The 121,868-nt window shown below is 39.4% G+C and overlaps 2 protein-coding genes and 1 long non-coding RNA gene across 3 annotated transcripts; 1 reads left to right on the top strand and 2 right to left on the bottom strand.

The window, feature by feature from the left end:
- Positions 1-22,778: 22,778 nt before the first annotated feature.
- LOC5570353 (U6 snRNA-associated Sm-like protein LSm2) lies at positions 22,779-23,407 on the bottom strand. The gene is made up of 3 exons (XM_001653132.2): positions 23,262-23,407; positions 23,126-23,193; positions 22,779-23,059 (listed from the first exon to the last, which is right to left on the bottom strand). Exons 1-3 carry the CDS (start codon positions 23,262-23,264, stop codon positions 22,843-22,845), a joined length of 288 nt encoding a protein of 95 aa, XP_001653182.1. The 5' UTR covers positions 23,265-23,407; the 3' UTR covers positions 22,779-22,842.
- A 32,688-nt stretch (positions 23,408-56,095) lies between these two features.
- On the top strand, positions 56,096-116,644 carry LOC5575915. Its single transcript, XM_021843763.1, has 12 exons — positions 56,096-56,265; positions 56,443-57,437; positions 57,497-57,587; positions 71,050-71,200; positions 71,268-71,444; positions 71,512-71,687; positions 74,011-74,694; positions 85,083-85,200; positions 85,266-85,442; positions 85,510-85,685; positions 90,428-91,462; positions 115,283-116,644. The coding sequence occupies exons 1-12, from the start codon at positions 56,215-56,217 to the stop codon at positions 116,192-116,194; spliced, it is 4,743 nt and encodes a 1,580-aa protein (XP_021699455.1). The 5' UTR covers positions 56,096-56,214; the 3' UTR covers positions 116,195-116,644.
- LOC110676322 lies at positions 109,547-110,418 on the bottom strand. The gene is made up of 3 exons (XR_002500271.1): positions 110,018-110,418; positions 109,796-109,962; positions 109,547-109,739 (listed from the first exon to the last, which is right to left on the bottom strand). It is a non-coding gene; the product is annotated as an uncharacterized LOC110676322 (long non-coding RNA).
- Positions 116,645-121,868: the final 5,224 nt, after the last annotated feature.

The raw sequence follows: 121,868 nt of genomic DNA, 5'->3' as shown, positions 1-121,868 counted from the left end.
TTAATGTTGGAATATAAGATAAAACGTATAGATGAAATTATGAAATAAATTCATGAAATTCAAGAAAGACTTCCTTTTTTGTCGAAGACTTCAAAAGTATCAAAAGCGATAAAATATTGTCTTACATTTTTCACATATGTAATAGAATAGATTGAACTACTCAGTAAACTCCTGCGAAGAGATATGCGAGCTGTTTTAAATTATTTTTGAGAGAATATTCTGAATACTTTTTAAGGCTATCTAAGTGCATAAAAAATCATGAGAAACTTACTGTTTAAATGCCAGGCAGAGCTTTGCAGAATCAAGTTGATTTATTAAGGCTAAGTAGCCCGTCATTCGTTTTGGCAACAATGATGACTTTTCAGCTTGCATTTCAAAGTGATATAACTCAGTCTTGATAGTTTATATTGACTTGAAAAAGTATCACTGTACGCGCTAACATGCTTAAAGTGTTTGCAACTCGGATGAAGTACCCGTTGTAAGCCCCCTCGTCGCAAAATAGAATGTATTCGGCATTAGCAGCTGTTTCATTGAGAAGACCGAAACGATGACGTAACAGCGTAACACTTTCGGTCGTCGAAATTTGGAACCCATTGTTTGTAAGAGATATAGTATTCCTAACGTCGACAACTAGTTCGGTCGTAGCTGATTAGCATTTTTATTACCTTGACGCGAAATAGATAAATGTACTAGAATAAATGTGTTTCACCAAATAAATGTGCAGATGATTGTGTAATTAACTTTTGTGGAATAAATAGTGTGTTTATGTGCGTAATTTGAAGTATCCCAAGTGATTAACCGGAGAGAAACCCACCCGAGACTGTTGGAAGACAAGTCCCCAATCTACCGAAGAACTTGTCCGCCCAGGAATTCCCACCGGTTAACTCGCAAAGCCCTAATACAGTCCACTCACTCGGAAGGAAAAGGACCAACTCCCAAACATAAAGTATGCTGATACTTTTTCAGCTGTGTCAGTGCAAAACCATCTGATTTTCTTTGATTCGAAATCGTGAGATGAATTAGCAACAATCATCAACGACGCGTACAAATTTCAATGATATCCTACTTCGCCTTAAGCCAAATTTTTATTTAAAAAAATTCTTAACACTAGAAACCACGACATCAAATACCAGTTGTACCTTAAATTTCAATCAGCTATATCTTAATAACCGCTCAATCGATTTTCAAAATTCTCTCTCGTATCTCATGTCCATATTCCATAGCTAGAGCAGAAATAAATTGTTCCTAGGGGTGTTCAAATTTCCCCTAAAGCTTTTGAACTAATACAAATTTCTTTTGCACACCGGAGCGACAAGAAAATTATGTCAAATTTAACCACAAATGTTATAATTTAAGCTTTTTTCAAACCCGAATGACCCTAGATACCTAACTAGACAAATGCATTATTAAAAGCAAAAAAATATATCGAGCATCCCTAACGAGGCAGATTTGTGTAGACCACGGATTTCGCATGCTGGATTTAGTATTTTTAAAGACACCAACACATTAATACTTCCAGTCAGTGGACAATTATATCCTTTGAAGGAAGTACCACACTAGACAACGGACTAGCATGCAACGCCCAGTGGCACAGTCGAAATACGTTCCCGACGAAAAGTTTTCCTGACTGAATCGAGAATCGAACCCACACTCCTTGATTCGATGCGGCTAAATGCTAAATTGGTAACACTAACCGCACGGCATAGATGAGGATAAAAAAGAAAAAGAGTAAAAATTCGATAAGAAAAAAATAATTAATAAACAAAGTAAGATGCATGTGAAACAGGAGAAAAAACAGTAAGAAGCATGTAAAAATAAATTAAATGAAAAGAAGGAGATGAATTATCTAAACCTTCGAAAATATATTCTAAACATAAGAAAAGAATACTAAAACAAATGAGACAGGAAATAAAGCAACGCACGACATATGAAATTAAAAACGAGATGCATTAATTGGGTGATTAAACTGTTTTCAAAGCCTGTATTTGGAATTGGATTTCAATTGGAATTAGATTGTATTTTTATTTGTATACTTACTTACTTACTTACTTACTTGATGAGCTACAATTCGCTACGAGGAATCTGCGGCGAATGAATGAGGCTTCTCCACTGGGCTCGGTCCTGGGCCAAGCGCTTCCAGTCGCTTTGAACGTTAAGTGCCCTTAAGTCCTCCTCAACTGCAAAAAGCCATCGTGTGCGCGGTCTACCACGAAGTCGGCGGCCTCGTCCGGGTTCTCTGTTGAATATCATCTTTGCTTGTCGTTCTTCCGGCATACGGGCAACGTGACCAGCCCAACGCAGCCTGCCGTGTTTTATGCGCTTGATAATAACCACCTCTCTATACACTTGATACAACTCGTGATTCATGCGACGCCACCAGATGCCGTTTTCTAGTTTACCGCCGAGTATCGTTCGCAGCACTTTACGTTCAAACACCCCGAAAGCACTCTCCGGTCGACTTCCTTCAATGTCGATTCATGGCCATATTGGATAACCGGAAGGATCAGTGCCTTGTACAACACGAGTTTTGTTTACGTTTGTATGCTACGGGACTTCAGCTGGTTACGGAGCCCGTAGAAAGCCCGACTCGCAGCTGCAATACGTCTTTTCACCTCGCGGGTAACATCATTATCGCATGTCACTAGTGTTCCAAGATACACAAATTCTTCCACCACTTCAAACTTTTCACCACCTAGCACCATTTCGCTACCACTAACACGTCCGGACCCACGTTGACCACCAGCTATCATGTACTTCCTTTTTTTTTGGTGTTGATCGTGACCCCGATCCTCGCTGTCTCCCTCTCGAAAGACACAAACGCGTCTTCCACTGCTCGACGGTTTCGATATCGTCCGCAAAGCCAAGGAGCATATACGGTCACAATCTGCTGAACAGAATTCCAGATATGATTTTGTACGACGAATTAAGGAGTGTTATCCCTCGGTAATAGGAGCACTCCAGTCGATGCCTTTTCTTGTACAAAGGGCAAATGAGACTTTCCTACCAACTAATAGGCATTTGTTCTTCCTCCCATATCCTCGAAACGATACGGTGAAGGAGTTCGTGCAGCTGTTCACTTCCGTGTTTGAGAAGTTCGTCCGGGAGCTCGTCCTACCCAGCAGCCTTGTTGTTCTTCAGCCCATTGATAGCTTTCTTTGCCTCATCTAGCGCTGGAGGTTCCACAGCCTGTCCATCGTCATCGATTTGGATTCTGCAACCAGATCCACTTCCGTAATCTCAGTTTAACAATGACTCGAAGTACTCTTTCCACCTGGCGGCCACCACAGTTTTATCCGTCAGCAAGTTTCCTTCGCGGTCGTTGCACATGGCGCTGTTTTTCTTTGCACACTATTTACGGATTCGTAGAACCGTCACATGTCGTTCTATTCCATAGCTTCTAGTGCCTGATCAATGACTCCTTTTTCTTTTTGCGATGGATCCGTTTATCGGCTACCCTTGCTTCCTTGTACCGCTCTCTGCTCTGACGGGTACCAGACACCAGCATCCGGCTTCTAGCCAAGTTCTTCTCGTTCGTCATTCTCTAGCACTCCTCGTCGAACCAACCGCGCCACTGTGCTAACCGCTCCGTGGACTGACTCCCACAGATCGCTGAGGTTGATGCTTTCGTTGATTTCGCTAATCCGTTCGTCGAGCTTTTGATGGTAGTCCGCTGTTACACCATCTACTGACAGGCGTTGGATATTGCTTACAACGAGATAGTGGTCTGAGGCGATATTAGGGCACCTGGTTAATTTGTTTGCAAAGTTCGTTATTTGGGTGTTGCCAGGTGTGCTTGCGATCCTTGCGTGTAAAGTAAGTAGGTGCTACTGATGACCATCACCCTGGTGGCAGCAAAGTTAACCAAACGTAGGCCGTTGTTGTTGGTAACAGAATGAAGGCTCTCTGTACCACTGATAGGGCGGAAGAAGTCCTCTCTTCCGACATGCGCATGCGATGACAATTTTCACGTCATGTTTTGGGCATTCTCCATAGTTCTTGTCGAGACATTTGTAAAACGCGTCCTTCACGTCATCGGGTTTGTCGTTAGTCGGTGCATAGACGTTGATCAGGCTGTATTGAAGAACTTGCCCCGAATCCTCAATACGCAGATCCGCTCGTTGATCGGCTTCAACCTAATAACGCGCTTCATCTGCTTCCCAATCACTAAACCGACTCCATGTTCGGCTTTATCGCCACCGCTATTGTAGATGTTGTATATGAATGCGATGTTAGCGACGGGGTCTATCGCTCTGAATTCATGCTCTCCAGATCTTAGCCAACGAACTTCCTGAATAGCAGCCAGACACACTCCAACTTTTCGCAATTCACGAGCGAAAAGGCTCACTCGTCTAGGTTAATTTAACGTCCTGACGTTCCAGGTACCGAGTTTCCAATCATAGTCCTTATTTCGTTGCCATGTCGGTTGCCGAAAATATGATAGGAATAATGCAAAACCCAAGTAACCAATTATCATTTTAATTGGCCCTGCGTGCTAATATAGTGTTATTGTACAGCTGACATGCCCTATATTAGCCGTATAATAGCCCTATAAGGCCAAAAAGGCGAATTAGCAGGCTAGTGATTACTGGGGAAGCACAAATAAGTAAGGCAGCGTTCATTGATTATGTAACGCTAAAATTGACAATTTTTGGACCCCCAAGTGCAGGCCCAAGTGCAAGGGAACAGGCATTCCCATGTGAGTCATGTAACTAGGCCATGATGATGGCATTGATTTTAATTCATTGTATGTCCTTTGTAGATCTTAGTTTAAGATAATTGCTGTCGCCAAATCAGCCAAGACCATGTATCTTCTGCTCGAGGCTCAGGTAATTGTTGTAATTTGTTGTGTGTCCTGAGGAGAAGTTGTGTTGTCCACGTTCTCCTTAGATGCTAATCCAAACGTGTGTGCTCTTTTTTCTTTATTCGTGAAGGAACCGAATCCTTCACGCGAAGGTGTTCCTGCCGGGTTCTAAAACCGGAAGTAGGTTGTAGGGGGATTCGACCATTACGAGTCCTCTGGGTGGATCCGGAAGCTTGGCGGCTTGTAGGCTATAGGCCTCGTCGTCAGGCCAGTCCATCGTCGCACCTAAGGGCCTGGGAGCATTCCACGACTCCCGAGAATTGCGCGCTGGAAGCCAAATCATCAGTGGCATTCTCATATCGATAGCCTCGAAACAGTTGGTGGTTCGAAATCCAACCGAACTCGCATGCAAGAAGCGCATTAGCCAGGACACGCACGACTCACAGCATCGTAGAAGCACCAATCCATTCGCCCTCGTCGTCGTCGTCGTTATCGTCGACCGCTCGCTACAGCAACCAACAGTAGCCTAGGCTGGCCCACCGTTACACCCATCGTTGGACATCGCCTGAGCTTGAGCCGAGCCAGAAAGATCAAGGTCAGTTTAGATAAGCTAGATATAAGTAGGACAGTCCGTATTTGTACCCTCGGACCAAAAGGGACTTAGTTTTTATCACGGCCGTGCGCAAGTAAAATTCTTATTGGAATCCAGATAGGAGAAAAAGGCAAACCCCAAATAGGTATACAATTCTCGTCTGAACGTTGGTTTGTTTGCCCTAGATGAAGAAAGGTTGTTGATGGGAATTGATTCGATTTTGATGTTTTTTGGATCTGTTTAAAAATTTAGCGTGTGGGGTCAGAGTTGTGGTGAGATTGATCGGGTTCGAATTTTGATCTTTTCGGATTTTGATGGACTCGCCCTGAGTCTCGCTTGGCATGGATACCCGAGGAGGAACAAATAACTCCCCAATAACATATGCATACCATTTTTTGGTATCATACCAAAATTAGGTATTGTTCAGTTGTCAATACCTCAATTTGGTATTATAATGGTATTGATAAAAATCTTTAAAACAATTAAGAATACCTCATTGAGGTATTAAACAGCTATTGAGGTCTGCTGGAGGTATTGAACTATAATTGAAAAATTTCATTTTAATATGAAAATCCATCAAGTATTATTGAGGTATTACAATACCTGATCTAGTTATCAGTTTAGTGTTCGTAGAATATGCTTGAGATATTATTTGAGGTATTTTACCTCTTATGCAGGGCTAATTCATACCTCATTCAGGTATGCAGTATTGGAAATTGTCTGGTATGGAATACCTCAATTTGGTATTCAGTAGTTATTTTCTTCTGCTCGGGTATTGCTGCTTCACATGCATACGATTGAATCGTCTGCTTGGCGCAAAAGTGAAGTCAGTTGAGGAGAGAGAAACCAGATTCGATTCCATTCAAAAATTGAACCGTTACATTCTGGCGCCCAACGTGGGGCATTTTGAAAATTAGGGCGTGCGAACAAATTGTAGGTCTTTTTAAATTCAAATTCTGGTTTCAACGTTTAGGGCGTGCGAACAAATTATAGGTTTTCTAATTGAAGTTGATCGTAACTAATTTTGAAATCATACGCCACTGAATTAGCTTATTCTAGGAACTCAACGGGTACTTACTATAGTTATTGAATTAGGATATATTTTGAATTCGTCGTATAGTGGACTAAATATCGTTCGGCAGGTGTCGGTTGATCGGTCGAACCTAAAAAAACAAAATTGGTATAAGTAAATTGGATTTGAATTGATATTTTATTAGTGTAAGGCAATCGGAATTTATATTATTGAGTGAATTGAATTTATTGAATTGAATTTTGAGTTATATTAATATTATTGAATTATTATCATTACATAATCATGGCTTATGCTCCTAACCAAGTTGGTTTAGGGACATATATAAACCCGCACGATCTGTTACCCGATGAAGTGTTATACGAATTGGAATTACGAAACATAAGTATGACCCATGCTCCTCTTGAAGAACAGAGAGTAAAGTTGAGGAGCTTACAGTTGAATGAGCTACGAAGCCCGAAAGTATTAAAGACCAATAAGACCATCGAAGATGAACTTTCGGTCATTCAGGTTAAGTTGGTGGTGATCCGACAGGACTTTGAAGCTCATGGGAGAAGGGAAAGGTTAATTTCGCGGTTACGTTACATTCGATTGAGAGTGATTCGTTTGAACGTAGTTAACGAGAGACAAGCCAATTTGAAAAAGGAACTTCTTGACGAGATTGAATTCCTGTTCGATACATTTGGTCACTTTGAGGATAAAACACCAATGATGACTTCAACGTTGAACGAACGAGGAACCAAACAGCGAAGTACGGGAGCAATTCCCAGGAATCCAGCACTTGAATTTCCGCTTCCAAACTCCGGAGAGGATGGAGCCGCATCTTTGGCGGTTTTAAGAGAAAATCCCACAGAAGTGGCAAGGGAGACTATTAGTGGATTGAGACGTCCCATTGGTTTTCTGCCCAATTCGGACAGGAGGGAAAATTTAGCTAGTAATCAATCAACGTATTCGAATGACTCGTTTAATCACCTTTTCCAAGGCACTCACACATTACCACCGACTTCGACTTTGCTCCCGTCACTGATGCCGACATTACTGCCCACATCTGCAAACCTACCACCACCTCTAGTACCACCACCATCCTCAGGTCCACCATCGACAAACAATCTTGTTTGAGTAGATCCGCGTCCACCGTCAGTAGCTGATGCTCCAAGGAATGAAGTACAAAGTTCTGCACGTCCTATGGAACAACTCAAACAAGATATCTATTAATAAATGGCCGATCAGATTTAGTGGGGAGCCGAAGGGAATGTCAGTAGAGGAATTTTTAAAGAGGGTTGATGTTTTGGCACGAAACAACCAGGTTTCTGAAAGAGAACTTTTGAGTAAAGCGAACTTTTTATTTCGCCCAGAATCTCCAGCGGAGATTTGGTATTATACGTTCAGTTATAAGTTTACTTCATGACAGACGTTAAAATATCATCTTCGTTTGCGATTTGAAGTACCAAACAAAGATAAGGTGATAGAAAGGGAGATTAGGGACCGGAAACAAATGCATAATGAAACCTTCGTTACCTACATGGGAGAGATTGAACGCCTTTCCCAGCAACTGTCGAAACCTATGTCTGAAAGGACGAAGAGGAGTAAGATTGTTGGATAATATGCGGGACTGGTATCGACCTCATTTAGCGTTCATTGATACGGAAACGCTAGATATAGGAACTCTGTGTAATCTCTGCTATGAGTTAGACAAATCTGTCCACCGCTCGTATGCTCATTGCAGTCGACCCTATAACGTTCATTGCATTGAAGAACACGAATGTGGTGAAGAACCCGACGTGGTTGACCCGGAGGTCAATGTTATTTCTAAAAATCGCCATCGAGATCAGAAACTGACCGAAGATAGGAGGGAGACGAACGTTGAACAAACTAGTGTTCCCCAAAATACGATTCTTTGCTGGAATTGTCGCTAATTCGGACACTACTGGAGAGATTGTTCAAAGAATAAAAGATTGTTCTGTCATATCTGCGGACAACCGGAAGTTGTAGTGATGAATTGCCCTAGCAACCATCGACATCCTCAAAGCAATACAAAAAACGAGCAGACAGAAGGGAATTAGGGAGTATCCCTTCTCAAAACACAGAATTGACTCTCATAGAACAGTGGTATAACAGATTTCCTCAGATTATGACAATCAATGTCAAGGAGAATCACTGTCCGTATCTTACTGTTAGCATTTAAGGTACCGAAGTCAAGGGACTGCTAGATTCAGGAGCGGCGGCCTGAGTGATCAAAAACTTCACTAAATCTCCATCAAACCTTCAAATTCGAACTGCTGATGGAACTCAATATGAATGCGTAAGTTTAGTTCATATACCTTACACATTCAAGGGGGTGACTAAAGTGATTCCAACCCTATTCGTCCCCAATAGGGTCCTAAAGCCCTGTCCCAATTTTAGTGCCAAACGCTTAAGTTTAGGCCAATAACACATGTTTACTCAATTTTATAATGTTTTCCGTTTGTTTGAGTCTAAAAAACATTTTTTTTCAGATTTTGTCACACCCTTTGGCTTAAACTCAAATTTTGGGTGCATTTTGTTTTCCGTGTCCCTTCCGAAATGTCAGATAGGAACAACCCCAGTGTTAAAACTAAAACCCATGTGGTGTTTTTGTCGACTAAGCGAACGTCAAACATGATCTTAAGTGTCAAGGTTCATTTATGGACCCAATTTTTAAATTAAAGTTTAAACATGATATAGCCGTTATTTGAGCGGGAAAAATTGCTAAAGTAGTTGCAGTGAGATGCTATTTCGTGTTATTGAATAAAAACAAGATTTCATTAAAAATTTTAGGACCCAATTTAGCCAAGAAACTCATATTAGGGAATAATTTTTGGAGGGGACGGACCTGGTGTAGTGGTTAGAACACTCGCCTCTCACGCCGAGGACCTGGGATCGAATCCCATCCCCGACATAGTCACTTATGACGTAAAAAGTTATAGTGACGACTTCCTTCGGAAGGGAAGTAAAGCCGTTGGTCCCGAGATGAACTAGCCCAGGGCTAAAAATCTCGTTAATAAAGTCAAATCAATAAATCAATCAATAATTTTTGGAAAACTTTCCGGATAACTCCTGCTATGGAAGAAAACGGACATCTTACCCCGCTAGAAACCAATTCAGTGGGTACTGAGTCCATTGATCTAAACTTTGTGGATCGATATTTAGCTGAGGAGGGAGATGAAATAAATGTGGTGTTTGAAAGAACTACAGAGGTTCTCAAACCAATGAACACCCAGGAAGATATAAGTCTAGCTCTACCTGCGGTTGAAGTCCCGGAAAATACTGATCTGGAAAATATTTCTACCGAACACGAGCTAACAGAAACTGAAAGGAAAGCACTGATCAAAATAGTATCGTTCTTAAAAGGGGATGGAAAACTCGGACGAACCTCAGTCTTACAACACAAAATTGAAATTTTGGAAGGGGAAAAGCCTAAAAAACCTTCGAGATATCGGTGGTCTCCGGCAATTGAAAAGAAAATGGAGAGAGAAATAAACCGGATGAAGGAGTTAGACGTAATTGAAGAGTCAACATCAGATTGGTGCAATCCATTGCTTCCTGTAAAGAAATCATCGAGAGAATGGCGACTTTGTCTCGATTGTCGACGGATAAACGAAGTTACAAAGAAGGAAGCCTATCCATTTCCCGACATGCAGGTTATTTTGGGTCGAATTGAAAAAGCCAAATATTTTTCAATAATCGACTTGTCTAAAGCGTATTGGCAAATACCTCTGGCTCCCAGACCATCGAACAGCATTTCAAGCTACTTTGAATAATTGCTGAACGTTTAAGAGCGGCCAACCTTTCGATCAGTGTAGAAAAATCGAAATTCTGCCAGAAAAGAATCTCGTATTTAGGCTACATCTTATAGGAAGAAGGATTATCCATTGATAGTGGAAAACTATATCCTATACTTAATTATCCCTCGCCGAAAACATTGAAGGAGGTCAGGAGATTATTAGGAATGGTAGGGTTTTATAAGCAGTTCATCCAGAACTATTCCACGATTTTAGCCCCGATAACTAACTTGCTTAAGAAAAGTAAGAGCAAACTAATATAGACAGAAGAAGCTGATCATGCGTTAAATAACATAAAAGGCATACGTTAATCACCACAAGTACTTGCTAATCCAGATTTTAGCCAGCAATTTGTGATCGAATCCGATGCATCAGCCGTTGCAGCAGGAGCGGTACTGGTACAGTACTAACAGGGAGTCCGCCGACCAATTGCGTTCTTTTCCCGCAAATTTTCCGCTACTCAAATGAAGTATTCCGCCACCGAACGGGAATGCCTGGCAGTTATACTTGCTGTCGAGAAGTTTCGGCACTTTATCGAAGGGACACGATTCCGCGTAGTCACTGATGCACAATCACTTGGCTTAATCAAGTTAGCGTTGAAGGCAATTCCGCAAGACTGGCGAGATGGGCTTTGAAGTTGCAACAACACGATTTCGTTTTGGAGTACCGTAAAGGGAAGTTAAACAGATAAGTATAAGGATTTCAAGATCGTGAATGAAAAAGTGTATAAATATCTTCCCTCTGGGCGAGCTGAAGATCAGCGATATGAATGGAAACTTATACCATCCAAGGCTGATAGAATTAAAATATTAGAGGTGGAACACAGTATCGCACATTTTGGGTACTACAAGACACTACGAAAAGTCCAAGAAAAATACTATTGGCCTAGCATGAGTGTAGAGGTGAAACGATATTGTCGAAACTGTGAGGTATGCAAAAACTCCAAGTATCCTAACAAGGCCCGAATCCCACCCATGGGACGGCCAAAAGTAGCTAGCATGCCTTGGCAAGTAATATCCGTAGAATTTGTAGGTCCTTTTCCCCGGTCTAAAGCTGGAAACACTGTTTTTCTAGTCGTTACTGATCACTTTTCAAAATTTGTTTTAATCCAACCAATGCGAGAAGCTAAGACCGAAGCATTAGTCAAATTCCTGGAATCAATGGTGTTCCTACTGTTTGGCGTGCCGGAGATCTTAATCTCAGATAATGGGCCGCAATTTAAAGCTCTGCTGTTTGAAGCCTTGATGATTAAATACAAAGTTAGTCATTGGAAAAACGCAAGCTATCATCCGGCAAACAACCCTACCGAGAGGGTAAACCGGGTGATTGTAGCCGCAATTAGGTCATATTTAAAAGGAGGAGATCAAAGACGGTGGGATAACCAGTGTTGGGAAACTCGTGCTCGCGAGTAAAAAAATACTCACTCTCGTACTCGTTTGCGAGTAATACTCACGCTGTGAGTCACTCATTCCTTACTCTAACTCACGCGAGAGTAAGACGTCATAACTCACTGCGAGTATTACTCACGTAAAGAGTAATACTCGCAGTGAGTATGACGTCATTACTCTCGGTGAGTGAGCAAGTTACTCTTTGTGAGTATGGTGAGTAACCAATTTCCATAGCAAAATAAAATTGTACATTAGTATGTTCTATACTAGGTGGAAGACTGTAAATGTAAATAATTCAAAGTGTTTACAGCACCTGTCGACTTCAGTGTGTATTGTGATATGCAGTTTTATAGTATGGTTGTTTAAACTTTAACGAATTCAGAGCCAGTTTTTCAAAATGGATAAACAAGTTATAATGGCGAAAGTCCGGTTGTGTTCAAATACTTTCCAGACCAATTTATTTCGTTTAGTGGCATAAAATTAATACTGTAACTTTTTCTGAACGCGTTTATATTCAAAGTTGAATTGAAATATTAGTAAAAATGGAATAAGGTACCGTGGGGCAAGTGGGTATTGGAAATCGTATAGTTGAGATTCTTCAAATAGGGTGACCAGCGCACCGGAAAATCGGGAAAACCGGGAAAAAGCCGGGAATTTCGAATCACCGGGAGAAAACCGGGAAATATACGGGAATTTCAATTAGCACCGGGAAAATTGTGCATACCAAGTAATGTTTTAACCAGCACGATCTATACTTTAGTGGGTTTTTACAAAAGCTTCTGAATTCAAATCCCAAGTTAGTCAATAAAGTCAAGAACATATTATTTATACAAATGTTACCAATTGCTCTAATCCAGTAAATTAAAAACTTTTAATGAAGAAGCATCTTGCGAAAAGTTTTTATATGGTTTCATGAAGCATTTTATGTTAAAAACTACAATGTTTGGATGTTATAAATTTCTCTAAGCAAGCTTGCAATTCACTGAGATCAAATTAAATGGGTTTACAACCTATGATATTAATTGCCATTCGTTTCTTGTTTGGGCTTATGAAAAATAGTATAAAATTTTAATTCATTTCAGAATTATGACTGTTATTTCTTATCAGAAATAATTGCCCTGAGAAAATGTTCTAGATTTTCTTCTTTCTGGCGTTACGTCCCAGCTGGGACAAAGCCTGCTTCTCAGATTAGTGTTCTTATGAGCACTTCCACAGTTATTAACTGAGAGCTTTCTTTGCCGATTGACCATTTTTGCATGTGTATATCGTGTGGCAGGTACGAAGATACTCTTATGCCCTGGGAATCGAGAAAATTTCCTTTACGAAAAGATCCTCGACCAGTGGGATTCGAACCCACGACCCTCAGCAAGGTCATGCTGAATAGCTGCGCGTTTACCGCTACGGCTATCTGGGCCCCTGCTGTTCTAGATGTGTGGGGATAAAACTTAACAACAAATTCTATGCTGATGACCATCGAACGAAATGTTGAACAATTGATTGATAAATTAATTTATAGTCTAGTACACGACACTGAAGACGGCCTTACAGTTGAGGTCGAAATACGCGTATCTGTCAAAGGATACAAACTCTAGTGGAATTAAATGGTATAGTAGGTATTCTACTAAACAGCTCGAAGATTTATTATAATTTATTATGTTTATTATTCTTTATTTATATATTCATTATTATTATTATTATTAACTCTACCACCGTTTAAAATTTAAACTATGATTCAAACTATGTGACCGATTAAAATTTAAACTATGATTCATTCAAAGATTTACTCGATCGCATCATATTAACAAGGGTTAATTTTTTAAAAGTCGTTTGAAATGGTAAAAAAAATCGCAATAATGTTTTTTAGCATATCATTAAACCGGGAATATTTTTGAAATACCGGGAAAAAAACCGGGAATTTGAAATTGACTTTTCACTGGTCACCCTGTTCAAATTCTAAAGACTTTAAATTAAAATAAATGAGGTCGTCTTTATTTTTTAACTTGACTCCCACCAAATATAAACAGTATGCTAAAATTAATTTTTATGTAAAAATAAAAAAATACAGAAAAAGTTTTTGCAAAATGTCACTTTTCACTTGCTCCACAAGTTTTTGAACAATAAATTGAAATTTAGTTATATTCACGATTTCTGTTAACTTCAACATTAGTTAAGGCGTCCTGTTCCTTTGGTCAGTAACATGTAAACAAAGAAAATTTTATTCTTGTCAATTTCAATTTTCTGCTGTTCAGTTTCGGCTCTGTAGAATTTTCACCGGTCGTTATTTCTTTCTGAGAAAGTCGGATATGACATAAGATAACTCTTCGGGAGAATAGTATTCGGATTTTTTTTTGTGTGGATAGACCCATACCCCATTTTTATGTTTTGGACTAGCTTTACATTTACATTCCATGAGATTCCCGTGCGTTCTCTTATATTGAAACTTTTCAATCAACGTTTTCCTTTCAATCGGCTGTCCGAAGTAGACACATCAATATCGTCTGGCAATCTCTTTAAAGAATTTCCATGATTAGTAATAGCTATTATCGCTTTGAGTATTGTGTTTCTTGAATTTGAAGCACGTTCCGAGTTTCTATGATAATTGCGAACCTTGTTTACTAATAGCTACCTAAAAAGAAAACACAAATTCAATCTCTAATGAGAAACGTGATTAGAAAATTGATGGTGTTTTAATTTAGTTATTTTTATGTCTAGGTCGAATTAATCCCAAAACTTTTATTTTCAGTTTAAAACTGTCAGAGAGTACAACTTAGATGTGGTACAGAGAATTATTTTCTGCAACTATTTTCTACTAAACATATCAATACATGATTGCACGCCGCCAACTTGTAACGGAGTAATAGTTGAAAAAATAGACAATCTTTCACTCTATTATGCAATAATGGTTGAAAATCGCAGGAATCTCTTATCTATCGTAATGCTTTGAATGGCCCCAAAGGTTTACGCATGAGTTTGAAACGTGAATACATATATTCAGTAAAATATACCAATTATTTTCACTTACCCCATTTACCCACTTGCCCGCGGTACCTCACATAAATTTGGTTTGCGATTGGCATCTTGCCCATTTCATATGTAATTTCGCTTTTGAATATTTTCAGCAAACCTTATGTAATTTACAAGTTTGTTCTAGAAAACTTGTATGCAACGTTGCCGAATAAAGATTTCTGATCAGAAAAATGTTCGGAATTTATCATATTTTGCTTGGTTTCTATATAGATACAGAATGATAAGTTTATCCTCATTAAACCATTATACGGGCCTCTGATTATTGTTTGGTCATTACTGTTATGTGGTAATAGCAAGTTTGCATAATTTTTCAATATAGAATTTTCAATAGCGCTGTTTAAGGAACAGACATTTAAAAATGTATCATTTTCAACGTTCAATCTAGTCCCATAATGAATGAATTTTTTTTTTAACTTCTTTTGTTTGATTCTATCTAAGACATGTGGCACCTGACTTATTGTTAGATTTCTGCTCCTCTTTTATGATGTCAGAAAACCGAAAAAAATGAAAATTGAAAAGCTGGTGCTGAAGTTGTCGCACAAAATATTGCAGGAAACGCTGTTTGGCAGACCAACCAGCGGCTTATTAGTTTTGGCACGAAACTCAGATACGTTTTGTCGAGTCTCTATCTCAGGTTTTTATTATTGCGGTAGTGCTGCATATCGTAAAGTAGAGAATAAAAAAAATAGTCAATTGGCAAATAAATAAAGCTCATAGTTGATAAATGTGGAAATGCTTATATCATAAGTACAATAATCTAAAAAGCAGAATCTGGCCCAATAGAGGTGTAACGTCAGAAGAAAAGAGCATTTACGATGCAACATGCGCAGCGAAACACCAAACATAAATTACAGCTTGTGTTAAGAATTCATATTATAAAACGTTTTGCGTGCATCAAATTGTTTTCATAATAAAATTTTCATGTTATCATTTGAATAAGGTCATCCCAAGACTAGCCTTACTAATTACTTATCATTTATTTGAGCCATTCGCAATCTTTTAGAATATTTACAATATTTCAAGTGAGTAAAATTAGTAAAATGTTAGTCGAAAACTTTTCACGAGTATGAGCTGTACAACTAAAACTCACGACTGAGTGTACTCACGCGAGAGTTCAAGCTGTACAACTCATACTCGCGAGTGAGTTTGCAGTTTTCAGTGAGTACTCACGAGTTTCCCAACACTGGGGATAACAACCTGCAAGAAGTTGCAATGGCTATACGCACTGCTATACATGAGTCTACGGAGTTTACACCATACTTAATTAATCATGGTAGAAACTACGTTGGCTCAGGGGACGAAAATAAAAGAATGCGGGACACTACGGATGAACTGGATTACGATACCAAAGAGCTGAATGAGGAAATGAAGCAGGTGTACGAAGAAGTAAGGCGCAATTTAAAAAAAGCTTACGAGAAGTATAGCCGATACTATAATCTTAGAGCTCGAGCGGCTAACTCAAATTTCAAGGTAGGGGAAATTATATACAAAAAGAACTTTTTCCTTTCGAACAAGGCAAAACACTTTAACGCAAAACTGGCGGATACCTATTCCCCAGCGAAGGTGGTTGCCAAACATGGGTCGAATTGCTATGAATTGGAAGATTTATCAGGTAATCGATTAGGTGTGTTCCGATCCGCGGACCTACAATCACAGAGAAACAGACGTAACACTTAGAACAAATCGCGATCAAAATCATAGTCGAGAAAACATGTACGCCCAATGCTAAAATTGGTGTGTTTGGCCGATGGGCCAACAGGTGGCAGTAGTGTGTGAGCGTCAAACGCGAACAAAAACGATGCAAGCGCTGCAGGTGGTGGATTGACCGCCTACAATATATTTGAATCGATCGTTAAAAAGTTGGTCGATGGGCAATGATGAGAGTGTGACGTCTGTTTCGCTGTGCTACAATGATCAATAAAAACACTCATCGAGGCATACAAACTCCAACGTCGAGAAGTCAGTATACTGTTGCCTCCGTTGTCGAGTATAATTAAGAACCAACACTTGAGCGGGTATCGTTCCGAACCGCTCGTAGATATAGGATAAAATAAGCACACAGTGAACTATCCAGCTATGACGGTGATCTATCACATAAACCATTATAATCAAAACACTCCTTGAGGTTCAACACATCCAACGTCGAGATGTCAGCAAGTTGTTTCCTCCGTTGTGATCCCCAAAACAAGACCAACCGGTGTTAGCACAAAAAGCAACGTTGATTAGGTAGCTTTAGATGAGTCGAAAAACACTGTATATTTGCATGCTATTCATCGCGGTATGCAGATCGATCGGGTACCCACACAAATTCAAATTTCACTTTTGATTTCGTTGGGCTGTAAATACTTGTATATAGATTCGTAATTTTTTTTTTTTTTGGTGACCTTGGATTTTTGGGTATATACACTTTTAAGTAATTTCTCATAAATGGAATAGATGCTTTGTATGAATATAAAGATATAGATCATTTTTCACTTGGAATAATTTGTTCTTTAACTCTATTAAATCACAATTAATCATATTAACTCCACTCTCTTAAAACAACAACATTCCACTGAAACTTACATTAGTGAACTACAGTAATTTCAAAAACCGTAGTTTTCACTTAACTTCAAACTCCGATTTTCTACACGCAATTACAATCTTCATCCAGACAGTGATTTTTTTTCCTTCATGTTTTCATTACATAGCAATAGTGATTAACTACCATACGGAAAACTCGGATTTGGGATTTTCGCGAAGAACTTCGACCGGCTATCAAAAATCGCGACGGTAGACTAACTCACAGCAAGGAGCTCGGAAGATATTTGAATTTTTTTTCGGGATGTAGTCGTGAGGCTGTCAGTTGGACTCGGACCATCGCGAGCAGTATACCGGATAATCATAAGGGGTTAGATATATAGGAAATTAAGAGAAGAGATGTAGGTTCAGAGATGTAAAGGAAAATGGTTGTAGTGGTAATGTTCGGACTGTTATCTGAAACAAGGAGCTCGCAGCTTCAGTTCGATGTCGTACGCCGCGTTTATAAGTCGAGTCGTGACTTGACATGAAGATATAGTCTTCAAAATTTCGGTGGTGTGCCTATTGTTCGGATGAATTTCTGAAAAAGCCTTCAAAGCTCATAGTGGGGGAAGTGTTGGAGGTTAAGCAATAGAAAGTGATGATCCGCAAAAAAAAGAAGAGAATAAGAAAAGAAAAAGTATAAAGAAGAGAATAAGGCGGCGTCCATTTATTACGTAACGCTAAACGTCTTAACTCAGTTCTTCTAACTGATGAGTATTCTGTAACGGATTACGTATTGTGAGTAACAATCTATTAAATAAGTCTAACAAAGAATCAAACATTCTGGTCATCAGCCTTTCCGAGTCGAACAGTGATCAAAAGCGGACGTAGTCCCAGTAGAGTCAGTGGAAATTATAAGACCTTTTTTAGTGGTTACAAGCTGTTTGAAATCGCCAAGTGAGTTGCAAAATAATTCTTATTAAATGATCATTTTTTTAGGGGGTCTCGTAGCCTCGAGGTTACGGTTTCACTTCGTAAGCGGAAGGTCATGGGTTCGATTCTCAATCCCCTCACACAAAAAACTCCGTCCAGCCATCAGAAGACGCCGCATGAAGGACTGTGTATAGGGGAACACATCCATCCTTCGTCAGTATCGGATGGTGATTGAGACACACTGACCCTCTTTGTAGGCTGTTGCCTCACACGACACATATACATGGCAAAATGAACCACCGCGCACCAATGGACTTCGATATGGATATGGAATGGACCAACGGCAGCACTCTCCTCTACCTGCTCGGTATGAGAGAAATAGCAATAAGAACTAGGATATAAATAGATTCTGTATATATGATCCTCGGCATAGTAGTGGCCAAGTGCACGGAGTGCCTCTTAGGTTAAGATAGTTGCTGTCGCCAAATCAGCCAAGACCATGTATCTTCTGCTCGAGGCTCAGGTAATTGTTGTAATTTGTTGTGTGTCCTGTGGAGAAGTTGTGTTGTCCATGTTCTCCTTAGATGCTAATCCAAACGTGTGTGCTCTTTTTTCTTTATTCGTGAAGGAACCGAATCCTTCACGCGAAGGTGTTCCTGCCGGGTTCTAGAACCGTGTGGGGTCAGAGTCAGTGATGCCACATACACAGATTTATCTGTAATTGCACAGATTTTTTCCTGCTTTGGCCTACAGATATCTGTAATCACAGATCACAGATTTTTGAGAGAATCTAAGATTTTTAAGATTTTTTGAACTTACACGAGTTTTGGGAAGGATTTTGGAACATCTCTATATATAAAAATGAAATGGTGTGTGTATGTCACGAAATGACTTGAGTACGGGCTATCATATTTTAAAAATTCATCGACTGTTATGATTCAAATGTGTTCTGAAGTGTTTGTGTATATAAAAACACAGGATTTTTTACGGGAGAGTCGAAAAACCGGGAGTGAACATAACTGTCAAGTCGTACGAGACGTTTCATGGCGTTTTTCAACAGCTTTCTTGATGGGAAGACAGTTTGTCGGGACCACTTGTATTAAATATAAATGCCATTCTTCTGCTTAGTTTTTATCACATGCTTACTAAAGTATTTGAAAATTTGAGAAACAATCATTTATCATCTTTTTGTAAATCTGATTGTTGCCTTGTGAGATGTGCAGTATATTTCAGGGTGAAACAATCTAACATAAATAACTTTTAACATCTCAAGAACAGGCAGGATGTGTTTGCAAAAGTTTTTGTTAATCTAATTCTCGAAAACTTATTCAAACAGACTGAAGTCAGAAAAGTTAACAAACTTACTTTATCAATCATACGTGTTTCGCAGACGAAATGCTACACGTTCCACTCAAACCAACTCGATTTTTCACTATTAGAACGTTTAACTTAAGGATCTAAAAAACGGCGTAAGTAAGATTTTAAACTTTTTTTGTGGGAAACGATAGGAACTACCTAGTATTTTAAAGCGAGCTGATTGTATGCAAAATTTAAAGGGGATTCATTTTAGAACAGTTTTAGAAGCAGGTTGTGAATCTTTTTAATTACCTTTCTCAAAACCATATGAAAGTAACGTACGTACGTACGTCGATTTGAAAATGTAATCGAGAATTGATAGAATATAAAAATTTTATTTTTTACGCAACACAGATATTTACCAAGATTTTTGGAGGTTGACCAAAGATGAAAAAGATTTTTTCGACCAAAATCACAGATGAAAATTGAAAAATATGTGGCAACACTGGTCAAAGTTGTGGTGAGATTGATCGGGTTCGAATTTTGATCTTTTCGGGTTTTGATGGACTCGCCCTGAGTCTCGCTGGGCATGGATATTGCTGCTTCACATGCATACGATTGAATTGTCTGCTTGGCGCAAAAGTGAAGTCAGTTGAGGAGAGAGAAACCAGATTCGATTCCATTCAAAAATTGAACCGTTACAAGTTTCAGTGTCTTGTGCATGTTATTGTAATAGACATCTCTAAGCGAACCACCAGTATGTGAACGAGACAAGCGAGCAAAACCTTTAAAGGCTATGGACCAATGCACGAGTTCAGTCGTTGACGTTTGAGCGGTGCCATGTTATTGTCGCACCGCCACCAAACCGGATCGCGCCAGTGAGACTCGCGACGCGCCTCAACTCGCACGATTTTGAAATCAGTTTTTAAGTGTGGCGCTGCATTCTTACGATTTTTATGAACACAGCGCACTATTCACATATTAGCTGCGACGCATGGGGCCCGAGAAAACAATAATTATAAATAAATGTTGGTCTTGATTTCTACCGGATACATAATATTTACGTTACCATGGTAGCTAGTGAATACCTGGGAGGGAGAAACCAATACAAAATTTCTGTACGTCATGGTGAGCCGAGATTCCGCTGTCACGAACTGTCACTGTGAGCCCAGATCTCGAACATTGGACTAACATGGAAAAAGCGCGTAACTGATTAAAACACATTTTCGCATTTCATCAAAAGTGACAAAAATCGAATGATGCACATACAGTGGCCCAATTTCATATTCGTACAGGATACTGATTCCACATCAAGTTAGTAAAAAACTATTAAATGAAGTATTGAGCTACAAATACTTTATCCACATTGAAGGTAATAGGTGTCATCTATTGTTTGCCAATCACAAAATGTTTCCATTTACATTCATCTTTAGATAAATAGAAAAGTATTGAATTGATGTCTAAAATTCACCCAATTCCATATTCGTACACCTACCAAAATTCAAACGCACAACGTTCAAAACTAAATTTAGAAGCTCTATTTGATTACTGAAGTGCTTTATTATGATGTTCAGATGTAGTGAAATACATTTGGACAATTTATTAGTGGACATATATAAAATTAAGGTTAAATTATGAGAAATGCCAGTTTTCCAATGATTTTTGCTATAAAATCCAATAATTCGAACAATCACGTTTATTTTTGTCATTGGATCCAATCTATAGATTATACTCGTAAGCTCTGATAGAAATTTAGTTGAAATATATATAGTTTACAGAAATCATAAACAGTTTTTATCCCTTTTGAGTTCAGAAAATTGTTGTGCCATAAGTTCAAAACTCTTCTAAAATTATATTTTTAATCAATGTAAACCAAATTTTCATTCTAAACAACAGGTAAATGTTAATTTCGAATTTGTCTGTAAAAATAATTTGAACTACGAACTTCGTTTTACAATAAAGTACCCTAAACTACGCTGTACATACCTCCACATAATTGATGTCATCGTAACATTCAATTATCTTTGAATTAATATTCAAGTTATATTCAAAATAGCACCCTATTTAGCAATTTATTGATTTTATAAGAAAAATACAAAATAACTTGAATGAGCAGAAAGCATTGATACACTATTTAATAGAATATATCCTGTTGTTTTCATCATTTTAAAAACACGTTTGTGTTGCGGTTATGGCAATAATATTTATTCTATAAATCTCTATAATCATGTTTGGTAGTAAAATGTAATTTAAAAATGATAATTACGCAATGTTTTGATAGGAACATTAACTATGGATTATGTATATACATTTAAGAGCCAAACATAAAAAATTGACTAAAATTTTTGGTTTTGGATTTGTTATAAATGTTATATTACCTAAGATTCAAAAGTAAAAGATGTCGATATCCACTCTTAGCTACTCTAAAACTGATTATAATTTTTTGAAACTTGTGCAATATTCGCAATTATCATTCTTAAGGAAGTGATGATGAAAAAAATGCAATTTATTGTTCGACTTACAGAATATTTTAGCAAAAAACATGGGAAAACTGGTATTTTTCTTAAATTTACTTAAGTTTCAAATATATCAGTTTATAAATTTTCCAAATGTATTCTACTGCATCTGAACAACACAACAAAGAGCTTAAGTAGTCATCTAGTCCATTAAAAATTAGTTTTGAATGCTGTATATTTCTTTTTTGTTAGGTGTACGAATATGGAATTGGGTCAATTATAGACACACTCTCAATACTTTTCCATTATTCCAAAGATTTAAGCAAATGAATACAGTTTGTCATTGCCAAACAATAAATGACACCTATAACCTTCATTATTGATAAAGTATATCGAAGTCCATGCACCATTTAATAGTTTTATACCAACTTGATATGAAAACAGTGCCCCGTACGAAAATGAAATTGAGCCACTGTAATGCAAGTAATGTCACGTGAGCACATTTAAATCTGATTGAATATAAAGCATTGAAAAACGCATCGTTTACTTTTTCCAATGAAAATGAATATTTGGTGCATAGAAAACTGTGGCCCTTTTTCCATGTTTGTCAGGAAAGATTGAAAGTACACAATAAAAAGAAAACTAGAGATTTTCCCCAAACCTGCCTTGATTGTTGTTGGCAAGCTGGAGTTATCTTGCAGTTCAAACAAACGTTGTTGTATATTTCGTGTGTAGTATCTGTGCCTCCCTCCCAGGTGAATACGGCACCGCTCAAATGTCAAATTAGTGAACTCGTGCAAAGGTCCATTGTAGAAGCGATGTGTTGATTTTATAACATCATCCGTCATTCACATCAGACACAAAAAAGTGACTCGTCTACCAGCCCTGAAATTACTCAGTACATATCAACGACGGATTTCTTTCTAGAATTAGAAGAATTACCGAAGCGCAAGTACGAATGAACTTCATTTTATATTTTTCGATGATATATTATGCACTCCCAATGGCTAACTTATTTTACCGAACACTCGTAACGGCTTCTTTCCGGGCGGCGTCCTGCAACAGCTGAGTATCAACTTCATCGCCCGGAAGTTGCACATACCGGACAACTGATCCCCGGATGAAACAATTCTTCACGGATAACATGTGGGGATATTTCTCCGGATCGGTAACACTGATATCGGTCAATTTGATATTGAGATATTGATCCACGGAATGGAGAGTGCCACAAATGCTGAAAACGAAAAATAATCATCATTCAGATTACATTTATTAACTGAATAATTTCAATGTTATTTACCTGAGGTCATTTTTCAGCTCGACAACCACATCCTTCCCAACCAGCGATTTGAAAAATGAATAGAACAGCTAAAAACAACGTTGTACAAACTTAACATCCTTTTAAAGACAACACCTTATTTGAAGCGTATTCTTACCATTATAATATTGATTTTACGTACAAATCCAGTTTTAAATTAAAATGCAATGAATATCAACAGCACTCAAAACGATTCCGGTCGCGTTGTTCGCGTTTTTTTTTGTCTCGAATGCAGAGAAACGTCAAACACACCATTAAACAAAACAAAGGAAGCTGAATGCATCCCTGGATTTCTCTAAACGTGGTTGGTGTCATTTCGGACTATCATGCGGAGAGAAAGTGTGTAGAGATTGATATTGCGGTGCTCATTTTAAATCCACATCAGCGGCGGCGGCAACGCGCAGATAATATGCCCGCATTTCAAACGCAACGCCAAAATAGGGTCCTAAAGCCATGTCCCAATTGGGTCCCAAAATATTCAATGAAATCTTGTTTTTATTCAATAACACGAAAGAGCATCTCACTGCAACTACTTTAGCAATTTTTCCCGCTCAAATAACGGCTATATCATGTTTAAACTTTAATTTAAAAATTGGGTCCATAAATGAACCTTGACACTTGAGATCATGTTTGACGTTCGCTTAGTCGACAAAAACACCACAGGGGTTTTAGTTTTATGGCCGGTACGCTGATCATAAGTACTGTGCAAAAAGATAGGACAAGAAACGGTCAGGGCTCATTCATTTATTTCATAACGCTAAAATTGACCATTTTAGACACCCACCCACTCCCTTGTAACGCTTTTTGTATGAACATTATATAATTTTTGTATGGACCGTAACATCCTTAGGACACCCACCCACCCCCTCTAGCGTTATGAAATTTGTGAATGGGCCCTCAAGGAATGATTCCGCTACCGAAATTACTTGAGCTGTACGCTGCTGCGAAGTAGAGCTGATTTCATAACGTCGGTAACGCCTGCCGTACAAATCAAAGGGAGCTGTCACTTTTCCGAACGGAAAAATTTGCCGCTCAATTATTCCGCAAGTAAAAGTGACATTACGCTCATACTGAATCAGCTGTCAAAATTACTTCGGTAAAAAGGAGAAATTTTACTTGAGTGATTTACGTTTCAGAAGGGACACGGAAAACAAAATGCACCCAAAATTTGAGTTTAAGCCAAGGGGTGTGACAAAATCTAAAAAAATGTTTTTTGAACTCAAACCAACCGAAAACATTAGAAAATTGAGTAAACATGTGTTATTGGCCTAAACTTAAGCGTTTGGCACTAAAATTGGGACAGGGCTTTAGGACCCTATTTTAGCGCCAAACGCTCAAGTTTAGGTCAATAACACATGTTTACTCAATTTTCTAATGTTTTCCGTTGGTTTGAGTCCAAAAAACATTTTTTATGTTTTTTTTTAGATTTTGTCACACCCATTGGCTTAAACTCAAATTTTGGGTGTATTTTGTTTTCCGTGTCCCTTCCGAAATGTCAGATAGGAACAACCCCAGTGTTAAAACTGAAACCCCTGTGGTGTTTTTGTCGACTAAGCGAACGTCAAGCATGATCTCAAGTGTCAAGGTTCATTTATGGACCCCATTTTTAAATTAAAGTTTAATCATGATGTAGCCGCTATTTGAGCGGGAAAAATTGCTAAAGTAGTTGCAGTAACATGTTCATTCATGTTATTGAATAAAAGCAAGATTTCATAAAACATTTTAGTACCCAATAGACCATTTCCGTCAGACCTTACCCCCTATTTTTATATTTTTCTTCGAAAGACGATTATTTTTAATGATTATTGGCGCTTTCAGATCTAATTTATATGCACTCCTGATTTTATTGTAAATTTTTGAAAATTCGAGAATTTACCAATTTTGAGTAGTGCGGCACAGTTGTTTCAACCCTGTGGGTAAACAAAGTGGAGATTTTCCCACAACTTTCAAAACCCCTGCGCTGAGTGTTTGTAGATATGACGAAATGTCAATGTCAAATCAAGCACACGAGACGACACGACAAAATGGAGAAATCTGAGAGAAATCTGAGGTCCGATGAGCAAGCTTCGTTGTAAATGAAGCCCATCCTTTACTATTGTACTTATAATAAAAACTTTTACCGGAAGACGACTGCTAATAGACCGTTTTAAGCTTAACAAGTGATGGAATTCTCCTTGGAAGCATTTCTGCAACGCTGCGGAACGTTTTCTACAAGAGGGGCATATTGGCCGGTTTGTTTTGAAACGTCAAGAATTGGACCGTTTGCAGATAACGTCTTGTACTCGCTTTAGAAGCTACCTGGCAAGAGAAAGTTGCATGCAAAGCATGATTAACTAAGTAAATAACACTTTGACACCAAAAACTGTATAAGTAATGGATTTGCCACTGCGATAGAGCAGTTTTTCCTTAGGGGGGGCCTATACCTGTTTACCCTACCGTTCGATATCTGCTGCTTATGTCGTCAAGCTGTTCCGGAACCATATGACCAATGGATTATACATACTTCCCCATTTTACCACTCTCGTAGGTCTCCCCGAAAAATCTGCAAACGGTCCAATTCTTGACGTTTCAAAACAAACCGGCCAATATGCCCCTCTTGTAGAAAACGTTCCGCAGCGTTGCAGAAATGCTTCCAAGGAGAATTCCATCACTTGCTAAGCTTAAAACGGTCTATTAGCAGTCGTCTTCCGGTAAAAGTTTTTATTATAAGTACAATAGTAAAGGATGGGCTTCATTTACAACGAAGCTTGCCCATCGGACCTCAGATTTCTCTCAGATTTCTCCATTTTGTCGTGTCGTCTCGTGTGCTTGATTTGACATTGACATTTCGTCATATCTACAAACACTCAGCGCAGGGGTTTTGAAAGTTGTGGGAAAATCTCCACTTTGTTTACCCACAGGGTTGAAACAACTGTGCCGCACTACTCAAAATTGGTAAATTCTCGAATTTTCAAAAATTTACAATAAAATCAGGAGTGCATATAAATTAGATCTGAAAGCGTCAATAATCATTAAAAATAATCGTCTTTCGAAGAAAAATATAAAAATAGGGGGTAAGGTCTGACGGAAATGGTCTATTCAAGAAGGTTTGGATTTATTCGTTCTTCAAGGAAGCGAATGTTCAAAATTTTGCTAAATCTGAAACATTTGGTGATTTTTATTGTCACCAGGTCCGTGCCACTCGGGCTCAGATTGGGTACCACTTCTAGTACTGCATTCGGTCCCTCGGTAGTGCAAAAGGTACCCAAGTTTGACAGATCGCAGTACACTTTTCATGGCATTCTAGATTACCTTATCAACCATAAAATTTTGGGCAACTGCAAGGGACATGGAGGTCTTTAATTTGTCTTTGTTGTCACTGCGACGGTATTGCGGCGCTTATATTAAATCCACATCCAGCGGCGGCGGTAACGCGCACACGCAAAAAAATTGTGCGGTAAAAACTACCATTTTAGGGGGTTAACTTAAGCGCTCGCACCGGCAATTTTCAGCAGACCAGAAATGCGCTTGATTTTACCATGTTTGTAGTCGAAACCAGATTGTTGTAAATTATTTCTGTCAAATGTACCACTAATGTGGTGGGATGTACCGTAAACATAGTAAATTGGTCTGAAATTGCATGGTAGTTTCAAGAATGGGCGTAGTCAGCTAAAATAGTAGTTTTTACCATAGAATTTTTCCCCGTGCAGAAAATGTGCGCGCAATTCAAACGCAACGTTCAAATTCAAGTAGGCTTGGATTTTTTCGTTCTTCAAGGACGCAAATGCTTCAAATTTTCTAAATCTGAAACCTAGTCTGAAACATTTGGTGATTTTCATTATCACTGCGACGGTATATCGACATTTTCAGATAATCGCATTACGTGGATTTATCTTGCAGAGCACAATATATCGAAATTTTCAGATAAAAACGCATTCCGTGGATTTCTCACGCAGAACACACGAATCTTTACTTGAATCCGTAGATTGCGCAATAAAATTTGTATAGCGCATTGTGCACATCATAAGGGTGCATTCACATATTTCATAACGCTGGAAATTACCATTTTGACACCCCCTTATAACGATTTTTGTATGAATATTCTACAATTTTTGTATGAGCCGTAACATCGATTATGAAGCGTAATGAAATTTGTGAATCAGCCGAAAATTTCTGCAAGGAATCAGCGAGAAAATTCTTTAGCGATTCCTTTTCAGTAGCAAATCAGGCTTTAAGCTAAGTATGCTGTTTCGCTCAAGAAAAGTTAAGAAATTCCTTGACTGAATGGGTCAAGAAATTTTCTACAGATTTTGAAATTACATTTTTCTTATCAACTGCGTACTGCGATCAGAAAATAGTTATTGATCATCTTATGTTTTTTTTAGAGTCCGGCGGCGGTCGTACGCCCGCAGCCGTTACAGCGAACTGACACCCGCAAGGTTAAATGAATGGAAAATCTTTCCCACCTGAATTGAAAGCACATGTTTTTGGAGAATGACAGCAGTGCATCTATGTATTAGTAATAGATATTAGGAGTCACTGAAAACGATGAGTGCACTTGCTGTCTAGTCCATGTGCTGTGCTTCGAAGTTGAAAGTTCTGTATGACCAGTGACCGCTGCGCTTATTTTTGAAGACATGGGCAGATAATCACTATAATTGGATTTATCTCGAGACAGACAATATTTATGCAACAAGTTGCAAAATGATGATTTTTTCAGCACGAGTCATACATTTATCCAACGAGGCTCGCCGAGTTGGATAAATACAAAGAGTGCTGAAAAAATCGAGTTTTGCAACGAGTTGAATACAACATTTTTTGTAGGTACGAAAAATGCCGTTTGAATTGGATTATTTCTACGTATTACAAGAAACCCCACGTGGACGTCCATGCGTAGTATAGGCTCAATACTTTTCAATCAGGTAGGCTGGGATACACACACAGTAGAAAACTGTCACAAATTTTCACGTTCCCAATTATCCTGATCGCAATTTTCATGGAACGACAGACCAGGTGAGTCGCCGCAAGTAATTCCCAATTATTTTGTTGCTATTAATGTACCAAACTGCCTACGCAAACTGTAGCATGAAACATCGAGTTTACTCATTGGTCAAAAAGCTGACTCTACAACAACTTTCTCTACGCCCGCTGAACGTTCCGCTTTCGGATAGAAATTTCCTGAGTCGGATCCGGACTACCCAGCGATATAGAATCAGTAGCTGTGGGAAGCTATTGAGAAATTCTAAGACATTATACGCCTCCAAGCGCGAAACGCTACATACTGTTGGCCATCTATACTTTGGTAGCGCAACTAGTCAGGGGATGATAGATTTGATTTTTCACGTATCCATCACATGCCGCTGTGGGGAAAAAAGTTTTATTTTCCTGATATAAGACGGTTCACAGTGAAACAGTTAGGCGGAAAAGGTAGGAATATCCATTCTCTATGTTCTACATACGTTTGTTTTTTGTATTATTGCACTACTTTCATGAAAATAGAGATCCGGCTGGTAGGAGCACTGGTTTGAGGTTGGAAAACCAGGATATGTGAGGTTAGTTTCATTGGAACTTTCGCCTGAGCGATTTTTGCGCTTGACTAAAACACGCTTCGGGACTTTCTCCGCTGCGCCTAAAAATACCATTGGGTAGATAAATGAATTCTCTACCATTGGATCTCATTCAATAGGGTCCTAAAATGTTGAATGAAATCTTGTTTTTATTTATTAACACGAAAGAGCATGTTACTGTAACTACTTTAGCATTTTTTCCCGCTCAAATAACGGCTACACTGAAAGGAAAAGCATAGTAACGCTAACCATGTCGAGGGTGAAATTAAAACATTTTTACCACTTGATTTCAACAGAACATGTTTTATTATTGGCGTGACTATACCATCGTGAAATTTACTATGTGAGTTCCATCGTAGTTAAATTTACCATGTTGCTGGTAATAATGATTATATGGATTTAGTAAAAGCAACCCCTGTCTGTAGTTGTATGATATATGCAGTTTAGTTGGTTTGTTTACATTGGTATTTTTTATTTTGTAATCTATTTTTTATTGTTACATGGGGAGGAATAACAGTTTCATCAAATAAAATAAAAACGTTTGCTGAATGATGTAAAATAAGGTGCTATCAACAAAGCGAGAGTCGCAGCTCACACCGTAACTTGCTGCCGTTCCAACTGGATTTGCATCTGATGCTGTTGCAGCTGCGCGGGCTGCGGGACATCACCGCGTCGAACGATGGATATCTGCTGCAGGAGTTCGGCAATGGGATCCACAGATTCCCGTCCGGAGGGTGAAAGCGCAGAGATGAGATTACCGCCTGATGAGCTGAAGTGCATGTTAGATCCCCTTGTTTGGGACCGCAGCTGCTAGCGGTCTACATTTTCATGACTTCACCGGGACTAACCGGAGGAGGTGAAATGGTTTCAGGCGGTTCCGGAGGTTCTCGCGATGCATAGTTGTTGAGGTTGGCTACTGGTGGCCAGAGTGATGTTGGCGCTAGGAGGCCAGTGTAACATAAAAAGATAGTTATTACATTTGACTTTATTAGTTCTCACTGTTCAGTATCCCCCCGACATTCGTACACACCCACATTGTTATGTATATCATGTAGATAGAGAGAACGGAAAATAAACGAGTCAGTTATTGTTAGCCACCCGACCGAACAAGTTGTTTCTTTTACATGGTGTCAGAGTCGTGGATTCGGCGCGCCCGATCGGCGGAATCAAACCGAGTTTTGGAAAGTCGTGGAAGTTAAGAAAATATTGAAATTAGTTTGTTCAGCAAAATGTCGAACGAAGATTTAAGTTTCGAGCAGAAGGCCATGTCGTCGCTGGGAGCGGTGATTAAGCCTCCAAAGCCATTGCTCATAGAGGAAAATATGGCGTCAAAGTGGAAGCAGTGGTGGCGCCAATTCCAGTGGTATGCAGTAGCTACCGAGTTGGACAAAAAACCACCACATGTGCAAGCAGCAATGCTGCTTAGTTGTATTGGTGAAGACTGCATTCGTGTGATGGATACGTTTGGCCTCACGGAGGCGCAAGAAAGAGACGTAAACGTTTTGAAAGACAAGTTCAGTACATACTTCGTACCGAAATCGTGTTTGACATACGAGCGATATGTATTCGGTAAAATTGTACAACATCCTGGAGAGCAATTTGACACGTTTCTGACTCGTGTGCGTGAGCAGGCAAAGCGATGCTCATTCAGTGTGCTAAATGATTCAATGGTGAAAGACAGAATAATTTCCGGAACTGTGCATACGAAACTGATTCCTCAGCTGCTGAACGATGATTACGATCTCCAGAAAACAATCGACATTTGCAGAAATCATGAGCAGTCAGTGAAACAATCACAAGTGATGTTGGAAAAATCTAGTGCTGAAGTGGATCTGCTTAGGCAGAAGAAATTCGAGAACCGGGATGCTCTAAGTGAAGATGTGTTTCAATGCAACCGGTGTGGATACGAACACAAGAGGAAAGCATGCCCGGCATTCAATAAAGTGTGCGCAAAATGCAAGCGGAAGGGTCATTTCGCAGGCCGGTGTTTCGGTACGGCCGGTAACGAAAAGCGAGCCAATAAATATGTGCGAACGGTATCATGCGAAGAGGATGATGGCAAATCCGAAGAACTGTCAGTGGAAGAGCTTTACATTGGAGCGGTGTATGATGATGATGAAAACAGTGATGATGTATGGTTCGAAACAGTGCAAATCAATGGAATGAACGTTTGTCTGAAGCTAGACACCGGTGCGGCGTGTAATGTGTTGCCGTATAATATTTTCTGTAAGCTTGGTGAACAGCTGATGCCATCGAACACGAAGCGGCTAGTGTCGTATAGTAATCACAAAATGATGGTGAAAGGAGAAGCAGCTCTTCGAGTGATCGTCAAAGGCCACCCGGAAAATGCTGTGTTCAAAGTGGTTGACGGTGATGTTACGCCAATTCTTGGTCGCAAAACGTGCGTGCGCTTCAGATTGGTTGCAAAAGTGGAGGAGTTGTCGATGGAAAAATCGTTGTTCACTGGCCTTGGTTGTGTTAACGGGTTCGAGTACGACATCGATCTAGCTGAAAGTCCAACTTTTCAGTACAACCCGCCAAGGAGGATCCCACATTCACTCCGGGATCAAGTGAAAGCTGAACTGGACGGTATGGAGAAGATGGGTGTGATCGAGAAAATCAGCGAGCCCACACCCGTGCTGAACTCAATGGTAATAGTCCGACAGAAAGGTAAGCTTCGCATTTGCATTGACCCGTCGCAGGTGAACAAGAATATCCTTCGCCGGGTTCATCCACTATCTACCATCGAGGAAATTTCAAGCCGGATATGTAATTCGAAGTGGTTTACCGTACTGGATCTCAAAAAGGGCTTCTGGCAAATACCAGTTTCAGAGCGAACCAAAAAGTACTTGGCTTTTGGTACGCCTTGGGGTCGGTACACATGTAAACGGCTACCATTTGGACTAGCTTCCGCACCGGAAGTTTTCCAAAAATTGATGAACTCAGTCTTGGAAGGTTTGCAAGGGGTTGAAAGTTCTATGGATGATATTTTGATTCACGCTCCAACGAAGGAAAAGTTAGGCGAAATCACGAAAAAGGTTCTCCAAAGATTAGAATTAGCGGGATTAAAGCTCAATAAAGAGAAATGTGCGTTTGCCAAGCCATCGCTGAAATTCCTAGGCCATATAGTGTCACAAGAAGGGCTTAAGGCAGACCCTGATAAATTAGCAGCAATTCAGCGTCTTAAACGCCCTGAGAATAAAGTTCAGCTCCAACGCGTCCTCGGAATGATCACCTATCTAGGAAAATTCATTGAAAACCTTTCTGCAATAACAGAGCCCCTCAGAATGTTGCTCATTAAGAATGTACAATGGGAATGGAGTAACGAACAAGAAGAATCGTTCCAAAAGATCAAGCAATTAATGCAGAGTCCTCCGGTTTTGGCATACTACGACGTTAATGCCAACGTTACCTTATCAGTGGATGCAAGCTCAAAGGCTTTGGGAGCTGTATTGCTACAGAATGGCAAACCAGTGGCATACGCTTCAAAATCTCTTACGCCCGCTCAGGAAAATTACCCTCAAATTGAGAAAGAGGCTGCGGCAATTCGATTTGCTTGTAACAAATTTCATGAATATGTTTACGGCAAAAATTTGATTGTAGAAACGGACCACAAACCTTTGGAGTCCATTAGCAAGAAAACATTGGATCGTGCACCTCCTCGCTTGAAAAGAATCTTGCTAGACGTGTCACAGTATGCTCCCACTATTGTGTATAAAAAAGGTTCCGATATTCCAATCCCAGACATTTTAAGTAGAGATGTGGACAACCAACACGAAGCGGAATCATTTGACGAGCTGGAAGTACACATCGTTTTGCAAATGTCAAAAACAGCCAAGGCTGAGATCATCGAAGAAACTAGCAAGGATTCGGAGCTAAGTCAGTTGATGTCTACAATCATGAAAGGTTGGCCAGATAATAGATTAGGAATTCCTGCAACAATTAGGAAGTATTGGAGTTTTCGGGACGAAATGTCAGTATATGAAGGCATTGTGTTCCGATCACACCAAATTTTGGTCCCAACATCTCTAAAGTCGAAAATGTTGCGTATGATTCATGTGGGACATGCAGGCGTTCAAGGATGCATTAGCCGTGCGAAACAGATGCTCTTTTGGATAGGTATGACCAACGATATCTCGAGGATGGTTGAAGGTTGTCCAGTCTGCGAAAAACATCAACGTGCTACGACAACCCACAACATTTTGAAATCCGAAATTCCAACATTACCATTCGAAATTGTGGGATCAGACTTATTCCACTTTCAAGGTAACGATTTTATTCTGATTGCTGACAATTATTCTGGGTATTTTGACTTCGTGAAACTCAGAGAACCATCAACCAAATCAGTGATAACGGAGTTAAAGAGATGGTTTTCAACATTTGGAATCCCCAGAATACTGTTTACGGACAATGGCCCACAATATTCATCCTTGGAATTTGCCAACTTCAGCAAGCAATGGACCTTTGATCATGTGACTTCAAGCCCGCACTTTCCGAGGAGTAATGGCTTATCGGAACGATTTGTACAAACAGCTAAAAACTTATTGAAGCGCTGCACAGAAGATAGCTCTGATATTCAGTTAGCTCTTCTGATGCACAGAAATACACCTCGTGATCAGCAATTATTATCTTCCAACCAAAGATTGATGGGTCGAGTTTTGCGAACAACACTACCAGCAACGAAAGAAGTGTTGCAACCAAGATTGGTTGGAAACGTGTCAAACAACTTAAGACATCTTCGAGATAAACAGAAGGTCTATGCGGATCGTGGAACATGCAACGCACCTGAATTTGTTGAAGGTCAACATGTAGTGGTGCAAAATACGAAGTCTCACCTGTGGGAGAAGGGAATTGTAGAACGCAAACTAGAACAGCCGCGTTCGTACATTGTCAAGCTATCTAACGGTCGTCACCTACGCAGGAATGTTCGAGACATGAGGCACTCCAGAACGAAGTCATGTGTACTTGAAGACGACGATCCTGACCCGCTACTTCTACCGACTAAGCGTGAAGAAGCACAACCATCTTCAACACCCGAGGAATCTTTAACACCCGAGGAAGGAGAAAACAGAAACATTCCAGAGCAAGTTCAACCATCAACGGAGGAACCAGTTAGAACGAGAAGTGGTAGAGAAGTTCGAATAAGAAGAGATAATGATTTTGAGTATTATTAAGTTTTTGATGAAAGGGGAGATGTAACATAAAAAGATAGTTATTACATTTGACTTTATTAGTTCTCACTGTTCAGTATCCCCCCGACATTCGTACACACCCACATTGTTATGTATATCATGTAGATAGAGAGAACGGAAAATAAACGAGTCAGTTATTGTTAGCCACCCGACCGAACAAGTTGTTTCTTTTACAGCCAGAGTGATGTTGCCGGAGGAGGTGAATTGGTTTCAGGCGGTTCCGGAGGTTATCGCGATGCATCGCTGTTGAGGTTGGCTACTGGTGGCCAGAGTGATAACGCCAACATCACTCTAGCCACCAGTAGCCAACCTCAACAACTATGCATCGCGAGAACCTCCGGAACCGCCTGAAACCATTTCACCTCCTCCGGTTAGTCCCGGTGAATTCATGAAAATGTAGACCGCTAGCAGCTGCGATCCCAAACAAGGGAATGTAACATGCACTTCAGCTCATCAGGCGGTAATCTAACCTCTGCGCTTTCACCCTCCGGACGGGAATCTGTGGATCCCATTGCCGAACTCCTGCAGCAGATATCCATCGTTCGACGCGGTGATGTCCCGCAGCCCTCGCATTCCATTCCACCTCCTCCGGTTGGTCCCAGATGAAGCTAGTTGAACCGGTGGTGGAATGGTGGCGTTATTGTTGGTGTGGATTTGTCTCTTCCAGAGTCTATGAATGGAGAGTTGCGCGAAGAGTGAAACCAAATCTACCTATCGAACTGTCAAACCGTCTACCTATCGAGCAGACCAGCAAAACAGATAGGGGCTATTTTCGAAGACGAAGAAGAACAACCATTCAAAGAAGCCTCTTCGCGCAACTCTCCATTCATAGACTCTGGTCTCTTCCATCGTTCTCCAGTTGCTTCAGTTGGCTTGCTCCGTCCTCTAAAATCAAATAATTGAATTTCGAGCTTCTAAGGTAACAATTTGAAGAAAGTACCTTATTTTCAATTCTTTTATAATCATGAAGTCGTGCACGAACTTTAAACTTGGAACTGACAGTTTTTGTCAACGGTATGGCTGACTAAAATATGTAGTTAAATTTACCATTTTAATTGGCGTTAAGCCATAGTAATGATTACTATAATGTGGTAAACATCAAATAATACGTGTTTATTGTTACCATATTGTGGCATAGTAAAGTTAAATATGCAGTTATGGTTGACATTACTAGGTATTTTTTATCAGTGTATATCATGTTTAAACTTTAATTTAAAAATTGGGTCCATAAGTGAACCTTGACACTTAAGATCATGTTTGACGTTCGCTCAGTCGACAAAAACACCACAGGGGTTATAGTTTTTTCACTGGGGTTGTTCCTATCTGACATTTCGGAAGGGACACGGAAAACAAAATACACCCAAAATTTGAGTTTAAGCCAAGGGGTGTGACAAAATCTAATAAAAAACATAAAAAATGTTTTGTGGACTTAAACAAACGGAAAACATTAAAATAATGAGTAAACGAGTGTTTATGGCCTAAACTTAAGCGTTTGGCACTAAAATTGGGACAGGGCTGTTGGAGTATGCAATGGTTGTGCCTCGTAAGCAAAGCGGCAACACTGATATGTAGAGAATGGCGAATGACGCATGCGCCGGTAGGGCAGTCGGCGAGCGCGCCAAATAGCAAAGCAAGAGAGGGATGAATGGAAAGTTTACCATTCATCCGTAATGTGATGTTCGATCCGTTCAGACGTGTTTATTAAAGCTTTCTCGTTGCGTACAGTAGTCAAGTTGTAGTTGTTTCTTTCCTACCGAAATCCTGGTTCCGCGTTCCGCTTCGGTGACCCTGTTCTGCGTTGTGGTGTGTCCACCTCTGCCCAACAGGTTATGGGCCCAGCAGTGCCGAAGGGAAGGTTCCGGATTGCGTAGGAAAAAGGTTCCGAGAGAGCGAAAGTGATCACGCCGTGTGTGAGTGTGTGTGAGTTGTTTTCTCCGCGGTGGTGATTTTGTGTGGACAAAATGGCGGATGTTAACAAGTTTGCGTTTGCCAGGTTGAGCAACCATAATTGGCAAATATGGAAGTTCCGGATGGAGATGCTCCTGACCAGAGAGGAGCTGTGGTATGTGGTCGGTGATGCAAGGCCGGCTGTGGTGACCGATAAGTGGACGAAGGACGATCGGAAAGCTCGTGCCACTATCGGATTGTGTATCGAAGACAATCAGTTCGGTTTGGTGAAAAATGCGAACAGTGCGAAAGCTTTCTGGGATGGATTGAAAGCTTACCACGAGAAGAACACGGTCACGTCTCGTGTGTCTTTGTTAAAGAAGCTTTGCAGTTTGAATCTCGTGGAAGGTGGTGATCTCGAGTGCCATTTGGTAGCGTTGGAGGATTTATTCGATCGTTTGTCGAATGCGGGGCAACCGCTGGAAGAGTCGCTGCGGATTGCGATGATCCTGCGTAGCTTGCCCGACTCCTACGGAACATTGGTGACGGCCCTAGAGAGTCGTGCCGATGCAGATATAACGATGCAGCTTGTGAAATCGAAGCTGATCGATGAGTTTGAACGTCGGAGAGAGCGTTCCGGTGAAATGTGTGAAAGGAAAGCGTTGAAAAGTGTGGTAGTGCGAAACGAAGTGCAAAGCGTGGGTGGACTCGGCAATAGAGCGCCAGTAAGGCCGATGACATACCGAAAGAGAAGAGAAGTGAAGTGAAGTGTTGGCGAAAAGAGAAGAGAAGAGGTAAAAATGGTATGGCATATTGGGAGAGGTTTCGAAAGAGTTTCAATGCGCTCCGTGTTTTCATTGATTTTGTGCTTCGGCAGCAGCATGCTGCCTGCGACCAGAGAGAGAGCGCGCACGGCTGCTTTATTCGGTTTCTTCTCCTTTCCCATGTCCCATTCGCATCAACAGAGGCCTGTAAAGGCGACTCTGTAGAATGTAGCAAGTTTGTTAAAATCATTTCTCATCAAGTAGGAAGACTGCTTCTCGATGGCGTGCGAAGAAAACCATTTAAATCACTAAGCATGTTTATTTTTCGTCATCATCCGCACTCAAGTCCGCTAGAAATTACAATGTAGGGCCGATACAACTTGGATGAAACAAGCAGAAATAGCAATCATAGGCTCTCATTCATAGTATATACCATGACCCCACAGTTATGGATCAAATAGTGTGGAGTCCAACCTATAAAATTCAATAAAACTACATGGTAAACGTAATTTAAAAGCACGAATTGAATCGTTTCAAATTGGATCTTCATATAGTAAACTGTTTTGAATGTAATTTTTACATAGAAAATTGTATCGGTTTCTGAAAACCATATTATGGATCAATTTTCATATTATGGATCAAATTATGACATATTACGGATCAGTGCGCAAAATCAAGAGATTTTCAACTCAATTCATCTGTTTTGCTTGATTTGGCGAAAGTTAACAATGTGTCACATATTACTGCAAAAAAAAAATAGCAGTATTAGTGCTGGAAACAAGGGTAAAATGCCCTTTTTTGTGATACTGCATTGTAGTAACTGAGACATGAACTGTTTTCGCTCCATACCAAGTTTTCCACCCATTTTTGTCTGCTAAAAAAAATTTGACAAACCTTGATGTTTTATTAGTTTTATCCTTAGTGCTTTTGTCTAAAAATGTCGAATCCAATGCTTAAAATGGCAGAAATCTACATTCTTTGGATGTGATCCATAACCGTGGTAAACAATCATTTCCTGGTCCATATTATGGATCACTAGTTAGAAGTGCTAATATTTGGTATTTAGAATCAACAATCAAGAAAAATGTTTTCCAATGACGAATTCATACTGAATCGAAACGAACAAGCATGTTTTATGCTATAACATTTGAATTTTACCACCTGTGGGAGCTTTTGAATGCTGACGGCACTTCTTACAGAAAACGACCATATAATGATAGCTGTGTGGTACCAACTAAACAGTTGTCAAATACACCGTTATTTAGCGGTTGAATGTTGTGCTTAACATTAAAAATGGTAGAAGACAAATAGTATAACATGGGAAAAATATGTTTTACGTCAACGTTTATGTTTTAGGCAAGTTATTCGATGTTGAACGCCGCCAAAGTGATCCGTCACTGTGGGTGATTCGTAACTGTGTGGGCATGGTACAACATAAAAATTGGAAAAAAATATAACAGAATAAATAAGTAGTTGTTAATCTGATTGAATACACGATTGACTACATTAATTAAATAACCAATGAATAGATTTTCGTGACATATTTTTTAAATATGAATTACTATCACATATTATCAAAATAACTACTAAAAAGTTAAATTAATTAATTCAAGAGAACAAAAATAAATCAAAACATATATGGTACTGGTTGTGTATAATGATGATAGCTATCAAGCCGACTGGTATATATATAAGAAACATAAATTGACTCTAATCTGTTTGCATTTCTTTCGAACAAAACTTGATATAAACAATACTCTTGAAACTTTAACGAATTCCATTGTTGAAGCCAGGAGCATTGCAGTTCCAAAATGTGAAGTAAAATTTGAATACGTGATTATATACTATGATGATAAACCGTCTTAAAAAAACGTGAGGAGAAGGCAATTTCAAAGCACTCGCGATACTGCTCTGAAAATTATATGGCCGGATTTGCAGGAAGAAATCAAGAAACGTTTTTCTCAATTAAGAAACAAACATTTTTGAAAATAAAATTTCTCAATTGTACCCTGGCTCTAAGCCCTTTTGGAAATTATCTAAAATTTTGAAAAAAAAACCTCAGAAGCCAATACCGGCATTGGAAGAAGAAAACAAATTACTACTAACTAATTGCGAAAAAGCTCAAAAACTTGCTATGCAGTTTGTAAGCGCGCACAATTTTAATTAAGGACTTACTAGTCCAATAGAAAATCAAGTTCTTCAAAATAGACTTCGAAAATATTCTCAATCAAAGAACGTTTTGGAAAATTCCTGGGATACTGATATGGAAGAAATGATTACTATTATTTAAAAATTCAAAAATATGAAAGCTCCTGGCGATGATGGTATTTTCTACATCCTCATCAAGAAACTTCCAGAAAGTAGCTTATAATTTTTAGTTGATATATTTAACAAATGTTTTCAATTAGCATATTTTCCTGACAAATGGAAAAATGCTAAGGTTGTTCCAATTTTGAAACCAGACAAAAATCCTGCAGAAGCTTCTAGCTATCGCCCAATCAGTTTGCTTTCCTCCATCAGTAAACTTTTTGAAAAGGTTATTTTGAACAGAATGATGGCCCACATCAACGAAAATTCAATTTTTGCCAATGAACAGTTTGGATTCCGCCATGGACATTAGACCACTCATCAACTTTTACGTGTAACAAAATTGATTCATTCCAACAAATCTGAAGGCTATTCTACTGGTCTTACTTATCTAGATATAGAAAAAGCATTCGACAGTGTTTGGTACTGAAGGCTTGATCGTAAAATTAAAAAAAAAAATAATTTTCCAACATACATTGTTAGAATAATTCAAAGTTATCTGTCAAACCGTACACTTAAGGTTAATTATCAGAACTCCAGGTCTGAAAGACTTCCTGTAAGAGCTGGTGTTCCTCAAGGCAGCATTTTGGGACCAAAATTATACAATATTTTCACATCTGACTTACCTGAGTTACCTCAGGGATGTCAAAAATCTTTGTTTACGGATGACACAGGCCTCTCCGCCAAAAGACGAAGCCTGCGTGTCATCTGTAGTCGATTGCAAAAAAGTTTGGATATTTTTTCTTCATACTTGCAAAAATGGAAAATTTCTCCTAATGCTTCCAAAACTCAACTAATAATATTCCCAAATAAACCAAAAGCTCTTTATTTGAAACCTTCAAGTAGACATGTTGTCACGATGAGAGGGGTTCCAATAAATTGGTCAGATGAAGGTAAGTATCTAGGGCTCATGCTAGATAAGAATTTAACTTTCAAAAATCACATTGAGGGCATTCAAGTCATATGTAACAAATATGTAAAATGTCTCTATCCATTATTAATAGAAAATCAAAACTTTGTCTTAAGAACAAGCTTTTGATATGCAAACAAATTTTCAGGCCAACCATGTTGTATGCTGTACCAATATGGACTAGCTGTTGTAATTGTAACCAGGAAAAAAGCTCTGCAGAGAATTCAAAATAATATTTTGAAAATGATTCTGAAGCTTCCTCCCTTGTACATATAGTACTAATGAGTTACATAAAATATCCAGTGTTGAAATATTGGAACAAATTTCAAATAAAATAATTAATAATTTCAGGCAAAAAAGTTACAATCTTCTATTGCCACGATTAATGCATTATATATTAAGGTTAAGGTAAGTTAAGTAAATTTAAAACGTGTTTTTTTTTCTTCTATAAGCAGGTGAAATCAACTCACCTGTAAAAATCTGAACTGCTACGGCAAATGAAATGTAATATGTTGTTAATAAAATGTTATTAAAATCTTAAATTTGTTTTACCAAGTAGGGATGATAGTGTTGTCTAATAACACAGAACACACAGAAGAAATGAATGTAATGTTTGAAATGATACTTATAAAGAAATTAAAAAAATGATATCTATCAAGCCTACCGAATATTTTTTCAAAAAAAGGTTATAATTTTAGAGAATTTTGAAATTGAATGCCTTTTTCCTTTGAAATTGAATCCCTTTTTCACTTAACACTTCAGTCGTCGCGATGTTGTATTTTGTACAACACTTTTGAAAAAAAAAAAAACTCGCTTTTCGTCCTCAACAGCAGTGTGGTGGTTTTGACGGTGGTGAACCGCGCGACGACTGGAAGTTTAAACAATACACTAGTTATAGATATAGTATCATGTTTGTATCTATGGAATGAAATAGTATGTTAATTGCATACCTTTTCTACGAGTACTGTAAATGTTTTATGGGAATCTTTTCTAAGCTTGAATCATCGATATTATAAACAAGATCACGAATGGTTCCAATTGCAGTTAATTTTTAAGTAAATATTGATTTTCCGAACGGGTAATAATCGATCAAATTTGAGAGCAATTTACCGCTTTATTAAATGGTTTTAATGATTGATAACAAATCGACTCTCTTATTTATAACTCGAGAAACATTGTGCACAACCAGAAAACCATGGTTTTCTTTTTTTTCTACGGAATGGCCGAGTGATAATTTTGAGTTGGGGAATTTTATTGTATAAGATCAGTTCAGTGGTACAAAGCACACATTTTTTTTCCAATGTAAAAAAGAACTTTTTTTGTGTTTGTTAATTTAGTTTACTTACAACTGTTTTCATCAGTTCGAAATTCACGCGCAATATTAGTGCTGCCAATAATAGTTCAAATTATCTTCAAGCGTTTTCGCGCGTCGAAGCACCACACGAACTGCTTTCACGCTTGACCACACTTTCCATCCCTCTTCGCATCGCTTCAGTATGCCAGGTAAGCGCGATTTTCATACAACATGCATGGAGAGACCTTCAACGCGTACGCTCCTCTTTCACATCCTCGCTTTCTGTCTGAACTAAGTAATATAGTTTGAGATTTTATCAAACATGCCTTGTCGATTTTTTATATACCGTATTGACAAGTGATCCACAAGGAGCAAGTTTGTTTTACGTAAGCCATAGTGTTGCACAAAATATCTAGATATTTCACAAAATTTTATTGAACTGGTGCTTGATATTGAATCGTAATCAAGAACTCTAGAAAAATTTCCTGTATCTTGAGGCGTTTTACAAACAGTTACTTATTCGATCGAATTGCCCGGAACCCATAATGGCGTTGTTTTGTTTCACATTGGGCTGGATAGATTATTTGGGAGGTGAGGTTGGGACGGAGAATATTGCTTTTACCTTGAATTCCAATTTTCGATGGAAAATCCATCTGAATATTTTTTTTTTTCAAATTTAGATGTCAGTATTATCATTCTGTATTTCTGTTTATTTGCTGTCAAAGCATCTAACAGCAAACACTCTGCTCTTCAAATCAGCAAAATGGAGTCACATAAAGCCAAGAGTACTCTTAAAATTACACAAGAGTGAATGTTCAAATTGATGAAAGTTTAAATCAAAGCCTGAGCTTACATGATCAACTGATCATATTCTTCGACATCTTTTTATCTCGATTTATGAGGAAAATGTATACAGGAAACAAGACAAATAGAAATAAGGAATAGATGATTGACGAATTATAATTATTCATGATTGTAATAAAATTGTTGAAAAATCTAGATATTTAAAAGAGAGATTAGTGCTGAACAAGCAAAATATTATTCACCCCTGTTCTTGTTTATATTCAAATGCCATTTCGATCGAAAACAGTTTTTCATTTTCGCCAAGAATACCAAGCAGGGATTCTTCCACCACATTTAATGATAAAAGATGATCTGAAGTAGTTATCAACTGGAGAAAGCAATAAAATAATATGGAAAACAAGAATACTGATTACTGTGATGCATCAAAACCCGGAAACCTAAGATGATACACATATTCAAATGGTTGCATACGATTGGTTAATCGTTATTTTATTATGTATTACTTTGAGATGATAGCTTTTAGGTTAGAACTTGATAATTTTCACCAAATTTACAATGAATTGAATGAAAATTGAGTTAATTCTGCATCATGTCGTGTTCATAAATCCGGACACATGAATCAAAATCCGGACATCGGTGCATCAAATTCCGGACATTCAAAAAATCGCAGTAGTTCTTAAAAAAAAATAAAAATCATTAAACATACCTTGATATCACGATACAAAGATTCATGTATTTGTAAAATTAATGTTGTTCCTCTGTTGGATTATACAGAAACATCATAAAACGTAGGTTTTGAAGTCTTCAAAAAATACTTGTGATATGTGCATCGTTCCCCCAATAATTACACATAATTTACGAACATTTTCAGTTAATACTATTAAAAATCACAACGGTTCAACATTCAACGAGTTTTCCAGGTTTTCGAACAATTATGATGTTGTATTTCTTTTTGAACTTTGAAAAATTGTATGCTAACACACTGTGTCAGGATTCGAAACCACACATATAAGTATCCGGACAGTCTTCTTCTGGCAAAGAATTAAATGCTTTATAAATTTCTTCGAAACTATTGACTTTACCGAGAACAAAATACAAACAAATCACTACAGAACATGAATCACATATGATAAGCACGTAACAAACGCGTGATGAATCGCCGAAACGCGATGGCGCATTGAGTAGAATTTCTTTGGTTATCGTTAATTTTGAAAGCAAACGCGTCCTAGCGGAACCGACTTTTGTTTTTGTCTTTAATTATGTTTTACAAGACAATGGTCAACAATAGTTAACATTAATAGTAGGAATAATATTCTCACACTAGGAAGGATATTTAACATTGAAATGATTGAATTTCACCAGAGTGTCCGGATATTGGTCCTGTCCGGATTTTGATTTATCACGGTAACAGTTTATCAATAAATCAGTTGTAATTATGATAAGTTACTAAACTTAATTCATTTAATTATAAAATTCCCTATTTGTGAATTTACTAGCAAACGTTCTGATCCGTGCTCCATTTACGCCAAAAACGAGCGCAGTCATATCATATTTCTCTAGCGTTCACTAGCGTTCTTGCGCGTCGAAGCAGCAAATGATTTCCACAGATCTCTTTGAACCTCTTTGCTTCGCCTTCAGTATACCAGGTAAGCGCGTTTTCCATATAGTTTGCATTGAGAGAGCTTTGACTCTTTTCTCTTCTCTCCTTTTATCCCTTCTCTACTCCTGCAATATGTCATCGCCCTAAGGAGATGCTTCTTTTGCGACAAACCCGGTCATTTGCGTCGCAACTGTCGATTATTTTTGCTAGCGAAGCAGGAGCTAGAACGAGAGTGCGAAGATAAGAAGAAGCCGGACGACAGAGTGCGTGTGCGGCAAAACGCGAGACAAGCGAAGGACGAAAATTGTGGTGCCAGTGTGTGTTTTATGGCTGGAGTGGATCAGCAAAAGTGCTGGTACATTGACAGTGGAGCAAGTCGGCACATGACGAGCGATAGAAACTTTTTTCAAATCGCTGAAAGAAGAGAAAGGCCCAAGTGTAGTGTTAGCGAATGGTAAAGTGGTTACCGCTGCTGGTTGTGGCGAAGGTTTTGTGAACGGTGTGGACGGAAACGGAAGCAAAGTGGAGATTAAGCTCACCGATGTGTTGTACGTTCCGTCGTTGAAGAGTGGACTCGTGTCAGTGGACAGACTGACGGCAAAATATTTTTCGGTTAAATTTAAGAAGGATGGTTGCGACATTTGCGATGCATCCGGTAAGAAAGTTGTGATTGGTGAAAAGTCAGGGTCGTTGTATCGGCTGAAGTTGGCGAAAGTTGAGAAGAAAGTGGAGGGCCAGCGGCCGATAATTGGCGAGAAGAAGACAACGAAGGGAAGAAGTTCACCAGTCGGTGTGGTGAGCTGGTATTCGGAGAAGAAGCCGAGTAGAGCCGAAGAACGTGAAGAAGAAGAAGAATACTTCGATGCGGGCACTTCAAGCGAGGAAGTGGAGCCGTTGCAAGTGGCGGAGTCCCACAGTGGAAACTCGGATACGGATGCTGATGACTGGAGGAAAGTTAGACGATCCAGGAGGAGTAATCGTGGAGTACGACCCAGCCGGTTGGTTGATTACGATGTTTGAAGCAGGAGGAGATCAACCCGGCAAGGAAGGCAGAGAGGATGCGGACGAGTACGAGGACAACATTGAGGAGGAGTGTTGGAGTATGCAATGGTTGTGCCTCGTAAGCAAAGCGGCAACACTGATATGTAGAGAATGGCGAATGACGCATGCGCCGGTAGGGCAGTCGGCGAGCGCGCCAAATAGCAAAGCAAGAGAGGGAGAATGGAAAGTTTACCATTCATCCGTAATGTGATGTTCGATCCGTTCAGACGTGTTTATTAAAGCTTTCTCGTTGCGTACAGTAGTCAAGTTGTAGTTGTTTCTTTCCTACCGAAATCCTGGTTCCGCGTTCCGCTTCGGTGACCCTGTTCTGCGTTGTGGTGTGTCCACCTCTGCCCAACAAGGGCTTTAGGACCCAATTTCATACATAAGTGAAGTAAGCGGTGAAAATAAATATTCTGTTCCGAATGTTTTGAAACCATGAATGAGTTTGACATTGCTCTCGTCAACCATCATCATGACGACAGCAGCACACCCCACCGGACGAATTGTCGTATTGGGAGCGAATACGGATGGCGTTTGAAGAGATTCAGACATTCGGAAATAGTACTGAACTTTTCAATACTGATTCTTTTGGTAGGAAAAGTAGGCTATTATGTCGTTTATCATCTCGTTGAAAAGTAGGGTGTTTTGCAACGGAATTGTAAAAATGTGATTTTCTCTACCATTTCTGGGAAGAAATTTTCCACGCAGCGAGATAGGCGATTCCTTTTCTTGTCAGTAGGAAACCAGCCCTGGTATGCTACTGACAAGAAAACGAATCGCCTATCTCGATGCGTGGAAAATTTCTTCCCAGAAATGGTCCAGACAATCACATTTTTCTAATCGCAGTAAGCCTTTTCAGAAGAAATATCTCCCTAGGAAATTTCTTGACTCATACTGTCAATGAATTTCTTTACTTTTCTTGAGCGAAACAGCATACTTTGCTTTAAACCTGATTCGCTGCTGACAAGTAATTACTTGGCCTATATCGATACATGGGAAATTGCAAGGGATCGATAAAATAAGCGCTTTTTTCTGATCGCAGTACGCAGTTGAAGTCAGTTCAAACGGGAGTCACTTTAGACAATTTCTGCAAGGAATCAGCGAAAAAAATCTTTGGCATTCCTTTTCAACAGCAAATCAGGTTCACGCTAATGATGCGTATAGGCCTATTCACATGACGGTTCAAAACAGCTGATCGGGAAGCTCTTTGACAGTTCTTCTATGAAAATGACAGCCTCGTGTATGCACCGGTCCTCCACCGATGTAAACAAATGCATAGACGGACCTGTCACATGAAAAGGCCTATGCACATGAAACGTAAAGCGCCCAAGTAAAATTTATCCTTTTTACCAAAGTAATTTTGACAGCTGATTCAGTATGAGCGAAATGTCACTTTTACTTGCGGAATAATTGAGCGGCACATTTTTCCGTACACGCTCGTTCAGATCTACTAAAAAGTGAGTAGATTTCGACTCACTTCGGAACAAAGTGGAACTGCTCAAAAGTGAGTAACACCATCGTTACTCACTTTAGAGTAACATAGTCAAATGTCAATATGGGAGTAACACTTACTCACTTCGTTTAATCTGAAATTTGCGAAAGTGAGTAGATGTCACTCAATTCAGGAAATCATAATTTTGGAAATAAATGTATTATGTTATTTATAAAATCAGAAGAAATATACAAAGAGCATAACATTTATTCATCATCTCATACATAATACATAATAATAATACATGATAACAAGTAAAAAAATTGTGATATTTGTGTTGAAATTTTCGCTGCTCTGGAATGGATCCCCGGATGTTATAAATATCTGGGGCATTGATGAAAGTCATGGAGGATGTAGTTTGACCGATCCAGTAGCCTTCCCGGTTAGACTGTAAAGAATTGATTATTAGTCCAATAAAAAGAACGACGGTAAAACTTACAGTTTATATTTTTTTTGCGGTTATTTGATCAAAACTTTGGTCATTTTCAATCCGACCTCGGCTTTTATCTCGACTGTTTTTGAAAACAGTCCGACATCACAGCGACAGAGTAAATTTCACCACAACGGAGGATTTGTCAGTTCAAGCGCGCGAAATTTTCGCAAGTCTTTGACGTTTACAAAGTGAGTCAAATATGTTTGTGTTTACTCAAAAGTGAGTAAGGTCGTTTTCTTTCATGGTTGAGTAAAAAGTTACTCACTTTGATAAAATAATGTTACTCACTTTTAACAGCTAACTTGAACCTTCAAAAGTGAGTCAAAGTTACTCTCTTTTGAGTAGATTTGAACGAGCGTGATAGGAAAAGTGACAGCTCCGTTTGATTCGTACGGCAGGCGTTACCGACGTTATGAAATCAGCTCTACTTCTCAGCAGCGTACAGCTCAAGTAATTTCGGTAGAGGAATCATTCCTTGACCGTTTCTTGTCTTAAGCCTAGTATCCACATCCTAAGTAGAGCGGTCAAGTACAATTTGTTGCTAATTACCAAAGTAATTTTGACAGCTGATCCAGAATGAGCGAAGTGTCACTTTTACTTGCGGAATAATTGAGCGGCACATTTTTCCGTACGGAATAGTGACAGCTCTATTTGATTTGTACAGCAGGCGTTACCAATGTTACGAAATCAGCTCTACTTGTCAACTGGATACAGCTCAAGTAATTTGAACAGCTGAAGTATTTCTTGACCATTACTTGTCCTATCCTTTTGCACAGTACTTACGAAGTGGATACCAACCATTATCTTTTTGCACAGTACAGTCACCCTACAGTTATGGATCAGTTAAGGGTCATTTTTCTAAACAAAATAGGATTAAAAAACATTCTGACGCTGTACAAAACAAAATTACCTACTTAGCACTACAAAATATATTTGTTTTTGAGAATACACCTCAAAATACCCGATTATTTACGAAAAAGTGTCGATTTCGATAGAAATTCCAAACGATGTCCACCCCACAGATGTGGATCAGTGGATGAGGAGGATCCTTATTATGGATCAAATCGACTCATATTATGGATCAGAACACTATAACAGCAATTTATCTGCGTGGCAATCGAATGGTTTGCTAGTGAAAGCATACGTTTTGGCGTTTGTTTCGGAATCATCAGTAGAAGCATTAACCTAAGAATGCTAATGTCACTGCTGTTCGTGTTACCAACATCTAAAAATTCCTAAAAATGTCAGATTAATTTTAAGAACCAAAACAACATCATGGTATAGAACAAACAATGAAAAACCATAGTTAAAGGTAATAAAAATTGAAATCAGTTTTGTGACAACTACGCCATTAGCGTTCTACTACTAATATTTCTATTGAATCATTGATTCATAACTGTGGTATGGTTTTCATTGCCACACAGTTGTGAATCAACACTTCTGGGAATACGGTTGACATTTTATTTCCTACGCACGGCAAAACTATACATAAGCAAATTATAATTTATTGCGATGCTGTACCGATTTATGGTTCACATATAGAAAATGTTTTCTACGTAATTACAATTCCATTTGATGATGATATTCCCGTTTTAATTCAACTCTGATCCATATCTGTGTGCTATCCATAACTGTGGGGTGACTGTACTTATGATCGGCGTACCGGCCATTACATTTCTTCTTAACTGCGAACGGCGATCAAAGAAACGTGATTTTCTTGGTCATTACTTGGAAGAAATTAAAATGCATCGAGATAGCGATTTCTTTTCTTGTCAGCAGCCTATAAGCTAGGTATGCTGTTCCGCTCAAAAAAAAATTTTGGGAAGAAATGGTCAAGAAAATTTTTGAGCTTTTTTTGCAAGAAATTGCCTACGCATTGAGATAGGCCTTTACTTTTCTGTTGAAGTGCATACTTCCCATTAAGCTAAGTATGCTGTTTCGCTCAAGAAACGTATTTTCGGGCCGCTACCAAACCGAATTGCGCCAGTGTAACTCGCGACGCATTTTGAAATCAGTTTTTTAGTGTGGCGCTCAAGGTAGCGCTGCATTTTTACGACACACAGCGCACTATTCACATATTAGTAGCGACGCTCGGGGCCCGAGAAAAAAATTAATTAAAAAAAGTATTGGTCTTAATTTCTACCGGATCCATAATAAATAAATTCCTTGACCGAATGAGTCTATAAATTTCCTACAGAAAGCTTTATTTGAAACTCAACCGTGCACTGCGATCAAAGAAATGTGATTTTCTTGACCGTATATGGACAGAAATTTGCCACGCATCGAGATAGGCGATTACTTTTCTTGGCAACAGCAAATCAGCATTTATGTGTGAAAGAAACAGTGCTAGTTTGATGTTGACATGGAAAAGAAAATCTGTTGACCCCCGACGCCGAAAATGAGAGTGTTGCGCTGACAAGTAGGCATGTGTGGAGAAAATTTTCTTATATTTTGTGTAGAAAATATAGGCACAAATAAGCCGATTGGTGCGTGAGTTTGTTATTGGGTCTGAGTAGAAATGAGTTCTTAAAACGACGGAACAAGAAAAAAAACAAATAAAACCACCATGCCTGAGGTTTGAAAGACATCGTTCCTTGATCTGGCTTGACTTTTGTTAAAATGAAATTACATTAAATAAAACAATAAAAACAAGATTTGATTAACTTATATATATTTATTGGGTTTAATTTTTATCATTCCATTTTATGTATTTCTACTAGCAGTTATCCTTCATCCAAACCAGGGAGATACGGGCCTTGGGACTCTGTAACTGTTTGAACATTTGTATCGGAAGTTAATTTCCATCACATCAGTGGCAGCAAATCCGTTCTCATTACCAAAGTCTCCAACCCAAGGTTTCTTCATAAAACATTAAAAAAATGCCATTAAGTATGTAATTATACAAGAGACTTTTAGAATTACCTTATTAATAAGAACTGGATATTCCCGACTTTGTGCTCCTGCATAACGAGAATAATGCATTACACTGCCATAGTTATACGAAATGTTATAGGTTTGGCCATCTTCAGACCGTAGTTTTCCAAAGTTGTTGTCATATATATTATCAGCTGAAAACATCGAATGTAAGTAGAGTACATCAAAATACTACATTCAGTCAAACCTTGTAGATCTGGACGAAGAGCGCTTCTATTGATGCTTATGTAATCATCTCTATCTGGTCGCACAAATTCATGATAGAATCCTAAGGCATGCATCATTTCATGTACCGGTGTTCCTACTGCCATCAAACATTCTGGGGTTTGAAGATTGATGAGATTGTATTGATTATCCGACTGTCTCCCAATGTACGAGTAGCAGCCAGTATTGTTATTAACAATTGATACAAATAGCTCATCATTTTCGGTACGCCGAACAAAACGTACGCAGGTATAGCGTTTGAACATGTTCATTGCGGAGTAAATAGTGTTTAGTTCAGAGTTAGCTGTAATAAATAAATTTTCCATTAATAAGGGATACGGAATATATTTTAATAAAACTCACAAAAATTTCCTACTATTTCAAAAGGTACTGTTCCATTTGGCCAAATGTAAGAAGTTAAAGTATCCGGAATAGAAACACGTCCATTCGCTGGTGGAACAAGCATTATATCTCCTTGGTAATAAGTACCCAATCCATATTCAAAAGGAAATTGTTTGTCAACAGCTGGATTGTAGGTGGACAGTTTCTGACCTAATAAACATAATAAATTAATTATATAGCTTGTGAAATGGTTATACTTGTCTTACCAACTTCCTCGCTAGGGGTATAGTAATCCCCACTAACCATACTTCCCTTGAGCATTGAACATAATAGAAATGATAAGGCCTTCATCTCCATCAGCACACAATCAATTGCAACGTATATCGAAAGACTACACTTCGTCTAAAAATGTGCTTTCTTATATATCAAAGTAAGAGCTGCACCTCGGTGACTTCTTTTAAATTTGTTGATAGCAACTGCTAATTTCAATTACTATGTACAACCAGTTACTTTCGCAGTTCAAACAATACGCTTCTGCTCATTTGTCATATAATTGGCCACTCGTTATTGTTATCAACTAAACAGGTTCTTAAAACGTATTTATCTCATTAGCACGCAATTATTTTGCATATTAGAAAGATAACGCAAACTTAAGCGTATATCGGGTATCAAACACTGGCAGCACGTCAGTTTTAATTAGAGAGGGAAAACAATTGATATACATACGCAACACTCCATATGTTTTGTCTTTTTGTCTTATTGTCTTTTTGTACTTTTGTCTTATTTTTTGTTTTTTTTTTTGTCTTTTTTGTCTTTTTATCTTTTTGTCTTTTTTTTTGTCTTTTCATCTTTTTGTCTTTTTGTCTTTTTGTCTTATTGTCTTATTGTCTTATTGTTTTTTTGTTTTTTTTTTGTCTTTTTGTCTTGTTGTCTTTTTGTAGTTTTGTCTTTTTGTCTTTGTTTTTTTTTTGTTTTTTTTTTGTCTTTTTATCTTTTTGTCTTTTTGTCTCTTAGTCCTTTACTCTTTTAGTCTTTTTGTCTTCTTGTCTTTTTGTATTTTAGTGTTTTAGTCTTTTTGTCTTTCTGTCTTTTTGTCTTTTAATCTCTTTGTCTTTTTGTATTTTTGTCTCTTTGTCTTTTTGTCTTTTTGTGTTTTTGTGTTTTTGTCTTTTTGTCTTTTTGTCTTTTTGTCTTCTTGTCTTTTTGTCTTTTTGTCTTTTTGTCTTTTTGTCTTTTTGTCTTTTTGTCTTTTTGTCTTTTTGTCTTTTTGTCTTTTTGTCTTTTTGTCTTTTTGTCTTTTTGTCTTTTTGTCTTTTTGTCTTTTTGTCTTTTTGTCTTTTTGTCTTTTTGTCTTTTTGTCTTTTTGTCTTTTTGTCTTTTTGTCTTTTTGTCTTTTTGTCTTTTTGTCTTTTTGTCTTTTTGTCTTTTTGTCTTTTTGTCTTTTTGTCTTTTTGTCTTTTTGTCTTTTTGTCTTTTTGTCTTTTTGTCTTTTTTTTGTCATTTGTGAGCTACATTTAAATTTACATTCCTTTTTAACTGCGTACTGCGATCAATAAAATTGGGAATTTTACCATCCAATAGGCTTACACCCAAGCTTATGGCCGGTACGCTGATCATGAGTACTGTGCAAAAGGATACAGCGGGGATTCGCTGGTTGGAACACGACTGCCTTCCAGCTAGCGAATCCGACTCGTTAGTTGGAACGACTGACAGCTGGTGAAAATGTTGCAGACTCACGCATCGGGAGAGCAAAACGTCACGATTCGCACATATACATATACATTTGTTCTGTATATGGAGACTCCAATGCGACGCTGCTCAGACGTCAAAGTCAGTTTGACATATACTCTTGACATTCGAGTGCTTTATAGTTGGAATATTTGCCAACCAGCGAACATCCATCCATCGAGTCATTCCATGTAGCGGACCCCCAACGAGCGAATCTCCACTGTAGGACAAGAAACGGTCAAGGAATAATTCCGCTACCGAAATTACTTTAGCTGTACGCTGCTGAGAAGTGTGCAAATCAAATGGAACTGCCACTTTTCCGTACGGAAAAATGTGACACTCAATTATTCCGCAAGTAAAAGTGACATTTCGCTCATACTGAATCAGCTGTCAAAATTGTTGGAGTATAGGCCTATTCACAAGACGTTTCAAATCAGCTGATCGGGAAGCTCTTTGACAGTTCTTCTATGAAAATGACAGGCCCGTGTTAGAACCGGTCCTCCACCGGTCCATCTATGCATACACGAGGCTGTCATTTTCATAGAAGAACTTTCAAAGAGCTCCCCGATCAGCTGTTTTGGAACGTCATGTGCATAGGCCTATGCAATGATTGTGCCTCGTATGCAAAGCGGCAACACTGAATGTGTAGATTTTGGAAAATGAGGCTGCGACGCATGCGCCAGTAGGGTAAGCGGCGAGCGCGCCAAATCGGATGAAGAAAGAGAGAATGGAAAGTTTGCCATTCATCCGTAATGTGATGTTCAATCCGTTCAGACGTGTTTATTGAAGTTCTCGTAGCGTACAGTAGTTGATTTGTAGTTGTGTTCTTTCCTATCGAAATCCTGGTTCCGCGTTCCACGGCTCTTCTTGGGCTTCTCGAGATTTTTTAGCATTTCGATCATTTCCTCTTTACTTCGTGTGTTACGCGCCTGGATTTGGTACAAGTTGGGCAATATGCGAATCTTTTCTCAAAACCTTAGACCACTAAATAAATTGCACGCTGATCGCTCTTGCGCTGAGGTTGTTGGAGTATGCAATGGTTGTGCCTCGTAAGCAAAGCGGCAACACTGATGTGTAGAGAATGGCGAATGACGCATGCGCCGGTAGGGCAGTCGGCGAGCGCGCCAAATAGCAAAGGAAGAAAGGGAGAATGGAAAGTTTGCCATTCATCCGTAATGTGATGTTCGATCCGTACAGACGTGTTTACATTAAAGTTCTCTTGCGTACAGGAGTTGATTAGTTGTGTTTCTTTCCTACCGAAATCCTGGTTCCGCGTTCCGCTTCGGTGACCCTGTTCTGCGTTGTGGTGTGTCCACCTCTGCCCAACAGGTTATTGGCCCAGCAGTGCCGAAGGGAAGGTTCCGGATTGCGTTGTAAAAAGGTTCCAAGAGAGCGAAAGTGATCACGCCGTGTGTGAGTGTGCGTTGTTTCTCCGCGGTGGTGATTTTGCGTGGACAAAATGGCGGATGTGAACAAGTTTGCGTTTGCCAGACTGAACAATCAGAACTGGCAAATATGGAAGTTCCGGCTGGAGATGCTCCTGACCAGGGAGGAGCTGTGGTATGTGGTCGGTGATGCGAGGCCGGCTGTAGTGACCGATCAGTGGACGAAGGACGACCGGAAAGCTCGTGCCACTATCGGATTGTGTATTGATGATAACCAGTTTGCACTGGTGAAGGAAGCAAACAGTGCAAAAGCGTTTTGGGATCAGTTGCGTGCTTATCACGAGAAGAACACGGTAACGTCACGTGTATCTTTGCTGAAGAAACTGTGCTCGTTAAATCTCGCGGAAGAAGGTGACCTTGAGAATCATCTGGTGGTGTTGGACGATTTGTTCGACCGTTTGACGAATGCAGGCCAACAGCTGGAGGAATCACTGCGGATTGCGATGATCTTGCGTAGCTTGCCTGATTCGTATGGTGGTTTGGTCACGGCGTTGGAGAGTCGTGCCGATGTGGACATCACGATGCAGCTTGTGAAGTCGAAGCTGATCGATGAGTTTGAGCGTCGGAGGGAGCGTTCCGGCGAAATGAGTGTAACGAAAGCTATGAAAAGTGTGGTAGTGCAAAATGAAGTGCAAAGCGTGGGTGGACTCGGCAATAGAGCACCAGTGAGAAGATGCTACTTTTGCGACAAGCCCGGTCATTTGCGTCGCAACTGTCGTTCGTTTTTGCTAGCGAAGCAGGAGCTAGACCGAGAGTGCAAAAAGAAGAAGAAGTCGGACGACTGTGCGCGTGTGAAGCAAAATGCGAAGCATGTGAAGGACGAAAATTGTGGTGCCAGAAGTGTGTGTTTTATGGCTGGAATGGATCAGCGAAAGTGCTGGTACATTGACAGTGGAGCGAGTCGGCACATGACGGGCGACAGGAACTTTTTCAAGTCACTGAAGGAAGAAAAAGGCCCAAGCGTAATGTTAGCGAATGGTAAAGTGGTTACCGCCGCTGGTTGTGGCGAAGGAGTTGTATATGGTGTAAACGGAAACGGAAGTAGAGTTGAGGTGAAGCTTACCAACGTCTTGTATGTTCCGTCGTTGGCGAGTGGACTTGTGTCAGTGGACAAATTGACGTCAAAGGATTTCTCGGTAAAGTTCAAGAAAGATGGTTGCGATATTTGCGATGCATCTGGTAAGAAAGTGGTAATTGGTGAAAAGTCGGGGTCATTGTATCGGCTGAAGTTGGCGAAGGTTGAGAAGAAAGTAGAGGGCCAGCAGCCGATAATTGGCGAGAAGAAGACGACGAAGCTAAGAAGTTCACCAGTCAGTGTGGTGAGCTGGTATTCGGATATGGAGCCGAATAGAGCCGAAGAAGATGAAGAATACTTCGATGCGGACAATTCAAACGAGGAAGTGGAGCCGATGCAAGTGGCTGAATCCTACAGTGGAAGTTCGGATGCTGATGACTGGAGAGAAGTTCGGCGATCCAGGAGGAGTAATCGTGGAGTACGACCTGGCCGGTTGGTAGATTACGTTGTCGATGCTTGAAGCAGGAGGAGTTTGCCCCAGCAAGAAAGGCAGAGAGGATGCGGACGAGTACGAGGACAACATTGAGGAGGAGTGTTGGAGTATGCAATGGTTGTGCCTCGTAAGCAAAGCGGCAACACTGATGTGTAGAGAATGGCGAATGACGCATGCGCCGGTAGGGCAGTCGGCGAGCGCGCCAAATAGCAAAGGAAGAAAGGGAGAATGGAAAGTTTGCCATTCATCCGTAATGTGATGTTCGATCCGTACAGACGTGTTTACATTAAAGTTCTCTTGCGTACAGGAGTTGATTAGTTGTGTTTCTTTCCTACCGAAATCCTGGTTCCGCGTTCCGCTTCGGTGACCCTGTTCTGCGTTGTGGTGTGTCCACCTCTGCCCAACAGAGGTGTGGGTCAGTAAAAATGATTTAAATCGCCTGCAACTTGAAAACAAGACGGTACGAACATTTTTATTCCTTATGTTTTTATCGATTTAACAATTATGCTCGCTGTTCAGTTTAGGACTCGAGCCCTAAAAGTGATTCACTTCCTCGGAGAGATATTTTGACTTTTCTTAATTTACTTTTTGGCTGGCGCACTACTCGGTGCATGGGTCATCGGTGCGCAACTTGTTGGACAGTCTGCGGATTTAAGTAAAAGTTTGCAATACTTGAGCGTTTTACGTTTCAGGTGCATACTACCCATTAACAATCCCGAAACTCCACATAAAAAATTGATAACGATTCCAACAGAGAATGTCAACTACATATGAAAAATCAAAACAATTCCAGCAGTGAATGTCAAAGAGCAGGACAGTCAATAGGCCAGGAGAAGTGGATGAACTTGTCATTCATTTTTCTGTCAATTCTCATACAAAATCTACTTTTTCTTTGACATAAATTCACTCTAGGTGAACCACTTCCCCTGGCCTATTAAGCGTGACGAAAAAGAGACAGAAAAATTTTCGTGACGTCGCCATGCACTCTTCTATCCAGGTTTTTAAAAGCGCCAATGGCTGCCGCAAACAAGCTCGCTTTCTGGTAGGGACATGTCGATTTGACGTTTGGCTTGGGTCGTTTTCTATTGAACGGACCCAAGCTAAACGTCAAATCATTTAATCCCTACCAGAAAGCGAGCCTGTTTGCGGCAGCCATTAGCGCTCGTAAAAAGCTGGATAGTCCATTTTACGAAACGGCAACACTGATTTTTTATTTATTTATTTATTTTTTAGAAGGGTGCATTCGTGATGATATTGCTGTTACTTTCACACGTTACGACACCGCCTCCTGTCAAAATTTCATTCATATACTAAGCGATCAGCGGTTCAAAAACGTCTCGTAAAATGAACTATAGGCTAAAGTCTGATTATGGTTGCTTGACTGTTAATTTCGGCGCTTCATGCAGTGCGTCCCATTACGACTGGTCCCATTCGGCTGCGCGATGCTAACGAAAACTCTCCCCACAGCACGGCGAAACCCAACTTTCTGCCGCGACGAAGATGGGGCGAAAATTCGCTCCGCTTTGACAAATAAAAAAAGCAGAAGCAAAAAACTTGTGAAAAGCAATATGTCAATACGGAGATTTTTCGTAAACAATCGGATGAAATTTTAAATTTCCGGGTGCTTTCCGGCCTAGATGGAGGTGAAAATGCAGCACAACTCCCGGGCGCACTTGTTCCAGATACAGGTAAGGTGTGGTGGGAGACGCCCGATTGCGAAAAAATCCCACTTTTCATTCTCCACTTTGGGACTGGGAGCAAATTTTTTCTAATGCCTTTTTTCCTTCCATCTTCTTATTACCCGTGGCTTTGGCTTCGGGAACTGGCCACTGGAACTCCTCCTGGATGCAAAATTGGAACGACAGGTTAAATCCCTGATCAAAACGCTGAAATGTCTGCAATCGGACGATAAATACCAGGCGCTACTGTTTCTCATTTCGACCATTAAGCTGTACGTGAAGCTTTTGTACAACGACAGCCAGGAGCGAATTTACAAGCCGTCAATACTCAAAGAGTTGAACAACATCCAGAATGTGATTATTGCCAATCTGTTAAAGTCGCGAAGTGCAGCTGGGTTAGCTTCGTCGTCTTCTTCGTTGGTTCCCTGCGGGGGTGGTGGTGGTGAATTGCGGACCAGCATCCGGAACGATAAACCCGGAGTGAACGGCAGTGATGGAATTTTACTCATCCATCCCAAATCGCGGACACTGCTTTCTCTCGCTCCCTACGAGATGCGGGGGAAATTGCTGCGCGGGGGACTCTTCGAGGGCATTCCCCTGTCTGGAGCGGTCAAGTTCAAACGTAGGCCTCGGGTTGGGATCATCGGCGATATCGGCCGGATCAGATTGAACCGTTCCATCGTCCGGATGATTGCTTCCCGCAACTTCAAGCTACTGTTCAACATGTTCGAGCAGAGCGTATTCCCTACGTGGAGAATATTCAAAGAGGAACGTCCCATTCGGGGTCGCAACCGGCCCACAATGCCCTCGATTTGCTACAGTGGGGGCTCCTCCCACTCGCCCCCGGCTGCCTACATCAAGAAGGAAGATTTCGACTTCGACGCCCCTTACTCCCTCTCAGCCGGGGACGATCCTTGCTTCGAGGAACTGAAGGACGACGACGACGATGATGACCATCTGATGATGCTGAAGGATGAGGAAGACGACCTCGATGACGACGAGGACGAGGACGTGGATGATGATTCTATTTCCAACGAGATCTATTCGGAGGAATCGTCTACGAACAATACGTCGCTGATGTTGTCCTCGGATACCAACACGCTCGACACCAACGATTCCAACATGCTGTCGGGCGAGAGGCTCAAGGAGCAGGTTTACCAGTGCTTGCTGTGCGATAAGAGGTAATTAATAGACTGTAAGCTAAAGATAGACCGTACCTAAATATGATATTCTTTTTTAGCTACCGCAAACGAAAATCGCTCGTGATTCACTTCAGTAACCATCCGGGATTTTGTCCAGATTGCGGAAAGCAGCGCGGCGTGTCTTCAGAGGTACGTGACATTCTAAACTGGTTCAATTTCTGGGAGAATTTTTCAGAATTCTTGAAATCTTACTGCAAATTCTTTGCTATCCGCTAGGAACAATTGTTCATGCTGGAAATCCTCAGGATTCCACAGATATTTATAGGGAACGCCTTAAAAATCGTTATGAATCCGTTAACAAACAATTTCATTTCGCTAGGAATCCTAAGAGTCAAAATGCTAAAATCTGAACTGGATATTTTAATGCTTGAGATTTCGCTGGAAATTGTTGAAAGTCTGTTAGAAATTTCTGTGATACCACCTGGAATCACCAGATTCTGTTCAGAATCCTCAACAGGGTGTCTACTACCTTAAAAAACTGGAAATCTAAGGGAATTTTCTTCAACCTGTAATTCTTAATCAGCAAAAATATAAAACTTACTTTCGGGGTACGCCACTGATATTCATAAATCTCATTCCCATTTCAAGCAAAAGATATTTTAATTTTTTCTTTAAGTTAAAATTTATGTTGAACAACATATCCGAGAATATGCAATGCTAAGTTTTCAAAAATTTTAAGGATTTAGAATCAATTTAAAAAAATCTTAGCACAGATCTTAGCACGTTGATGTTAAGAAATACCATTATTAGTTCAAAACAATAATTTTCAAACGATGATGACTTCATCCCTCAAGAAAATTTAGGCATCTTATAACTTCAGATTTCCACTGAATTTGGAATTGAAATTTAAGTACATATCTTAAATTATGTAAGTTTTTCTTTTGTATCGCTAAATATCTTGAAAACATTTGCATATTAAAGGGACAATTTCCAAAATTAATAGGGTGACGGTGCCATTACCTAAGCTATAAAAAATCATAACAAAATAACTAAAAGTCTTAACAGAGATCTCGTCAACAGAAAGATTATTATTATTATAGCTTTATTAAGGAGATTTTCAGCCCTAGGCTGGTTCATCTCCGTAACAGAAAGATATCAACCTCTACTATATGGAAAAAATATAAAAAGAGTGAAAAAACTATGTTTTAACATTAAATCGCTTTAACCACTATTGGTACACGTCTTCCATTAGTTGCGCCAGTGCTCCAGTAGTAGACGTACGGGAGTGATACAAGGAATTTTAAATAAAATGGTAAATTTTGACATAGGTTTAAACTTAATTATTTATATAACTTTTTGATATAATAAAAAGCTGAAATTTAGCAAATTGTCTAAACTAGAGGCGATCTATCCACCAAAAATAACACATGTCGTTTTTATCGAAAAATGTACGTTTTATTCCATAGTCCAATTTACTGGTACATTACAACCTGGGAGGGAGAAACCAATACGAAATTTATGTACATCAAGGTGAACCGAGATTCTGCTGTCACGAACTGTCACTGTGAGCCCAGATCTAAAACAATGGACAAACATGATAAAAGCGCGTAATTGATTAAAACATATTTTTGCATTTTATCAAATGTGACAAAAAATCGACTGAAAAGCTATTCATGCTTATTCAAAAGTAATGTCACAATAGCACAAAAAAGATTTTTGTATTGATTGCACTCGCCATATACGTCAAAATCGTATAACATGATTTAGAAAATAGTTCATTTGATAGTGTAAATACCATTGCTCACCTAGTTTTTGTAGCCTATCTTACGCAATTTTTCCTTTCTGATAGTGATCTCAGAATTCAAAACTAGCGGTGCGCTAATGGTGAAAAAACGATTTTTCTAACAAAATTCAAGATGGCGGCCAAATTCAAAATGGTCTCCAAAATTGTTTCGAGTTCAAATGAAAGCTATATCCTTTATCTATACGATGCCACTAAGTTTGCTATGTGTTCCAAGCGAAATATGAGACATATCCCGTGAAGAAACACCCAAGATTTATCGAAAAATGGGCTTTTTCGCAAACTGTTCAGCTAGCTGGCGTACGAAGGGTCCACCAATTTGAGAAAACAGAAAGGACCACCCTTAAGTTTTATCGAGGACTAGCGATCAGTGACATAAAATTGGAATTCTAACGATGGGTGCCGATGGCGGCCTGGTTTCAGCGAGAATTGCTCATATTCTGTCGTACACACGATTTATATTTTTAGTCGGCTCAGTGCTCCCGAACAAAGATTCACCCATAACGAAGGAATCGTATTTTTCGTCATGACGCCGAGCCGATGTGACTGGATCTCTGCGGCAAATCGTCATCCGACGCTGGTTGAGTGACGATGACGGTGCTTCTTTTAGTTTCGTCGCCGACTTTTTCCATTCGACGGCGACGATCGTCTACTCTTGCTATAAATTGTCAAATATTAGAAAATATCAGCAATGCCATTGCAGTTCCATATATACAGTGATACCTCCATGAGTCGATGTTCCATGACTCGATATCGACTCATGGAACCATACTAAAAACAAAATTTCATGGTTACTATGATGGTCCCTAGAAGCAGCTTTCCAAAGGATTGCTGTTCCATGACTCGATATTTCCATGAGTCGATGGTCCCTTCAATATCGACTCATGGAGGTTTCACTGTATTAAATAAATCTGAGTAGGTTATTTAAATCCAGTCACTAACTCTTACAAGGATTCCATAAATTCTTAAGCTGCCTGCATTTGTACGTCAAATATCAAATAATACAGAACTAATCAAAATATTTACAACTTTTTCGTTTACTAAATCGCCAAATATCGACTTGAACTGAGTACTTTACGAAAAAAAAAGAAAATCTTCAATACTGTGGGTGAAAAATCTAAAAGACTAGTACTAAAGATGTTTTACACAAATTTTCATGGAAAGTCAGAACTTTTTAGACGTATAAATTCAATTTTTTTTTGTCAGAAAATCGCATCCTTGAAGAAAATATTTAGCATTGTAGAAATAACCTATCGAAAGGGGTAAAGTACGGAGGATGTCATCCAACCACAAGAATTCATAGAAATTTTGGAATTCAACTCTCGTTGGATTCAAAAAGAGATGACAGAAACGATATCGCGCCAAAAAACATGTGATTGCTTGTGAAAAATAATGACAGAACTACAAACGAGCATCTTACCAGGAATCCATCAAAAATGTTGCCAAGAATGTCGTCAAGAAATAAAAAAAATCTAGTCGAGAATACCTAAAGGACTTTGCTATTTCACCATTCTTATCTGAGAATGTCTGGAAGAGGAGACGGGGTTGGTGGTCTAATGACTACCGCTTCTGCTTCATAAGCAGAAGGTCATGGGTTCAATCCCAGGCCCGTCCCTTTCCTCGTACTTTGTAGTTGTATCTTTCACTTGCTTCTTATCTACCACTCTTATCTATCATAGTTCATAGCATTTGCTGGAACCCGAGACGGACAGAAATAAAACGTTTCCCTACGCTTCCATTCATTCATAGCATGCCTTCCTTACGCCTGATACATAGGCAATCTGCTAACCAAACCAGCAAGCCTCTCTGCCATAAAAATTAACCCATCCTTTCATCCTTCCCGCATTAACTGGCGTTGACGCAGTGGTATATACGGTCGACCGTGAGAGCCAGTTGAATGCATCATCAATTCCTTCCCCTTCACCTCATTGGTCTGCATTCTGACGTGGCAGGCACCATTGTTGCCTACAAATAGAAGATCACCAACACTTATACACTGAGGGTGCCTGGTAATCCCAAGCAGTCATCTGGTTGATTCCTTGTGTAAGTGCAGCTGATCTGGCGATACTGGAGTAGCAAACCAGGGGCGGCCAATCAAGCTCTCAAGCTCTTATCTGAGAATGTCTGGAAGAATTCGGTGTAAATCCGCAGATCCATACAAATCTCGTTATCATGAATTTGTCAAGCTAGTAATCCAAACAAAGCTTCTTCAAGAATCCGTATGAGTTCTTCCAGGAATGTGTCTAGAATTTCGATTAGGAGGAAAACCGCTTGGATCTCTCTAGAAGTTTCACAAAAATCGTTTACTCATAAGCCAACGTTGGCTTATATATAACCTTTTTTTTTTTGAAAAAATAAAACAGAAACACAACTACAAAACGCGTCTGAAATCGAACAAACGATCTCTGAATCGTCAACTCCATGCGCTTACCAACATACCAATATACAGTAAACGCTTTCTTCATGTGAGTAAGGGTATAAGGCGGAATGAAGAAACATTTCTTGACCATTTCTTCCGCAGTAATTTTTACTTTTCTTGAGCTGAACAGCATACTTAGTTTAGCTTCTTAGATTCCATGTACTATGATTGATCTGATCAGATTACTTAATTTGTGATTTCCAATTAATTTCCCTTCAGTTACTTTGGTTGTTCTAACAAATATATCTTTGTTTGCTCTCTTTAGCCTATAAATTTTGGTTTATGATGAATATATCCCAAAGCGTTGATTTCTTATGAATATGTTGTATTAGACACTTTTAGGACGTTCAGACCCCGGGAAGGTCCATAATAGGCATTCGGGCAACAGTTTTTCAAATGCAAATTTCGCTGGAAAAATCGAATGATTTTGTATGTTTCATAGACGTACTATGAAGTAAAGACATTGAATTTGTTGTTAGACTCCACAAAACGTATATGCGTCTGAGATATCATTGCGGAAAAGCGTCTAGAATGAATTTCAGCTACTAAGGGGTCCATTACTAGCATTGAAACCAAAGACAAATTAAAGACCTCCATGTCCCTTGCAGTTGCCCAAAATTTTATGGCTCATAAGGTAATCTAGAATGCCGTGAAAAGTGTACTGCGATCTGTCAAACTTGGGTACCTTTTGCACTACCGAGGGACCAAATGCAGTACTAGAAGTGGTACCCAATCTGAGCCTGAGTGGGACGGACCTGTTGAAACCCTAAATATCAAGTTCGATTGTACACATGTGACGTCACTCCTATCGTACCATATACCTTCCGGACTACTAGATCATTTTTTTCGCAAATATGTTCGAGGTGGGAATGACTTCGGCAAGTAGCTGTCAGTTTTCGAAATATATCACCTTCTTTATATAGTACACCGTGTGCTACGCCGACAAAGGCAATCCTTATGCGTCGGCGAAGCACCAAATTAGAATGCCGACGCCGAACTTCGCCGAAGTTTTGACTGCCGAACTTCTAATTGTCACTCGAATTGTCAATGGGGCTCTGCACAAAAGTCATTCGGTCTCTTTCACTCCTCTGTGAAATTAGTAAACAGCAAGGCCAGTAAACGCCAAAATTCCATGCACAATCAAAACAGTGCAGAGCCCTATAGTACCCCGCCTTGATGAGCGAACTTCGCTGATCAGGAAGACATCAATCAATAGAGCGCTGCATATGACGAGCCTAACCTCACTTATTTGACGGCTGATGGTCCTGTTGTTTACGTTTCGGACTTAGTCGTTTTTTCCATCATTTTCTCATCTTTGCATTTCTATCACCAGCATGCTGATGGTGACGATTTTCCACGGTAGGAAGATAGAATAATACGATCCGTGGGTATCTGCAGTGAATTTGACCTCTCCTCGCAGCAAACTTTCACGAAATTGAGAATGATTCGAAAAAGTACTAAGTCCAAACTGTAAACAACAGGACCAGTACCTGTCAAAATTGATGCGTGACGTCACAGTGCAGTGGAGTATGATCAGGTATGCTCGTTACTATGATAAACAACGAGCGGAAGCATTCACGTAACTAAATCAAAGCATGCTTCCTCATAATATAAAAACTCAGAAAATAGCAGACCAGTCAAAACGTCAAATGCAAGTTTGTTTCTCCAAACTTTGTCTCGATAAAAAAAAACTTAATTTACTCATATTTCAGGTTAGTGGTCTGCACCTGGGAGGGAGAAACCAATACAAAATTTCTGTACGTCATGGTGAGCCGAGATTCCGCTGTCACGAACTGTCACTGTGAGCCCAGATCTCGAACATTGGACTAACATGGAAAAAGCGCGTAACTGATTAAAACACATTTTCGCATTTCATCAAAAATGACAAAAATCGAATGATGCACATAATGCAAGTAATGTCACGTGAGCACATTTAAATCTGATTGAATATAAAGCATTGAAAAACGCATCGTTTACTTTTTCCAATGAAAATGAATATTTGGTGCATAGAAAACTGTGGCCCTTTTTCCATGTTTGTCAGGAAAGATTGAAAGTACACAATAAAAAGAAAACTAGAGATTTTCCCCAAGCCTGCCTTGATTGTTGTTGGCAAGCTGGAGTTATCTTGCAGTTCAAACAAACGTTGTTGTATATTTCGTGTGTAGTATCTGTGCCTCCCTCCCAGGTCTGCACCTGAGACGAGACTCGCGAACACGGTCTTCTTTTTCTGTGATTGCTGAGTTTTTTTCTTATTCCACTTTCTGTTTATACCAATTATGCGCATGCTGTTCAAATCTTCACATGAACCTCTCAGCAAAAAATGATTGAGTTTGCATCACATCGAATCATAAATATCCGTTTGAGTGAAATTTCATGCCAGCAAACGTAGCAGCCATTAGAAATAATTAATCTTCTGCTTAGATTTATCAGCAACTTTGGAAAAAACTGCTCCGCCGACTGAGGTTTTTAATAACAGTTTACTTTGAACACAATACTTTTCACTTTTTCAGCCATAAAAACGGTGGGCTGCATTTGACGTTTCGTGAATCGGGGGAATCTGGGCTGCATATGACGTTGATATTTTTCCTCTTCGCGAGTCTCTGTGTGGCAGAACAACTTCGAAAATTGAACATCCCGGACGAACCAGATTTGGACAAGTATAGTTATATGGAAAAAATATACTTACGAAATAAAGGAATCTTCGACGATATCATGCCGGTTGTGAAACTACACCAATCAACGGTTAAAGTCTCGTCATGCTTAGAAGGATTGAATACAACGAAAAAAGAGACGAACCCCTTTAAAATGAAGCAACTGGTGCTATTCGCGATGAACAACACGTACCGAGGAAGAAGGCGAGTTTTCACGGATGCATCGAAGGACAGCAACGTATGCGCTGTGGGCATATATCTGGAAAGCTGTAAAAGGAGATTGGAGCAGGAATCAAGCATCACAGCAGCAGAAGTAACTGCGATCAGAATTGCTATGTCTCTAATACAACAAACGGAGCTGCAGAACTGTGTGGTATACACAGATTCAAAATCGGCGTGCATGATGTTAGAAGATGCAGTAGAGGAGAAAGTGGGTCCAGCTATTGTGGTGGAAATACTACGGATCGCTCATGAGTATGGTACGGCTATACAGTGGATCCCCAGTCACGTAGCGGTTGAAGGAAACGAGATTGCAGATAAATTGGCGAAACTAGGACTTTCCGATGTAGCACCAACCTACGGTAATAAACTCTTTCTGAAAGATGCATTGCATAGATTCAAGATACAAACCCAACGGGAATCCAACGAATGGTATCAAGAATACTCCAAGGATAAGGGTAAACGCTTCCATGAGATTTGTCCGGATTTCTCTTCGGAGCCATGGTACAAAGGTACGAAAATGAACGGTTGCGATATTCGTCTGACGAATCGGCTGATGACCGGCCACGATTTCTCAAAGTTTTGGCTGGCGAAAATGAAGATAGCGGATGACGAGGACTGTGAGATGTGTGAAGTCCCCGAAACGTCTGAGGACATAATAATCCACTGCCCGAAGCACGGTTTCCTACGATCGAAATTTCAATTTGAGCAAAATTATTTGAGCCTTACTGACCTGTACAAATCAAAATGCGTTGAAACATACCAAGAGGTAACTGAATTCGTAAAACAAGCTAAGTTAAAACTGTAAGCAAAGAAGAAGAAGAAAGTAACGACTAGCCGTCACTCAAACAACAATAAGTCCATCGATTCTGGCCATATCTAGCGTAACATTTGAAAAGGGCCTATCTGCAAAACGTAAACATTGAGAAATTCTCAATTGAAGATTCCGTACCATATTTATAATTCCTATTTTAAACCCATTTGCATTTTTACTAGTTTCATACCTGTGTTCGACACCCATTAAAGTCTGTTGCGTGGCCCATTATGTTTCTAATCTCAAATAACACAGCAACTCGTAAAAATTGTTGAATTCAAACATCATCGGCAGATAGGCCCTTTTATTAATCTTCAAACCAGTTGGGCCCTTTCAGTTAGGCCCTTTGATTGAAAATGGTTTCAGTTAGGCCCTTTTATAATTTGCTAATTTTATTGATTTTTGAATTGGTTTGCATAAATCTTGAACAAAATTTAGCGATTATGTGAAAAAACACTATATAATAGTAAATATTGGAAATTTTCGGTTGAAGATTCAGTACCATATTGATTATTCCTATTTCAAACCCATTCGCTTTTTACTAGTTTCATACTTGGAGAAGATCCAAAAATGACGTCCATCTTTTTTCGGGATTTCTAGAACCCTTCTACCCCCTCTGTCACGCTTTTTCTAATACCCAATCCATGCACTGTCACATTTTCGTACATCCCCCCATTGGAAGAGGCCCCAATTGATGGACGTCATTTTCGGATAACCACTTGTGTTCGACACTTATAATGGTCTATTACGTGACTCACAACGATTTGAATTTGAAATAGCACAACTTGTAAAAATAGTTCAATTCAAACATCATCCGCAGATAGGCCCTTTTACGAATTTTCAAACCAGTTAGGCCCTTTTTGAATTTGCTAATTTTATTGATTATTGAAGTGATTTGCATAATTCTTCGAAAACATTTAATGATTATGTGAGAAAACAACACAATATCATACAAGCTAAATATTGGAAACTATTCTATACAAAATCAGCAACATATTGATTATTGATATTTCAAACCCATTCACTTTTTTTTACTAGTTTTATACTTGTGTTAGACACTCATTATGGTTTATTACGTGGCCCAGAACGTTAGTAAAATCAAATAGCATAACGACTCGTGAAAATGGTTGCATTCAAATATCATCAGCAGTTAGGCCCTTCAATGAATCTTCAAACCAGTTAGGCCCTTTCAGTTAGGCCCTTCGATTGGACATGGTTTCAGTTCGGCCCCTCCAGTTAGGCCCTTTCATTAAACATAGTTCCAGTTAGGCCCTTTTGGAATTTGTTGATTTTATTGCTTATTGAAGTGATTTCATAGTTTTTAAATAAAATAAAGCGAGAGAAAAACAATGTAATAGCTAAATGTTGGATATTCTCGGTTGATGGTTCAGTACCTTATTGATTATATTTATTTCAAACCCATTCACTTTTTTACTTGTTTTATACTTGAGGGCCTTCCTTAGCCGAGCAGTTTAAGTCCGCGGCTACAAAGCAAAGCCATTCTGAAGGTATGTGAGTTCCATTCCCGGTCGGTCCATGTTTTTTCGTAATGAAAATTTCCTATACTTTCCTGAATATAGAGTACTTTCGTACTTGTCACACGATATACGAATGCGAAAATGGCAACTTGTCAAAGAAAGCTCTCAGTTTATAACTGTGGAAGTACTCATTGAACACTTAGCTTAGAAGCAGGCTCTGTCCCAGTGAGGACGTAATGCCAAGAAGAAGTATAAGAAGAATTCTTGCAGGGCTGTTACAAAAACAAACGAATTTGTTTTTGTGAAAATCGCGACTTTTGGAACTCGATCCACAACTAGAGGCAACAAATAAAATTAAAGCGAAGTATGCACTTCGACAGAAAAGTAATCGCCTATCTCGATGCGCAGAAATTTTTACTTTTCTTGAGCGGAACAGCAAACTTAGCTTAACAAATAAAAAATATTCAAAATTTTTAATGTAATTGATTTATTTTTTCAAGCTAAGTATGCTGTTTCGCTCAAGAAAAGTAAAAATTTCTGCCCAAGAAATGGTCAAGAAATTTCCTACAGTGAGTTCCATTTGAATTGACATTTCTTTTCAACTGCGTACTGCGATCAAAGAAAAATGCTTTTCTTGAGCATTTCTTGCAAGAAAATTCCCACGCATCGAGATAGGCGATTACTTTTCTGTTGGAGTGCATACTTTGCTTCAGGATAAAAAATCAGTTTTTCAACTAACTTCGCATTAAGATTATGATAATAAAACTAGTAAAAAAGAGAATGGGCTTGAAATAGGAATCAATACAGTACTGAATCTTCAATAAAAGAATTTTTATTAATCAATGTTGATTTTCTCACATACCTAATCGATTGATTTTGATCTAAAATTTTGAAAATCACTTCAATAATCAATAAAATTAACAAATTCCAAAAGGGCCTAACAGGAACTAAGTTTAATAAAAGGGCCTAACTGGAGGGGCCTAACTGAAACCATGTTCAATCAAAGGGCCTAACTGGTTTGCAGACTCGTAAAAGGGCCTATCTGCCGATGATGTTTGAAATCAACCATTTTCACGAGTTGTTTTGTTATTTAAGATTTGAAACGTTATGGGCCACCTAGTAGACTATTATGAGTGTCGAACACAAGTATAAAACTAGTAAATAGGAGAAAGGGTTTGAAATATGAATAATCAATAAAGTACTGAATCTTCAATAAAGAATTTTCAATATTAAATGTTGATTTTCTCACATAATCGATTGATTTTGTTCTAAAACTTTGAAAATCTATTCAATAATCAATAAAATTAACAAATTCCAAAAGGGCCTAACTGGAACTATGTTAAATAAAAGGGCCTAACTGGAGGGGCCTAACTGAAACCATGTTCAATTAAAGGGCCTAATTAAAAGGGCCTAACTGGTTTGAAGACTCGTAAAAGGGCCTATCTGCCGATGATGTTTGAATTCAACATTTTTTACTAGTTTTTATGTTATGTTAGATTTAAAACGTTACGTGGCCTAGTAATAGACTATGAGTGTCGAACAAAAGTTTAAAACTATTAGATAGCAATGAGTTTTAAATAGTAACAATCAATATGTTACAGAATCTTCAATCGAGCATTTCTCAATTTTTACGTTATTTTCAAATATTTCACTAGGTTCCATTATGTGAGAAAAACACTATACAATGGCTAAATATTGAAAAATATGAAGGAAAATTAAAAATGCATGGAAGGGCCAATCTGATTTTGATGGAAATTTTCAGTTAGGCCCTTTTATGACCAGTTAGGCCCTCTTAGTTTTATCATTTTCAGATAGGCCCTTTTGAATTAGAATAAAATTACCATTAATAATGCATTTTGCATGCCCGTAAGAGTATGTAGGAGTAATTTACGTAAAAAATGATACGAATAATGAATAATCAAGTTTGTTTACATTTTGCAGTTAGGCCCTTTTCAAATGTTACGCTAGATATAGTCTGAGTTACTGGGCCATCACAGAAGCTGACAGACGTCGGCTTCAATCAGAAAGAAGAAGAAGAAGAGTCTCTCTCAGGTCTGCACTATTCAGAGTTTAAAGGTTTTTTGATTTGTAACAAGTTCTCATTTTAGAGCGCTTCCCACAAGCCACAAACACAGTTTGATGTGTCAATCTTAAATTAACCTGGGTGGTGTCCGATGAAACGAAAAAACCCTTTGCTCGATAGAAAGGTACCTTAGCTGGCGTACTTTATGAACTCATGTGCAATTCGATTCAATATATGTGCAGTACATATTTATTGATGCAAATATACAATAGAATTTTTGAACAAAAACACCCAAGCCCTGTGACTGAAAGACATTCTCTTGACTGATAACCTAAGACCTAATATACTAAGACTTATGAGCAGATGGTACATACGAGGCGAGCTTCACGAGACAGGGAAAGGCTCCACTTGGTACGGGTTCTGAGTTTCGGATGCCTCAGACTGCGGTGCATGTCCCAGTCGAGCTAGTCAGTAGGCAGTAAAGAGAAATCCCTCTTGGTGGTGGTGTACTTACCTACCACGACGGTACAGTGCAAGCGAGCAATAATCGCAACCGGTTGGCGCTCTCGATTGGATCAGCGAGGTAGTCTAGCTCGCTGGCGGGCGATCCAAGTTGGCCCGTAAGTCCTTTGGGGAAAGAAGTGATTTGAGTAGCCATGACCCAAAATGTTCCAAAAGTAACGTTACGCTACTGGGCGATGGTCTACATACCGAACATAAGCTAAATTAGGACTAAAATGTCTTGTTACGGGACGGATGGAAGGGAGTTGGAAGGACGCTACTGTGCAAAGGCGATTCCGACCACTAGTAACGATCATACGCTACGTGCTTGAGGAAATTGTGCAGGGCCGCATCATGTCCGAATCTCATTTTTCTGATGCCGACGACTATGGTGCGCGCTAATAGGTACGAGGTACCTTGGTGTGGGCTTGCAGCGTGCTGGTACTGCTACTTAGTACTGTTAAACATTGGTTTATCATATAAATGTCATTTGTTTAAAACATTGTTGATGTAGTAAGTACCTATGCGTTTGGCGTGATGCACAAATGTGACCATTTTCGACCACCTCCTCCCCCTTTTGTCACGTTTTTTTGTGTGAATCATCTGAAAAAAATTGTAACACTTGTCACACTACCCATGACCCTGCTCTCCCTCAAAACGTGATGAAACTTGTAAATGACCCCTTTCATTAATTTCACGCTTACAAACCAATTATTTGATGATATTTCCAAATCAAGCACTAGATCCAATAATTAGGTATAGTGTAACAAGCATGATCACTTTTACGGCTCAAAGATAATTTTCTAAATCAGTGTGATCCTCGTCGGGCATCTACGTTGAACTGAATGCTATGTTACCTTCTTCTTCTTCTTCTTTCTGGCGTTACGTCCCCACTGGGACAGAGCCTGCTTCTCAGCTTAGTATTCTAATGAGCACTTCCACAGTTATTAGCTGAGAGCTTACTATGCCAATGACCATTTTTGCATGTGTATATCGTGTGGCAGGTACGAAGATATTCTATGCCCTGGGAGGTCGAGAAAATTTCCAACCCGACAAGAACCTCGATCGGTGGGATTCGAACCCATGGCCCTCAGCTTGGTCTTGCTGAACAACTGCGCGTTTACCGCTACGGCTATCTGGGCCCCTGCTATGTTACCTATGTATCTCCATTGGATCAGAAGGAGATAACAGCTAGATATCGTTTTCAATAAAACTCCTGTTTAGGGTTTCTTAATTGCTGAAATAAATTCGTTCACAAAGAGATCAGTTGACTTTTTGTTGATGAGCAGCGGCGATCACAGCCAGTTTTGATGATGTTCATCTAGCATCACTGAGCTGCGTTGTTCACCGCCTATCTCTCTGGTGAGCTTCAGGTTAGCATAAAAATCATCGATTTTCACTCATGAGCTGAGCTTTTTCAATGTCTGGTCTCCATATCAGTTTGTATGTATACTCTAAGAATAAGACCAATAAAGTTAATTTATACTTGACTATTGCCATGGCAAGACATCACCATACTTCATGTCGTTTATTTCTCGTATCACTCAATGGATACCGAATCCCGCCCGTGCGCGAACAATTGTATATACATTTTTTTGTGTGCCAATAAGGCTGAATGTATTCAATTTGGAAACTGATTTAAAAAAAAAGTCTGATAAGATAAATCTTTTCAATTGAATCATCTATAATAATGATATGAGCCAATATTTACATTGATGTAACCAACTCATTTTCTAATTTTGCAGGACATAATTGAACACAACAGAGTCTACCATAAGAACAGGCCACATATTTGTGAACATTGTGGCGAAACATTTACTCGCAATCAACAGTATCAAGTCCACGTGCAGGGCCACTTCATCAGCAAGGCACGAATTCAAGAGCAGAACTGTAAAAGTATGTGGTATATGATAATTGTTTCAACTGAGAATAAATTGCAAACAAATTCTTGTAAATATTACAGAAACCTACAAGTATAGCTGTCGTTCGTGCGGTATCGTTTTCAACAATCAAAAGTATTTGGAGAAGCACATTCAGAAGAGTGGTCATCAAGCCGAAGATGTGGTTTGCGGAACTTGTGGTGCAATATTCTTATCCGATGTCAAACTTAAGCAGCATATAGCCAGGACTCATAACAATGGTAAGTGTGGATTAAGGTATTGAACGTTCATCACTGTAAGAAATGGTTTGCTTTTTGTGCATTACAGAAAAGCGATTCACGTGCGAACACTGTGCTAAAGTATTTAATCAGAAGGCGAATCTCGATCGACACATGTTGCTACACACGAACATTGTTGAGAAGACCTATCCCTGTGACAAATGCAGTGCCTCGTTCCTCTCGTTGGCTTTGCTGAAGGAGCACATGAAGCTCTCCCATACAGCGGTAAGTTTAATTGAACGCTTATCAAATCTACAGTTACGAAAAAAAGACCACCTGAACGAAAAAAGTTCAACTCGGTTATTATTTATAAGTTTCAACATTTAAAAGTTTATGTTGCAGTTCCTCTATGTTATGACCCTTTTTATCAATCCACAAAGCTCATTCATTTATTTATTTAACATCTAAACAAATAACACGGAATCAACAATTTAACGCCACAATGCTCGATTTGTGTCCGTTTTTCTCCATCCTTGGTTACGTCCCATGCTCGCCTAATTGATGTGTACTTGATCCGCCCACCTAGCTCGCTGCGCTCCACGCCTTTTTATACCAACCGGAACCGAAGTGAACACCATCTTTGCAGGTTTTCTGTTCGGTGTTCTTGCAACATGCCCTGCCCATCGTATCCTTCCAGCTTTGGCTACCTTTTGGATACTACGTTCGTCAACTTTTGCTGCCTCGCGTTTTAGGTGGGTGTATAGGTCTGCCACTTTTTAAAATGTTCGGCCGACAATGTTCATTACATCCGCGAAGCAAAAAAAAAATGACTGGATCTGTTGAAAATCGTACCTCGACTCTACGCGTTCTATATTATCGTATGCCGCCTTGAAATCGATGGAAAGATTGGGATGCGTTGGGACTTGGTATAAGCCATTAGAGTAATGCAAATTTTGAAAATTTAGCTCCCCTATGCTTAAACGATTTTAATTATAGTAGATAGCATCCTCTTAAAGTTTGAAATGATTCGAAAGAAATTTGACTGTGCACACGCCATTTGAAGTTTATCATCGTCCCATCAAAATGTGGTCTTCAGCAAAGTTGTAGCTGGGAAATTTTCACATGAGATGAGTGTGTTCATTTTTCCATAAAATATTATGACGAAGAGATAGAGGGATGAACACAAAAGATTGGCGTTTTCCATAGTAATCTCCATATAAACTTCAAATGGCGTGTGCACAGTGAAATTTCTTCCGAATCAATTCAAATTTTGGGAGAATCATTGACATCGTTTAAGCATAGGGGAGCAAAAACTTCAAAATTTGCATCAGTCTAATAAGCCATATTACCTCTCTCCTTTTCACCCGGTAGCTGTTCTGCTTCCCAGATTGTGCCTCTCAGCCGGCGCAGACAAATGGCCAGCCTCTCCGGACCCATCTTTATGAGTTCACCTCCGATACCATCCTTACCAGCAGCATTATTGTTCTCGAACTGGTGAATGGCATCCTTAACCTCCCTCAAAGTGAAGGCTGTTGGGTTTCCAGCGTCCTCAGTACTGACGGAGACATTTTTTCCGTTGTCTTGACTTTCGTTGCCTGCGCTCTTAGCACTATTCAAGTGTTAATCAAAGTGCTGTTTCCACCATTCGGTCACCTCACGTTCGTGCTTCAAAGTGCTTTCATTCTTATCCCTGCACATTTCGGCTCACGGCACGAAGCCATTGCGTTGAGCTTCTGATAGAAGTTTCGCGTTTCTTGAGACTGAAAAAGCTGTTCCATTTCCTCGCACTCCGTCGCCTCCAGGCACCTTTTTTTCTACCAAAATAAGCGGGCCTGGTCTTGCCATTTCTGTCTATTAAGTTCAGTGGCGACGTTCAGTGAGGTTACTTTCTACTTGTTCTACGACTCTAAAAATGACTTTTTCGACAAATTTAGATTATAAATCAAAAAGTAAATTATTGAAATCGTCCTTTCTAACAAATCTCTACTACATGCAAATTTGTTGCTGAAATTCAAGAATTTATATTCGTGGAACAGGTAGATTTGAGGTTAGGGAATCGCCACTGATTAAGCTCCATGTTCTGACGGGTTTCTTGCTAAAGCGCCCGCGCTGCATTCTTCTCCTCCAGAACCTGTCTACATTCCTTGTCGAAATAAATCATTCAATACAACGACGTCTTATTATTTTGTCACTTTAAATATTGATTTTTTCTATTTTCTACACACTTAGATTTTTTTCACGAGCTCGGCTGTGCGAATCTCGGTTTCCCGATTTTAACCGAGACTCAGCTAACAAATTGTCCGGTTGCTTAGCAACGGAGCACGATTTACTGATACTCAGCTTTTATTTGCTGAGATTCCAGTTAATTTGTTAGCCGACTGCTCGGCTGTGCGGATCTCGGTTAAAATTAACCGAGATTCGGCATTCTGAATTAAGTGTGTAGCTATAATAATAATTTTTCTTTATACATTTCTGGATTGATAAAAAGAAGGCTGCAACAAAAAAAAATAATTAAGTAATAAAAATATCAGCGAGTTTTTTTGCTGATGTTTTTTTTCGAAACTGTACTTTGCTCAATTATATTATTCTCATCTTACAATATCAATAGGATGACAAATTCGAGTGTAACATTTGTCACAAGCTGTTCGCTGCAAAACGGTCCCTCAAGCGTCATAAGCTATGCCACTCTGAGGAACGTCCCTTCCCCTGTACTGTCGAAAATTGTAAGGAGGCCTACAAGAATCAATCTCACCTGGCTCGTCATATGAAGACGGCACACCACATTGACCCTCCATCCAAACGTAAAGGATTGCAGAAGGAACCGGACTTCGTTCCGTTGGACCCGATCGGAACCGGTGATTCCTCTGCGAGCAAAAACAACCCAATGAAGAAACCAGTGATCGCCGGCAGTGATAAGTCCATCGGCGACAGCAGCACCAATTTCAGTGATAACCTATCCACGTTCAACTATGACTACGTTGAATCCGTTCCGGCCAGCGCAGGCGTAGATCCGAGTCAACAGCAGCAGCAGCAACGAATACACATGATCGGTCCACCGGGGGGTCCCCGAATGGGTGGTATACCGAGTTCGACGGTTGGTTTCAACGATCCTAGCCAAGGGTATGGCCGGGCCTCCAACGATCAGTTCGAATGGCAGAACATGGAGTTCGGTGGTGGGCCCGCATCATCACAGCAAACGATGGCCATGGATCCACTAGGTCAGGGTTACATGGAAGGGGTTCATACAACGGGTTACATGACGGGAGCGTTGCCGGGCATGAGACCATATTCGGTAAGATCTTTTATATTTATATATAAGATTATTAAAACTTGAAATTTTTCAATTCCAAGCTTTTTTATATTGAAGATTATGACCATTTTTTTCTTGGTCGGTCTAAATTTGGAATGATTAAAAACGTTTAATTTACTAAAAAAAATGATTGCAATTAATCATAAAAATCATTTTTTTAGTAAATTAAACGTTTTTAATCATTCCAAATTTAGACCGACCAAGAAAAAAATGGTCATAATCTTCAATATAAACAAGCTTGGGATTGAAAAATAGCCTATAAATTTTTCGCTATTAAATGTACAAATATCAAACAACGCGTTAGAACATTAGAAAGATTATTACAAATATTATACAGATTTAGAGGAGGAATAATAACTCATTAAATTTTATATATGATTTTTACATAAATTTTACGAAATACTTCGGAAGGATTCTCACAAAATGTTGGACAAGATTTTCGAAGATTTGTTAGCAGGATTTCGCACAAGCCTTGCCATGGTTATCACCAAATCCTGAATTGGATTCTGATGTGATCGGGAGCACAATTCTCGCAGAATGTTTGGTGTGTTTATAACAGAAGCAATAGCCAGCAATAACTATTCCCAATTTCTCCAAAATACATTTATGTTTAAATTTACCTAAAAAAATTTGGGGTGGGTAATGTCTATTACATTACAGCGGGGTTGACGTAGAACTACGATGATTAATAATTTGATTTGTCAAGTGTATGAATTTGTAAGTGTACTAGTTTTGTGTTGTTATTGATCGGATGAAGTTTTCAGAAGTTAACTCTTTTTGGACTTATTTTGGTAGTCCTGAAAAGAACCATTTGTCGTTCTATGGTTCCGAGAACCAGTGTTTGGTGTTCCAGGAATAATGCCAGATGATTGAATTTGTTTGTTTGGTCGTTGCTTCCTTGTGTTGCTTGGTTGGGTGATCGGTTTCTGGCTCCAGCTGTAGTTCGCCAAACTCCTCCAGTAGATTAGATGTTTGATAGCTCGGGTGCTTCGATCGTGATAATTGATAGAATCGGTCCAGTGCTTTGGTCTGTAGCAATATCCATTACATGAGCATTTAGGCTCTGTACATTGATACTCATCAATATGCAGGCTTGGCCGCTATGATCCAGTATTTCACGCAGTTCGTCTCAAAGCGTCACTAATCGATGATTGCCTAAGCGCTGCAGCTCATTCCTCAAGTCAACCCTCTTGGTAGAATTGCTGCCTTTGGCGTGATTGAACTTAAAAAGTAAGAGGTTGTTTCCGAGATACGACCGCCAAAGTGACGTTGGATAACATTAGCATCTTCTATTTCCTGGCTTGAGACCGTCACGAACTTATGAAAGATTTCTGAGAGAACAGCACCAATTTTCGACCCAACACTAACTTTCGACCGATTTTCGATACGGTTTTGGCCTACTTTGTATGAAAATCCGAAAATTGGCACAGAATTCTTGTAGGTCGAAAATAAGTGATCTTCTAATCAATTTTCACACTATTTGTTGCATGCCATTGTTGACCTATTATGAACATTTTGTGTTATTATTTGGTTGGTTCGATTAACTCTTCAACCGGTCGATGGAAAAAGAAGCATGAGCGATAACTTTTGCTCAACAAACAAATATTCCGCTTGAAGTCCACGCATGATCCACTAAGATTGATGGCTTAAGTGGGTTCCGAAGCCTTTCGATACTCGTCGTATCCGTGGCGAACGTGCTGAAATTGCATTGAAGCACAATTTCAAACAACTGCCCTTTTCAGGGCCACAATTGATTCAATAATTTATTTAGTTATCAATTATAGTTTCGGATGATTAGTTTTCAACGGAGATAAATGGCAAACAAAGTTTAACATAGGTTCCCGTCGTTCGGGTCGGGCGGCGGTAGCAGTCTTTTCTGTGTGTGTATTTCCATTCGTTCGACAATGTCTTACCAAATCGAAAGACAACAAAGCTGTTTCTTATTAGTTTTAGCTCTGTGTTCGACGAGTTGATACTGATCGCTCTAGTATCATTTAGGTAGCGACGGCGACAACGGCATTATGCGATCATCTCTAAATGCGAAACAAACCGGGAGGAATTCTTCATTCAAGTGCCGTTCGCAATTTATCCGACTCATGCACACACTGTCGAGGATCGCCCCGCGCGCGCACAATGGGAAATTTATTTCCCATTTATGGTTGCGTGCAAATGACTGACCAAAATCTGAATCAATCACATTCAATCATCAGTAATGTCGCTCTTCACGGTGGAAAATTCTCACAACTCTTTTAAAATGAAATTGTCGTCCTGAAAAGGACGGTTGGTGGTAGTCACCGTCGATCAAACTGGGTTTTCATTCCATTGTTAGACAGAAACACACCAAAAGATCACCGAAAACGATTAAATTAAAATGCGGTCGGTAATTTTGTGCTCTCTTGTCCATCCTTGTATTCGATGGTTTGCTCACTCCTCCGACGATAATTATCAAGGTTTCTGGACGCATTCTCCACGAATTCGATGGGCTAGCTGGATGCCAAGGGCCATGATGAGCGATTACACGGAACCCGCAGCTTTTAGCTTGGGAATAAACAGCAGCAGCAGCGACGAACGTGTAAATTTTATTCCGATATGAGTCCTTCTCCGGTTGCTGGTCAACGATTGACTGATGCGCGCGTGAAGTCGAGTTTGGTTGGCTTCGACTGAACACGAGATAATAAAGAGAAGTAAGAAGAAGACCGAAAGGGGCGTTTCCCTTTGAATGACGAAAGTGGCTAAGATATCGCGCAATGATGTCTGTGTCAGGAATACACAAGAAAAATGTGCTTTTCTATAAAAAATAAGACATGCTTCGATATTTCCCAATTTTTCAATAGTTTAGTCATGATAATCAATAGTTTTCATTGTTGGAGTAGGTTCGAAAGATTTCCAATCGATTGGTGCAAGAATCTTGAAAATCTATCCGGGCGTTAGTAAGTTATTAAAAGTCAAAATCTAACAACTTTTCGTGACGCGAGCGATTTTTCGTTTTTCGAAATTGTACCCCAGTATGTTGCCGTAAGACGTTATCCAACGTCAAAAAATTGGAAGAGTTTGTCAAAAATAGCCCTTGAAGTGAAGTAACCCGCGACAAACCAACATATACCAATTGCTGATCCTGGCTTTTGTCATAGTCGTACACGACCTCGGGGAAAGTTCCACCTTGCGACTTATGAACAGTAAAAGCACAGGCGCTAACCATCGGGAACTGAATGCGTTTGCATTTGATTATGCCGCACAGTTTGAAAGTAAAATAAAAATTCTCTATACAGGAGAGAAATTTGAATTTCAAAACCAAGAGCCTTACGTTGGCATGAAATATTTTGAACTCTTATAACTGTTTTCTGGTTTAACGAAATTCCTTGAATGGCACCTCAATTGAAAGACAAGACATCAAAGGGTCATGTCTAAATAGTTTAATAACTGTTTTAGAAGAGAACGTTGATTTCAAGCAAATCTATAAATAGGGGTGGCTAGAGAAAATTTGACGTCATTTGCTTTCCATTCTCCGCTTGGATCGCATCTCAGCAGGCAACAGATCGTCTTGCTCTGACCGGGCGTGCTTCTCAGGCACAGACTTCAATAGCGAAGGACTTCCCCGTTTGTCTTGCTTCGCTCAAATCAAACTGTCGAGCGAGCGAGAGAAGATGCCGTCCGAAGCCAAAGTCATCACCGCTGCCGCCGCCAAGAAGAAGAAGAAGAAGAAGAAGAAGCAGTCCACAGGAAAATTTGCGGTCGAACTGTGAACACGGTCGGGCAAGTCATTCTCGCTTTGTGCTTCACCGCTTGTTTGCATTCACCCAGCCATCGTCATCGCCGCCATCATCAGATTTCAACTTAAGCCCGGTGATCCACTACCTGTTATTGTTGTGCGTCATCCACGCCACGAATCTTTCGGTTCGTCGTATAAGCAAATAACTTGCTCAAATTTATACATTTGAGTTGAGGATTCCCCGTTTGACCATGGCAATCAACTGATAACATCCCGCAGTGTTATTTATCTGTAAGAGCATCAAAGCTAACAAAGCCATCGGCCCTTTTCAGGGCCATCAAATTGGTGGAAAAGAGTTAAAAGAGAAATATTTCCGACTTTATATATGACTTCTTATATTCCTAAATCAATTTCACAGCTTCATACAAAATTTCATTTGTCATGAATAATTTATGACTAAACATTTTGAGACTGTAATCGCGGACGCTGCTGCAGTGCCTTCGGGGTGAGTGCTCAACATTCCACAACAATTGTAAAATAGAGTGGCTTTTCCAACAGCGTCTTTGATGTTTCATATTTTGTGGGAACACTTTGATTAGCAAAATTATCACATGTAACAAAATTGCGACATTTTAAGAATGCATTCGAATAGACATTCTCATTGAACAATTGTAATAATTTTGGCACCCATGGATCAGAAATTTACCGTCATAATGAAGAAAACTATTGAATATCATGCGTGATTTTAATTTATTGTAAGCTATTAAAATAATGTTGATATTTTTACTGTCCATACGAACGCGCATGTGAATTTTCCAAGATATGTAAATCCCTAACCAAGACATCAACTTCATGTACCTTATCCTAGATTGGTCAATCAGAAGAAGGCGAAGAATACGAAAGGGAGGAGCATCGTCTGCAATTCAAATTATGTAAAACATACTATCTTCGACAGATTCGGTTCATTTAAGGGACGAATGACCTTCGGATTAAAATCCCTCTGTAACAACAACAGGATTCGGTTCATTTCATTTACACTTTCGAGCTAGTAAGAACTTCTCGTGATAATATAGCTAGTAATACTTACTGTAATGCTTACCAAAAACTTGCTATAATCTCTTAATTCATCTCGTAGCATCATACAATATCTGATTTATCACGAATAATCGACAATACGACAATTTGAGGATGTTCCAAGAACGCTGCTGCAGTGCCGTCGGGATGCAATAACAGCATAATGCTCATTTTGTACATCCCTTGCCAAGAAATCAATTTCATATAGCCTATTTCTCAGATTAACGCAATAGACAACATGTAGAAAAATCAATTCAGATCAATAGTTGCTCATTAAAATTGGTCAAGAAACAATTTATTGATTTTAATGTCGCAATTTTAATACATTTTCCAATTTCCGTACTCGAGAATTTTGGAAGCGGGGGCCGTGATGCTCTGGATGGATTGTCCTCCATGACTGGTCCTGGCTGGATATATTCGTGGGGAGAAACTCGACCCTTTACTGCAGGAATTTCATTAACAACTCTTTGGTAAAGCAGAAATTTTCCGATAAAAGTGAACTTTTTCAAAACAACTCTTATTGATTGGAATATTTATCAACAACTCTTTGTTAAGTAAAATCATCCTTAATAACTCTTTGCTCCATCGCCAAACCAAACCATTTCATTGAATTCATCATGTACAAGAATATGAATGGTAAGGAGAGGCAGATGGTGTATATTTCGCTGGCGTTACTTTCCAACAGGTCGCCGGTTCGCGCTGACTACTAATCCGTCCACTGAATGATTTTCAGTTGTTGCTTTCGCTTCGTTGATCTCTGGTTCCGTTCGCTACTCGCACACTGCTGTAGCTTTCACGCGCTCTTCTTTGCTGCTCCGCTGCTTGATCCGTTCATTATGCCGTTCGATTTGTCAATGAGCTGGGAGCAGAACAACCAGTGGTTTTATTTGCTCGAGCTCCTTTCACCGATGGCGAGTGGTGGGGTTCTCGCTTGGTTGTTTCGTCACTCCGTTCGCTACTCGCACGCGATTGGTTATTGCTTTCGCGCTATTTTCGTTGATGGTGTAATTCTTCGCTGAGAAAAAAAAGGCAACTCTATTGATTTTTCATGCAAAATGACCGACTTTGATAAACTATATCTCAGTTATTTATGGACCGATTTGAATGAAATTTTCACAGAATATCAGACATAACTTAAATTTTAACATGTGTTTTTGAGTGATTTTTCCAATCACACGTTGAAAAGCAGTTACGGTTTGACTAAAGTGAATATTTTGACGATTTTTTATGATTGACATAACTAAACATATTGAAGGAATAGCTTCATGGTATCTTCAGCAAAGTTGTAGACTTTGACGAGATGAATAAGTTTGCTGAAGACAGTTTTTGTGTAAGGCTATGAAATTTTAAGATAAAAAGTTTTGAATTTTTCGTCGAAAATTACAGTTAAGTCAAACCGTTATTACTTATAAACTTGTGATTGGAAAAATTATTCAAAAATATATGTTAAAATTCAAGTTACATCTGATGTTCTGTGAAAGTTTCATTCGAAAATATTTCCATAATAACTGAGATCTAACTTACCAAAGTTGGTCATTTTGTATGGAAAATCGAAAAAGTTGCAAATGCATGCGAATAAGTTGGGGCCTTCCTTAGCCGAGTGGTTAGTGTCCGCGGCTACAAAGCAAAGCCATGCTGAAGGTGTCTTGGTTCGATTCCCGGTCGGTCCAGGATCTTTTCGGAATGGAAATTTTCTTGACTTCCCTTGGCATAGAGTATAATCGTACCTGTCACACTATATACGAATGCAAAAATGGAAACTTTGGCAAAGAAAGCTCTCAGTTAATAACTGTGGAAGTGTCATAAGAACACTAAGCTGAGAAGCAGGCTCTGTTCCAGTGAGGACGTTATGCCAAGAAGAAGAAGATGTGAATAAGTTCTCTGTTTATTCAACAAACCAGCTGAATAATTCATGGGTGCACAACAGAAACAGGGTAGCGGATCACAGGGATTTAGTTGAAATCTGGAAACGTAGCTCAATCTTGAAATCTTGAGTGATTTCACAAACCAGATTCTGGATTAACAGCTCAGCAAGCTTCTAGCAGCGAGGTACTTCTCGCTAAGCAAGTTCGGAGGAGCTCTTACCAGCTCGAAAGCGGAAATGGAATGAAACTGAATCCAACGAAGGCAGCATGTTTTATAACCTTGGAATAGCAGATGATGCTCCTCCCTTTTGTGCTCTTCGCTTTCTGAACGACCAATCTGGGAAATGGGTATGTGCCAATAATGTGTTGGGCTTGGAATTACTTGAAAATTACGGAGCATACTAATACGTGAGAAATTGGTCGAACATGAATTGTTGGAATGATTGGCATTCCCTAAATATTCAATACGAGCTATTGATAATTAATAGTTTTCTTTATTATGACGGTAAATTTCTGATCCATGGGTTCCTAAATTATTACAATTGTTCAATGAGAATGTCTTTTCAAAAGCATTCTAAATATGTCGCAATTTTGTCACATGGGATAATTTTCCTAATCAAAGTGTTCCCATAAAATATGGAACATAAAAGGCGCTGTTGGAAAAGCCACTCTATTTTGCAATCGTTGTGAAATGTTGAGCACTCACCCCGACGGCACTGCAGCAGCGTCCGCGAGTACAATCTCAAATGGTTGAGTCATAAATTATTCGTGACAAATGAAATTTTGTATGAAGCTGTGAAATTGATTTAGGAATATTAGAAGTTATAAATAAAATCGGAAATATTTCTCTTTTAACTCTTTTCCACAAATTTGATGGCTCTGAAAAGAACCGATGGCTTTGTTAGCTTCGATGTTGTTACGGATAACTCACACTGCTCGGACCAGCAAAACTCAGGGGGCTTCTGGTATTTGCTCCTAACGGGATTGCTTCTTGACCACCAATGATGATTTCATCACGAGTCGAAATTTTGAAGCGCGGGTCAACAGCTTCTCGGCCGATTAAATTTGCGGCGGCGATGACGATGGCTGGGTGAACGCAAACAAGCGGTGAACCACAAAGCGAGAATGACTCGCCCGACCGTGTTCACAGTTCGACCGCAATTTCTCTTGTGGACTGCTTCCTCTTCTTCTTCTAGGCGGCGGCAGCGGTGATGGCTTTAGCTTCGGACGGCATCTTCTCTCGCTCGCTCGACAGTTTGATTTGAGCGAAGCAAGACAAACGGGGGCGTCCTTCGCTATCGATGTCTGTGCCTGAAAAACACGTCCGGTCAGAGCAAGCCGATCTGTCGCCTGCTGAGATGCGAGCCAATCGGAGAGTGAAAAGCAAATGACGTCAAATTTTCTCTAGCCACCCCTATTTATAGATTTGCTTGAAATCAACGTTCTCTTTTAAAACAGTTATTAAACTATTTGGACAGGTATGTGGGATTCAGTAAGTAAACGACATGAAGCTTTGATGTCTTGGCTTTCGATTGAGGTGCTAATCAAGAAATTCCGTTAAGCCAGTGCAAAGTTATAAACGTTTAAAATATTTCATGCCAACGTAACGCTCCTGGTTTTGCAATTCCAATTTCACTCCTGTATAGAGAAGAAAGACGTACTTCTACGTCAAAATTTAAACCCGCGGCATAGCTTAGTTAGATCAATCTCCAGCATAAAATGTCAGCAACGATCAATCTTTGGAGACTCATGCAAATGGTACAGCTCAAGTGGCGCTAGTTCAAAAACCTTACTTTTGTAAACTTTTATCCAGGAAACCTAGTGGACCCAGTTTTTGCTACTTTCAGAAACATGAAATGGCAAATTCGCGTACCATGCGTCGTGCATGCGTGCTCGTAAATAGCGCTGACGTCGCTACACTCATTTCTGAGTTAACAACCAGAGATGTATGTGCTGTCACAATTGATATTTCTGTATGTGACCTCAATAGGAAATACGTCTTTCGTTTTGTGGTGTATTTACCACATGATGAACCATCCCCGATGGATGATTTCAAACGAGTTGTCGTTCACTGCCTATGAAAAGGTCTCTGCTGATTGTGGGCAATGATATCAATTTGAGAAGCTCCAGTCTGATGGAATGCTTAAGTACTTCAAATCTTGGATTACTTATTGTAGGAAATACCCCAACCTTCATGGTATCTGCTAGAGAAGAAGTGTTAGACATAATGCTCTGCTCGAATAGAATCAGTCACGAGTTGACGAATTGGCATGTATCAGAAGATGAATCATTATCTGATCATCGCTACATCTCTGTATGAACATAAGAATGTAAATTCGCAGACTTTGCATTTGTTATACTCCACAAACTGGGAATTGGTTGTGACCAAATTCCATGGAGTTTCTCCGTCCATTGGAAATCCTAGTGATTTGGATGTTTCCACTTCCGGTGAATTGGGACACAAATGTCCTTGTTTCGAGTGATCTCACAATTGCTTGTCACTTTGCTTATAGGAAATGTTCCTCACAACTCCCTTCGCGGGACGAGTGGACGTCTGTACATTACTGAGCCATCCCAAGGGTGGCTAAGTGTTTAACAAATCTGTCAAAGCAGAATTGCAGTCGCTTGGTTACAACCTTGACTGGCCACTGCCGACTCAACTATCACATGGCAAATATTCAGTGTGTTGATACATTTGTGTGTGATAGTTGTGATTCCGATTATGGAAGTTCTTATCACCTTATACGTAACTGTCAAGTTTTCGCGTAATTGCGATTCCAATTACTTGGTAAACACTTATTAAGTGAAACTGATTTCAGAAACCTGAATCTTCAGGACTTTGTGGTATTCTTAACCCGCTGTGGTAATGAGCTATAGGCTCTCTTTACGCTCATGCGTTTTGCAGTGCCCTTTTTAGGGCGCTGTTCGAACCCATTGTTGTATGGAGCTACATGCTCTTAATTCGCTTATGCGATTTTCCCTCTTCAAGGGATCCCACTCCTATTTCCTCCCATCTTTCCCTTCCCTTTCCTCTCCCATCGGGTAGATGATGAAATAGGCTCAAATATGACGATGGCACAAATCTCCCAAATGGCGGGGAACGTGCCTCTGGAGCCGTCCTTCTGATACCTTCTGATACCTGATACATAAATTTTACGAAATACTTCGGAAGGATTCTCACAAAATGTTGGGCAAGATTTTCGAAGATTTGTTAGCAGGATTTCGTAAAAGCCTTGCCATGGTTACCAAATCCTGAATTGGATTCTGACGTAATCGGGAGCACAATTCTCGCAGAATGTTGGGTGTGTTTATAACAGAAGCAATAGCCAGCAATAACTATTCTCAATTTCTCCAAAATACATTTATGTTTAAATTTACCTAAAAATTTAAATCCGCGGCATAAAAAAAGTTGACCTGACACACAATATTGGCCCGCAATTCAATAAAATTGGGCAGTCCTGCTCTATACGATACCTCTAAAATTCTTATGTGTTCAAGACAAGTATGAGACATATCACGTTAAAAATAATCTACAATAAAAAAAAAGTATTTTTTTTTCAAAACTGTTCATGAGGGGTCCACCAATTCGAGTTATCCAAAATGCTTCTCATCTTGTTTTATCATATTCTAGCGAAGAGAAAAAAAATGGAATTTCAGTCATAGCGAGAATTACTTCAGTATAAGGTAGGGTAGTGAATTTGATTCAACTTTTCAATTTTCAGGATCCGAATCTCATTTGTGAGCACTGCGATGAAACCAATTTCTTGAACAGCCAGCAGCTGCAAATCCACATTCAGGACCATTTCTCAACAAAAGATAGCAAAGACGCTCCCGGGAAAAGTAAGCAACTCTATCACAATGAAAGCATCTATAAGTTTAACTGAGCTTTTGTCCTATTCTTACAGAATTATTAAGATTACATTGTAAAACCTGCAACTTGGTGTTTGCCACGGGGGCCCAGCTGGATCGTCATATTCAAAAAACCAACCACCACACCGACAGTGTCGGTTGTGATCTCTGTAGTGCAATATTCAACTCTAATCTCAAAGTTTATCAGCACATGCTCAAATGCCACAAAAATGGTAGGTTATTCTTTCTACATTTCATTTTTCCCAATCGTCATTAATGTCCATCATTTGCTTCCGACAGAAACGTGGTACGCATGTGAGCAGTGTTCTAAGGTTTTCATATTGAAACAGGAGTACGACAAACATCAGCTGGTTCACCAAACCGTCACCGACAAATCGGTCATTTGCGAGCACTGCGCGTCATCGTTTTTCTCGCAGGAAGCGCTCAAGGAACATATCAAAATTTCACACACCGCGGTAAGTTTTACAAACCTTCAAATTTGGGTTTTCAAAAGTGATCGATTTGAACGGGGCCAGTAAAAAGTTGTTTTAAAGCTTTGTCAACATTTTTATGTTTAAGTCTAACAAAGGTCTCTACTGTGAATTTAAGGTCTCTAAAGTCCCTTTTATAATACAAATGATATCTTCTTTGTTTTCTCTCTTTGATGCGAAATCTAGTGTAAATTATTGTTCGGAGTTTTCACAATGAACTTATTAAATTCGATCAGGAATCCTCGTGAAAAAATTTTTCCAAGAAATTTGTCTTGGTATTTCATCGAGGGGCCTCCCAAAAATTGTTCGAATAATTTCATAGCCAATTTACTTCATAAGTTCATTTAGTGACATACGACAGAAAATTCTACAGCAATTAGGGTGCAGAACCACTTGGACACTTCCATGATTCACTTTAGCGGGGGTTTTTCTCGGTCGAATTGTCTGAAACTATGCAATAAGAAGCGGTTCAGAACGACGCGTATTGTGGCCAAATATGAGCTCTGTAGCTTTCGAAAACCCCACTGTCGAAGTAAATCAAAAGAACCAATAATGATTCGGCCCCCTATTCCTTAAATTACCCCGATCATTCCTACATGAATTACTTTACAGTCACATTCACTTTCTCGTAGAAAAAGAAGTTTCTCGCTGTGATTCATCATGGAACTTGTAGAAGTTTAGTCATTTTTAACTTTTCGAAAATCTTCCCAAAATAAATCCTTGGAACAATATTCAGATACATTCTTTGAGGAAAGCTTTTAGAAATTTCTAATAGGATCTGTTGAAGTATCCCTGAAAGAATTGCTGAATGAATCGTTGGATATCCCTAGAAAAATCTCTGATTGATATCTTCAAGAAACTTTTATCGAAATATTAACTGAAAACACTAAGAAATCTTTGGGATAATTTCTGGAGTTATCATTAGAAAAATTACTAATTGAATTCCTAAAAGATTTTTCTAAAAAAATCAGGGAGGAATCACTGGACACATTTCAAGAAGGCTGAGCATTTATTTGATAAATTGAGGGAAGAATCTTTGGAATTGGAACAAATCTGCTGAAATCTCTCGAATAATTTATCAATTTGAAAAATTCCTGGTTCAATTCTTGCAGGTAGCTTAAATAAAAATCTTGGAGTAACTCTTCCGTGAAAGAATCGTTGGATGAATTCATGGATATCTTCGTAGTAATTACTGAAGAAAGTTACATTGTTACCTTGTTGGCTACAGCGTAGTATCACGCCATTCGGGATAATGTAGAGCACCATCTTCGTCGGTCTTGGGTGATACTTATCTAGTTGACAGATCGCAGTACACTTTTCAAAGCATTTTAGATTTTGCTATATTACCTTAGCTGTCATAAAGTTTTGGGCAACTGCAAGGAACATGGAGGTTTTCATTTCGTCTTTGCCTCACACGCTTCAAAAATCTACTTGGTCAAAAGCCTATACAGCTGTTCATTTTTAGCTATAAAGAATCATGTTAAGATCGTATTTCGGAAGAAGACCGCGATCGCAATTATTTTGCGTTCTACCCGGAATTTTCTAGAGATATTGGTGTGAATCAAATCAATGTGCGGGAAATTTCAGACGCTCTAATGAATTTGGACGCTTCAAAAGGTCCCGGCCCTGACACGATTCCACCAATATTTATGAAAAATTTAGCAAAAGAACTTACAGTGCCATTGTTTTGGCTTTTTAATAAATCCCTTGAATCCGGAATCTTCCCAAAAATATGGAAAAGCTCCTTTTTAGTGCCTATCTTTAAATCTGGCCGAAAATCTGACATACGTAATTATCGTGGTATAGCCATTATCTCTTGTATTCCAAAACTTTTCGAGTCAATCGTCAACGAAAAACTATTTCTTCAAATCAAAAATAGAATTACTGACACACAACATGGCTTCTTTAAAGGTCGCTCGACCTCAACAAATTTACTTCAATTTGTTGACTATTCATTGAATGCAATGGACAATGGAAACCACGTAGAAGCTCTTTATACGGACTTTAGCAAGGCATTTGATCGCATAGACATACCAATGCTACTTTTCAAACTAAAAAAAAAAATGGAATCGAGCCAAGACTGCTGAAATGGCTTGAATCGTATTTAACTGACCGCCAACAAATAATAAAATTCAAAGGAAACAAATCAAAACCAATTCAAGTCACTTCGGGTGTCCCTCAAGGCTCTCATTTGGGACCTCTTCTTTTTATTATGTATGTAAACGACATTTCCTTCATTTTTAATAAACTCAAAGTGTTAATATATGCTGATGACATGAAGCTCTATCTGGAAATAAGAAATGAAGAAGACATCAATGTATTCCGCAATGAAATAGAAATATTCTACATATGGTGCAAAAAAAGCCTATTAGAACTGAATGTAAAAAAATGCAACCTACACACTTAGATTTTATCTCGTTGTTCGGTAAATTTTCTTGCCGGAAACGTACTGTAAATAAATATTTAACTGAGGTTTCGGTATTACAAACAAGATTTACCGACCAACCTTGAATAAATAAAAAAATCAAAACAATATTTCTCATTTTTTACCGAAATCGTCGTTTCATTACCGAAAACAACTGTAAATCATTTAGATTCGCCGTAGACTGTAATTCTTTACCGTACTTCAGTTCTTAGTGCTCAATGCTTCACCGAACAAACGGTAATTTGGAATTTCTGAGGCCGCCATATTTGTTTATAAGTGCTAATCAACAACATCGTATTGCATCCGGTACTGTTTAATATTCTGTTTTTGCGGTCATTAAAACTGTTTTTCAAAAAACTACAGAAGTGGGGTGAACGTCTAGTGCTTGTTTTCCGTAAGTATGACCTTGGAGTTGCTTTTATAATGCGTTAAGATGGAATAATTTACAATTTACGTTTCCGGATTGCAGCGACATAATAACGATCATGCCGGAATCGGTGGCACCAGTTTTCTTCATGAGGAGTGAACAGCCAGGATTGTGGAACAATGTCCTACCAGAGCCCATTGATGGTGTTTAATATTTTATGTTCATCAACCGAAAGCAGCAGAAATGCGAAATAAATCGATATATTAGATTTAACATCAATATGAAGTTCACTGTTGTTTTTTATGACCTCATTCCGACTGCCTGCTGTTATGAACAATGTGTTCGGTAATTTATTTAACATTTCGTTCGGTAATAGTTCACGAACATATTGTAATTTTTTGACAGCTGTGTGTCGATTAAAATTACAGATTGTTCGGTAATTCTTAACTTTACCGAAAGCATTACCGAGCGCTCAGCGGTTTATATTTCGGTAAAAAAATTACTGGAGTCGGTGATATTTTCTAAGTGTGTTACACACTTAGAAAATATCACCGACTCCAGTAATTTTTTTACCGAAATATAAACCGCTGAGCGCTCGGTAATGCTTTCGGTAAAGTTAAGAATTACCGAACAATCTGTAATTTTAATCGACACACAGCTGTCAAAAAATTACAATATGTTCGTGAACTATTACCGAACGAAATGTTAAATAAATTACCGAACACATTGTTCATAACAGCAGGCAGTCGGAATGAGGTCATAAAAAACAACAGTGAACTTCATATTGATGTTAAATCTAATATATCGATTTATTTCGCATTTCTGCTGCTTTCGGTTGATGAACATAAAATATTAAACACCATCAATGGGCTCTGGTAGGACATTGTTCCACAATCCTGGCTGTTCACTCCTCATGAAGAAAACTGGTGCCACCGATTCCGGCATGATCGTTATTATGTCGCTGCAATCCGGAAACGTAAATTGTAAATTATTCCATCTTAACGCATTATAAAAGCAACTCCAAGGTCATACTTACGGAAAACAAGCACTAGACGTTCACCCCACTTCTGTAGTTTTTTGAAAAACAGTTTTAATGACCGCAAAAACAGAATATTAAACAGTACCGGATGCAATACGATGTTGTTGATTAGCACTTATAAACAAATATGGCGGCCTCAGAAATTCCAAATTACCGTTTGTTCGGTGAAGCATTGAGCACTAAGAACTGAAGTACGGTAAAGAATTACAGTCTACGGCGAATCTAAATGATTTACAGTTGTTTTCGGTAATGAAACGACGATTTCGGTAAAAAATGAGAAATATTGTTTTGATTTTTTTATTTATTCAAGGTTGGTCGGTAAATCTTGTTTGTAATACCGAAACCTCAGTTAAATATTTATTTACAGTACGTTTCCGGCAAGAAAATTTACCGAACAACGAGATAAAATCTAAGTGTGTACCACAACTTCTTTTCACTGAATTACATGCTGCATTTAAATCAATAGCTAGTCGCAAATTATACTCCCGAAATTATATAAGATCACTCGCAAGATAAGCATCTGGACCTTTGGCGGCCCTCGCAAAATCTTGTCTGGTATTCGCCGCCAAAGGACTCTTTGAGCGGTCTTAGGTTGATAAACAGGATGCGAGATAGTATTTTGTACGCCAAATTCAGCATGTTTGGCAATTTGTGCCCTTTCTTGTAGATTGGGCATGTGATCAACTGGTAGACATTTCTCCGTCCTCTCGTATCTTCAGAAGTACTCGACTTTCTTTTTATTCTCCCCATTCTACATAGGTACTTTTTTTGTTAAGCTACAGGCCATTAACCTTTCAGCAAATGAAATGATTTTTAGAAGTGTTCAAAGTATTATCCATTTGTTTCATTTGAAAGAACAAATATTGATATCGATATTTAACTTTGTTTTATTCCAGGAGAAAAAGTATGAGTGCACCATATGTAACAAACTGTTTGCCGCTAAGCGCTCACTCAAACGCCATAAACTATGCCATGAGGAGGAAGGTGCTTTTCCCTGTCCGGTCGAGGACTGCAAGGAGTCGTTCAAGACCCCTGCCAGCCTGACTAAGCACAAAAAGATGGTTCACAGCATTGGACCGGATCCCAGTGAAAAGGGAGTATCAAAAGCCAAGGCAACAGCAGCTGCCAAAGCGGCAGCCAGTGAAAAGCTTCTTCCCGAACCTCCACCGGCTATTCCTACGGGCAATCCAGCAGCACTTGGCATGGGCAATGTGGCCGGTCCGTCGGTGGCAGTGAAACATGAACCACGAACGCCTACTGGCATGCTAGTGCCTCCATCCCGAACCAGTAGTACAAGTAGTGCGGGAGCCGGAAGTAACCCAAATGCAATACCATACGATCCGTATGGCACCGGTATGCACTACAACAATGTGATTGGCCAGGGACAACCGCAGCAACAACACTTTACCGTACAAAATCCGAACAACGCACTTCATTATGGTCCTGCTGGGCGGGCTGCCAGTGAACAAACCATGACATACCGAATTGACCCTACTTCAGCAGCCAATGCTGGTTACACGTCTGGAGGCTACGGACCGATGAATAGTTCGTTCGAGTGGCGTAGTATGGAGTTACAAAACAGTATTGACCCAGGAATGGGTACATCCGGAACCGTCGGTCCAACCGTCCAATCGGTGGCCGCGACCATGAAAGCTAACAAATATTATCCAGTGATGGATCCTAGTGGTGCCGCAGGCGGTGGTTTTATTCAATCTCAACAAACACAACAGCATCAATCACCTCATCATCATCAACAACAGCAACAACTTCATCCACAGCATCCCCATCATCAGCAGAACCCACAACAACAGCAACATCAGACTATACCTGGTGCTAGTGTGAAACAGGAGTCACAGCAGCAACATCATCAACAGCAACAACAACAGCAGCAGCAGATGATGATGAACAACCAGGAGTTCATGGGCTATCAGGTATGTTGAAGATTCTATAAAATCCCCCAGAACAATCGTCTCCGGAATGGATCGTTCCCAGAATCTCATTCCCAATTCATATCCAAATTTTATTAATTAAAAAAATATTTTTCATTAAAAAAAAATCGTGGATAAGTAAAAGATATGCACCCGAATATGGATATCTGGACAGAAGTATGGCACAAAATTCAGCTCCAGTTCACTTTTTCGATTGAATTTGGCGCCCATGACACCTATGTAAAATTTCAGCTCGATCGGTGAAACTATATTTTAGCATCAGCCGTTCAAAGTTTATACCGTAAAGTGCCCTAATTCAGCGCATTGCCTAATTCCGCGCATTTCATAAACATGAGCTGTTAAAAAAAGCTAAAAATTTCACAGAACACTATTTTTATGGTAAGGATGGTAAAAAGCATATGGCAGATTGGATTTTCAATCATTTTTTAAATCTGAATCGCCCTAATGCACATACGTAGACTGCCCATACTCGCATAACAGTCCCATTTATATAGGAAATCCCATACAATATGGGACTGCTATGCGAGTATGGGCAGTAGATCAAGTGAGTGTGGTATATTTTTTATCAGGCTCCTTGCATTGACTAACGGGCCAATAATGATGTTTATGTTTCAATACATAAGAACAAAACATAACGAATCAAATTAATGTTATGAGTCCAGTTGTTAATTACACCTATCGTTTGTCTGGTGAGTTGCACGCTTACTGTCAATGATGATGTCACGCTACACGATAAGTGTTCATCTGCAACATCCAGACAGCTCACCAATCCACCGCGAGGTGGATCGTGCTGAGTTGTTGAGTTGAAGGAGAGCGAAAGAAGGAAGGCACAAAAGTCTGTTTGACAGCTCTGCAGAAAGCGCGTGCGCACGGACAGAGCGCGTGCGCACGGAAAGAGCGCCAGTTCGGCTCGATTTGCAATGATCGGTTATTATTATTATTTTTTCGCTATTGGATATTCTATGGTTTGGTTGATCGATGTTAAAGTTTGTTTTAAAAGCAGCTCCACTTATTTTGAAACATATTGCCGTGTACAATAGTAGACAACACAACTTGTTTAATTAAAATAATTTGAAATTATAATTAGTACATATACAAAAGGGGAAGAACGTTTAGGCTGGTTGTGCATTACGATAAAATCTCTTAACATAAGCAATGCTTGTTGTTGGTTCTTGTGGAAGGATCAACATGTTCGGCTTAACGAATCTTATTTTAAATATCGAATAACACCACATGCAATTGAACAAAAAGGATGTGATTACAATAGACTTTTGATATTTTCAATTCTGAACCACCGCAAAAAAAATATTGGGAATCAAAATTCTCCTGAGAGGGATGATGTGGGGGAGGCTCATTCTAATTAATATTGTCGTTCAATTATGTGGATAAATTAAAATTGTTATTGTTCTATACATACTTATTTATTATAATTACCTGTAAATATTGATACAGCACAATTCAAGTATTTAAATATCAAATAGCAAACATAGATATGGTCGGTGTTCATACAGATTGAACCAAGTGTTTTTTTCAATCGAGTAAGAAAAATGTACCCCAAACATGTGAAACATCAAAATACTATAGATATTTACTGTAATAATGGAACTTATCTATTTGATGATACATTTGTATCAAAATAACATGGAAGATTTAAAATTGATGGAGTTCTTTACGTATCCTTAGAGCTCCAAAATTCATCTAGTCTGGTCTGTCTAAACTCCGACCATATGATTCTCAAAAACTCATGAGAATGGTATTTTACTCTTTGAACTGTTACTTAATTTGGATGTGTTTAAAAGATTTATAAATTTAATTTATTATTGATGTTACGAGCTATGTCTGTAGTTAAACTTAATGCTACACAAGAAATATATTTGAATCAAAGTATTTATATATATAAATCATATGAAAAAAAATGTTCCAGAAAGTACTCTAGAATTCTTTGGGAGCGTCTCCCGGGATTCTTCCTTAAATCAATCATGAATCCTTCAAATCCTCTCTGGGATTGTTCTGCTGAAAATCTTGAGATTATTTCTGAATTTTCTTCCAGATATCGCTTTGGGATTCATCCAAAAAAAAACGTTACCATTCCGGTATTACTTCTGAGATTCTTTCGGATATCCCATTAGGATTATTCTGGACATCTTTTTGGATTTTTTTGCAGAACTCTGTATGTGATTTTGCGTGTATCTCCTTAAGGATTACTTTTGAAATCCAGGAAATTAAATTCTTTGAAATTCTTGAAAATTGTTTTCGAAATACTATGGAAGATTTTACCTTAAATCCTGATGCAATCCATTTGGATATTTAAAGAGGATTTTATCAAAAAATGTACGACTCTACTAGAAATTCTTTGAGAATTCCTCCGAAAATAACTCTAGATTTTTATCCGGAAATACTTCTGGTATTCTTATGAGAATGCCTCTGGTATTCTTCCAAAAATGACTTGAGATGCTTTCGGAAATCTTTCTGAAATTCTTCAAGAAATTCCACTGAGATTTTTACGCCAATATCTTTGAAATACTCCTGGGACTCTTACAAAAATCCTGTTGGAGTTTTTTTTCGGATATCTTTCTATTCTAAATTTTTCAATAAATTTTGCTGTAAAACCTGATAAGATTAATTCAAGAATTCCACCGAAAGTTTTCGTGAGATTCAACCGTTAATCGTTCTGGTATTTTTCAGAAATTCCATTGAGATTCTTAAAAATATCCTTCCGAAAATTCTTCTGGAAATTGCTTTGGAATTAAAGGAGGATTTCCGGAAGAATCCCAGGTTGATTAACAGAAGAACCACAGAGAAATCACTAAAATATTATCAGGGAGATTTCTAAAGGAATTATTTTAAGGATTCTCGTAAATTCCTGAAACAATCTCAGGAGAATTTCGAATGGATTTTGAATGTTTTTTTAAAGTGATATCCAAAAGAATCCCAGAAGTTATTTCGCAAGAACCCCTGAAGATTCAATGAAAAGTCACAGACATCCAGACGATTTCATGAATATTTTCCAGAATAATTACGATGTCCAGAAGAGCTCCAGAAAGATTTACGGAATAATTTCAAATGGAATTTCCAGAACCATTTAAAAGTCACTTTCAAAAGATGCTCAGAAAAAGAAATCAGTAATCAAAGAATCTCATAGGTATTTTTTTAAAGTCCCAGTGACTGTCCGGTAGTTTTCTTGGAGGATTTCCATTTGAAGTCAAGAGGGATTTTCAGAAAATTCTGCCAAGGATTTAAGAAAATTTTCAAGGGAAATCAATGATTAATCACGAAAAAAATCAAAAACACTTCCTTATGAATTTCCAGAAGAATCACAGAGTTTTTTTTTCTCAAAAAATCTTAGAAAAAAATTCTAAATAATCACGAAGGAATTTTCGGAACAATTCTGGATATACAAAATTATCTCAGGCAGAAACAATAAAATCAATAGCAATAAATCTGTAAGAATATAAGAAGGATTTCTGTAAGAATATAAGGAGGATTTACAAACAATTACAGAGGAATTTTCGGATGATTTCCATAAATAAAGATTTAAAAAAATCCCCGTCATCTGGAAGATTCTTAGCAGGATTTTCGGAAGTATTCCACAGGGATTTCTGGGAGAATTCCATTGGGATTTACAAAATAATTCCAGAGGAATTTCCGAAAGAATCCCAAGAATTTGCACGGAAGAAAGTGAAGTGAAATAATAGATTTTTTTGATTATAGTCTCAGGCGTCTTTCCGAGAGTATTCTAGAATAATAGGTATAATCTAAGACATTTTTCGGAAAGAATCTCAAAGGGATTTTGAAGAACTTTCAAAGAGTTTCACGAAAGAAATACTGAAGAATTACGAGGAAAATATCAGAATTTAAATAATAATTTCGATTGGATTTCCAGAAGAAATCCCGAGAAATTTTGTGAGAATCCCCGAACCCAGATTTTTAAAAAAGATTCCATTACACTGGAAAGCAATCATTAAATCATTTTCGGCAGAATTCCAGAATTTTACAGCAGAATCCTGAAAGGATTTCCATAATAACCCAAGATGGGTTTCTGAGATAGTCCAATAGGAAGTCCCAAGGAGGTTACTGGAAAAATCAGAGCGATCAAAGAAATAACTACATATAATAATTTCAGAAGGGTTTCTGAAAGAATCTCAGTGAATTTTCAAGATGTCCTCTAGCAACACAACTAATATATACTAATATTTACAACTCAATACTTAATTATAAATTGCGTTAAGGTGATTATAGAACAAAGCCACACCTCAAATTTTCAAAAGCACAAGACTTGAGAACCAAACAGCTCTCACCGTTGAAAATTTATCCCATTAGTCACCACCAGCAAGCAAGCAGATTGATTGGTTTTCAACGCAAACTGTTGTCAGATTCTCCAGTCTTGTGCCCTTGTTTGGCTTCGTTTTATAATCACCTTAAGCTGAGTGTACGCCATCCAGTTTGGGGGCGGATTGACGGTATTGAAGTGGATTAAAAACAATTATTGGAGAACGTGTGGAAAATACATATGAACTGCGCAGAATACATCAGACCGATTTAGCATTGCTGCGCACTTCTAAAAGCATTTTATTTTTATTAAAATGTTTGATAATAGTAGAACGACAATGATCATCAGTTGATTTTCCGCTACTGTTTTTTTAAATCACAATTGTTATTTCTTTCCGTGCACGCGCTCGGGAAATGAATCTGGCCATGGTGCAACAACCGCGCTACATTCGATGAATCCTATGCGACAAGAATTGTCGGCGCTATCCGTCAAATTCGCTCACCAAAGCTATTTTGGTGACTTTAACATCACAGCTATGATCTTCGGGTATATAATTAACTCTCCCTTACTCGATATTCCGTATCTCGATATCGAGTTAGAGAACCACAGTAAAAGTTGGTTTTCATGGCTAACTCGATGGTCCCTTGGAACGCAGTTGCACTGCTTTTGTGTTCTCTAACTCGAATCCTCCCTAACTCGATGGTCCCTTCAATATCGAGTAAGGGAGAGATGGCTGTATAAACATTACGTTTGCCATTATTTTAGTGTTGTATTAGTGCACGTGTAGTGCCAGTTTTGCAGTAGTATCAGTGTGGTCATGAGAATATAATCTAAAGTGAACCATTGGTGCGAAAACATTCAAAATATTCAAAAATGTTTCCTTGATATGGACAAATGATCCACTTACCCCACTTGTACATTTCCCCCATGGTAACCTTGCCTCACTTAGCCTGTTGAAGTAAAATAATAATGTCATTTGGCGTAATGATATGAAACAAAGCATTTGGCATAACTGGGATTGTACAATAGTTATGCTTCTTCTTTTCAAATATACTGTTCTTCATGACAAAGAAGCGGCCCAAAAGAAAAGGTGTTAAGTGAAATGTTTGTCGTTTTTTTCGGTCAGAAGTTTTTTCTTGCTAGTGTGATTGAGGGGGAGCCAATGAGAATATATACTAAGGTGTGGAAGAAGAAGCAATGGCTATGTATTAGCAAAGACAAAAAAAAACATAAACAAAAATAGCTAAGTGCTCAATTTACACGGCTTCTTATGGGAGCTCGGTCGTTTGTAGTTGAGAAACATTTTGCACCATACACGGATGTCACGCACACTAAATGTCTTCTTCCTCACCTCGGTATTTATTCTCATTTTCGTGTCAGAACGATTGACACTCAATAATAATATTGTTTTCACTAAATTTCACGAAAGTGTCCATTTTTCCCCGATATCTTTTTTCTAGCCTTGTTTTTGACCCAATTTTTAATCTCGTTTTTCTGAAATTAGATACGATTTTTATTAACATGAACGAATGCAGCTCGTCATACTGATATCAAACATGAAAATTAGCCGAGGATAACTGAATAGTATTGCCATCTTAGGCAGCGTCCATTTATTACGTAACGCTAAAATTGGAAATTTTTGACCCCCTACCCCCCGCCCCCCTCCGTAACGCTTTTTGTATGAAAAATTTAAAATTTTTGTATGAGCCGTAACGTTGCCCCCTCCCCCTAGTGAGTTACGTAATTTGTGGATGCCGCCTTATGATCTTAAAAAGTTATCAAAAGTCAGCTGTTCTAACTGATGTGTTAAAAACCTGTACTAATAAATTAGTCGAACATAAATTTGTTTCGTTGAAAAATTCGAACAGCTGGTACAATTTGAATTTGTTGCGTTGTAAACGCGATAGGGACAAACTGTACAAAAAATGGCGTAGAAACAATAATACTAGAAATTGGAATAGGTACAAGGTAGCGTGTAATAAATACTCGCAATTTGTTAAACAAACTCGTTGCGAGTATATTCAGAGGACAATTGATCAGAATCAAAACAACAGCAAAGAGTTATGGAAAATTTTGAAATCCTTTTTAAAACCTAGTAACTGTAAACCGCGGTCCATAACTTTCAATGGCACATTTGAAGAATCAGAACAAGTAATAGCATGTAAATTTAATGAGTATTTTGTGGACAGTGTTTCATCGATTAATCAATCCATTGAGTTAGTTGATGAACCTGACGAAATAAAACAGCCGATTAGCGGTGATCGGGGCAATATGGACCGCCTAAGGAAAACGTCATGGAATGTATAGAAAAACAGCAAAAAATATGGTTTAAATGCACGTGACTTTTACTATAAAATGTTATCTTAGATGTTACGTCGACAATCAATGTTAACATCAACTTGCAAATTATTTCAGGAACTTTTTGGAAAACCATGTTTTTCTACGTGGTCACCAACCATATGGGACATTATAAGCCACCCTACGGTTCAGTATGAGCCACCTCATTCAATCGAATGATTTTTATTTTAAACAGTTTTTTTTTTCTGTTCGGAACATAAACCACTGCGACCAATATTTGATCTATTGTAGTATATCCCGTGTCCTTTGTGTAGTGAATGTCGTTTTACTTTGTCACTATCGAGAAGTGATAAAACATTCGGTTTTCTTACAGTTGTAATTCCTAACTTGATCACAGGAAAGGATTCTAACTGAAAGGTTCCTACCCTTCGAAGAGTGTGGTGCAGGCACTCTCCACAGGCGCGCCCCTTTATCAGGCAAAATCGGATCCCTCGATAAAGCCAAGAAATTACACCGATATTGTCCATGCATCAGAATCCTAGTCCTTACTTCTTCAAACCAGAGAACGAAATAAATAGGGTAGAAGCACCGGTTTTGGCCATACGCCAGTTGTAGCCATAGTGGATTATACACCGTTTTACATAGCCAATCAGCATTAAACCTTTTGTGTGCAATAGATCACATTCATATGATAGAGCTACAATCATTTACTTGTCCAAATTGATTCAAAACATGAAAAACAATTAATTTTCCTTATAATTTTAACTCCCATACACCTAATTTGGCCAGGGCACTCCTAATTTGGCCACTCTCATGAGAAATCAATGCAATTGGCCAATTTAGGAACCGAAGTTAAATCTCTGGCCGAAACTGGTTCCGTTAGCCTATATTGACCAACGGGATTTTCAAAGCGAAAAAATGGTTTTGGCTCAGTTTTGATATTTTACACATATAATATGGATTGAAAGCTTGCATTTGACATATTTGTTGTATAAATACGGCTTCCCATTCAGTTTTTATTGACATTTTCTCTTAGGCTGGCCAAAACCGGAGCTTTTACCCTAAAAGATTAGAAAACAAATTGTTGAATTCGACTCATTTTTTTCCTTGTCTCAAGATCATTCTCGGCAACTGGGAAAACCGAGACTTGTCACTTTCAACAAGGTTCAAAATGTAACAAGGACTAAAAGTGTTCCTTTGATTACTATAACATCCTGTTCTCTTCGTTTGAAGCAATCAGGACTAGGGTTCACTGGTAGATCTTTACCCCATAACGCACCACGAAAAGGTGATCTACCCGCGTTATGGGTATAAACAGTTAGTGGTGAAGAGTACATTATTGGAAAGGAAATTGTATTAGCTTTGCTTGAAATTATTGATTCTAGCGGCTTATTTTTTAAAGATACATGATACATAGTAAACAGACCATGTTATACTAGTACTAAATTGCGATACTTGTTTCAACGTATTATGCAAAGTGTTCCACTTGTAATGATGCATAAAGATGACTATGCAGTAAAAAAATAATCTGGTATATTTAGGCAATGCATTTTTATGTTCAAAACATCGTTTGTTTTGCTTAAATCTAGTTGGCTCATTTTTCCCCGCCCCTTCATCTTGAAAATAATATATATATTGGTTTTCTAAAATTTTGTTTACGTACAAATTTAATTTCGCTCACACCTACTTAAGAAAGATGCAGAGAACTCTACGACCTCTCATAGGTGTTACGGGATGTTGTGGAATGTTGATGGAAAGGGTAGTGCCATAGGATACGTTCGGTAGACGTTCTGGCCGACAAATGGTTAGTATTTACGCATTGTGATTATGCGCTGCTGATCAGAACAAACTCACCAAATTCCTTTTTCGAAAATACGCTGCAATCTGTCGCTCCTCTAAAATGCACGCACTACAGTTCTTAATTCATCCCGAATCGAGCATTCACGAACCATTCAATATTTGAATCAACACGCCGCATAGCTAAGAACAAATATTCGTATAAATGTTAGGTTTGACCTAGCGAGACTGAAGCTTGGTCGGACCGGCTAATAAACTGGACACCTCAAAAATCGGATTACATCGTACGCAAACTTTATTTAGCTTCTCTCATCTTCCAGCCTACCTTCTGACTACCCTAACTAGGCCCTAATTCTGGCTCAATCTTTCTTATCTCTTACAATTTTCTTTTACTCACGGTTCATCACTAGGGTGCACCCTTTCTTCTTCTGGGCTTACGCCCGGGAAATCCAATCGGCCGAACGTTGACGGAAGGGCAGCATGATGGAGCGCCGAGGCATTGCACTCCTCGTGTCACACTGAACGCTCGTCGACCGCGCTGGCTCTTGGCTTGCTCACTGTGCGAGGACAAACGGCTGTCAGCCCTATGCTGGTGAGCTTACCCTATATGGATGGCTGCTTTCCCCGACAGTCGACTACTGCAACCTTCCGCAACCGGACTGCACGCACATGATGCTGTTTTTTGTCACCGGGGAACCCAGCCGAATGGATCTGACGTGTGTGGGCCTGCCAGTGACCGCGTTCGTCAACGCCGATGTCGCTCCGTCGCTTCTACGGCCACGCTCGGATGCCGCCCGTCTTCCAAGCACTTGGTTCCTCCGTGCGGACCCGCTGACTGCACACTAAGCCGACAAAAGGATAAGAGAAAAAAGCCTGCTTTTGCAGGCTTTTTTGATCGTGTTGTTTTGGGCTCGCGCTGGTTCTTTCTTACGGTCTCAGTGTTCCTGGCTTGTTTTTCCTTCCGTCCAGCGTGGCGGAAATCTCTGATGAGGCGGTTCTTTTGCGCCGATCTTAAACCGTCGAGATCGTTCGGATGCACGGCTCGAGGAGAATGCCTACTTGTTCAGTCTCGGCACCATGGATGTCGGGGCTCGTGTTGGCGATTCGGACAAGACCGCGTGCAGCCACTTACGTTTTTCTCCGCTTTCCGTTGCGAACCACGCGGTGTGGAAATTGTGTTTTTCAACCGCCAACGACGCTCTCTACCCGCACCGAACCGTCTACTCCGAGGGTCTGAGACTTTGTGCCAGTGATTCAGTCGGTTTCTTCGTGCTCCTTTTGTTTAGCGATGTGTGCGTGCCAGTCTTCCGGAAACAGTTTTAACTGTCATCCGATTGACAGTTGTGACATCTCCTTTTTCGCCTTTTTCTGTTTCGTGCCCATGCAGCATTTCGTTTGGTTGAACACTCTTAAATTTATTCACTTATCCTCGCCCTTCGTTTGCATACTAAATTTGAAGTGGTAATCTTGCCCAATCAAAATTCAACGTGGAGTTTAACGAAATAATAATCGAACGCTACACAACTTCACTGTGGGGATTGAATTTTTCATGAATCGGTAACAGCGATTCATGAAAAATTCTAAACTATCACTTCCTTTAAGAAGTTTTCTAGAGACTGAACTGATCTGATGTTTAGTTTCAAAAGACATACTAAACGGCACAAATACCAAACATAATCACGCAAGTCTATCCACTTGCCAGAGCGAGTGCAGCAAATCCAAAACTCATAATGATCTATACACGACAGCGAATCCTGTCAGACAAATTGATCAGACGCCAACGAAGTCTTGGCAAATGGTCTCTAGAGAAGTTCTTGTCCATCATCTCTATGCTAGCTGTCCCACAGCAAAACATTCAAATAGATTATCTCTAGTTGTAACTAAAACTAGAAAAATCTTACATCTACACAAGTAACATAGAGGTAAATTGTTGTATTGGCTAAATTACTTACGGCTAGGACATCATCGATGGTATGATTCCTTATAATTGCCTATTTTCGTGCCTAATGGCTTAGTCACTGACCGAAGTCGAGTGCATAGCTTGTGTAGTTAGTTCGGAAAAGAGCGCATTTCCTCGCCCTCGATATGCATGGGTCCAAGAATAGGGTTCACAATTCCAAGTTGCCGCCCCTGGTCGCGTTGCTTTTGGGTAATACCCGGGATGATAATGTCATGCAATCGCCCGAACACTACGAGGTGCCGAGAAGACCTTTATGTGACAGATTTACAGGATTGCGTAACACTCTGGACCTGATCGATATATGCTGTTGCTGCTATCATCAGTACCCCACCCAGGGCTTGTGACATCATTGCTTCCACGCTTGTGTGTTTCTCGAGCTGAACTCCTCGTAACTGGTGTTGTTCATAGCTGATCTTATTTGGTATTTGGAGCCACCTTACTCACTACAGGCTTTCAGGGTCCCAATCTCCCGTGCCTTCCGTAGGCTTCGCCTTGTCTTGTTGTCGCTTCAGTTGCTGGTATTTGGAGCCTCCCTACTTGCTATGAGCTTTCAGGGTCCCAATCTCCCGTGCCTTCCGTGGGCTTCGCCTTGTCTTGTTGTCGCTTCAGTTGCTGGTATTTGGAGCCTCCCTACTTGCTATGAGCTTTCAGGGTCCCAATCTCCCGTGCCTTCCGTGGGCTTCGCCTTGTCTTGTTGTCGCTTCAGTTGCTGGTATTTGGAGCCTCCCTACTTGCTGTGAGCTTGCAGGGTCCCAATCTCCCGTGCCTTCCGTGGGCTTCGCCTTGTCTTGTTGTCACTTCAGTTGCTGGTATTTGGAGCCTCCCTACTTGCTATGAGCTTTCAGGGTCCCAATCTCCCGTGCCTTCCGTAGGCTTCTGCCACGTCATCCTACACCCTCAGCATATCCAGATGATACCTCGCTGCGCCTGATAGTGGCCGTAAGCTTCGACTCCGCGCCGAACCGATTTTTGGTCGTCGAACTCCGGGTCTCAACTCCTCCTATCCAAGACACTATCTGGTATACTGGCGAGTTCCCTGCATCCCGTTTCCAAGAGTACAGGGTACGATTTTTCCCGGATCGCGAACGGCAAACGGTCTACTTCCTGGCGCGACGGAAGCGTTTGATGACCGCAAAGAATCTTCATCATTTGGTGAGAGTCATGGGCTTTGACTCTGAGGTTGTAACCGCATTGCGTGTGTTTTCATCTTCGGTAGGAAGAGCGTGGTCTGCAGCAAAGCTGCGTTCATAGCTGACGGTGTTGTCAAGGTGGAGAGGTAGTCATCTAGAAGTTATTGCTCATCACACCTGACTTGGCTGCCATTTTCCCGATATGGCTCGGATTTTAGGAGCATAGAACTCATTGTTGACAGGCTTTGCCTGTGGACATAGCTTAACCAATGGCGCTTAATCCGCCTTGATATCCTTTGCGTGATAACGGCCTACTTTCCCATCTGCAACGTCTTCTAGCAAGTAGATGTTTTTCCCCAGAACTTGTTTCACCATAGCTGGAACGAACTTTGGGTCCAGCTTCTTGTTTACGTGATCTGCTTTGCAAGATAGCGTGAAGGTGCGTCTCCAAACGATGTCGCCAACCTTGAAATCCACCTGCCGAGTGCGTAGATTGTATCTCTGCTTCATCTTCTCATGGTTTCTCCTTATTCGCTGCAGCACAAACTCCTGGATTCTTTTCACCGTCGATAGACGTATGTCCTGTGCCACCTTTGGGTCTTCCGGTGTATTCATCTTTTCCTGAGTGTACAGGTCTGTGTGGAGTAGAAGGTCTCTTTCGAAGTTTGCGAAATGGGGACTCACTCCCGTCACTTGATGTTTAGCGCTGTTGATTGGGCGGCATCCATTTATTACGTAACGCTAAAATTGGAAATTCTTGACCCCCTCCCCCCCCTCCGTAACGCTTTTTGTATGAAAAATTTCAAATTTTTGTATGAGTCGTAACGCTGTAGCCTACTCCCCCCCTCCCCCTAGAGCGTTACGTAATTTGTGGATGCCGCCTTGCTGCCGTTATGGCAGCCAAATTGTCATCCCATCCTGCGTGATTCTAGTCCAGAAGCGCACGCACACAGGTGATGAGCACCCGGTTTACGCGTTCAGCGTTGTTTACCATCGGCGAATAGAATGCTGTTTTCATATGCGTGATTTTGTGACGAGAGAGGAGAGATTTGAACGCCAAAGACTCAAACTGCCTCCCGTTATCTGAGAGAATGATTCTAGTACGTGAGAACTTTAGAAAGACATGCTGCTCTAGGAACTCTATCATTTTGCCTGAATCGGCCCTGCGCATGGGATGAGCGATGACGTACTTCGTTATCCAATCCACCACAACTAGCAGGACTGTGTTACCTCGCTTCGAGCGGGTCAATGGACCAACAAAATCTACCGACACTAGTTCCCACGGTATTCTGGCAGGTTTCAGACTTCCCATATCCGGCATCATGGTGGAATTTGGCGCTTTGCTTGCTTTGCACACTTCGCAACTTCTGACATACTGTCCAACGTTTTCTCTCATTTTAGGCCAATAGAAGTGGGCTTGAATTTTGTCGAGCGTCTTGTGTAACCCTAGATGTCCAGCAGTTGGCGCATCATGGTAACGTTTTATGATTTCTGCGCGGTTCTTCACCGGCACAACTCGCTTCCATCTGTGTGCAGTCACTCCACCTTCTGAATACAAACAGTTCTTGTAGAGTTCGTTGTCCACTAGCCTAAAATCAGGAAATTCTTCACCTTGCGTTTTTATCTTGTGCAACAGCGCATCGTACCATGAATCCTCAGAGTCCGTCTGCAAATTGAACGTGGTGGCCGCAGCCACTCGCGAGAGCGCATCTGGTACTACGTTGACGCTTCCCTTGCGGTATCTTATTTCATAGTCGAACGCGTTCAATCGAAGAATCCACCTGCTCATAAGTGCCGTTGGGTTTTTCATTGACAGCAGATACGAAAGGGCCGCATGATCGCAGTAAACGACGAATTTTACTATTTCTATATATCCCCTGAATTTTTCCACAGCGCGAATTACCGCTAGGCACTCCCGCTCAGTTACAGAGTATTTTCGCTCCGAGGACGAAAGTTTTTGTGAGAAGTAGCTCACCGGGTGTTCTTCTCCATCTACTTCTTGGGTTAAGACCGCACCGATGGCGATATCACTGGCGTCACATGCTACCGAGAAGGGCTTGTTGTAATCCTGCATGATCAAAACTGGTGCCTATACTAGCGATGCCTTGAGGTTTAGAAATGCTTCTTCTGCCTTGGCCGTCCACCGGAATTTTGTCTTGGTTTTGGTCAATTTAGTTAGTGGTGCTGCGATACGGGAAAACTCTGCGATGAACCTTCTGTACCAGTTGCATAAACCAAGAAACCTTTGTACTTCCTTCCTAGTTGTTGGAGGTGGATACTTCACAATGCAGGTTATTTTGTCCTCGTCAACCTTCCAACCCTCTTCATTCAGGACGTAACCCAAATATTTTATTTCTTCCCTGCAGAATGGTTAGGTTCGCACGCCGCAGCCGAGCTGCTACCTCTGCCAGCATTGCTAAATGTTCGTCGAATGAGCGGGAACAAATGATGATATCGTCCAGGTAATGAAAGACTTGTGGCTCTAGGTCCGCAAATAAATGAGTCATCAACCGCGACACCGCTTGACTGCCGGTGCAGAGTCCAAAGGGAACAACCTTGAATTGGAAGTGTCCTCTCAAAGATACCGTGAATGCTGTCATAGGTCTGGATGCCTCCTCCAGTGGAAGTTGCCAGAAGGCGTCCTTCAAATCAATTGAAGAGATGTAGGCACAGCCACCGAGATTGTTGATGATGGCGGAGATCTGAGGAATCGGGTATCCTTCATTGGTCATGATCGAGTTCAGATGTCGTGCATCTAGGCACACCCTGCAACTACCGTTCTTCTTTCTCACCGCAACAAGCGGATTGTTCCATGGCGAGAACATCGCCTCCTCTATCACATCAAGCGCGAGCATGCGGTCGATTTCCTTGTTGACTTCATCCAGCACGTACTTTGACATTGGATAGTGTCGCTGCTTTTTCAGTTTTGCCTCCGACGTCAATCCGATGCTCGTAAAGTCTGGTTCGACCCAGCTTGCCTTCCTTAGCTGTGGGAAAAGTGGCGATGACCCGATCTAGCGCTTCTTTCTGTTGTGGTGTTAGCTCCTTCATTGGTTCTTCTACTGTGGACTCTACGACTTCCGACGGTTCGATGATCTCGACGTCCGCTTCCTTCAAGGCAAAGCACACAGGTTTAACCCCAAAAGTATTCCAGAAGTTCATGCCGAGCACTACACATTCTGGTAAGGGAGGAGCCAGCAATACTGCGATTGTCTGAATCTGCTTGTTGAATGCTATGGGAAGATAAACGAAGTTTCGTATGTTGTGCGCTGTACCATCGACCGTTTTTATTTGACCCCTAGCTTCGCCTTTCCGTAGTCGTAGCTCTTCGATAATGTTGACCGCGTTACCACCAAACAAGGAACAGCTTGCTCCACTGTCCAGAAGTCCACGTACTTTTTTGCCTAGGATTGATATTTCTGCATGTGGGCGTTCGTCGTCTTCGGGATTGATGATTATGGTGTTGATCATGGTTGGGTTCGGGATTTGTGAGGGATTGTAGAAGTTTTGCGAGGATTTCCTTCCCTTTATAGCTGGTTCCCCGCAGCAGCGTTTCCCAAACCAGTTCGACAAGTGGGACAATTGCGTAGTGAATAACCTTTATGCCCACAACGGTACAGGGTGTCTACTACCTGGAAAAACCTGGAAAACCTGGAATTGTCAGGGAATTTTATTCAACCTGGAAAAAACCTGGAATTCTCAGGGAATTTTGGCTATAATCAGGGAAATTATTTTGCATATGTAATACAAGGTAGAATATGTCCTTTTCGTGACAGAAAATCTTTTCAATCATTAAAATTTTCGGCTGCGCCGCTATCAAAACGCTGCTAGAAATATTAAGTCCTTATTTTTTATTAAGGATTTTTATTTATCCAACATAAAACATAAATTTATGATTGGAAAGGTGGTAAAGACAAGTACAATTCCCATTAACAGTTGGGTGTCGTTCATGAGCATATGAAATTTGGTGGAAAATATTCCAAATTTATTTACAAAAATGTTTTTCGACTATTCTACAACTTCTGGAAAAAAATTCAAGGAATGCTTCAGATATTCTAGTGATTCTTTCTGGAATACCATTACTTCTCTAAGGATGCTGCCAGCATTATTTCAAGGAATGCTTAAATGAATTCCTGCACAAATTTTGTTAAGTAAATTGTAGAGCAACATCATAACCTCCAGTAATTTTCACATAGATTGCACTGAAAAAAAATGACAGCGGTTAGCCTAGGATTTCGTCCAAATGTTTTTCCACTGATTCATTCACCGATTTTTTCAGTTGTTAGTTTAGGAAATTCACCACATATTCCTTCTTTGCACAAACGTTCAATCCATAGTTTCGTTATTTTTGCAAGAAATCCTACAATAATTCTTACGTCGTTTTTTTTTCATTTTTCATATGGATTCTATAGAAAATCATCCACGATTACTTTCAGAAATTGCTCCGAAAATTTCCTCAGGCCTTACTCCGATGAAATCTTTTATGAACTTTTCCAAGAATACCTCAAAAAGTTCGACCTGGAATTCCTCATTAAGTTTCTCCAGAAATTTCTATCAGAATATCTCCATATCAGCATTTCGTCAAAATGTTATTGCGGTGGTTCAAACTTTGATCTAACAATTATAATTATAAATAATATTCCAAACTCCTTGGATTCTTCAATACTTCATTCAAGGTTCCACATAAGATAGCTATTCTAACAGGTTTTTCTTTCATACCTATATTTCTATTTGTATTAGGGAGTCTCTTCGAATTTCTTGTAGGACAATATTCAGAGATACGGTTTTTTTTTCAGCTAAGCTTTTTACCTAAGAAGAATTTCATCAAGAATGCAGAAGTTATTTCAGAGATCCTCGTAGGAATTCATCAAGGCATATTAGAACTCACACAGAAATTTTCTTTAGAAATTCCACGCGGATTTTTCTCTAAATTTCTTTCGTTGTAGGTTATGGCCTTCAGTCTATTGTACTCAAAAACGGATTTTAAGTTTAAGTTAAGAGCATAATAGACTGAAGGCCATAACCTACAACATAATCATCACAGTCATATCCCCGAGTAAATTTCTTTCTAAATCCTTGACATTTTTCTCTAGAAGAACGACTAGTTTTTTTTTAATTTCTTTGGAAAATTAAAAAAAATACAGAAATTTCTTGAAGGTATCAAAAACTAAATCCTTGGAAGAATGTCTTATAAAGTTCTTGAAAAATCACAAAATAAACTGAAGAGATCGTTGGAGTAATATATGAAATAAATCTACGATAAATCGAGCATTAATACTTGTCATAATGTCAAGGGACTCCGACAAGTCTTAGAATTATCCTTAGAGAAATGTCTGCTCAAATGAGGAACAAAAATTTCATGACGTGGTTCATGGTGTTTTTTTATGTCCATAATCGTCTCATCTCTATTTGTTTTTTTTTTTTTCATGCGAGAGGTATTTAAAATTCTTATTTCTAAGACTATCAAACGCTACCAGACCCGATATAATCTTGGATACAAAATGCCCTCCAAAGAAATTTGGTGTTCCACTAATGTCCAACAGATCAAACCAGTTCTCCTTTGATCGCCAGGTTGTTGCTGATGGTGTTCTTGCAGCTCATGTTCCTGTTGATGTTGACTGCGATGTGGTCTTTCCTCCCTGTTATATTGTCGAAGTTTCAGCGCATTCACTTGCTCCGTCAGTTCCAGAATTCGCTGCTGCCAGTTGTCCTTTTCTGCTGCGGATTGCGTTTCCGTTGACTTCTTTTGACTCTCGCTGACGTTCGCGTGTTTACTTGTGTGGGCTTGTGGTTGACAGCTGCAAGCTTCTAGAGGACTCAAATCCTCTTCTGAATTCAGCGCGTGCACTCGCCCGAACCGCGGATTTCCTCGATTTAACGGCGTTGGACGATTCGCTGGCGTAGCTAAGTTCGGTTCTAGCAGGCTGCTCTGCGGAAATGGAACTCGTTTCTGTCGGTTTAATAGCATGCGTGTTTCATCATAGCTGCTACACACTTCCACCATGTCTTGCAGCGAGTCCGGTCTCGCTGCCGTAACAATCGTTGCATAGTCCGCATTCATGTTTTTCTTCACAATGAAGAATTTTTCTTGTTCGCTCATTGGTGGTTGTACGAAGCGGAATAATGCGGATACCGTACCGCAAACCGTTTTAACAGTCTGGGAAATGGTAATTGGACAAATAACAATGTGGGGAATAGGCTGTTAAGTTATGTTACCATATCAAAATGGCGAATTCCTCGAACAAAATTTTTCGAAGACTGTTTGCCGAACTGTGCATATATTGTACATTCTTTGCCAAATCCACTGTATGGCTAACAGTTTACAAACAATTAAACCATAACATTCTAATGAAAAGGAATAATGTATGTGTAATTGTTGGTTTATTGTTCTTTGTTGTATTTGAACCATACACTGGGTTATCCAGATACATTTATACCATTAGAGAATTTGCTATTAAAATATTGTAGATGAGACATTGAAACAAGTAATGTGTAGAAAAACTCACTTCAAATAAAAAAAATGAGTATATTTAATTCTATATTCGAGAATGTATGGCTTTAAGTTACACTTTTTTAAGGTTAAAGAAAATTTAGACTACACATAGTACTTATTTCATTGTGCGTTTTAAATTAATTGCTCAACACACTTTTATTTTATTCCCCGAAATATAAACACTATAAATACACCAAAACTCTTGACAATCAGTCTGTCCAGTAGCTTCACGCCGTCCTTGCACAAAATAAAACACTTCGTATAAGTATCCATCCAGAAGCTGCAAACCGAATGATCCCTGGTTGCGGAGACTGAAATGTATCACTTATCGGTCCTTTTCCAGTTTCCATTCAAATTTGTAGCTTACCTAGGCGGCGAATGGAACTGTCCATATTTCGGTCTTTTATCCTGTCGAGTCGTCTATGCAGATTTGTAGACGAAAACGTTGTTTGTATCGTTCCGTGGCGGCTGCTTTGGATGTTTTGCCGGTTGATTTTCCAGCTGCTTTCTTGTTCAGCGGCAGCATCTCAAACCCTTTGGAAAAGGAAATTTAGTCACACTGTACATCGATTTGGAACAGGTTACTTACCAGCAGCAATCCTGGATCCGGTACCGGATGATGCGAATAATGCCATAGATTTGGTCGCACAAAACTAGCAGCAACTGGAGATGAAAATTTTGTGGCCGTCGCACCAAGGAGATTTTGTTTTTGTTTTTGGCAGACTTAGGAACACGCTAAAAAAAACACCACGCAGGTGTAGTTTTTAAATTTAGAAAACATAATTTTTTAAACACCTTTACTGGACAAGATTGACAAAACAATGTTTGTGTTTATTTCACATGTTTTCCACAGTAAAAAAAAAACAATAATAAAGAATTGTTTACTTTTTATGCACTTGCTCGGTCAAGTTATTTGGAAAAATCATTGAATACGTTTATACACCACTATTTGATTTTTTGTAAGCGTGTATGATAAACGTTGCTCGTAACGGTTTCCTGTAATGTATTCAATAGGGCGATATTCAAAACTGAAAAGGCAATAGATGGCTCTTTTTCAGTGGTAGTAAAAACAAAATCCTGAAGCAAAGAAAGCTCTACGGAAGATGAACTAAACACAACAGTTATGTATTCACTTTCCACTTGATTTCTAATCACTACTTTTTTGATCCAGTTTTCAAATTGCAAGTAATTTACGTTTTTCATTATTTTCCATACGTTTTGACAGTTCTCCGACTACCATTCTTCCATGCGCTTGTGTTGAAAGTTTGAAAAATTTGAGAATCCAGCGTAGCGTGATCAGTGGGAGGAATACAAACAACAGTGTCGTCGCTCAGCGGCCGGTAAGAGAAACTGAATGTTCGAAAGGTTGTTGCCTGTACTTTTTGCCGCTGGCGCCAACTGTTAGCGATTAAGAACGAAATAAACAGTCGTTACCCTATTGGTAATATATGGTAAAAAAATACATGTGTAAGTGATTTGCGTGAGAAGCAGCGCAAACAATTCGGCAAATGGTGGCCTTATAGCTCCACCGTTTCTCACTAGTCTTAACCCCTATATAATTCAACCGTTTCCGTCCATTTTGACATAACGTCGCCATTTGATATAGATTACTCAAACCATTTTTAACAATCCAAAGCTTTGAATTTATTATTGTCCAACATGAAAGCTACTGTTTGTGAAACATTGACCTTAACAGATACAAGAAAATTACTGTTTTGAATGTACGACAAACTGTGTTTTTCTATGCGGGTTGAGACCTCTCCCTGGGTCTTGCCGATCTTGCGTGTGTTGTTCTCGTTGTAGCAGCTGTATAAGCAGTTCATCTCTCAAGCGATCGGTTGTGCTATCGTGAGCTGTTTCTGGTCTCGCTGGATGGTACGCTGGAGGAGGTGTGCCTCTCGGTTGCGATGAATTTCGCCCCGGTAGCGAGAGATTGCCGGGTCTAATCGGCGAGCTCGTCGCACGGATGAAATCGTTGTTCAGCCCTTCATTGCTTTGCCTGGTTGCAACACCTGTTTGCGCTGCTGACTTCTGTGGTTCGTTGATTCGACGCTGGTTTTGTTCTCTTTCCGGCGATAGAAGAGTGTTGTAGTGCTGTTGATATTCTAGCGATCCCGCTCCTTCCGGTGGCGGTAACACTTGTTGACTACTCTCGCTGATCAGCGGATCACCAAGTCTGTCACTGATGTCTTCTATTAAGAACTTCACTTGCATTGACACCGACGCGTGCATATCGATCAGGTCTACCGGAGGTTTTACGATTGACAGACGATCTCGATAATGGATCATACGAGATCGAGACTGAATTAGAAAATCTGTGTTACGTCTTTTGAGTGCCGTTTCAATCATTGGAATCAGTAGTCTGACTTGCTGTTCACAACGATGAATGTTCACATCTGCCGGCATTGCATGCTCGGATGAAGTGTATTTTACATTTTCGGCAAACTCTTTTTGAATCAGCGCTCTAAGCTGCGTTCCTTTGATTCTGCGTGTGGCAGAAGTAGGTTGGTTGCATCTGCGCAGAGCCAACTCGTAATTTAGTTCCTCATCACTGAGGTACAAAGGATCCATACTGTCTAAAGGATCTTCAACACGAAAATATAGCCAAATGGACAAAACTAAAATCCCCACAAATTCTTAAATGTTATTATGTAAGCTGATAATACTACGGGTTCGTTTTGGTTGGGCGCCAATGTTAGGTTTGACCTAGCGAGACTGAAGCTTGGTCGGACCGGCTAATAAACTGGACACCTCAAAAATCGGATTACATCGTACGCAAACTTTATTTAGCTTCTCCCATCTTCCAGCCTACCTTCTGACTACCCTAACTAGGCCCTAATTCTGGCTCAATCTTTCTTATCTCTTACAATTTTCTTTTACTCACGGTTCATCACTAGGGTGCACCCTTTCTTCTTCTGGGCTTACGCCCGGGAAATCCAATCGGCCGAACGTTGACGGAAGGGCAGCATGATGGAGCGCCGAGGCATTGCACTCCTCGTGTCACACTGAACGCTCGTCGACCGCGCTGGCTCTTGGCTTGCTCACTGTGCGAGGACAAACGGCTGTCAACCCTATGCTGGTGAGCTTACCCTATATGGATGGCTGCTTTCCCCGACAGTCGACTACTGCAACCTTCCGCAACCGGACTGCACGCACATGATGCTGTTTTTTGTCACCGGGGAACCCAGCCGAATGGATCTGACGTGTGTGGGCCTGCCAGTGACCGCGTTCGTCAACGCCGATGTCGCTCCGTCGCTTCTACGGCCACGCTCGGATGCCGCCCGTCTTCCAAGCACTTGGTTCCTCCGTGCGGACCCGCTGACTGCACACTAAGCCGACAAAAGGATAAGAGAAAAAAGCCTGCTTTTGCAGGCTTTTTTGATCGTGTTGTTTTGGGCTCGCGCTGGTTCTTTCTTACGGTCTCAGTGTTCCTGGCTTGTTTTTCCTTCCGTCCAGCGTGGCGGAAATCTCTGATGAGGCGGTTCTTTTGCGCCGATCTTAAACCGTCGAGATCGTTCGGATGCACGGCTCGAGGAGAATGCCTACTTGTTCAGTCTCGGCACCATGGATGTCGGGGCTCGTGTTGGCGATTCGGACAAGACCGCGTGCAGCCACTTACGTTTTTCTCCGCTTTCCGTTGCGAACCACGCGGTGTGGAAATTGTGTTTTTCAACCGCCAACGACGCTCTCTACCCGCACCGAACCGTCTACTCCGAGGGTCTGAGACTTTGTGCCAGTGATTCAGTCGGTTTCTTCGTGCTCCTTTTGTTTAGCGATGTGTGCGTGCCAGTCTTCCGGAAACAGTTTTAACTGTCATCCGATTGACAGTTGTGACATCTCCTTTTTCGCCTTATTCTGTTTCGTGCCCATGCAGCATTTCGTTTGGTTGAACACTCTTAAATTTATTCACTTATCCTCGCTCTTCGTTTGCATACTAAATTTGAAGTGGTAATCTTGCCCAATCAAAATTCAACGTGAAGTTTAACGAAATAATAATCGAACGCTACATAAAATCGAAAAATAAAGCTAAAAGCATTATTTTTACATCATCTGAAAGCTTTTTATCCTGGTTTTGTGGAAAAAATATGAAAACTACAAAAACTTACATTTTTGTATTTATTATCGCTTGTGCCACTATAGGAACACATGTGCCTATAGTAGCACTATCCTCACGGCGTAGGCAAAATACTAATTGAACCCGTATTTTTACAAAACTTTCATATTTTTCCTTCAAATTGTGGATCAGAAGCTTTCGATTAACACAAAAAAATCTTATTTCACCAATTATTATGTTTAATATAAAATAGTTTCTCTTAGTAGTGCTACTATAGGAACAATAGGTTAACTATACTGCCCATAAACGCATAATTGTCCCATGTGAATAGGAAATCCAGCAAACATGGGACTTACATGCATTTATGGGCAGTATAGGTGCAAGGGAGCTTAATTTTACGCAAAACTATTTATTTCGATCATTTTTTGAACAAAGTCCAGCTGCGTTCCAATGATACTTACACTGAGGAAAGCAAACGTAAGACTGTCATAAGATTTGCTTATGGAATTACGACACAAGAAAAATCTTTGAAATTCATAAGATCATCGTATGGTTTTCGGCAGATGTTGTTTCCATAATACACCTCGAAGGAATTTCGTAAGATGATCTTATGAACCATCATTGACTTGATAACAAAATCCATAGATAGTCTTATGAATTCCGTTCTGAACCATTCTTGGTTCCATAAGACTGTCTTGTGTAATTTGAGCTTTAGATTATAAATTTCAATGAATGAATAATACTAATCCGCGTTGAAAAATAGGTTAACCAACTTGGGAAAATCAAATTTTCATCCATTTTGTCACGCCGCAATTCGATCAAATTTACTTTACTGTAAGCATTAGAATCGATTTGCGATACGTTAAAATGGATGAAAATTCGATTTTCTCTAGTTGGCTAATCTATTTTGAACGCAAAGAAGTATATCATAGCAGCGAAACATTATTGAGAAAAGTTGTGAAGAACGCCTGAATTGTTGCGGCTTTACGTTAGGGGCGGATTAATGGATGAGGGGGGGTTTGTGATTTCTTACGCGTCATACAAATTGTTTTGAATTTTCATTCACAAATCTTATTGTTTGAATCCAATTCCTTAATCTGTTCGAAAGAAAGTGTTAGTTACGGCGGAATTGATGATAAATAGAAAATATTTACCCTTTGATGCATTAGAAACGGAGTCAGCCAGTGACAAATCAGCAAACACGTCCATTTCGGAAGCCATATTGAATTTCTGATAGTGAAATGAGAACAACCTCACGTGGTTCTTCGCAATGATGAGCAATGGGATTCATAAGCGTTCTTATGACATTGACAATTGATTGTTATGAAAAAATTACACTTGTCTTATGAATCTCAATCTCGTCGAATGAAATACACAAGTGTCTTATGAACCAACAAAAAAATAATCAAAAGCGCGTTCATTAGTGTGATCTTATGAAAATCATGCGAGATTTTTGCCTCAGTGTAGAAAAATAGCACCTGACCTTCATATCAAAAAACATTTAGCAAAAAGGTCGTAAAAAGCCACTAGTGCGACTATAGGGGACTGTCTACTAAGGGAACACTGACCCTAGTAATCCGGTGATTTTTTTAATCCTTGAGTTTGCCATATGACTTTATGCCAAATTACATTGGGTCAAATGAACCCTCTCCAAAACATTTCATCATTTTACAAAAAAAATTAAAGCATATATGCAGTGGTGCATTTTGGAGAATGTGTCACAGAATCATGTGGAATCTATTCATATATCATATCTACGAATGAAAAAATGACGACCTAAATGATTTTTCTTCTTTGCAGGAAATCTGGAACGCGAATATGGTTAAGATGGAATACCAAGAAGACGTAAACAACTCGAATGTATCAGGAAGCTCGTACAATAATATTGGAAACATTTTATCGAATCTAGAACTGATAGGCAACAATAGTAATTATGAGCAAAATTATGACATTGTACCACCTGCCACAGCTGGAGACCAGCAACAGCAGCAAACTACTCAGTCTGCAAGTCAGGTGCAGCAGGTTCCTCCCAAGAATAACTATCACAAGCAGCAGCAGCAGCATGTTCACCAGCAGCAACAACAACAGCAACAGCAGCAATCTTCGAGTATGTTGAGTGTGGACAACCCGATGGTCAGCCAACATCATCAACAACAGCAACAACAATATTTCCAAGAACATCACCCTCATGCACCTGGTCATCATCCTCATCAGCAACCCCATCATGCATTACATCATCAGCAGCAGCCTCTTCATCCGGCGCATCACGGGCAGTTGCACAGTCACCATGCCCAGCAACAAACGCCCAGTCCACATCATCACCCGCCTCATATGCAGCAGCTTCAGGGAACCCCACAACAGCAACAACAACAACAGCTGCAGCATCAGTACAATGCACATCTTCCACATCACCAACAGCATCCTCACCATCATCCGCATGCTCCTGGACCACCCGGTGCTCACCACGGAACGGCTGGGCCATCTTCTGCCTCGGGACATCCCCATCAGATATCGCAACAGCAGCCTCCAGGTATCAGCTACCCCAATCAACATCCACAGCAGCAGCAGCAACAACAACAACAGCAGCAGCAAGCACAACAGCAACAGCAGGATCACACCCTAACAGACATATCGAAAACCAACAATCTTCAATTCGTGGACAGCTTTACAGAATCCATCGATTACCTGCAGCAGTCGTTTCAGTACGTGTAGTAAGTAGGTGGAACCAAGTTTTAGCACTCATTTCACTTGACTCAGACGTCACACACATTACCATTATTATTGTGTGTGTAGTTGTAGTACATTCTCGTATGATTGTGGTTCATATGTGTTGCGAGCCCTTAGAACAAGGCTCGAGAGTCTCATTATATGTTGAGACCTTATTCCAAGATTAAGATTAAGACCCATTTGTGCTTTTAATTCTCAGTTCGCACTTATACTTAAAACTGTCTTCGTCTTCCTATCTCGGTTGAATGACGAGAGCTTGAGAGCTTTCTTAGAATGACGCGACTTGTGCTCTCAAAAACGCGAATATAAAACAAGGCGGCCATCTTTCGATTCAAACAACTTTGCCCTTAAGAGCACTACATTTTTCGGATAAAGTGTTCAGTATTGAACTTACTATTAGCAAGATTGAGAGAGGGCCTGTTTTTTTTTTTTTTTAAGACTTGGTTACTATTTCAATGCGAATTCTTGAGGTTTCATAGATTCCTACGCGGCTATTCCTAGATTCTTCAGGTATTCCATAACACAGATTCCTCGAGGAAAAGCTTCAAGAATTCTCCAAGGAGTTGTTCATGAATACACCCAGATACTTCTCCAGAGATCCCTGTGGAAATTTCACCGAAAATTCCTACAGCTATTCTTTTGGAAATTCCCATACAGATATTTTTTTTACATACGATATAGATATTTCTACAATTAAGAGTAATTCGATGGATGAAGAAACATGCATAATTTGCCAAAAAAAACTCCCTAAAATAAATTCTCTAGAAAATTTCCAACGCTGAACCAGTAATTTCCACTGGGAATACTCAGAACATTTTTCAAGAATTCCCTTCAGAAATGTTTGCAAGAATTCTATCAATTTCTTCAGTTCTGATTCTAGGATATCTTCCAATAAATCCTACAGGAATTTTTCTAGGAAAATTTACATGTTTAGGAATCCTACGAGAAAGGCCCAAAAACTTCATGCGCTGATTGTTTAGTTTTTTTTTTTCACTGCAGCGATTATTCCACGAAACTGTTCCATGAATTCCTCAATATGTTTAAACATGGATTCATCATGCAGTTTTTTTACCAGTATTTCATTTGGAGATCTTTTCTGCAGTCTTTTCCAATGATTTATCGAGTGATTTTTCAAGGAATGGTTTTTTAACGAAAATATTCTAATAATAAGGGATGATTTCCTCCGGATATTGTTTAACATTTCAGTCGTCACGCTGTTGTATTTTGTACAACGCTGCTGAAAAAAGCTCGCTTTTCGTTCACAACAGCAGCGTGGTGGTTCTGACGGTGGCAAACCGCGCGACGAAAAGAAAGGTTAAGGTTTGTTTTGTTGTTTTTTTTTCAATTACACAGCGGAACGAAAATGGCATGTATGCTTGTCTCGAAGATCATATTATGAGTATCCTGTAAATTTGGGGATACTGAATCCCATTGCCGTCATCAGAAATGTTTCAACACGTCACAATGTTGTGCTACATTGTCGTATTTGTATGAAATACTGGTTTAATTGATGTTTAAATGGAATTTAAGCTATGATTCATTAGTATTTTTTGAAATTCAATGACATAGTTTGATTAAAATTCCCCGATTTGATATCGTTTTGATCGAATATTTGGACAGAATTGCAGCCTCCATTCAAAATTCGTCGATTCCTTCTTATAGATAGATGCAATACTTGTCCAAATCATCAAAAAGTACCTTTTTAATTACGAAAGCATTTCAAACTTCGTTGATATGTATTCTTGAGGACCTAAAAAGTGGTTTCTGTTGTAAATTAAGAACATAAATCAGCATACATGTTGATAAACTGGCATGCAAGTCGACTGAAATCAATAAATAACGAATTTTCAATATATAATAGATATCTTAAAAACCAGACGTGTTATAACATTTTCTTTCCCTTGACAATTTTCTGGAAAAATTCTTTAAAAAAATCACCGGATAAATTCTTTGGACTTCGAGAAATGTCTCACAAAATCTGTAGAAGAATTTCTCATAGAATTTCGAGAGAAATATCTGGAGTGATTTCTGGATTAGATAAATTACGGATGGAATACTTGAAGAAGTCCTAAACGGGAATCTTGGGAGAAATCCTAGCCTAGGGATTGTTATGAAAGAATCACTGGATTTTTTTTTTTTTTTGTTATTATTGAGTAACTTTTGGAAGAATTCCTGAAGGAGTATATAATCCGGTATCAGAAGGCCGGCTCCAAAGGTCCTGGTTGGATTCTTCAAGGTATTATGAACGAAAATCTTTAAGAAGTCCATGAAATGGGTCTACCTCGTTTGGCATATTTTGAAAAATAATATATTGCAGTTGTAGTGGTACAGTAATATCCGGGACCATAAGATACGTCACAAAATATCATGTTCCTTCTGTTTTTTAATTAATATGGCATAGGGTAAGAGCACCGGTTTTGGCCATCCTAAGAGAAAATATCAATAAAAATGAAATGGGAAGCCCTATTTATACTACAAATATGACAAATGCAAACTTTCAATCCATATTATGTACGTAAAATGTCGGATCTGAGCTAAAACCATTTTTTCGCTTTGAAAATCTCGTTGGTCAATATAGGCCACCAGCACCAGTTTCGGCCAGAGATTTAATTTCGGTTCCTAAATTGGTCATTCACACTGATTTCTTATAATAACGGCCAAATTAAGAGTACACTGGCCAAATTAGGTGTATGGGAGTTAAAATTATAAGGAAAATGAATTGTTTTTCATATGTTTCGAATCAATTCGGACGAGTAAATGAACGTTTCTCTATCATGTGAACGTTATCTACTGAACACAAAAGGACTATGTAAAACGGTGTATAATCCACTATGGCTACAACTGGCGTATGGCCAAACCCGGTGCTTCTACCATATATTAGGCGTTGTAGCGTTGTATACATTTTGTTTTTCTTAATATTCCTGACATAGTGTCCTCGGAAGTCATGCATGATACAATTCCAAAAGAGCTTTATTGGATATTGGTTTCCTTAAAAATGAAAATAAGAAGTATGTCCTATTCATAACTGAAAATGGAATGTACGATCGCGAGCTATGAAAATTCCTTTGCTTAATAGAGGGAGTTTGTTTCCATTTTTTATTTGCGATTATGCCAAATTGCCCTTATTACCGTTATACCAAACGAAACATACAGTCGGGGTTGACCCCATGAAAAATCCTTTGAATTACTTAAAAGTAATTTGTTGGGAAATTTTGAGCAAATACCTGAATTTTGATGTAAGTACTAAGACCAGGTGAGCCTGGTCGGATTAACTGAGGAATCCTTATTAATAGTGTTGCATTGTTCCTGTTTGGTCCCATTTCTGGCATGAAAATAGGGATTTGAGCGAATCGCTTTTCAACCAAGATGCAAACAGCTCCAAAGGTAGTAACAGAGATTCTTGCGCGACATTAAAATTTTCAGGAATTTCTTCTCACATTCATCGAGGAGAAGCTTCTGGAATTCTTCTAGTGATGTCTCAAGATATTTTCAGCATACTTTCACGGATTCTCACCAGAAATTCATCCAGCGAATTTACTCCAAAAATCCTGTAGCACTCCCAACAGTAATTTCCATAGGGATTACTTTAATTTTTTCCAGATACTACCTAGATTTTTTTTCTAGAGATTTTTTCAGTTCTTCTTCCACCGATTTCTTATTAGGAGATATCATTCTCATTTCGCATTAGGAGATTTATACTACGTTCAGACTAGAGCTGACATTACGTAATATAGGCTCTCTTGATATCAGAAACCATGCATCTAGTTTGCACTAGAAATAAGAGGTATGACGTTTGATATCAAGATAGTTCATATTACGTAATATCAGCTCTAGTCTGAACGTATTATTACCAAAGACTTTTTCAGGTGTTCTTCCAAATAAATTCACAAAGGTTTATTCCAGAGTTTTTTTTTTTCATAAGAGTGCTTAAAATATATCTGCTTTTAGGTTTTGAGCGTGCTGATGACGAACTTGCGACCGCTCATTCAAGGATGGATTACCAACTAGTGAGCTCGTGTTATGCTTCTGATGAACATTTTTATCGTGACAATTTTACGCGTTTGTAATTGTTACACAAAGTTTGTATGGTCTGCCAATACAAGCGTCGGCATAATCCCTTCTTTATTTTTTACATAACATTAAAACAAATACTCCTGATTCTGTTTTTGCACGATTTTTTTACACGGTCGTGTAAAAAAAGTTTCCATACATTTTGTTTTTGCCAAAACCTTATGTTTGCATGAAACGTCCAGAAATGGTGTTACTTTTTTTGCATGGTTTTTGAAATTTTGAACTGAAAACGGTACGCATCCCCCGTGCAAAAACAGAATCGGGTGTATACTATTCTATTTATGTGTTTTTCGAAATCACCTAAAATAACCTTTGAATAGTTCGACACTCCTTGTGCTAGCATACTATATGGTTACAAAGGTTTTTTTTCTCATTTGAGCTTGCACGCGTTCTGAGTTCAATCTAATGGGGATTTCGCGTTGTCGGATGTGGTATTTTGCTTTTGTGAAATGACGTGCACAAGGATGAATGATCAATTTGGTGAGCTCGTTTCATGCTTCTATTTTAAATGTACAATACATTATGAAACGTTATTTTATTATTACAACGGTGGGAATGTTACTTAAATTAATTGATTCAATAAAATATGAATAGTTCGTCACTGTAAGTGGCGACATAAACTCTAGCACATTAACATTACAATCCCCATACCTTTCCATTTAGCTTATTTTTCTCATTATAAAAAAAAACTTTGAATAGTTCGACGCTAAACGTGTTGACTTGCCGTATCGCATCAATTACCAAAATGAATCATGATAATGCAGCTATGATCCTTCTCCACTAACAAAACTCCTTCCCATGCCAACAATGGAGATGCAGAGGTGATCTCAGTCTTTAGTAACAATGAATGTCTCACTAACATTTCTTCCCTTCCCCGATGACCTTAAGGACGTGGCCGGTGCCGTTATTGACTTTTTCATGTTTGGAGTTCTCGAAAGTGTACATTGGTTTGTTATTTTTTATTAGGTAATTTTTGAACAGTCCCCATTGACAAACTCCTTCCTATGACAAACATGGAGATTCAAAGGTGATCTCGGTTCTATTAACAATGAATGTCGTAATCTTTCCTCTTCCCGTTAAACGCTCTCCAACGCAACTACCGATAGTAATTACCACAGGGATTATTATGAAAATTTTCTCTGAGATCATCCCAAGACCCTTCCACCGATTTATCTAGTTGTTTCTTAGGAGATCTTCCAAAGACTCCTACATGAGTTCTTCCAAGAAAAACCCACAATGATTCACTCCACAGTTGTAAAGAAATTCCTCCAGGAGTTCCTATACCAATTCTCCAGTTTTTTATTTCAAACATTTAGATAAGGATTCTTTCAAAAAAATCATCCACGAATACTCATAGGAATTACGTAGAAAGCTCCTCTGCGGATTATTACAGGATATCTGTTAAGATGTTCTTTTTTTTGGATATTTTTTATTTTTTAGCATTTCATCCAGGGATTTCTCTTAAAGTTTTCACAAACATAAAATCACAGACAAACAGACGTAACAGTTAGAACAAATTTCTTCAAATTCCATCGCCCAGTTTACACCATCATCATCTGGTGAGCATGTTACACGAAAAGGTGTTTCG

Source organism: Aedes aegypti, chromosome 2 (assembly GCF_002204515.2).
Source record: "Aedes aegypti strain LVP_AGWG chromosome 2, AaegL5.0 Primary Assembly, whole genome shotgun sequence".
Taxonomy (NCBI): Eukaryota; Metazoa; Arthropoda; class Insecta; order Diptera; family Culicidae; genus Aedes; species Aedes aegypti.
This window is presented reverse-complemented; position numbering and strand designations above follow the sequence as displayed.

Bases quoted from the DNA above. Each gene is read 5' to 3' on its own strand.
- LOC5570353 (XM_001653132.2), bottom strand. The intron at 23,060-23,125 runs GTAAATAACATT...TTTCGTTTTCAG, and splicing joins GAGCTGAAAAATGACCTCAG to CATTTGTGGCACTCTCCATT.
- LOC5575915 (XM_021843763.1), top strand. From the start codon at position 56,215: ATGGAGGTGAAAATGCAGCACAACTCCCGGGCGCACTTGTTCCAGATA. The intron at 56,266-56,442 runs GTAAGGTGTGGT...TTGGAACGACAG, and splicing joins CGCACTTGTTCCAGATACAG to GTTAAATCCCTGATCAAAAC. The intron at 91,463-115,282 runs GTATGTTGAAGA...TCTTCTTTGCAG, and splicing joins AGGAGTTCATGGGCTATCAG to GAAATCTGGAACGCGAATAT.